Source organism: Phocoena phocoena, chromosome 2, assembly GCF_963924675.1.
Source record: "Phocoena phocoena chromosome 2, mPhoPho1.1, whole genome shotgun sequence".
Lineage (NCBI taxonomy): Eukaryota > Metazoa > Chordata > Mammalia > Artiodactyla > Phocoenidae > Phocoena > Phocoena phocoena.
In genome coordinates, this window is record NC_089220.1 from 30993355 (window position 1) to 31117833 (window position 124479).

Here is a 124479-nt window from a genome sequence, read left to right on the forward strand (position 1 = left end):
GGTGCAATTCCCCCCAGGCAAAAAAATTCCAAGATTTGTAGAGAAACTGAGCCTCTTCAGAGAGACCAAGCCCACTTCACCGACAGCTTTCCCACCCTCAGTTTGCGCTCCAGTAAAGTGGTCTTTCCTCTGAATTCTAAAAATCAACGGTATTGGAATATCTTCTTACAGGAACCTAGGAAAGGGCGAGCTGTATGCAGTCTTCACAGAGGCGAGAACTGTAGTTTTAAGAGTTCTAAAGAACATTCCAGTGGGCCTGAAGGTCTTACTAGATGAAAGGTTACGGAAGGAGTCGGGGTGCAATTCAGTCGGACTGGAGTGGAAGCTGATCCACCTGGTAGGACTAGGGCAGAGGCAGCTCCAAGAGAAGGGAAAATCCAAAGGTAAGAAGGCGCTGGAGAAGAAAGAGCTCTCACGGGGCCCGCAACCCAGCTCGCTTCTCCTCTGCTCACTCTCAAAATCTCACTTTAGGATGAAGAACACAGATGCTACCCAGTGGAATCCCTACCTCTTAGCGGCAAACAAAGGGAACGGTCTCCTTCACCCTTTTTGGTCTGAATGAGGGCTCAGCTTTACCTTTGAGTATCCACCCATCCTTCCTCAGGCGCCCAATGAGGCCGCAGCCTCTTCCTGACGGGCGGTGTTGAACTCTCCCAGGAAACGGACAGGTACCTCGGACCAATGGTTGGAGATGCGGGGGTCCAATGGGAGAGAGAAATGGGTCAACCTGGGGTTTGAGAATGAGAGAGCCCGCACGTTGGGGCGGGAGGAGGGGGGGGAGGGCGACGTAGGCGCAGGGGGTGGAGAGGGGCGGGGCGGGCGGCTGGCGGGGCAGCCCCAACCGCGGCTGGAGGAACCTGCGGACCGGTCAGCGGCGGCCAATGGGAAGGCAGGATGGTGCGGGGGCGGGCCCGGGCGCCGTGAAGCCCCGCCTCCTAGGGTCCGCAGGGCTGGGGCGGAGCCAGGTCCGCGTCAGGTGGTCCCGGGCGTGCGGACGGCGCAGGGGGCGGGGCGCGGCGCCGAGCGGTGAGCGGCGGCCGGCTGGCGGCACCGGGCACCAGCTGCGCGAGCAGGTACCCGCGGCGGAGGTGGCCAGGCCGCCCCAGGGGGCGAGCGCGAAGGCGGGGGCTCCGGCCCGCCGCGCCCCCATGCTGCGGTGAGCACTACGCACTCCGCGCACTTGTAGCCGCGCTGAGCCAGCCCCAGCCCCAGCCCTAGCGAGCCGACTCTCCCCGCCCCGCCAGCCCGGCCCCTACCTGCGGCCGCCGTCGGGGGAGGGGGGTCCCCCCAGCTCTGCGGAGCCGCATGAACAATAGGCGGCGGCGGCTCCTGCGGGCGGCAGCAGCCCCGCACCCTATGGATCGGCCGCTCCATGGAGCCCTCCAGAGCGCTTCTCGGCTGCCTGGCGAGCGCCGCCGCTGCAGCCCCGCCGGGGGAGGATGGAGCGGGAGCCGGGGCCGAGGAGGAGGAGGAAGAGGAGGAGGAGGCGGCGGCGGCAGTCCCCAGGGAGCTGGGCTCCGACGCGCCGCTGCCCTACTGGACGGCCGTGTTCGAGTACGAGGCGGCGGGCGAGGACGAGCTGACCCTGCGGCTGGGCGACGTGGTGGAGGTGCTGTCCAAGGACTCGCAGGTGTCCGGCGACGAGGGCTGGTGGACGGGGCAGCTGAACCAGCGGGTGGGCATCTTCCCCAGCAACTACGTGACCCCGCGCAGCGCCTTCTCCAGCCGCTGCCAGCCCGGAGGCGAAGACCCCAGTTGCTACCCGCCCATTCAGTGTAAGGCGAAGGCGGGACCCGGGAGCCTGGCGGGGAGCGGGGTGGGGGGTATGATGGATGCCTTGGGGTGGTCGCAGGGGGAGGGGAGCCCTCCTCGAGGGTTAAGCTTGGGTGGGCAATGATTGACCTGGGTGTGTGTGTGTGTGTGCGCGGGCTCGGGCTGCAGGGGCTTTGGCGGGTGCAATCAGTAAGATAGACATGCCGCAGGCCTCGCCTGGAACCTCGGGCGCTTGGGCTTCACCTTCACGCGACCGCCTCAGCAGCAGCTCCTGATCCCACATCTTGAAGCCCCAGCAGGAGAATCTTCCTGTCTCCAGCCTCCCCGCCCCCCCAGTCTGGAAGGATTTTAGGCAAGCTGGTGGTTTCTGTCATAACGTTAGTCCCCAAATCAGGGACCTTCCCGACCTCTTCTACCGCCTGTCCCCGCCCCTGAAAGGCATTTGCTTTAAAGGAGACAGGGGTGTCTCCCGCAGGGCTGGGCTGGCTCACAAGTCCTGGAAGCCTGTGTGAACTCAAGGCTGAAGTATCTTTGAAATACGGTGTTGATTTCTTGGATCCTAATCTTGTATTTAAAAAGTGGTCCCTTGAGGAGTCTCACCAAATAATGTGCTATAAGGGTGTGTGTGTGTGTGTGTGTGTGTGTGTGTGTGTGTGTGTGTGTGTGTGTGTGTCTGTGTGTGTGTGTGTGTCTGTGTCTGTCTGTCTGTCTGTAGAGGCAGGTGATGAGTGGAGAAATGATTAGCAAGGGAAAAGTATGTCATTCCCCCATGAGAGATCAGGAGCACAAGATATAGTGGCTAAATCCCAGGGCCTTGACACCCAGACAATATATTTTCTCCTTTCTTCTCACCCTAGATCCTTGCCTATATTTGGTATTTGCCAAATCTCAGGGGGACCATGCCCAGGGGTCCCTCCCAGGGCCTTTCTTCTAGGGTCCTGTCTTCACCAGTTTCCCAGGAGCTCCCCTTTTCCACACCCTGAAATGAAATTTTCTTTGTTTTTCAAAGGAGTTAAATTGCCATTAGAATCCTTTAATCAGTGATGCTAGGTGGTTTTAGAAGAAAGATGTAAGTATCTTCCAGTGCAGTTTACACTATTTTGTATTTGAGGGTTTCCGTAATTTCTTTCCTGTTAAAAAAGTATTGTTAATTCACTTATATCATTATTTATTCCATATTTTGTATACTTTGTCTCTTAGCTCATTTAAAAAAGTCATTACCAAGGGCCAACTTTAAACATTTAATTTTAAAATTTTATTTGTAACAGTTATTTTTCTGGTCCTGTAACTTATTTTCACCTGAACAATTATATCTTAAGATGTTTATTAAATACCATTTATTAATATCAAAATCATAACCTCTTGTTTTTCTACTGCCCTTTTTTTATTGGTGTTTTGACTGTCAAATTGATGTTCAAATGTTTAATTTCCTTTGTTTCTCTCTCCCTCTTATTCAGTTTAAAACTTCCTCCTTCTACAGTTAATCTTTATAATACCTGCAGGTGACAAATTACTTTAAATTGTTTCTAGGTGTTACACCTTTTTGCCTTAGTGCTGGAAAGATCAAGGCTAAGAGTCCTAGCAGATAATGTCTCAAATAATATTGAAGATGAACTTGGTCACATACCGGAAGAGTTGTTGGCCTGGCATGTTAGAAAACAGTGTAGTTTTAAACGTGTCAGATTTTGAGGGTCTTTGTGGGTGAGATTTGGTGATTTTTTTTTTTTTTTTCAGAGACAGCTAATATCAGAGTAGAAGAGCTCTGTGAGGTTCATGAACGGGAGCTGAGTTTCTTTAATATCTTGTGCTCGCTGCTGTGAGAGCAGTCAGGAGCGAATGTGACTTAGGTGGGAAGAACCCATGCACAGAAAGCCAGGCAGGTCTACACTGTGCCACTTTAGAAGCTTCTTCTCCATTGGGTGCCCAGGACTTCACCCAGACTGTAACAAAAGTTACCTTGGAGAGAGTAGATTCTGATATCTAAAACCCAGATGATGAGAAAGTAGGAAGTACCTTGTACTTATTGAAAGAATTGACTTGAACAACAGCATTTGAAGGTCTTGGTAAGTTATTTTATTTAGCCACACTAAATTCTGATCTTGAGTGGAATTAATTTTTGATAATTCAGAAAATTTAATTCTAGTCAAAAACCAATTAGAGTGCCTAGTGAAAGAGAGATACTGTGTTAAATACCAGGGGATAAAGAAATGAGAAGATGAGGAGGTACTTAGAAGTCACACGTGAGGGAAATTGGTGATGTAAACATATAATTTCAGTGCAGTGCTTTGCTCAAGGAAATCTTGAGCAAATCTTGGTGATCTGATAAAGGGCCTCTGGTCTGTATGCTGTGTCCACTGGTTCATTTAGTGTCGCTCAGAAAATAAAGGTGATTGTTGTTGACCTGGTCTCCAAAGACTTAGAATGAAATTGAGCCTCCGACAACTTTTCCCCAGTTACTTTTTTCAACTTCCTCTCTGGGACATGAATTTTGATATTAGATTGTGAATAGAAGACACAAAGTGAAGTAATAATGTTCAGTTTTACTTTCAAATACTGCTTTTCAAAGTGAAACTTCTGTTTCAAACTTTAATCAAAATGGAAGAGGGGGAAATTATTAAATCTTGTGACAAAGAAAGCATATAAGAGTGATATTATAAATCATGTAATGTTTATAGAGTGCTTTTATCCTCTCCAATGTAGGTATTAGAGTTTAGCTCTCCACGGGGCTGACAAATATAAATAACCCAGGAGCTTGCTCATCTTCTTTATTTTGGTGAAAGATGGAAAATGTAAAGTTCCAAATGTATCATCTTCAGAGATATATAACCCTAGGTATTAAAAAAAAGCTTCTCTTACAGGAGAGTTGTGTCAGTTTTCAAGCAGGGCACAAATTAAGGATATTACTAATTTACATTTCTTTTTCTTGCCTTCACTAGCAATATAAGGATGTATTTTCAGACGTACTTAAGATTTTTAAATGAGTGAGGTATGTACCATTCACTTGCCCCAAACTCACCAGAATGTGCCTGTATATTTAGTTTCCAGGGATATAATTGAGAGGGAATAACATCTTGACTCCAAGACTGAAAGAGATAAGGTTTTGTTCCTGATATTCCTGGAAATATTCTTCCACAGAAACTGAAAAATGTGCTGTGTGAGAGTTGACCTGATTCTTACTTACAACCAGGTCTTGACTGGGACAGGGAAAGGGAGGAGAGTCCCACATCCGCGCAGCTGCAGTGAAGGTCTAGTTTCTATCCAAAGGGACTTCTTAGCAGGGAAGGGAAAAGAAAGGACCCTCCCCACATCCCCCACTGTTTTGTCTTTCTTCTTGTAAGCTCCGTTCTATACGTTTTCTGAAGGCTGGTCATAATATTTCCTCGACGAAATAGCAAGAACCTGAGAGTTTATGTTCTACCCAGAGAGAGACCATTGCTTCATCGCCTTCCCCACAGAGGTTTTCTACCTTCTGTGAAATACCATTGAAGGAGCTGTCCTTTCAGCACCCTGGTTCAGAATCACATCTTTTAAATCCCCATATGTTTAAATAAATATCTAACACGTCCTGTGTGTTCACAGCTACGCTTCAGACCAGAGGAAAGAAGAGGGTGGGTACAAGAGAAAATACAACAGTTAATTCCCTTAAGGAGAATTCAGATATTCAGTTGAGGAAATAAGGTATGTAAATGCACATTTATTAAAAAGGCACATATCTTTTCATCAGTGAAAAATCTGGCAGAAAAAATGAGTGTTTCTTCCGTCTATGACCATGGGGACTCCTAGGATAACTTACAGTTTTCTCCAAGAGGGTTTCTAATCTCTCTTTGACATTGGCATATTTTTCTCACTCATATAGATGAGATAAGGCAAGAATTAGTAATCAGTCAGGATTCATTTTAGGACCCAGAAACACTCAAGCTATTTTAAGCAGAAAATGATTTAGCACAAGAAGTTAGTTGCTTATAGATTTTTTTGGAAGGCTGGGGAGAAGGGGCTGTCAGCTGGACCTAGAGGACCAACTCCCAGAACATTGCAGACCTGGCCCACCAGGCAAGCTGCTGCTGGTCTGACTGAGATGGTACAGAATCAGGAGTTGCCATTGAAGCTGCCGACTTCTCAAACACCCTGTCGTAGTTGCTGTCCGATTAGGTGACTGCTTGGCCTTGCAACATTCCTTTCCACATCCACAGAGCTAATTGGACATTGACATGCTATTGCAGGAAAAACCCCACTTCTCCACAGCCATGCTTGCCAGAAGAAGCAGCAAGGAGATGGTCTCCATCTTACTTCCGCCTTCTGAATCTTGTGCATCTCATTGGCTAACCAGCACTCTGTCAAGGAGTCTGGAAAATGTAGTGTTTTAGCTTTCTGACCTCTGTAGTACTGAAAGGTGTGCTGGAGGATTGTAGAATGGACGTTGACTGCTAGTCTGCAGGACCTGCCACACCATTTATTCTTCAAAAAGAGTGCTAGATGAGGTGATAATCTTCTATATACCTAAAGGCAGTCCAACTAAGTTTTCCTAAGAGTTTCCTTTGTGCAGACTGCTGGGTGCATTACAAAATACAAATGAATATTAGCCCTAGATAGGATAGAAGTGCTATAACTAAGCAAAAACAGTTTTGAGCCCCACCATCATCTGAATGGAGAATGAAGGCTTCATGGAGCTGGCTGAGAATGGAAGAGAACAGTCAGCGGTGGGCAGTTCCTCTTTTGGTCTTGCCAAGGGTTCAGAAATATATCTTTGTGTTCTTATTTTTTTTAGCAAAATGTGACTATTCTCTGTATTTGTTTCAGGAGGTCCAGTTTAATTTCTTCCCCCCAGATCTGAGTTTGGTTTATTTCATACTGAGATAGATTTTTTTCCCTCATATTACTTCCCTGTCTATTGGTCACCAGCTGAATATTTGGCACGATAAGGACAGTGGTGAGTAAGACAGACAGGATCCACCCTTGTGCATCTCGCAGTTTAGCAGGACGATAGGCGATGAACAAGTAATTATAACCTTGTTGAGTCTTGCCAGATAGAGACTGCTATGGAAGTGCTTGACTTGGGCCTGACCTCATTTAATCGGGGGGTTAGGAAAAGTTCCTCTATTAGATTGATGGTTAAGCTGAGACCTGAGGGATGCCTATGAGTCAGCTAGGTAAAGACAAAAAAAGAGACTTAGAAGACAGAGAATAGGGTTTTGATGAGAGAAACATGAAATAGCACTTTGCTCGTATAGCAGCACCATATCTAGCCCAAGATTTATAATCACTGGTGGTTATTATTGACTATCCATGGAAGCCTTTCTAAGCAGAGCTAAAGATAGAATCGTAGTACCGTAGATTCAAACTCTGGATTTGGGATGGGGAATGAGTGGTTGGGTGTGATACTGGAAATCTCAGGGGTGGACCTGTGGCCCAGGTGACTGCTGGGGTAAGATGTTGCCTAGGAGACTCCTTACTCAAGCATCTTAGTCACCAGGTCTTGGTAGAACCAAGTTTTGAAGATCTCCCAATTTCCTCCTTACTTTTTCCTCTTGTCATCATGGCTGCTGAGGTTCAGACCCTTGTGCTTGTGCTCCTGGGTTACTGCAGTGGCCTCCATTTGCTGTTATATTCCACATGGCTGCCAGAGTTGGTTTCCTTTCTAAGTCACAAGACTGACAACACTCTCCTTCTTAGAGATACATGACTCCTACCGTTTACAGTGTGAAATTTAAGCCCCTCAGAATGGCTTTAACAACATTTCATGACCTGTCTGACCCCAGCAAGGCTTTGAACCTCATCTACCCTAATGCTTATAATCCAGCTGCCCTGGACTCCCTGAAGTTCCTGATAGGCCATATACTCTCATGGCCTATGTTCTTTTTTTCTTTTTTCTTTTTATTGAAGTATAGTTGATTTACAATGTTGTGTTTAATGTCTGCTGTACAACACAGTGACTCAGTTATACATGTATATTCTTTTTCCTATTCTTTTCCATTATGGTTTATCACAGGATATTGAATATAGTTCCCTGTGCTATACAGTAGCACCTTGTTGTTTATCCATCCTATATATACTAGTTTGCATCTGCTAATCCCAAACTCCCAATCCTTCCCTCCCCCACCCTCTGCTTGGCAACCACGAGTCTGTTCTCTGTATCTGTGAGTGTTTTTGTCTCATAGATAAGTTCATTTCTGTCGTATTTTAGATTCCACATATAAGTGACATCATGTGGTATTTGTCTTTCTCTGTCTGACTTCACATACGGTGATAATCTCTAGGTCCATCCATGTTGCTGTAAATGGCATTATTTCATTTTTTATGGCTGAGTAGTGTTCCATTGTATATATATATCACATCTTTTTTTATTTTTTCAACTAAATGCTATTTTTTTAAAAAATTTTTTTGGAGTATGGTTGAGTTACAATGTTGTGTTTGTTTCTGCTGTACAGCAGAGTGAATCAGTTACACATATACATATCCACTCTTTTTTAGATTCTTTTCCCATGTAGGTCATTACAGAGTATTGAGAAGAGTTCCCTGTGCTGTACAGTAGGCCCTAATTAGTTATCTATTTTATATACAGTAGTGTGTATATGTATCACATCTTCTTTCTGCATTCATCTGTCGATGGACATGTAGGTTGTTTCCATGTGTTGGCTGTTGTGAGTGTTCTCCATGCCCCACGGTTCTTGCTCATGACCTTCCCTCTACCTGGATTGTCCTTCTCCACTTGTGCTTCTCCAAAATGTCATTGCCTGATGAGATCCCTCCCACTCATTCTCTAGGGCCCATTTCAAATGTTTCCTTCCTTGAGAATCCCTTCCCCACTCGCCCTTAATCCCTGTCCTGTGGTGGGAATTAGTGATTTTCCTCATCTTTGGATCATACTGCTACTAAAGTGGTCTGGTTGTTGTGTGTCTGCCGTGGCACTGGATTTTATGCTTCTCACTACCTAGTATGTACACAGTAAAATGTGAATAAGTCTCATAAAATGATCTCCCCCAATTTTCCTTTTAGTTAGAATGGTTGCTCTCGGTACAAGATTCTGCGTGAATTCCCAAGTGGAAGTTACTTCATGACTATGTATTGAATGCCTACTCTGTGCTAGTCACTAAGGATAACGTAACAGAAAAAAAGTGAATCACATTTCCTGTCTTTAGGGAGTTTATAGTGAGAAGACAGAAAATCTAAGTGCGCAGACAACTTGCTGTGTTTACCCACCCAGGTAACTGGGTGATAAAATGGTGTTTTTCACATTTTTTTGACTTGCTTCTTTTTTTCTTTTCTTTCTCAGTGTTAGAGATTGATTTTGCGGAGCTAACCCTGGAAGAGATTATTGGCATCGGGGGCTTTGGGAAGGTCTACCGTGCTTTCTGGATAGGGGATGAGGTCGCCGTGAAAGCAGCTCGCCACGACCCGGACGAGGACATCAGCCAGACCATAGAGAATGTTCGCCAGGAGGCCAAGCTCTTCGCGATGCTGAAGCATCCCAACATCATTGCCCTTAGGGGGGTGTGTCTGAAGGAGCCCAACCTCTGCTTGGTCATGGAGTTTGCTCGTGGAGGGCCTTTGAATAGAGTGTTATCTGGGAAAAGGATTCCCCCAGACATCCTGGTGAACTGGGCCGTGCAGATTGCCAGAGGGATGAACTACTTACATGATGAGGCAATTGTCCCCATCATCCACCGCGACCTTAAATCCAGCAACAGTGAGTACGGAGAGATGAGGCTGGAGGGCTTACAAGCACTTTCAGACTCAGTCCATGGCTTCGGTTGGAGTGGATTCCTCAGGAATCTTAGTGGGCAGCGAAACGCTTTGCTTAAGACCAGTCCATCCTTGACTTGAGATGTAGGGGGTGGGATGAATGCCAGGAAAAATTGGTTTAGGAGGAGAAGAATGAGGCACCGGAGGGGTTTGGGATAATTCTGAGCTTTCATTAGCAGGCGTGGTTGGCAGTATGTAATTCTGATGTATTGTGCAAACAAAACATATAGATTTATTTTTCCACTTGAGGAAGGGGTGCCTGTGATCACAAAAGGGGTTTTCCTCTTCGGTGGAACAACAGGTAAAGCAAACCAATACCACCTGTTTGCATTTCTACCTAACTCCCCAACCTGAGGTCCCCACCAGAGAAGGGGTATAAGGCAGAAGGGGCGTGTTGTTCCAGCTGGGAGGCCCATTCTGGTGGCCATTTCAACTCGGAGAGCGCGACCTGGCTGGTAGAACTACAGCCCTCCTGGTAGCCTTGGGGTGGTATTAATTAATTGTCATAACTGCCCAGTGTTTAATAGCAGGGAACTGAGAGGTAACTTTATTAAACATCTAGGACCCATAAATTGGATTGTAAAGAAAGTGTTACACATAATTAAATGGTGAGTTGGTAGAAACTTCAGTCTCTTTCCTTGGCTGGATCAGCAGGCGCTGGGAGTGTGCTTGTTTTGTGTGGTAATTTAGACTTTCCCTTGCCTAAACTGCATGGTAGAGAGGATACAGTTTGCTAAATGGCATATGCTTAAAATCACGTTGAGCATCCTGTCCAGAAAGGAGGGCATTAGGACTTTGGGGCCCCAGGAACTTCACTGTCTGCATCCTTCAGCTTTGAGCCCAGAAATCCTTCAGGCTTTGTTCTGTCCCGAGCTGTTCCAGATGTGGCTTATTTTTCTGTTGATGCTATTGTGAGTCTGTTAGCTTTAAAAAATACGTTTTAAATTACATCGGTAGTAAGTGTTTTTGTTGTGCAAAAATGAGAAAGTGTAGGTAAACAAAAAGAAGAGAAAGATCACCCGTAATGTTTTCCTCCCAGTGGTATAAGCATTACATTTGGCATATTTTTCCAGACATTTAAAAAGCATATGTGGGGACTTCCCTGGCGGTCTAGTTGTTAGGACACCATGCTTCCTTCCACTGCAGGGGGCACGGGTTCGAGCCCTGGTCAGGGAGCTAAGGTACCACATGCCTTGTGGTGCAGCCAGAAGATAAAATAAAATAAAATAAAAATAAAATGCATATATGGCCTATATATACACAAGTATACTTTCTGGTTTACTTTAAAATAGCATTTATTACCCTTACCTCTTCTGCCTGCACCATCTTCCCCCTTAATAAAAGCAAAATTCATCCTTGTGAGAGTATGGAGCATTAGCTATGTATTTTAGACGTAATGCATGTGAAGGATTTAAGTTGCATAAAATAAAATCTGGTCTCTCTTTTCCTTCTGCCATATTCTATCTCTTTACTGTATGATTATTCTCATCCCTCCTGCAAAATTCTGTTCTATAAATGTATTAAATAAGTTAAAACTTTTGGTGACCCGCTTTTCAAAATAATTTCTACCTAGAGATTGCTTTGGATGATGGGGTAAGCACAAGCGGATGTGTTGGTAGAAAATGTGATATAGAAGCTGAATTTTAAAATGTTTTCTTACGTCCTTATCTGGGAGATAAGGCTAAGTGCACTAACCTTATGTAATTGAGCCCATTTAAAAACTTGGGCTAGGATGATAGTAAAAGTTAATAATTTCCTCTGCGAAGTTTTAAATCTGGGTGTAATTTCAAGATGTACGTACAAGGTTTTACCTTTTGTGACTTGCGTTTAGAAGTCTAGGCTCTTGTGAAGGAAAAGCTAACTTGCCAAGGTTATGCGGTTTGCAGGAGACAACAAGGGACCTGAATGTCATTCTGTCACCCTGGAGACAAAGCCCTGGTCCTTCTTTGTCCTTACGTGGGTTTTAGGATTGCTGAGGGGGACCTTCAGGTACAGTGTATGGTGGCAGGAGTTGGACTTACACATAGGGCAGTATTTTAAAGGACCTCGTCAAGACAGTTGAGGCCCTGAAATGTCCATAGCGCCCTGGGCTGCATGGGTGGTGCTGATGTTAATGCCTGCTGTAAATCTCGCATGTGAGTTGGGTGGCTCCTTGACATTTGTCTGCGGGCGGGTGTTTGCCTGGGATTGAATTTATCCAACATGAGCCCTGATGACACCATTGCTCTTGCTCCATTGCTGTGTGTGCGTGACTTGAAAATCATTTTAGAAATGTTATGCTGCTTGTTTGCCTCCAGTTTGAGTGTCATAACTTCTTTGTGTTTTGCAGGCCTGGGGATACTGGCCAGGTTCTCTTGGTTTTTATTAGGGGCTCCAGAGAGTTGGATTTTGATCACAGTCATGTGAGGGCAGAACTCTATGAATTATATGTGTTAGTTGACTTTGAACCACTAGAGAAAAGAGTGAAGTATATAGGGGGTCTGTCTTTGTGGAAAAAGAAAGTAGTTGGTGATAAACATCTAGCTGTTACAAAAGGTTCAGTAAAAAAGTGATTTATTAAAATGCTTCATTATCCTGATGACCCACTTAAAAAAGTCATGTGCTGTTTGCCAGATGTGTATAGCATATAATATCCTACGTTCATATATCATCTGTAGTAAGTTGTCTTTGAAAAGAAGGCCGGGATGGGGTTTTAGAGCATCTCCACATGTCATCAGGGACCCAGGCTCCTGTTTTTCTCTCCATGATCCCAGTACATGGTTTGCATCTTGGGGCTGTCGTATGGTCCAAGATGGCTGGTGAGATGCCAGTTATTTGGTCCAAGTCACAAGCCTGAAGGAGCAGGAAAAGCAGAAGCACAGAAGAAGCTGCTCCTGTGGCTGAGTCGACTCCCATTAACTTCCCAGAAGTCCAGCACAACGCATCTGCATGTATTCAGTGGCCAGAATGGAGTCCCACAGCCATGGCTAGCGCAGGGGCTGCTGGGAGATGGAGGATTTTATTCTGGGTGGCGTGGAGCCTAGCTGATAATCAGGGTCTGTTACCAAGGAAGAGAGAGAACACGGCTGGTGGGGAAGCAGCTGGCAGTCTTACCACGGAATCTGGGGACATGCATTGGGAGGATGTGTTATCCTAGATATGGAGCGTCTTAGAGCCAAACGAGCAGGGTTAGCCAGGCCCTGGGACGTGTGGCTCAGACCCTGATTTAACTGATGGTTTCTACTACTTTATTACAGTACATCATTAACTTAAACATCTCTTCATGAAACTACTCACTAAAGCCCTGGCTATAAAAGTGGATTTACGTGTCTCTGCTCCTCACTTTGGGGAAAACCAGCTACTTGATTGTTAGCAAAGGTGTTAGTGAAAGATGGTCTTTTAGTGGAAAGATTGTCCTTGGGGGGGGGGGGGGGGGAGGGGGCGGGGCGGGTAGATAAGTGGATTTCAGGATTTTGGTTTAAGGGCATTTGGCAGAATAGCAGTTTAATAGGGGCCATTAGAAATAAAATTAGTATAAGATTGAGATACGTGAAAAAGCTTTGGAAAATGAAAAGCCTTACTCCAAGTGAAGGTAGTGTTATTACTTTTATTTTATTATTAAAGAACTTCTTTCCTCCCCTTAGAAAGCACAGAAGAACATAGAGCTAAACACAATGTATGTTTTTCCATTTTGTTGGCATTTATGCCTATTTGTTTTCACCCCTAAATCTTACACAGGAGACCCTAATAAGTCCATTGCTTGTCGTATGCTTTCTCCCCTCCCCACTGCCCCCGACTGCTTGGTGTACTGTGACCACTTTCTTATTAAATAAATGGTCTTCTGCCACAAGATATTTAAAGGTTTACATTATTCCACTATTTAGATACAGTATATTAACTAAACCAAACCCCTGTATAATCTTCGTCATCGTCAAATAATAATAATAGTAATAATAGTAACAACCACCAAACCCCCGTATAATAATAGCAACAAGAAGCAACTAATGCTTATTGAGTGCTCTCTTTAGGTCAGGCACCATGTTAAACATTTTATGTGGCTTCTCATCTAATTCTCACAGCAGCCCTGCAGAGTAAAGACTGTGAATGTCTTTATTTTTACAAATGAGGAAGTGGAGGGTCAGAGTGGGCAGCCAGTTCTCTAGGCTGTCACTGCCAGTCCTAAGACCAGATGCTGGGCCCAGGTCTGACTCCTCATGGCTGCACTGCTGCCGGCACTCTGCAGTGGGGCAGCCAGGGTGTTTCGCTGCCCCCTGTTTGTTTTGTGTGACCCTGTAGTGCTTTAGTTTTATATAATTAGGAATAATATTCCTCTGCGCACAGGGAGCAGCCACATTTCATCGACGTGTGAGGAACTCATTCTTAATTTCATAGCCGAAAGGGCAGAGGTGAGCGGTGAACCGTATTTGGTTTGGGACTAGCCATCCCTGCCTTCCTCTTTTCAAATGTCAGCGTAAACTTCTCATGGGTCTTTGCTGCCTTATCGCCCTCTTCTTCCTCTGAAGGCATTTCCCCCTTAAGCCGAGCCGGTTTCCTCCTTCCCCTGGAATATACTGTGTACTACTTCCCAGCCACTGGGCCCTCATCACACTTACTGTTGCTATGGGAATAACCTTGCTTTCAGGAGTACCCTCGCCTCGTCTCTCTGCCTGTCCAAACCCTACTCACTTTGCTGTGCTCAACTCAGACCTGGCCACTTCTCCTTCCCACTGGCCTGTCACTGGAGTCAATGCTAAGTAGTCATTTGGTGCTAAATCTAAGTGATCTGATAGTATGTAGAAGAATACTAGGGGGACAAGGGACCAGAGCCGCTAGTCCAGTGGTTGCAAGCTCAGATGCCTTGCATTCAGGGCCCATAGTCTGGGAAGCAGCTGGTGTAACACTGTAGGGCGTGGTGGGCATGATGGTGAAGTGAGTGCAGGCTCTCCCCAGCACAGGCCATTGAAGGACAGATCGAAACACCGTGCTGGCCTGCAACCCGCTGCCCTGTCGCATCCCCCGGCCTCCTCTCTTTGTTGGCTCTGCTGTCAGGAGCATCTGCTACATCACCAAATGGATTTTGCATCTTTAGCTTCCAGGCGCATGAATGAATGAATGAACGAGTGAAGAAAGTATCACTTGAATTAGTCTACTTGCAGGATCTCGGAGGGTAAAGATTCCCCTCGTCTTGTTGGAGGACATCCCCCGTGCCTCACTCGCATGGAAGTTGCTCTTCCTCCTCATAATCTCCAGGCCCTTGATCCTTCCTAATGTCAACCTGTTTCAGGCGCCAAGTGTGGCATTTTTTACAGGGCATTCGTTTCCAACCTCCAACGCCCCTGCCCTCTTCTTTGCCCACACCCTTCCCGGATGCCAGGCCCGAATAACTCACTGGCCGATGTCTCCCCTGTGGCCAGGTGCAGGCTGCCAGGTGCTGCAGGCGCAGGCCACTCCCCCCGGCACCTGGCTCCACTGCCTGTCTGTCGCCTCCAGCCTCAGCTCTCCTTTTGTTCCCAGCTGAGAATCCCCTGCAGTTCTCCTCACCACATCCATTGCAGTTTTGTGGAATTGTTCAGTTGGCTGATCCTCCGGCAACTGGATGCCTGGGAGCACCCCCCTGCCACCCAGCATGTGCTTTGTGCCTTTCTCCAGCCTTCTCTCAAAGTTCCCAAGGTAAGGAAGCGGAAGACCTGCTTTCTTAAAGTGTGAGGAGGACAGAGCGTCCATCTCGCCCTTGGCGTCAGGCTGGCTATCACGTTCTGAGCCCTGGAGTGCCCCCTGACTGGATACTGGCCACAGCCCCTGACTGCGTTTCCTGTGCAGAATTTCTCCAGGCTGAGGGTTTGCGGTCTGCCTGCTGTGAGGCTTGTGGAGCTCTGTGACCCACTGAATGCACGCCCTAGTGTCCTCTCTCCGGTACACTGAGGTGGAACCCCTTCTTGCCTGAGGGATGCAGCCGCTAAGGCACAGCCATCCCGGCAAGGAGCCATATGGCAGAAAGGACTTAGACAAGAATGAGGAGTAGCTGTTCTTTTCCTATAGGAGAATGAGATGAACTAGACGACGTTCCCAGGGTAGATCTAGCAGGCAGCAGTATCAGGCAGAGCACCCAGTTCCCAGTTCTTTTCGAGAGGTGCCTCATGAATGCATCCCCAAATGAGACACTTCCAACAGTACCTGGCTCAGGCACTGCCAAGTCTCTCTCCCCATTTCTGCTCTTTGTGGTTCTTTGCTACAAGGTCCCTTGCACAGAGAGTTGGAGGATGTCAGACATGTTTTGAGAGCTTTTCCTGGCAAAAGTGTACAAGCACTCACTCAATGAATTAGACTTCTCCTTCGGTTACACGAGGCTATACCTAAGGTTGGCCAACAGGTACCAGGCATGTCCCAAAGTATTGTGTTCAGTTGATGGGTAGCATTTTCCATGAGTACAGAGACACGTTCTGCACGTCAAAATAAATACATAAGTGAATAAAGCTGAAATGAGGCGAATAACCAGTCAGGTGACTCAGCAGGAGAAGCTGGCGAGGCCAGGAGGTCTGACCTGCAGGCTTCATTGCACCTCTCACTTCTTTAACTTTGCCTGGGAGCCTTGCTTTCCGCCTTTCGCTTGGCCGTGGCTGTCTCCTGTGCTGAGATGGCTCTCATTTGTGTGTCATTTTGAGCGCTTGGTGTTGGGACTGTAACAGGAAGCAAAACCAGACACGGTCCCTGCCCTCGAGGAGTTCCCCGTGGGGTCACGGAGAAGGACCTAAAACCAGCACACAAATGCCCAGTGCGAGCGTGGCTGTCCAGGAGGCGATGGTGCCCTGGACAGTCCCCCTGGATTCTCTTGCCTCAGCCCTTTCCCAAAGTTTGTGGGGCTGAGGGACCCCTTCTAAGGATTCATGAGGGTAACTGCCCTCCTCATGGAACATTTGCCCTCATTCCCCCCAGCTTGCTTGGGGAAGCTGCCTACCTTTCCTTCCTCTGGTGACTCTGGGGACTTCCCTGCAGCTTACTCAGGGGCAGGGAGAAGCTTGGGGCCCTGGGCAGCATTTAGACACCTAGAAAGCCTGTGTTGGAGTTGGAACAGAGGATTGTGTTGTGTGAAGGATCTTGGTAGGTATTTCTGGACTGTGATTGAGCCTTGAGCTTGGGAGAAACAGCCACGGTGAGGGGTTGGGTTCAGGGCAAGAAGGGCTTTGCAAGGTGTACGGGCTCTGATGTCCACAGGATTCTTTAGTCTCTTCCCCATTACCTCTGTTTCCTCTGATTTGAGCCACGATTGAAAGTCAGGTAAATTATTATGTCTTCCCTTCCCCACAATCCTCCCCAAACAAATTTGGTAACAGCTAAGTAGCGATCTCCCCTTTTCGCAGGTGGCCTTTGGCACGGTCATCGCTCAGGGTCAAGATTTGTGCTTTGGGATCTCACAGGAGACGAGAGCCTGCCCGTGTCTCCTTTCGTCCACGGCTCTTGGAAAATTTTCCATTCCTGACTTGGTGTTTTCCCTCATTCCCGTGAGGTAGCTCAGGGTCACTTATGGATGGGGAAACTGGGACACAGAGTGGTGACAGCAGTCTGGTTGAGGCAAGAGAAAAATGTAACTTCTTCCCCAAATCACCCATCTCTTTACCTTGGAGTCCCTGTCAGGACCCCCATCGGCTTCCTGTTGAACTACACATACTCCTCTTATTAAGCAAGGATCTGTACAAAATGTGTGTAGGCTCATTTGGGGGGAAGAGGGTTACAGTTTTTATTAATCTAAGACTCAGAGATGGTTATGAAGAAAGGATAACTTTTTTTTTTTTTTTTTTGCGGTACGCGGGCGTCTCACTGTTGTGGCCTCTCCCGTTGCGGAGCACAGGCTCCGGACGCGCAGGCTCAGCGGCCGTGGCTCACGGGCCCAGCCGCTCCGCAGCATGTGGGATCCTCCCGGACCGGGGCACGAACCTATGTGTCCTGCATCGGCAGGCGGACTCTTAACCACTGCGCCACCAGGGATGCCCAGGAGAACTTTTAAATTGGACATCTGGGTAAGAAGAGGATGGGGGCAGAGCACCGGCTAGGTGCTCCCAGGCACATCTGGTGATCTCGCTGGGCCTGATTCCTCATCTATGAAATGAGAGGTTTGGACAAGATGGTCCCTGAAGTCCTTCCCTCCCAGGACTGACATGATGTGACCTGAAGTGTGAATGTGTGTGTTTGGGAGTGCGTGATGACCACACGGTCTATCTGAGTCTGTGTGTCAGGCTACAGCGCACGCAGGCTCCCCACTTCCTGGCTTCACTGAAGGGGCCAAAGCTTCTGATGGGGAGTCTTCGCCAAGCGGTTCAGCAGGGAAGCAGCTGACAGGAGCCCACAGGTGCTCCTTTTCCCCTTTGCTCCCCGGGGCGTGACAGATGGCCTTGCCGAGACAAGATACTCCGGTCACATGAATCGTGACGGGGACTCGCAATACACCAAGGGCAGCCTTCATCCTGGAAGCAGGGCGCAGTCAGTCAAATGCCACTTCTGTCCTTGGAGCTAAGTGAGGCGCATCCTGGTGTCTCAGAGCCCTGCTGCTGCTTTCCCACTCAGTTCTCTGGATCAACATAAGGCTTTTTCAGGCGGTTTTAATCGTGTGCCTCTGTGCCCACTCCCCCACAGAATAGCGGGAGGCTGTGCCTGAGCCCTGCACTAGACGTGGCCGTGAGACACAGAAACGAGGCATTAAAGCTGTAGATCACGCGTCCCCTTCTCTTCTAACTTCCTTGGGATTTTTGCTCTCTGTGGGAAACTTGGAGGTTTTGATTTGAGAAGGAAGCATTTCCCCCTTAAGCTTGGCATCGGGAGCCACTGTGGTCTGATGGAAGGAACACCGGCTTGGGAGTCAGAGACTGGGATTTAAACTACTTCTTGAGTCCCTGACATGGGGCATGCCTCTTGGAGCACCGGGATTCTCATCTGTAAAATGTGGAGAAGACAGAAGAGAGCAGTGCTGTCTTAAGATGGCATGAAATGATGTCTAGCAGGTATCACCCAGGAACCACATTCAGTGAAGGGGCCACCCCTTTCCCCCCTCTTTCTATCCCTTGTTATTTTAGGCATACACAGGGGTATAGTTGGGTTTCCCTTTTTAAAGTAGTATGGGGATTTTAGGCAGCCCTGAGCTGCCTTCTCCTGAGTCAGCCAGGGGTAGTTTTATGGATGGGCAAATTTGTTTCGGTGGAAGCCACAGAAAGGCATCGATCCCCTGCAGCTCCTTCCTGCTGTGCGTGGGCCTCTTGTGGGAAAGGCCTGTGCCTCTTGCTCTCTCTGGACTCAGCCTTAACTCGCAGCGCTCGGCCCCCTGAGAAATGCTGCCTCGTCTTGTTATGGCCTTTGGCCTGATTGCATGGGACAGCTGGCCAGTTCTATGGCTCTGCTGGCCTCTCGGCTGATAATTAAAACGCTTTTGCCCCAGGAGGAAGGCAGTATATTCCTGTCGCTCCCTTGTCTGCTGCCAGGGTCAAAGAGAATGCCCTTTCTCATATCCCCCTCCTGGGCTCCCCACATCAACTTAGCATTCTTGTGGCACAGTCTCTTTTAAGACTCTGGAATATTCAGAGATTTTATTTTGAGCATTATTGTCTTTTTTTGGAAGGAGAATGGAGTGTGATTGTCTCTTTTCCTTCTCTGTATTGCAGCCTTATTTCCAAATCTGGGTGTGCCCAGCCCTTAAAAGGTTCTCAAGAAATGTTTGCGGTTTTGATCATCAGATTTCAGCCCTGTGCCTTTTCCCATGCATGAACCCTCTTGCCTCCCAGTGGCCCCCAGAGCTCCAAACAATGCCAAAACTCTCCTCCTTTAGAGCCCACACTTGAGATGTAAACCCCATTTTCTGCTGGAGCTGAACCCACGTGAGCTCTGGGTGACACTGGGTTTGAGTCCTGGCTCTGTTGCTAGCTGGGACCTTCAGAAAAGGATGTACTTGCTTAGTTTCTGTAAAAGTAAAATGGGAATAATCATAATCCCACCTCTCTCATTTTACAGGGTAGAAGTAAGGATTAAATAAAATCACCTAGGTGCAGCTCTTAGCAGTGCCTGGCACAAAGTAAGTTGTCCATATATCTAGCGATCAGTAGTATTGTAATTCCAGCAGCTATATTTATTCCCTCAGTATTTAGATCCACAATTTGTGATCTTGTACCTTTGAGTATAATTTGTCTTATACTTGCCTTTTCAATATTTTAGTCATATTTTCTCCAGTTGCACTATAGATTTTTTTTTTCCAATAAGCTTTTTTTTTTTTTTTTTTGGCCACGCTGCGCGGCTCGTGGGATCTTAGTTCCTCGGCAGTGAAAGTGCAGAGTCCTGACCACTGGACTGCCAGGGAATTCCCCTGCACTATAGATTTTTACAATACAAAATGCGTTGCATACACATGGTCAAAATAGTACAATTGAAATATAAAGAAAAATCAGTCTCCTTCCTACCCTAAATTTATTTTTTAGAAGCAAAGGAAATTAAGGGGTTTTTTGGTCTCCTTTAACAATTTTTTTTTCGTGAAAACAAGAATCCCAATAGAATTCTTCTTTTTTGGTGTTTGTTTCTTTCTTAGTGTTTTAATTTTTTATTAAAGCATAACATTTACATATAGTAAAGTATATATATCTTAAGCCTTGAGCTTGAAGAATTTATTTTTTTTCCTTTTAAAAAAATTTTATTGAAGTATGGTTGATTTACAATGTCGTGGTTAGTTACAGGTATACAGAATATGCATATATATATATATTCTTTTGCAGATTCTTTTCCCTTATAGGTTATTACAAAATATTTAGTATAGTTCCCTGTGCTATACAGTAGGTCCTTGTCGGTTATCTGTTTTTTTGGTTTTGATTTGTTTTGTTTTGTTTTTGTGGTACGCGGGCCTCTCACTGTTGTGGCCTCTCCCACCGCGGAGCACAGGCTCCAGACGCGCAGGCTCAGCGGCCATGGCTCCTGGGCCCAGCCGCTCCGCGGCATGTGGGATCCTCCCAGACCGGGGCACGAACCCGTGTCCCCTGCATCGGCAGGCGGACTCTCAATCACTGCGCCATCAGGGAAAGCCCCTATCTGTTTTATATATAGTAGTGCATATATGTTAATCCCAACCTCCTAATTTACCCCTCCTCCCCCCACTAGGATTCTTGACAGCAGAGGTGTTGTTTTTCCTTCTTCCACCTTTCCCTGCTCCCTACCTCCCCCATCCCTCGAATCCTGCCTAATACAGGACTTGCATATGGCACTCCCTATGTTTGGCAGAAATTCCAGTTTTGCTGTGAAATCTTGCCTTTTCTGTCCCTAGTTCCTTTCTGGATGGACTCAAACTCCTTTACTGAGTGAGCTGCCTTTGCTCTTGTCCAGCCCTGGCTTTTATCTATTCATTTCATAAACTTTTCAGGATCTTGGGACCCTAAGGAAGGGGTTCCTTGGAGTTGCTGGGAAAGTCAGAAGCCTACTGTTTGCCTCTGGAATCGCCCACCTCTGAAGGCTGCGTCTGTCTACCCATCCCTGGGAGCACGGTTGTGGGTGAGGCAGGGGCGAGGCCTGTCGCCACACCAGTGGGGCTGCAGGGCCCTGGCAGTGATGGGTCTTGTAGCTCAGACCTCTCCCTGAAAACCCTTGAGACTTTTGCAACCTGATTTGTCTGATAAGGCAGTGTAACAGGAAGAAGGATGATTGAAAAAAGACAAGAAGTTATCCCAGATTCCGCTGTGCGAATCTGGCTTTTTTAATGGTCATATATGATTTGCTCATTTGCTCAATATACCTCATCTTCTCCTGCCATTTTAGCCATAGTGCACATTGCTGTCTGGACACGTCCTATATGTTTTTGTTTCTGCGTTCTGTTAACCTTCAGAACCCCAGAGGAAGGGGAAAGCGGCATGGCTGGGGAAAATACTGATAGTCTTCAGTTCCCAGTGATTCTAATTTTCTCTTGTGTTTACTGGTAAGGTTAGAGCTTAAAGGAGCCTTTGGTTGTGACCTGGAGAAATTGAGTGGCTTGCCTAAAGCCATGCTCTTGGGGTTGCTGAGTCTCGTGACTGTGTTCTTTCTCTCAGCCACCCCCAGACCCTGACAGTGGCCGGTTACTCTGTCTGGCTTTCCAGCCAGTCCACAGTATGGTAGACAGTGGTGGCACGAGGCTCTAGACACCATCTGAGGAATCAGGCATGACTGACTTACAGGGCCCAGAGGTCAAAGCTGAGGGGTGAAGTCTGTGTCTTTCCTGCTTGCCAACATGAACTTGGTCATTTTCTTCACTGTGTTATGTAGAAGGATAACAGTATTCACTGCTCTTCTAGGTAGTTGAATTTTCAGGAAAAAAAAAAAAAAACCAGTAGAAACATTTTGCTTCTTTTTTTCCTCAGCTTTACTGAGATATAATTGACATATAACATTGTATACGCTTAAGGGGCACAATGTGATGTCACACATGTAGACTGTGAAATGATCACCCCAGTAGGGGTAGTTAACACATCCATCACCTCTCATAACTACCATGTTTTTGTATGGTGAGAACGTTTAAGATTTATTCTCCTGGCAACTTTCAGGTATATGATACAGTGCTGTTAACTAGAGTCACCGTACCGTACGTTACATCCCCAGAACTGATTCATCTGGTAACTGGGAGTTTGTACCCTTCTCCTCATTTCTCCCATGTCTCGGGCCCTGGCAACCACCTTTCTACTCTCTGTTTCTATGACTTTGGCTTTTTAAGATTCTACATGTAAGTGAGATCGTACAGTGTTTGTCTTTCTCTGATTTATTTCATTTAGTGTAATACCCTCAAGGTTTATCCATGGTGTCACACATGGCAGGATTTCCTTTTTTATGGCTGAATAATATTCCATTTTGTGTGTGTGTGTGTGTGTGTGTGTGTGTGTGTGTGTGTGTGTGTGTATGTATACATACACACCTCATCTTCTTTGTGCATTCATCCGTAGATGGACATTTAGTTTTTTACGTATCTTGCCTATTGTGAATAACACTATAATGAACATGGGAGTGGAGATATCTCTTCTAGATAGTGATTTCATCTCCTTTGGATATATATCCAGAATTGGGATTGCTAGATCATATGGTAGTTCTATTTTTTAATTTTTTGAGGAGCCTCCATACTGTTTTCCATAGTGGCTGCACTGATTTACATTCCCACCAACAGTGCCCAAGGGTTCCCTTTTCTCCACATCCTCTCCAGCATTTGTTTCTTGTCTTTTTGATAATAGCCATTCTAACAGGTGTGAGGTCATATCTCATTGTGGTTGTTAATTTGCAATTCCCTGATATTAGTGATGTTGAACACCTTTTCACGTGCCTGTTGGCCATCTGTATATCTTCTTAGGAAAAATTTCTATTCAGGTCCTCTACCCATTTTTTAATCAGATTGAAAAATATTTTTATATCTTAAGCAGTCAACTCCTGGCTACCTGAGCTTAGGGATAGGAGTCCCGGGGGTGGATCAGTAACAATCTCCCTGTCACTGGAGGTTCTTCTCTCCCCACTCCCCCCCTCCCCCATAGGAGACCTACCCTTTCTAATATTTGGATTAAATTGTTTGTCTGTCCCATGTGCATAGCAGCTAGTGACAAGGAAGGATGCCCCATCAAGTCCCATGGATGGTAATGGAAAATCAACTTAAATTTTTCCCATAAAACTTCTCTCAGTTGATTTAAGATTATTAGTGTAATGTGGCATTATCTGATTTTTTCCCCCTTAGCTTATTATTCATGGTGAAGCAGTAAGTGGCACTCCCCAGTATTCTTCGAGATAGGATGAAGAATAATCACATTTTGTATTTGGTGCTATAGAATTTTGTTTGGAACAGTATCTAAGGTACTCCAGGCAGAGGTGGTGATAACCCCCATTTTACAGTAGAGGAAAATGGGGTTCAGAGAGGTTTACTGCCTTGCGCAAGAATAGAGCTAGAGAATGGTGGTGCCTGAACTTGAATCCTGGGCATTTGTTGGGCAGATCATCCCCGCATCTAGAATTGCAGGGAGGGGATCCTTCACTGTTCCAGCTCAGGGGCCTCTGACACCTCTAGACCCGAGGTCCTAAAATACACAGGAGCTGAGAACTAGTTTCTCATTTCTCCTTTCCCCCTCCAGAAGCACAACATGAACCTCAGCTGTCATTCTGTAGCCTCTGCCTCAGCTTTGCTTCTTGTTAATGTTGGCCCTGAACCAAAATTATGCCTACGTACAGCTGTGCAAAAGTTGGGTCATAACAGAAGTTTCTGCTTCATTGACTCTTGTTTTTGCCTGTGTTTGTGTTGTGGTTTTGTTTTTGGTTAAACAAGGGACGTATGTATAGACTTCAGATAAATTCACAGATGCTGGTTTATGGAATTTTAAAATTTCTAACCAGAAGAGTAATGTAAACATTCAGAAAGGGTTTGGACGCATTTGTTAATGGCAGAGCCCTTCGTGGTTTTTCAGATGCCCTGACTCTTAGCTCCGTGTCATCTGGGAGGTGAGCGGGCCTTCCTGGGGCGTTGCTTTTGCAGCTGAGTTTGTAACCAGATGGACCGTGTTGGACCAGTGTGGCAATTCCATGCCCCAAGGAGGACAGACCGCTAGGCATGTTTTGCGGTGCCCACTTATATTTTTAGATTAATGCTATGAAAAATAAATTTGACTTTCCACCATTCATTCCTTAGTTCTCTGATTTGGATTGATTGCTGGGGGAACAGCACCCAGACTCTTATGAGCAAAGCTTCCCAGCTGTTCCCTTTTCCTGCCTGCCTCACAAAGAGAATTTTGACTCTGATGCTACTACTACTTTCGAGCTTTTGTGATGGGAGGAAAGGAGAGGGGACAAGGACTAGAATCCTACACATTCAGCCTGACAGAAACACTTTTTAAAAAGGAAATCTAAGCAGGAAATTTGTGAGCTTCTTTGTGGAAGGGCCATCCATGAGTGGGAGAAAAAAGAAGGATTTAAGAAGTGTTGCTGTGAGCCCTCCGGTGCCTGACAAAATAAGTCACGTCCACCTAAGTTAGATTTACTTTAGGATCCTCCCTGCAATGAACACATCTCTGCCCTGTGATTCTAACATGTGAGTCTGGCTTTACATGCATGGCTCTAGGTTGGATGGATCATGAATCTGGTCAGTTTTAGGCCCCTCCTAAGCTTTCTGGCGCTCGATTTGATATGAAGTATATAGGAGGAGCAGCTGAGACGGGAAAGTCAACCATAATGACCTTCTGGGAAGAGTAAGAATGTCCCCACTCAGGAAAAAGGAAGGACGTCCCTTAAGTACAGCAAATAAGGTACTTGAGCTTATTCCCAGCAGTTTCTGGCTGTGCCCGATATGCGCACCTTCCCAGGTAGCAGCGATGGAAGGAACAGACCGGCTTTCCCCTGGAAACTTGACCTGTACCAACTTGAGAATCTGTGCGGTCTTGAGTTTTCCCAGCCATAGTAAGATCCTCAACTCCATCACACAGGGAGTGGGATTTGTAGAGTACTCTTTGGAGGTAGGCTGGAGAGGTGCAGGCACATACCTCTTAGCTTTCCAGGAGGATTAAGGACTTGTGGTTCAAAGTGGCAACTTCCACCGTGTTGAGGCTTTGTGCTTGGGGATTCCTTGCTTGCAAGGTGATGGTGATGGGTGTCTGCGGTGGGCGTGCTGCTTCCTCCTCCGCCCTCAAATCCTTTCTCCCGGGCTTCCCTGGTGGCGCAGTGGTTGAGAGTCTGCCTGCCGTGCAGGGAACACGGGTTCATGCCCCGGTCCGGGAAGATCCCACATGCCGCGGAGCGGCTGGGCCCGTGAGCCATGGCCGCTGAGCCTGCGCGTCCGGAGCCTGTGCTCCGCAACGGGAGAGGCCGCAACAGTGAGAGGCCCGCGTACTGCAAAAAAAAAAAAAAAAAAAAATTCTCTCTCCCCTTTGATGCCCTGGGTGAAGTGCAGGTCACAGAGCCTGGAGTGTTTGCATTGTGCCTGGGTGATGATTCTCAACCCAATAGATCCTTGTGAGAAGTGGATGTGTCTGCTATTATAAAGATGCTGTAGGCAATATGACAGGTCACTTTATCATAGGCCTACATGGATGTGTCTTCCAGCATGTTCTTCCCACCCTCAGGAGCCATACTGTGTAAACACACCCAAACAACCAGGACAGTATGAAGCAGTGTGGAATGGTGTGCCCAGGGAATATGAGATGGTGTCTGCAGCAGTCAGAATCTCTGGAAGGCCTTGATGGAGGAGCTAGGAGAAGAAGGAGTGGGATTCAGGGGGAACTGGTAATAGGGTGGTGGGCCACAGCGATGACTTTCCAGGATAGGGGCCTGTCCCAGCTCAGACAAGGCCAAGTGTTTGTCGACACTGTGTCCCTGTCATCCAGGTTCTTTAGGGAATTCCCAGACCTGGGCTACTGAACAGGAAAGCCAGGTTCCCAAGTAGTTGAGCCTTCCCTGTGGATACAGCTCCTGTCTCTATGTGGCTGGAGAGCAGAGTGTGGTACAGTGTTAGGGCCTCTGAGTCAGGCAGATCTGGCTTTGGGCAAGGTCCTCAACCTCTGAGCCCATTTCTTCTTCTGTCAAATGGGGATAATCCTAGCTTTAACTCATAGCACTGTAATGAGCGTTAAGTGAACTTATGCACGTAAGCCCTTAGCATAATGCCTGGCACAAAGTAAATGCTCAATAAAAGGGAGCTTTTCCTTTTCTTAAAATTCTATTTCCAAGAGCAGCTGCTTCTTTGGTGGCAGCAGATATGAGAATAGACTCGCAAGTATGTCACCAACTGTTTCCATTCCTATTGCCTCGGAACAAACCACCCCAAACAAGAGCCATTTCTTTATGCTTGTGGGGATTTGGCGTCAGGAATTTGGAAAAGGTTCAGTAGGAATGGCTTGTTCCTGCTTCTCAGCGTCTGGAGCCTCAGCTGGGAAGATGTGAAGGCTCTGGGTGAGGCCACAGATGGAGACAGGAATCCTCTGAAAGGCTTGTTTGTGTACATGTCTGGTGCCTGGGCTGGGAGGACTCGAAGGCTAGGATGGCTGGTGGGGTTGCCCGTGTGTCGCTCCTCCCTGAGCGTGGCTGTCTCGGGGCTCTCGGACTACTTATGTGGGGGCTCAAGGCTTCAAGCACAGGTGATCTGGTGAACAAGCTGCATCATCCTTTCTGGCCTGGCTTGGAAGTCCCACAGTGTCACTTCCTCTGCCTCCTGGCAGTTAAAGTGAGTCTCAGGCCCACCCAGATTCACCCAGAGGCGAAGTAGACCCACCTTTCAGTGGGAGGGGTGTCAGGGTCCCTCTGGAGGAAGCATATAAGATGGGAGATGTTGTGCCATTTTGAAAGTCAACCCCCTGTGCCTGCCCAGGAACTCTGGTGGCAGAGCTGGGGATACAAGGTTCTGGGGAGCCAGTGATGTAGCAGCACCCCACACCCACGTGCCAAGAAAGAAGGATGACTCTTTGTTGACAAAATCATCAATGGTCTGAGGTGCTGACTCTTTTGTGATTATTTTTATCTAGTTTGTAGCTGGGTGCGTCCGAGGCCTGACAGAGATCTGGCATCTGTCCTCAGTCACTTTGAGCCAGGATGGTGGGAGTATTCAGGGCAGGCGGGTGTTGGAGATGTTTTTTTTAATAAGGAAAGTGGCTGCAGGGGGGCTCTGCCTTTGGCTTTCTGTCTCCTGCTGGTGCCATCTGTGTCTGGACGAGCTCAGGGCTGGAGTCCCAGCTGTGTTATCTGGGCTTAATTTGCACAAGATGGCAATGGCTATAGGTGCCCAAGTGGACGGACGTCTTTTGAAATAGTCATATTTTAGGATGCTGCCAACGGCAAGGTGTCCGGCAGACACACGCTGGGGGCTCTGGCCAGCAAGGTGGCACCGGCTTTTCTGTTTTAATCACAGGAAGCTTGGCTGTAAGAAGACTTTTCCTCAGCGGCGTGAGTGAGGTGGGAAGGGGGTAGAGCATCCAAAGAAGAGATGAAAAGGAGGTTCCTGTGGAAAGCTGGGGCTGGTCAAGGGGTCACTGAAAAATAGCTTGAAACAGCCTGATGAATTGCTGTGCCTGCCTGAGACCAGCCATTGTCAGTCTCTAAATAGAGTAGTTCCCTACCATGTCCCCTTCTCTCCTTCAGCCCAAAAAGGCAGCAGAAATCCACCTCTCTTGCTGTTGAATTGCGTGCCAAGCACACGTGTGGGCACATTCTGAAGAAGGCTGGTGCTCTGAGCTGTTTCTCAAGCGCTGGTCCGCACATGTGCCCATGATTTTCCCTTATTCCCCGTGGCACGTAGTCACAACACAGCCAGCCAGAGTCGGGCGTGGCCCGGAAGCCTGGACGCTCCTTGAGTACTGCGATACTGCCCCCGTATCGCAGTCGTGGTAACTATCCAGCCGGTCGGAATTGTGCGTAAGGCCCAGGTGCCTGTCTGAGGACTGGTTCTCCAGAGTAACACCCTAGCCGACGCTGGGAGGCTCATCTATCGAATCCACCCCCTCTGGCCTGATTCTTAGCCCGGCCGTTCCCCGAGCTCTCACCTACACACCTTTGGCCGACACTGTGAGGCGCGGGGCCCTGGCATCTGGGGCTGGCCCGTCGTGCCAGATCAGTGCAGGACGGAGCTGCTCTGGCCAATAACGTCTGGTCTCGGCATGCCAGGACCGTGGAGCTGCACGTGGTCCAGACGGTGGCAGTGAGCGATGTGTGAGTTGGTGGCTACAACTGGAAGCGAAGGAGCCGTGTTCCTCCGTGGTTGTGGAGAGGCTGGAGGGGGCTGGGCAGCTTTGGTCCCTGTTGGAAGGGAAGAGTGGGTGGGAGGATGTTGGTGCAGTCGTAGGGGAATAGGGCCCCTAAAGCCCCTGTACTCACTGGGTGCTCATACCTTCCCGTGTGCCGTGCAAAGCCAGAGGGTTTTCCTGTGACTAGCCAGCCATTCCTTCTCCCCGTACGTGTAATTAATGACTCTGTCTCTTCTCCCATCATCCCCATCTCCATCCCCAGTAGTATCTAGTTCACTCTTCACCACGTGCCCTGGACAGTTGTAATACGTTACTTATTGTGTCCTTGCTGCCGGCCTCTTGCTTTTTCAGTTCCATTTGTCTCACTGCAACCGTGTTTTGCTAAAACACAGATCTGATCACACCACTTCCCTGCTTAAAAACTGCCTGTGACTCCAGGGTAGATCCCAGCTCCTCCGTGTGGCCTGCGTCTTTCGCTCCTGCCCCAGCCCAGTGCACTCCAGCTCCATCTTTTCCTTTTCCCCCTCATGAAGGTTCTGCTCCAGCTACAAGGGACTCTTTCCTATTTCTCCAAGGCGTCAAGGTTTTTTCTCTTTGGATGGGAATCACATTATTCCGCCTACCGAGAGTGGCCTTCTGATGCTGTCCCTTGGACTAAGCCCTGACCCTTCTTTACAGCTCCAAGAGCACATGTGTATTTTGTGACCATCTTCGGAGGAGATTCTTCCTTTGTTATTTCCAGAGTCCTCAACAGTAGGTGCTCAAATAAGATGGGGCAGAATCAGATCATCAGTAAGCGCATGGCAGCTGAAGCCAGTCGTCTCAGCTTTGCCACTTCCTGGCTGTGTGACTTTGAGGCAGATCCTCACTTGATTCAGCCACGGCTTGCTTCTTCATCTGTAAATAGAGATGAAAACACTACCCATCTCCTGAGTTTTTTAAATGAGATAGTGCGTGTAAAACGCTTAGCACAGCGCCCGGCGTGCTCCATAGATACTAGCAATGATGATGGTAGTGGTTACAGATGTAGCCTTGTGGCCAGAATGAATGGGCGTAGAGACGTGAGAATGAGGGAAGTGCCATCCTATTTTCCTTTATAAGATCATCTCTTCATCCCTCTGTGTTCCTCCCCCTTTTGCCTATCTGGGTGTGTGCTGACTTTTTCCAGGAACCAAAGCAGTTGGTATCTTCTACTGGCCAAAGTCAGTGGATTCTCACGCAGGAATGTTAGTAGGGATGAGTGTAGATCCCTTGGAGTAGCAACCTGGATACTCTCCCAGTTCTAGGTGTGATCCTGGACGTCGGTTGTACTTTAGAGGCTTTAGTTAACCTCAAATCCCTTTCCACCCATGGTGGTGGTGCCTCCTTCCCAGGAAGGAGGTGGACGCTCCAGTTACTCAGGGTGGGGCCCTGAGGTCTGTGGACAAAGCCCAGCATCTCAAGAGTTGACTTGCTGGGGCACGTGACCCTCTGGTGAGGGGCTGCTCCTTGTGCCTCAGAATTCCATCCAGTGCACCTTGGCCATTTTTAATAGCTCCAGGCTGGACTTACAGGGGAGACTTTCTGACCCCTGGACTGTGATGGAGCAAGGAGAATCTTCCTCTCTGAAATAACCTCTTCCCCCAGTTTTGAATAAGAAGAATGGTCCTTTCTGGGATGAATGAGCAATGAGTAACGTTTCCCTGTTAGTGGGCAGTGGAACCCAGCTCCAGAGTTTCAGAGTTGAGGCTTATTCTTTGCCTTTCTGATATATGAGACTCAGTCTTTCTTACCACTCTGTGGAGGGCCTTTCTGCTCTTTGGGAGGTGAATCACTGGGTAGGGCACATGTTTTAGAAAAGAAAAAAGAGATGCAGATGGTGGCTTGGTGTAGGTGGGGGCAGGAACTGAAGATTGCCCTGTGAAAGGGATTGTTAGATCCGTACTGGGCCAAGCACCAGGAGCCCTAGAGGTGGGTGGAAAGTTAGAGATGGGTCAGTCTTGGGTGTTTCATAGTCGTTACAGCCTAGTGGCTGAAGGGCTGATGGGAGAGGATTCTGTAAATTGAAGTGGAGATTCTGGATTGAGAACATTTTGTTTTGGGCTTCACTGAACAACTGTGTTGGGCCCACCTGCTACTGCTTAGCACCAGATACACACCTGTCTTGAGGATGAAGTGTTGGTAGCGGAACTTCAGGATCCTAGGATTTCTCTGCTTCATGAGTTCTTATCCTCACACTTCTGAACATTTAAGTTTTCTCTCCCCAGCTCTCCCACTGACCTTACTGATGGTTTGCCTAGCTATGCCATCTAGAGGGCTGTGACTTAAAGATGATCAGTGGTATTGAGTTTGCAGGGTCAGCCTGTATGACCCAAAGCAAAACTCAAAACATCTAAAATGGTGGTGCAGGAGGGTTACTTGTCCTGCACGCCGTCAATACCTTTCGCCCAACCCTCAAGCTAATGTACTGTCTCAGCCGTAGTGCTTTTAGCACACCTGTGCCTTGAATTAAGGCTGGTGAGAGGCTGCCCCCCAGCAAGCTTTTGCCACTCCACCTTGCCAAAGCTGTCCTACTTTGAGTGTCTTCTAGCTCCTCAAGTATTTACAGTCTTTACTTCTAAAGCACTCCCATTTAAGAGTAAAGGAGCTGGTTCCCTTCCTTAGAAGGATCTAGAGCAATACTCAAATGGTTTGGTTTTAGAGACCCTCAGGGTTCTAGTGGAAAGGACAGTGAACTCAAGTAGAATTAGGTTTGACTCCTAGCTTCCGGGGCTTCTCTGCCAATTTTCTCCAGCTCTGGACACAGTTATCCCTCCTTGTCCCTCCCAGTGAGAATTAGCCATAAACTTGACAGAGAAAACCACTCTTAGCAGTGGCTCTGTCCATACAGGACATAGGATTAGGTGAGCAGCCTGCCCAATTAATTTATGATCTGAGCCCACCCCAAGACACATCAAATGCAGATGCGGTTCGTACACCGTGGCATAGGAGAGACCAGCACTGTGGAGATGCAAGGTATTGTAGAGATGAAACTATTAAAACACTGGGACCCCCGAGGGGAGGGGGCAGCAAGGTATAGGGGAAGGGGCACGGGCAGGAGTCACCTCCTGCCTCTCTCTCTGCCTAGATGTGGAAAGGTTACTTAACCTTTGAGCCCAGCTTTCCCACTTATAAAATGCGGATGTTACCCCCCTTGCAGAGTTGCGATGAAGACTGGATGAGGTGACGTATGTGAAGTTCCTAGTATTATACCTGGGACATAGCAGGCATGCAAGAAATGGTAGCTATTGTTATTATTAAATGACATAATTTTAACAAAAAAATACACGTTTATTTTAGCGATTTCAACAATATAGATGAACATAAAAAAAAAAAAACTTGTTACCCCAAATCCCAGTACCCAGAGATAACTACTGATAGCATTTAGGTATATATCCTTCAGGTGTTTTTCTATGTGATAGATAGCATATTCTTAACAAAAAGTAGTATGATCAAATTATGTATTTTGGTATACTAATACTTTATTATAATATGTCACATATATTATTAAATTGCCTACTGCATCTCCTTTACACGTATTTTTAAAGTAATGCATGTACAGTATCTAGTTTAACAAGCCAAATTATATCACAAGGCTCATAATAAAAAATAAAGACCTCCTGCTCTAGCTTTTCTTACTCCCTGAATCTCCCGCTTGGCTAGTGATCTTCTTGAGGGGAGGTACTGGTTTAATTTATATTTGAACACTCTGTACTTAACACAATGCATATGGGCCCTCTATCCATGTGGGCTTCTGGGGGGGAGGGATTTAAGTAAACACTTAATATAGAACATGACATTCTACTTAAAAAAAAATATGCAGCTGAAACACGTCTCAAGTTGAATCATTTTATAGCAGCTTGGAGAGGCCGTCCAAATCTTTGGCTATATCTTATGGAGATTTTATTGCCTGGAATATTGCTTTTGGTTTAGATTTTCAATGTTAATATGTCTACTTCTGTTTTGCTATAAAGAGATTTTGTAGTAGTGGAATTGAACTTTGTATTAGTTAGATTAGGTTAGCTCTGAGAAACAGACACCCAAAGTAACAGTGGCTGAAATAAGAAGTTTTTCTCTTGTATGTAAAAGTTGGACGGGAGACAGTCCATGGTTGGCATGGCATCTCTGTTCCACGAGCCCTACACTCCTTCCCATCCATAGCTCTGCCAACTTTTGGGCATGATCTTCTCCTCCTGGTCCAAGATGGTAGCTCCAGCTATCACATTCATGTTCTGGGTAGCACAGTGTAGGAAGGGGTGAAAAGAAGGGCCAAAGGCCCTGAGCTGATGTCTTTCAAGACAGGTTACAGAAAGCAGCCACAAGATACCTTTTAGTCACTTGGCTGTACCTTGAAACAAGGAGCCTGGGAAATGTTAATGTTATCCGTGGCCAGGTGCCCATCTTGAAATGGAGGGTTCTGTTACTATGGGAGGAGGGGAGAGTAACCACTGCAGGGCGACTAGCAGTCTAGGTCACAGATTTTAGGCTCTTTTCCTATCATTAATCCCTTGTTAGTCCTTTCATGATACGTTGCCAGGATTGCTAAAGTAGCAGTTCGTTTCTGCTGTGTTTTCACTTTGTTTTCTCTTTATCACAAATGCTGCTGACTCTGTCCTTCTCTTTTAACCCTTCCTTGGAGATGCTCTCCCATCCACTCCTCTGGAGGCACAGGCTTTGGGACACCTGCTTGGATGCGAGATGATGGCAGACAGGTGGATCCTTTCCTCAGGGACAGTTACTGGCTGTTTTTTTGCAGAGCGGTCTTCCAGGGGCAGCACTGTGGTCAGCAGTTCCCAGTGGTGGGCTGCAGACCCCTGGGGAGGGGGCTACTGCTAGGTGCCTTTGAATCTAAATGCATTGTAGAAAGTGTAACTATTCCTATTTCTGTTTTTCAAAGGTGTGTAGGTGCTGTTGTGTTGATAAAATACAAATTCATTTAAAAGCACTCTTCATCGGGGTGTTTAATACAGCATGGTGGTCCTGGGCTCTCGTTGTGATTTCCTCCAGACCTGGCTTGTGTCCTGACCCTGCCTCTTGCACCTGTGGACCAGCCTCTCTGAATTTCACTCTCCACGTCTGAAGTGGCTTCCCGAATGGTTGAGAGAATTAAATAAGATTATGCACGTAGGACTTCCCTGGTGGCGCAGTGGTTAAGAATCTGCCTGCCAGCACAGGGGACATGGGTTCAAATCCTGGTCCGGGAAGATCCCACATGCCGCGGAGCAACTAGGCCCGTGCCCCAAAACTACCGAGCTCGCGTGCCACAACCACTGAAGCCCGTGCACCTGGAGCCTGTGCTCCGCAACAAAGAGTAGCCCCCGCTTGCCCCAACTAGAGAAAGCCCGTGCACAGCAATGAAGACCCAATGCAGCCAATATATAAATAAATAAATACATTTATTAAAAAAAAAGAAAAAAAAGATCATGCATTTAAATAACTTAGCTCAGCTGCAGCGCACACGAAGGCCCCCCCCGAACATGAGCTCTGGTTATTGTTTTTTTCTTAATCAATACACACTAAAAGTACATCTGCCATCATAATAACATTTTGTAAGCTGAACGGACATATTTTAAAAGATTAGGAATCATTGCCGTAGCTTCTTTGGTGAAGCCAGTGTAGTCAACCCTCAAACAGGTATTTGGGGGCCACTCCTTAACTGACTTAATTAGAAACCTTTGCGGGTGGTTTGTATTCATTCATTCAGGACAAGTGTTAATGGAGCGCCCATTATGCCTCTTCAGGTTACAGGCCCAGAAAGGGAGGTCATTACAGTTCAGCTTTGCCCTGGCTCTGGGTCATAGGACAAGGTCGCTCATTGTACCGAATGTCCCCTGGCTTTGCCAGGAGTGCATCGCACACATCCATTAACTTTGGTTTCCTCTTCTTTACCAAGAGGGGGTGGAACCTAAATCCCCAAGCACCCGGTTCTCCCCACCTTTCTGTAGCTCTTCCGACAGGGATTTCTGGCTGCCTGTGCCCAAATGTTTGTTGGGAAGCACGGTTCTCTCTGCTGGCTTAGCGCGGCTCTGCTGACGATGCTGAACGCGGCTGGGTCCTCAGCGGCTGCCGGCATGGCAGCACCACACCTCTGCTGAGACGCAGAGTCAAGAAGTCTAGGTGGTGAATCATTTGCCTGGGCAAGCAAGTCTGTCTGGCCTCTCTTGGTCTTGCCTGGAGGGACAGTGGGCTGAGGGCCAGGGCACAGGAGAGGCTGGGGCTTGGATGTTGGCCGTGCTCTCACTGCGTGCTGGTGCCCCATGAGCGAGGCTCTTCTATGTGGCTCTGGCTGATTCAGCGCCACAGAGGGCCTGCTGTGTGCTTACTGCTGGCCTGTTGGTACCCTGGGCTGCTGGGTGGGGCTGGAGCCCAAGGTCGTCTTCCCACCTCCACGGCAGGCAGTGGGCTGCAGGAAGCTAGCGTCTCCAATGCTGACTCAGGCCTGGCTGTGTCTGGTGAGTGGAGCTTTTCTCTGGGGTAGAATCATTTGGCCTAACTCCTCTTCGCCCTTGAGTGTAGCTGTCCTTCAGCTCAGACGGGTGGTGGAGCCTGGCTGACCCCAGGAGAGACCAACACAGCTTTCAGGGAATTATAGACTCTGAGAATGTCAGAGATGGGGGCACAGGGGCCTGGTGAAGATCGCACAGTGCTGAAGCCAGAACCCAGGCGTTCTGGGTCTTCATCTGTTGCTTTTTCCTTTCTTTCTTGTTGAAGCTCAGAGATTGTTCTGGTTAAGGTGGGAGAGGATGCTGTGACATACATCTGGTGGTTGAACTCTGAGCTTTGACAGGAGCGAGCAAGAGGACAGATTTCTCCAACTGGGAGAGATAGAAGAACCAAGCCAAGGAAAGCTGGAAGACCCTGCAGGATACCTTTGGATACAGGCTACGTCAGTTTCCTTCTCCCTACCCCAGCAAACAAACGAAAGCAAAGGCAGGATCTGGGCTGGGATGGCAGACTGAACACATACGAATACTACCTCAGCTTGTGCTCTCTCTTAAAACCCAGCTAGAACTACAGGAACTCACAAGACCAACAGCAGAGCAGACAACAGTAGCGAAGTTTTAGAAGCTGGAAAACAGATGAGCCGTAACTAACTTAGGAGGTTTGAGAAAGATAATTTTAACCTGACAGTGAGGAAAGGAAAGAACGAATTTATATCACAGAATCCCTAAAAGCCTAGGAACTGGCAGCACCAGGTACCTCCAGAACTGGAGTGAAGCGGGTGCTAAAATAAAACGGGTCAGGTAACGATGATATGAAATGCATTCCTCCTCCACTCCGTGCAGCCAGCTGACTGCCTTTCCTTTTGGAAGAGGAAAATGGTTTCTGGACTGGGGGACGCAGGCACAGGGTATGGGTATGGGAACTTTAATTTAAAAATGGAGTGATGAGATAACTGTTTACATACGGAAGCCTGCGACCACCTTGACCCTCCCGCGACTTGATTCCCAGCACACTGGCAGCCAGACCTTTATTTTCCCACGATTGGAAGAGTGCTTGACCAGCTCAACAGAATGACCGCAGGTATTCTTGTCTAGGCTTCCCTGGCTCTCCCTACAGAGAAGCTCAAAGTTGACAGATTCCTTCTGTGTGCTTAGAGGTTCTAGTTAGCTTTTGATCCCTCACTCCTTGCCCCCAACCCCCGCCCAAACTTATTATTATGGAAAACACACACAAGGAAGGAGAAACAGCATAATGAACCCCCATGTACTCAGACAGTTTCCAAAATGACCAACTCATGGGTAATCTTGTCTCTTCAGTCACCCCACTCATTTCCACCCTTGATTATTTTGAAGTACATCTGCGACATTATATTTTTTTGGGTAAATATTTCAGTATGTACCTTTGAAACATAAGGACTTCCTTTTTAAAGCATAAGCCCAATTTGGTTCTTGATCATGAACAGACAATCAAGGAGTACAGCAACTCTGAGCAAAAGTGCATTAGAGACCAAAGCACTTTTTCTTAATAGAAAAAGCAGCTGAGACAGACTGCACTGGGAGAAAAAAAGAAATAAAAAAAGAACCATTAGTAATATGCTCAGGTTAAAGAAAGGATATTGTGCCCGTATTACAGAAACAGGCATTACACAGCTACATGTGCTCTTGCCGCTCAACTGAAAAAAAAATTCAGAGAACAAAACAGAGGTCCATTAGAAATTACAATCATGATAGGGGAAATGAGAAGAAACCCAATAGAAGGGTTAGAAGACAAAGTGATGACATCTCAGAAAGAAGATTAAAAAGCAAAAAAGATGAAAAATAGAGGAGAAAAGATAAGAAAACTGGAGGACCAGTAAAGAAAGACTAATACGTAAATAATAGAGGTTCTAGAGAGAGAAAAAACAGAGAAATATAGGGGAGGAAAATAACAGTAAGATACTTCAAGAAAATTCCCTGTAACTGAAGAGCATGAGAGTTCAGATTTGGAAGTACTCACGAAGTCCCCACCCAAGGCGCATTCCTATTCCTTTGATATTTCAGAACACTGGGGATTAAGAAGAGACTAAAAATTTCCCAAAAGAAAAAGACATGTCACATACAGAGCATCAGAAAGCAAAATGGCTCGGGGCTCCTTAACTGCAGTGTTGGAAGCAAGAAATTGATGCACGATGCCTTCAAAACGATGAAGGAAAATCTCCAATCATTTTTATGCCAAGTATGGGGATGGAATGTAGACATTTTCTAACAAAAAAAAATGTACCTTCCATGCATTCTTTCTAAAGAGCTGTTGGAGAATGTATATCACCAAAGTAAGAGAAGAAAGCAGCAGAAAGAGAAAGTGGGGTACAGGACGTGGGAGATAGATGAAGGGAAACCCCTGAGGACTGTGAAAGGAGATCCCAGGAGAGCAGCTGTGCATCGGACATAGAGGGGGGCAGTTTAGATCCGGTAGTGTGACTCGGGACGCTCATCACCAACTCACCTATTGCTGGTGTTCCGTCAATTTAACCTGAGGACTACCTGGGGAGCCTGGTCAGGATTCTTCTCTGTATTTGGCTGTCTTGCTCATGTGCTGGTGAAGCTCTTTGTCCTGTTGGCTGGACAGACAGAAGTGTTTTCTTTGCCCAACCCCAAGAACCCGAGTGAATTTAGAAACAGAAAATACAGGGAGCCCGCTCCCCAACCAAATTTCCGATGGATGTCCAGTATCTGCATCTCTCCCCGCAGTTCCCTGCTGCCAAATGTCCCCACTGTGGTCATCTATGCAGTTTTTCTACTACTCATATATGATCATGCTTACTGACTTTCCCAGAAAGGGCTCTAGTCAGCTCTCTGGGACCATGGCCAGACGCTGTATTTAGCTTATTTCCTTGAGAGCCTTCATCTAACAAAGGCAATATTTTTACCGTATTGTGGGTAGAATTGTGTCCCCCTGAAAAAGACATGATGAAGTTCTAACCTGTGAATGTGACCTTATTTGGAAATAGGATCTTTGTAATCAAGTGAAGATGAGGTCCTACTGGATAGGGACTGGACCCCGTCCAATGCCTGATGTTTTTATAAGAAGAGGGAAATTTGGATACAGACACATAGCAATGGGAATGCCATGGGAAGAACAGAGACAGACGCAGAGGGCAGATGGCCAGTGAAGAGGCTGGAGTTATGCTGCCCTAAGCTGGGGAACACCAAGAATTGCTGGCAGACACCAGGAGCTGGAAGAGGCAAGGGAGGATTCTCCCTGCAGCCTTTGGAGGTAGCATGGCCATGGCCGACACCTTGATTTTAGACTAGAATTCTTGCCGTCAGACCTGAGAGACAGTAGATTTCGGTTGTTTTAAGCCACCACATTTGTGTTAGTTTGTTAGGCATCCCTAGGAAACTAGTATACACAGCTACGTTTGTGCTTGTCACTCACTTTTACAAAACTAAGCAATATCTTAATTTATGGATATATCCATAGGTGGTAAGATGACAAAGTGAGGTAAAGGGATAAATAACAGAAGTCAAGATTGTGAGACGTCTGGGGAGAGGGAAGGGATGTGATGGAGAGGAACGTGTGGAGCTTCTAAGGGACTGGATGGAGTCATATGGGTTTTCTTCTTATTTTCTTTAAATCTTTTTTTTTTTTTTTGCGGTACGCGGGCCTCTCACTGTCGTGGCCTCTCCCACTGCGGAGCACAGGCTCCGGACGCACAGGCTCAGCGGCCATGGCTCACGGGCCCAGCCGCTGCGCGGCACGTGGGATCCTCCCGGACCGGGGCACGAACCCGCATCCCCTGTATCGGCAGGCGGACTCTCAACCAGGGAAGCCCCTGGTTTAGTCTTCTTTTTTTAAAAAAGTTTACTGTCAAAGGCATATACACATAAAAGAGTGTATAAAAAACACGATTTGGGGCTTCCCTGGTGGCGCAGTGGTTGAGAGTCCGTCTGCCGATGCAGGGGACACGGGTTCGTGCCCCGGTCTGGGAAGATCCCACATGCCGCGGAGCGGCTGGGCCTGTGAGCCATGGCCGCTGCACCTGTGCGTCCGGAGCCTATGCTCCGCAACGGGAGAGGCCACAAAAAAAAAAAAAAAAAAAACTGTATTGCTAAAAAAATGTTAACCATCATCTGAGCCTTCAGTGAGTCATATCTTTTTGCTGGGGGAGGGTCTTGCCTCAGTGTCGAGGGCTGCTGGCTGATCAGGGTGGCCATTTCTTAAAATAAGACAGTGAAGTCTACTGAATTGATTGACTCTTATTTCTCATCTATAGACAAATGATTTCTCTATAGCATACAATGCTTTTTTGATAGCCTTTTACCCACAGTAGAGCTTCTTTTGATATTGGCGTCAGTCCTCTCAAACCCTGCAGCTGCTTTATCAACCAAGTGTTATGTAATAGTCTACCTTTGTCATTTCAATGGTCTTCACCAGGAGTAGATTCCGTCTCGAGAAATCACTTTCTTTGCTCATCCATTAAGAAGCAACTCCTCATTCGTTAAAGTTTTATTATGAGTTTGCAGCAATTCAGTCCCATCTTCAGGCTCCACTTCTAATTCTAGTTGCTGTTTCCATCACATCTGCAGTTACTTCTTCCATCCGAGTCTTGAACCCCTCAAAGTCATCCATGTGGGTTGGAACCAACTTCTTCCAAATTCCTGTTAATGTTGATATTTTGAACATCATGAATGTTCTTAATGGCATCTAGAATGTTGAATCCTTTCCAGAAGGTTTTTAGTTGACTTCGCTCAGATCCATCAGAGAAATACTATGGCAGCTCTAGCCTTAAGAAATGTATTTCTTAAATAGTTTTAAGTCTTGAAAGGCAAAGTTGCACCTTGATCCACGGGGTGCAGAATGGATGTTGTGTTAGCAGGCATGAAAACAACAAGAATCTCATTGTACATCTCCGTCAGAGCTCTTGGGTGGCCACATGTATTGTCAGTGAGCAGTAATATTTTGAAAAGAGTCTTTTTCTGAGCAGTAGGTCTCAACAGTGAGCTTAAAGTAATCAGTAAACCATGTTATAAACAGATGTGCTGTCATCCAGGCTTCGTTGTTCCATTTAGAGAACACAGGCAGAGTAAATTTAGCGTAATTCTTAAGGGCCCTAGGATTTTTGGAATGGTAAATGAGCATTGGCTTCAGCTTAAACTCACCAGCTGCATTAGCCCCTAAAAAGAGAATCAGCCTGTCCTTTGAAGCTTTGAAGTAAGGTATTGACTTCTCGTCTCTAGTTATGAAAGTCCTAGGTAGCATCCTTTTCCAATAGAATGCTGTCTCATCTACACTGAAAATCTGTTGTTTAGTGGAGCCACCTTCATTAATGATCTTAGCTAGATCTCTGGATAACTTACAGCAGCTTCTACATGAGCACTTGCTGCTTCACCTTGATCTTTTATGTTATGGAGACGGCTTCTTTCCTTAAACCTCATGAACCAACCTCTGCTAGCTCCAGACTTTTCTTCTGCAGCTTCCTAACCTCTCTCAGCCTTCATAGAGAGTCAGGGTCTTGCTCTGGTTTAGGCTTTGGCTTAAGGGAATGTTGTGGCTGGTTTGATATTCTATCCAGAGCACTAAAACTTTCTCCATATTGGCACTAAGGCTGTTTTGCTTTCTTATCATTCGTGTGTTCACTGGAGTAGCACTTTTAATTTCCTTCAAGAGCTTTCCCTTTACATTCAGAACTTGACTCACTGATACAAGAGGCCTAGCTTTTGGCCTTTTTTGGCTTTTGACATGCCTTCCTCACCAAGCTTAATCATTTCTAGTTTTTGATTTAAAGTGAGAGAGTTTCACCTGAACACTTAGAAACCATAGTAGGGTTATTACATGGCCTAATTTCAGTATTGTTGTGTCTCAGGGAATAAGGAGGCCCGAGGAGAGGAAGAGAGATGGGGGAACAGCCAGTTGGTGGAGAAGTCAAGAACACACACAGCACTTACCGATTAAGTTTGCCATCTTATGTGGGCATGGTTTGTGGTTCCCCAAAACAATTACAACAGTAAGATCAAAGATCACTGATCACCATAACAGACGTAATAATAATGAAAAAGTTTGAAATATTGTGAGAATTACCACATGTGACACAGAGACAGGAAGTGAGCAAATGCTGTTGGAAAAATGGCACCAATAAACTTGCTCAGTGCAGGGTTCTCACAAACCTTCAATCTGTAAAAAATGCAGTATCTGTGAGACACAATAAAACGAGGTATGCCTGTACATAGTAAATGAGCAATAATGGGTAGCTATCATTATTATTTAATCAACCATTCCATTTATTTATACAGTAAAAATTTATTACATGGTTATTATGTGTCAGGGCCTGCCAGGCTTCCTACCAGGGTTCTCAATACCTTGAACTTGGAGTCCCATGGTTTCCACTTATGTATGAGACACTTAGTCGTAATAGTAGTAATGATAGCTGTAATGTCCTGAGTTCCTAATTATGTGTCAGGCATTCTGCTAGGTGCTTTATTACTGTATTGCCTTTAAACTTTATCCCCATTTTATAGAAGCAGGAATAGAGATGTAGAGTCTATGAAAGTTACCCAGGGTTACATAGAAAATGTCAAGCCTGGGATTTAGATTGTCTGCTCTTTTTTTTTTTCTGTTCTGCACTGACTGTTGTTACTGTCACCCTAAATCCATTATGTCCCAGACTGAACTTGGTTTCCTCAAATGGGCTTTGTCTTTCAACTTCTCAGGGGCACTACCATTCAACTTGTCACCCATGTCTGAAAGGCGGGAGATGTCTCCCTTCTCCATCAAGCCCCTATATCTGGTTAATCACTAGGATTTTAGTTCAAATGCATCTTTTTCTCCCTCTTTCTCCTATCGTGGCTGGGCCCCTCTTGACTTGGATTTGTTAGTTTTCAGCATTTGTTCCACTGCCCCCCATGAAAGGGGAGGTTTACACAATACACTTTCATGGACTCCACCAGATTTTGATAAAACACCCTTAAGTTTTCCAAGAAGTAAAGCACAATAGTTTGTTACTGCTGCAGCTGCTTGTCAGCGGTAGAAGCTTCGAATGGGCTCACAGCAGTGGTACAGATAAGTAAGCTGCTGTGAATATAACCTTTCTCTCCTACACAGGAAAGCATGTTTGGGGAGAACTATGCTCCACTCTGTTTTAAAAAGTAAAGCTTTCCCCTTTAACAAACAGTACTGGGAAAAGTGGATATCCACATGCAAAAGGATGGCGTTGGACCCCTATCTCATATGATATACAAAAATTAAAGGAGAATGGATCAACAACCTAAATATAAGAGCTGAAACTGTAATACTCTTAGAAGAAAACATAGGGGCAAATCTTCATGAACTTGAATTTGACAGCTCTTTGGTATTACATCAAAAGTACTATATGAGCAACAAAAGGAAAAATAGATTAAGTGGACTTCTTAAAAACTTTTGTACATCAAAGGACATTATCAAGTAAGTAAAAAGACAGCCTACAGAGAGGGAAAAATATTTGCAAATCACATATTTGATAAGGGTCTAGTATCCAGCGTATATAAAGAACTCATAACTCAACAACAAAACAACAGACATTTCTTCAGAGAAGACATACAAATGGCCAAAAAGCACATGAAAAGATGCTCAACGTCGTTAGTCATTAGGGAAACGCAAATCAAAACCACAGTGAGATACCACTTCACGTCCACTAGAATGGCTATAATAAAAAGAAAAAGGAAAATGGCAAGTATGGCGAGGATGTGGAGAAATTGGAACCTTCATACATTGCTAATGGGAACGTAAAATGGTTCAGCTGCTGTGGAAAACAGTTTGCTGATTCTTCAAAAAGTTCAACATAGAATTACCATATAAACGAGTAATTCCACTCCTAAAGAATTGAAAACAGGTACTCAAACAAGTATACGTGTACACGTGTTCATAGTAGATTCACAGTAACCAACAGATGGAAACAACCCAAATGTCTGTCAATGGACAGAAGGAGAAACAAATAGTGGTATATACATATGATTGAATATTATGCAGTCAGAAGAAGGAGTAAAGTGCTGGTATGAGCAACAATGTGGATGAACCTTGGAAACATGATGCTAAGTGAAATAACCAGATGTGTCACATATTGTATGATTCTATTTATATGAAATATGCAGAATAGGTAAATCGATAGAGATAGGAAGCAGGTTGGTGGTTGCCAGAGGCTGGGAAGAGGGGAGAATGGGGAACAATGCTTAATGGGTGTGGAATTTCCTTTTTGGGGGTGATGAAAATGTTTTGGCACTAGGTAGAGGGGATGGTTGTACGACGTTGTGAATGTACTAAATGCTACTGAATTGTTCACTTTAAAATGGTTAATTTCATGTTATGTGAATTTCATCTCAATTTTTAAAATCTCAAAATAAAAAAAGTAAAGCTTTCACAAACTTCGTTGCTTTAGTTGTTAATAGTAATGCGTACTTGGTAGATATCAGTATTTCAGGACACTGTTCTTGAGAATCATTGCCGGAATTACTAGCTGCCAGGATCATAGCCTGCTCTCCTTTGCTGGGGGCAGGACCCCTAGGCCAGGGCTTTCTAACTCAGATGCCTTCAGGGGCATTTTTCCTGTTGGGATAAATGCTTGAGGTCAGCTGGATGTAAGGCATCAGGGAGTCATGGAGATTAGGTGGAACTGGGCTGGACGTGCACTGTCTAAATGCATTCCAGTTTAGACAGACTGCCCCTGGGCTGGTTCTTGACCCGTCTTCATCTTTCGGCCATCCCTCTTAAGCCATCTGACAGACTGATGTATTTTAAAAATCATCTTCAGCATGCCATCCCATTTGTAAAATCCAGTTTCCTGTCGCAGGATCTAAACCTCTCTGCCTTCCCTTTCCCGCAGAGTCTCTGAGAAAGCTCAGCTGGACCCATACAGCATCGTGAAACTGTTACCATCCTCCTACCTCACCCTCTCCCAGCCACCTGGAGGCCTCGGGTGACAGGACTGAGCCCCATTAGATCTGTAAGGGGAAAGGCTCTCTCTGAATCCTCCATTTAAAGGCGACTCAGGGAAATACTCAGCCCCTGGTTGCCGCCACTGCAGAGGGCATGGTGGGTTTCTGTGGTGCCACTTCTCCAGCAGTCTGAATGCATGTCAGTCCGTTATCTGTCTACCCGCAGAGAAGAGGAGAAAGGCACAGAAGAATCTGGAAAGAGTTTTGTGATTAGATGAGATGTAGGAAGTTGTGTTTTGTTTGTTCGTTTTCATCCGCCCAAGCTTTTAGAGGCTTGGACCCATCAGGATGCTAGAAGGTTGGAGCGGGTGGGGTGTGTCAGGGGAGCAGGGGGGAGGGTGTGGAGGAAGGAGGCTTAGTCCATTAGATCTAGGGAGTGGCTGGCACTGACTTCTCTTATGCTTCCAGCCCTATAGCTGCTTGTAATCCCTCTTTACTGCTGATGTTCTGGGAAGCATGTAGGACGTAGAGATCTTTGGCCCACGTCCTTTCATTATGTAACACTTCAGTGGACGTGTGCCGGGGCGGGGTTTGGGGGACCAGGAAGAGAAAAGTACCGTCGTGTGACTTGAGGGACTCCCTGCGGCTCTTGCCCCAAAATCCAGCCCCCTTACCCCACTCTCCCCATTTAGACTTGAACGGCAGAGAGAACCTTCCTTCCTTCCCTGAAATCCCATGTACAGAGCTCTGAACTCCCGGTGGCTCAGCCTCTGGCCCACAGAGGTGGTCCTGACCCAGGGCCCTTGGAACCGTCCCACCTGTGGAAATGGAGGCTCGGCTTCGTCATATCCCAGGAGCTCGCTAGCTGCCGACTCAGGCAGGGTTTCTGGCCTTTGCTTACGGCACTTTAGTCAATGGGCGTTTTTGCTCTTTTGGGGGAGATTGGCTCCCATGAGGGCATGCTTCTCGCTGGAGCCGTCATGTGGGTGAGCATCAGCGTGTGTGCCCTCTGACCTCCAACCTGTCAGCCACTCCCCAGTGGGTGCTGGTGAGCTCCTGGATTAAGGGAAAATCTCTGCCCAAATGACATGCTTTTTTTTTCTTTAATTTTTATTTTATATTGGAGTATAGTTGGTTAACAATGTTGTACACCTGAAACTAAGACATGCTTTCTTAAGACTTTAAATAAAGTAACGTGGAAAGGTTCATGGAAACTGTTGAGACACTGTCGGAAACCTTAAAAGCCCAGCAGGCACCTCCACTCCTGGTGCTGTGAGAGTGCTTAAAGCCCAGCGGCGGCCTGGAAGTCAGGAAGGCCAGGTATTCGCTCCTCAGAAGGGTAGGCTGTGACCCCACAGCTCTTCTTCTGTAGGGTGTGAGTGGGCCGTATGGTGTCATGGCAACAGGGAAGGCTCTCCAGCCAGGCTGCCAGGGTTTCAGTCCTGGCTTATTAGTTGAGTGGCCTTGGAAGATTTATTTAGTGGTGCTGTATCTCAGTTTCCTCATCTGTTTGTAGAGCAGCGATGGCAATGCTATGTACCTCCTAAGGTTGTTGCGAGGGTTGAAGATAATGCCTGTAAAATACTTGGCACCAAAACGGATGCATCCTAGGTGTTTAAAGATGGTGGCTCCCACCATCCACCCATGGTAGCCACGTGATGGAGCCTGCAGGACAGGACAAGAGGATGGCGGGAGGGGTCTGTATTGTGTGGTTTCCCTGTGATTCACGCAGACTCTGGTTTCTTCTGTATTCCTTTCCTTGCCCAGTACTGATCCTCCAGAAGGTGGAGAACGGAGACCTGAGCAAAAAGGTTCTGAAGATCACCGATTTTGGCCTGGCTCGGGAATGGCACCGAACCACCAAGATGAGCGCAGCAGGGACGTATGCCTGGATGGCACCTGAAGTCATTCGTGCCTCCATGTTTTCCAAAGGCAGCGACGTGTGGAGGTAAGGTCCAGAGGTGCAGGGTCAGTGCCCCCCAGATCTATTTTGGCTGCACGGATGCTTCGGGACTTGGAGAATTGAGGTTGCATAGAATCCCAGGCACCCCAGGTAGGTCTAGGTGACCCCTTCAGAGCAATCTACACTAAATCCCACGTTGCCAAAGGACAGTTTCTAACACCTTCATCTGCCAGAAATCTCCCCGGTGCTATGGGGCAAGTACCACCTCTGTGTAGGCCCCTTTGTGTTGGTGATTGCTCCCTAGGAAGGACCAGGAGATTCTAGGGGCAGTGTGTACTGACCTCCAGGGTGGTGAGGGTACCCAGACACTCCTGGAGACCTTCCCCACAGTCACCCTGGCTTCCTTAGCAACAGTGGCTGTTACCGTTGGACTTGTTCTCACTATAAGCCCTTCAGCTGATGAGTATTGTTTTTGCTGTCTCTTTTTTTCTGCGTGGGCTGGAAATTATCCTTTCCAGTTATCCAGTTAAGCTTTTAGTCAAGGCTCTGTCTTGCCTGTTGAGCATTGATATAGAAATGGGAAAAGATAGGTCTCAAGCATGCGCCCAGAACTGCAGAGTCAAAGATTAGACCAACCGTTCCCCTTAGTTAATGTCAGCCCAAGAGGTCACAAGGACATGTTGGGTCTAAAAATCTTTCTCCCACTGATGGGAGGATGAGCATCTACAGAGTAAGCATCCTCATGTCTGTGAGACAGTAGCATCACCTTGGTAGGCAAAAGAAAGGACTGTAGATGATCATCGTATTTCATCTATGAAGTTGTTGCTTCTTGTTGTAAAGTGAGCTTGTTGTGCATGCATATTTTACTTGTTGTAAAGTGAGCTTGTGTGTGTGTATATTTTAAATAACAGCTTTATTGAGGTATTACTCACATACTGTAAAGTGCACTTTTTAAAATGTATAAGCCAGTGGTTTTTAGTAAATTTACAATGTTTTACATTGATCATCATTGTTATTAGTCTCCTAAGGCTGCTGGAACAAATTACCACGAACCTGGTGGCCTAAAGCAATACAAATTTACAGTCTAGAGGCCAGAAGTCTGAAATCGGTATCAGCAGGGCCATACTCTCTCCAGAGACTCTGGGGCAGATTCTGTTCCAAATAAGGATTCTGGGTATTAGGACATGGACATATCTTTTCAGGGCCACCATTCAACCCATGACAACCACTAACTATTTCCAGAATATTTTTTATCACTCAAAAAGACCCTCAATACCTATTAGTAGTCATTCCCTAATACCCCCTACCCCTACCCCCTGGCAACCACTAATTTATTTTCTGTTGCTGTGGATTTGCCTCTTCTGGGCATTTCATATAAATGGAATCATACAGTATGTGATCTTCTGTGACTGGCTTTTTTCATTTGCATAATGTTTTCAGGGTTCATATATGTTTTTCAGAACTTCATTCTTTTAATAGCTGAATCATATTCCATCATATGGGTATACCACAATTTGTCTGTTCTTTAGTTGATGGACATTTGGGTTGTTTCACTTTTTGTCTAATGTAAATAATGCTGCTATGGACATTTGTTTACATGCTTTTGTGTGAACATATGTTTTCAGTTCTCTTGGATGGTATACACCTAGGAGTGAAATTTTCTGATTCATATGGTAATTCTATATTTAACTTTTTCAGGAACTGCCAGACAGTTTTTTACCACAGCCATTACCATTAGCAACGCATGAGGGTTCCAATTTCTCCACATCCTCTCAACACTTGTTATTTTTTATTATAGCCATCCTAGTGGATGTGAAGTGGTATATCTCACTGTGGTTTTGATTTGTGTTTCCCTAATGACATCGAGCATCTTTCCATGTGCTTATTGGCCATTTGTATATCTTCTCTGAATAAATATCTGTTCAAATCCTTTGCCAATTTTAAAATTGGGTTCTATGTCCTTCCATTTTTATGTTGAAAGTGTTCTTTATATATTCCAGATACAAGTCCCTTATCAGATGCATGATTTGCAAATAATTTCTCCCATTCTGTGGGTTTTCTTTTCACTTTCCTGATGGTATCCTTTGAAACACAAGCATTTTTAATTTTGACGACGTTCGGTTTATCAGTTTTTTTCTTTGATTGCTTGTGCTTTTGGTGTCATATCTAAGAAACGAAGTCATGAAGTTTTATACGTATGTTTTCTTCTAAGAGTTTTGTAATTTTAGCTCTTACATATAGGTCCATTTTGTTCCGTTTTGTTCCATTTTGACCTAATTTTTGTATGTGGTGTGAGGTAGGAGTCCGGCTTCATTCTTTTACATGTGGCTATCTAGTTGTCCTAGCACCATTTGTTTAAAAGACTGTTTCTTTCCTCATTGAATTGTCTTGGCATCCCTGTCAAGAAGCAGTTCACCACAAATGAAAGAGTTTATTTTTGGACTCTCAATTCTACTCCATTGAGCTATGTGTCTCCCATTTTGCCCGTGCCACCTGTTTTAAGAACTGTAGCTTTGTACTAAGTTTTGAAATTAGGAAGTGTGAGTCTTCCAACTTTCTTCTTTTTCAAGATTGTTTTGGCTATTCTGAATCTCTTCAATTTCCATACGAATTTTAGGATCATTTTGTCAGTTTCTGAGAATTAGGCAGCTAGAATTTTGATAGGGATTATGTTAAGTCTGTAGATCACTTTGGGGAGTATTGCCATCTAGATAATATTGTCTTTCAATCCATGAACATGGGATATCTTCCTATTTATTTAGACCTTCTTTAATTTCTTTCAGTGATGTTTTATAGCTTCTGTATATTGAATCTTATTTCACTACACATTAATTATGGGTGAAGTACCTATTGTGAAGAAAAGAGTTTTCCTTTACTTAAAATATCTGACTAGATCTCATTAGGTTGAGCTGTATCCTGATATTCAACTGTTTTTCACCCACAAAAGCAGCAATTTCATATGCTTCAACCTACACTTTCATTGCTTGACTGTAGGCTAATGAGATTAGTTAATGTATTAATTAAGCTAAGCTGCTATTGCAAAGAGACCTACTGATGGTAGAAATGTACTTCTTTTTCAAGAGTAGTCCAGCCTGTCTAGGCTGGTGGGGCAGCTTTGCACCTTGAGATCATTCAGGAACTCAGGTCCTTTCAGCATCCCTCGGCGTGTTTATTCTTTTCTGAATGGTTACATCTGAGTGAAAGTGACTTCAGAATAATTATATCCCACAGAAAAGGGGAAAGAGAGCTTATGCATGGCAAGAAGCTTGTCTTTAATTTGGAGATGACTCCAAAAGTAGCTATTATTATTTCCGTTTTACAGATGAGGTAACCAAGGCTTAGATGATTGAAATCAGTTGCCTGGGTTCACCCAGGTGGTAGAGGTAAAGCTGTGATTTGAACTAGATATGTGTCTCTTGAAACTCTGTGCTTTTAGCCACGTCACCATCTATATACTCTTACTCCTGTGCTTTGGGCATCCTCTTCCAGGGTGATTGGCCCACCATGCCTGGGACCCAGCAGCCTGTCCCAAGAGGGCCAAAGCATGTCTAGGAACTTGGGACAGAGCTGGTTCCCAGACTGACTCGTAATGCATTTATTCCTCCAAGAAATGTTTGTTGAATACATACTTACTCTGTTACGACCAAGCAAGTGGACTTGCTTCCCGCTGTACGATGGAAAGACCAAACACCGAGGCAACGGTCTTTTGCAGAGAGAAAGAGGATTTATTGCAGGGTGGCCGAGCAAGGAGGCAGGAGGCAATGCTCAGATATGTCTACCCAGTTGATCAGCTGTTGAGCAGCATGTTTATCACGGAAGTAGGGAATAAGAGGCAGGGGGGCGGGTGAGCTGGGAAATGGTCGGTGGAAAGTAATTTGTACGTTTCTGGAGTTCTCTGCCCAGACTCAACTGTTCTTCATGCCTCTTCATGGGTTGCATGTGCAAATTCAGGGGGGTTTCCTATGCTACCTGGGGTGGATTGTCAGCCTGTGATGTCTAAAGTTCACTATCAGAGTTCACCATTGGTTGTCCTAGTCCCTCAGTGTGCCTGAAGGGGCTGTCAGCAGGTTGTTTGCATATCTGTGGTTTCCCTGGTATTCTGCAAAACAAGCTTGGTGTCTTCCATGTATCATTTTATTTCTATCTTGTTTCTACCTTATGGGCCTTGAGTGTGTAAGGTAAGGGTATGGCTCCAGTGTCAGGTACGGGGCTGAACCTGAATCCAACCCCCTTCCCTCCCACTCCCCTCCTGGAGCTCACGCAGGGCCTTGGGCCTCTGCAGTTGGTGGGTGCCCGGGGCCAGCTGAGTTTGTCTCACTGTTCTTCGAGTACAGTTCTCTAGGCCTCCTCTGTGCTGTGGTGGAGCGTAGGATAAGAATGACCCAGACCCCCCCTCAAGAAGAGCAGTTCTTGCCGTTTGGTTGTGTGGTGCAGGGAGGGCACTGGTGACAGCCAGAGGCCATCGTCCCACGGTGACTCTCTGCCTGTCGTGTGTAGGATGAGGTGGAGGCATTTTGTTAATTAATCATTTTACGTTTTTTAAATTACGGAAGGAAAACATGTTCGCTATAGAAAAAACATAGAAAATATGGATAAACAAAAAAAGAAAAGGAAAGAAAAGAAAAAATCACCCACAACGCACTTCTAAAGATAATCTATGTTGACATTTTGGTGTGTTTATTCCTGTTCCTGTGATCACCCACCCATCCCTTAAAATGGGATCATTCTATTTTGTAAGCTGCTTTTTGAATGTAACAGAGCATGAACATATTGCCATGTTAATAAGTATTTATTATGTCAATCAATATATTAACATATACATTTATACATAAGTTGGTAAATATGTTGTCATTTTGAATGAGGGTCTGGTTAACAGCAAGAATAGTAAATTGTGTGTTACCTAACAGTTTACAAAGTACCTTCACATATGGTAGTTCAGTTGTCTTTGCCAAAGATTATTAAACAGTCAGCTTGGTTCCTGGGATGTGGGCTCACAAGCTGATGACCAAGTGCTGGAGCCCGTTCAAGGGACACCCTCTCCTTTTTGGAGGGTGGGTCCCTGAGTTAACAGTCTTAAAGTCCATGCAGGTTAATAAGAAAAACAGCCCTGGCCCAGCACAGGTACAGAATTGCTGCACCTTTGGTTGGGAAGGGTTGCTATTCACTCTAGGGCTCGTCTTCATTTTGAAAAAAATAAAACATCCCTCTCCCACATGTGATATTATCAAACAGTGGAAAAGATGACTGCACCTCTGGAGGTGGTTAATTATTGGCACAGGGAGCAATCCTGAGGGTTTGGGTTTAGGCTTCGACTCTTGGGAAATCATTGGCAGCACTGTGGGGTCTGGCACTTCTCTGGGGGGAAGGGACTCCGAGGCAGAGTTCAAGCTGAGCTGGTACTTCGAGGCTGCTTGTAAACAGTCTTGAACAGACCTCTTGACCTTCTCTTAACCCTGGGAGGGCAAGAAAGTAGGCTAAACCTGAGGTGAATCATGTGGACTTCTCCTGTCCACCTCTCCCTGAGGCTCAGATCCATCTAATGTGTGTTTCTCCAGCCCCCTTTTTGGACTCTGTTCCTGACGGAGGAGCACCAAGCCTTCATTTACATCACCCACCTTCTGTTATAAAAATACAGAGGAACGCTGGCAGAGGAGCACTTTGACTGGTTTAGTCATCCCCAGAAAGCCTTCTTCCCTGAATGCTGGTGCCCCTCGGCACGGCTCTCCCCAGCCACCTTCTCATTTCAGGCCTTTCCGAGAGGGAAGCACACGGTGTTTACGAACCATAGATGGCGGTTTCAGGTTGCGGGGTAGTTATTGTTATTCTTACCTTGCAGCTCGTCTATGAGGTGGGGATTGCTGTCTCTGTTACACAGATGAGGAAACAGGTTTGCAGAGGTGAACTTGCTTTCTCAAGGTCCCACGGCTGTAAGTGGTAAAGCAGGCATTCGACTCAAGTCTGTCTAAGTCTTTCTTGAGCAGCACTTCTCCCACTTTTCCTAGTTGTAGAGCCCTTCACATGGAACGGAATGCCCATTAACAAAGGACCAAGCCAGGTGAGAGCAGAGCTGCCCTTGTGGAAGCTGGGAGGGGAGGGTCCCTGGCTTCTTTCCCTTCCAGGTGGCCTGAGACATCTCCACGGAATAGAGCTCAGTGTAAACACCATCACAGAGGAAACGCCAGGACACAAACAGGACACATGTTTGGATCTTCGAAGACCCTGTCTTTCCAGGTGGTTAGGCTTGGGACATCGATTGTCTTTGCCTGGATGGAAGAAAGGGGTTTCGGGAACCTTGAGTTTTTGTTCCTCAGGGTGGAAGTGGGCAGTAATGCCGAGAGCAGGCAACTGAAGATGGGAGTCTCTGTAACCGGGAATCTAGTTAGCAACGCTGAGAGCTCGTAGAGGTCACTTGGTGGACGCTGCCCAGCATGACTGCTGTCTGGATAAGTCACATGAAAGGTTTGGCAGGAAGTGTCCTAGTATAGTTCTCGATGATATTTGGGGCTTACTCTGGGGCACCCAGGGCAGCATGAAGGACCATCTGACTACACACTCACTCTTACACCCACCCACCAATTCATTCATTATGTGAGGGCCTCTAGGCATCCCAGAGCCTGGGCAAGACCCTGAGAATGCAAAGATTAGGAACTACTGTCCCTGCCCTTTAGGAGCCCACAGGCTGGTAAACAAACAACTAGAATACCTGACAGCGCAAACAAGGGCTGAGTAACATGCTGTGGTGTCAGGAGGCTTCCTAAAGTGTCCAATTGTTCCCATCAGCCTCAGACTAAGATCCACCTTCTTGTCAGGACAAGACAAGACCTGCAACTACCAGTCTACTAGGCTTTTTTTTTTTTTTCCTGTCAAAATACGTAGAGAAAATGATAGTATTTGGAGGGCTCACTCGGGGAAAGCCATTGTCCAAGGACACTGGCCAGTCCACTCTGAGGGTCCCTCTGTAGAGACCCCCCGGGATGTCCTGGCACATTGGTGGGCACATTGCTCTCCTTTGGAGCCATGCCAGGCCATGCCATGGGATCCTTTGAGGGCAAGCCCATGCTGTTGTGCTCTCTGATCCCTGTCTCTGGAGCCCTGGCTCCTCCCTCAATTAGCAAAGTTTCACTCAGGGTTCAGCTACCTCCTGCCTCCGTCCTGGTCTGGTGTAGGTGACCCTCCTTTGTGCTGTCATAGTATCTCTGTTGTGACTCCTCTTTCCATATTCTAATTGATGCTTTTTCTGTTCCTCTTGGTAGTCTCTTTGTGGATAAGATCTGTGTTTTTTTATCCTGTATCCCAGTTCTTGGCATTGAGTTTGATGCATAGTAAATATTTAGTAGATGTTTAAAATGAATGAATAAATGATGGTGAATTTGAATCATATCTTGAAAGATGATTAGTAGAGTTTACCAAGCAGAGAACTGGTCGAAGGGCATTCTAGGGAGAAAGAATTGAGAATTGGTCCAGGTCCACCGTGACTTACTCCACATATGCCCTTAATATATGCTGCTAACCCTATCTAAAACTTGCTTTCCTCATCTGCAAAATGATGATAATACTTACCTTGCAGGTTTGTTGTAGGGATTCAGGATCATGTTTGTAAATGTCTTAGCATGCTGCACATACAAGGTACCATGATCGAATAGTTGCTGGGTTTATTATTATTTTTTTAAAATAAATATGTCTTCTTGTTGGTTGTAAACTACTGATGAATATTACCAAAAAATTGAGCTTTGTGTTGAAAATATAAGGAGAGGCCCTCTTCCAACTGTTCATGGCCTTATGGTTTCTAGTCCTGACTTATTCCTGGAAGGATTAAACACTACATGAGTTTGCCTGGTTCTGATTGTGAATTCATAGAATAATTATTCCGTAAGCTTTGTGCTCCCCATTCCCTAACTCACAGAACGTGTGAAAAGAAATTCTTCGTGTGGACTTGAAAGGTAGCGAAAGAACTTGAAGCCCTCACAGCTGATGTGCTGCTCTGCTCTACCGACGCAGTCCACCCTTGTGAAACTTTCCCCTTTGAATTAGACAGAGGTCACCGTTAAGGATGCACTCACGCTGACGGGGGCAGGAATCTATTCAACCCAGTGGGCACTGAAAGAAATCTTTCACAGGAGCAAAATATGTTTGTTTTGGGTGGTCATCTCTCTGCTTTTATAAAGCTAAAAAAAATGTATCTGTTGCTATATGATCCAGCAATCCCACTTCTGGGCATATATCCATACAAAATTATAACTCGAAAAGATACATGTACCCCTGTGTTCATAGCAGCACTGTTTACAATAGCCAAGACATGGAAACAACCCGTGTGCCCATCAACAGATGATTGGTTTAAGAAGATGTGGTATATATACACAATGGAATGTTACTCAGCCATTAAAAAGAATGAAATAATGCCATTTGCAGCAACATGGATGGACCTAGAGATTATCATACTAAGTGAAGTAAGTCAGAAAGAGAAAGACAAATACCATATGATATCACTTATATGTAGAAACTAAAATACAACACAAATGAACATATCAACGAAACAAAAACAGACTCATAGACATAGAGAACAGACTTGTGGTTGCCAAGGGGGAGGGGGTGAGGGAGGGAAGGATTGGGAATTTGGGATTAGCAGATGCAAACTATTGTATACAAGATGGATAAACAACAAGGTCCTATTGTATAGCACAGGGAACTACATTCAATATCCTGTGATAAACCATAATGGAAAAGAATATGAAAAAGAATGTATATATGTATAAGTGAATCATTTTGCTATACAGCAGAAATTAAACACAGCATTATAAGTCAACTATACTTCAATAAAATTTTAAAAAGTAAAAAATAATGTATCTGTGACTTAAGCTGAAGTTTTCTTAGAGCAGGAAAAAATGTATTCCCAGAAGCCTGCCTCTTCTCCCAGTGTATTACATTCACAATAGCAACCACAAAATAGATGTGGCCCTTGAGCACTGATTAAAACACTAGAGCAGTGCATTTCATTTCATGACAGCCTTGTCAGACTGCTTGTGTTATTTGCACTTCACACATAAGGAATTTGAGGAAAAAGACCAAGTGTGCTTGACTCCAGAGTTTTCGGTTATAGCCGGTAGGCTTTATGGTCTCCCTTTTATATTATAGCAGTACTTCTGTTTTGTTAGTCTCCCTACATGTCAGAGAGGCTGTGGGATGCTCGTCCAAGCCTCGCGAGATATTTGCATGAAGTTGCACCTATGGTTCATGGTGCGGCTTCTGTCTTCTTCCTCTCCTTAGCTATGGGGTGCTGCTTTGGGAGCTCCTGACCGGTGAGGTGCCCTTCCGAGGAATCGATGGCTTAGCAGTCGCTTATGGAGTGGCCATGAACAAGCTTGCCCTTCCCATTCCTTCTACATGCCCGGAACCTTTTGCCAAACTCATGGAAGGTGAGTGCCCCCTGGCTGGAACAAAACTGGAGACCGTTTATTTTTCTATCGGCACTCGATAGATTGTGGCCAGTTCTGCAGGGTCAGTAACTGAAAGAGGAGGTGAAGTATGAGTCAGTCAGGGAGGAATCCTGAAGATTGTTGGAAGAGCTACTACAAGATGATGTCAGCACCCTGCTACACTGGTGTCACCGATGTCCCTTCTGTCCATCTAGTGACTGCAGAACGTAGCTTAGAAACTGAAGGCTGCTATCCAGTGCTTCAGAATATTATTATTTAATCCAAAGTGAGAAGGTATAGCAGCTTTTACCTCAAGACCTCTGAGTGTCTTACATATAGAAATGAAGATCTATGAGGAAAGGAATTCTAAAATTCATCTCGGCAAGCCCTATGATTTTGTCAGCGAGAAATCCTAAGCTGAGAGAGGTTAAATGGATAGGTGGTCACTCCATTGGTTAGTGGTTCAGCTGAGCGTAGATAGAATTCACTTTTCCTGACTCCCATGCTTTTCATCCTTGCCTTCTCATCAGCTCATTGAGTTGGGGAAGGGTAGCTCATTTATTCATGGGAAATGGGGGCCCAAGGTGTAGTTACCCATTGTCAGGACTGGAATCGTGCAGTAACTTGATAAACTGTGGTAGCTGTAGTTCATGCAAGAAAACGCTTTGGACTTGCCTTACCTACGTGAAATCAATAGTGAGAATGGAATGGGTGCAGAGCCGCTGCCCTGGGTTTCCAGCTTCACTGTTGGTGATTGTGATGTTGGGCAGATTGCTTTACTTCCTGAGCCCTGTTTGGGGTTCCCTAAGTCCCAGTCTCTATTTCTGGAAGGAGAAATGAGAGGTGGTTTTCTGTCAAATGAGGTCACGTCGTACCCTAAATCTTACATTTGCCTCTGTCCGCTAATGCTTCCTGCTGACTCCTGTGCCCCATGCAGATTGCTGGAATCCTGACCCCCATTCACGACCATCTTTCACGAATATCCTGGACCAGCTAACTACCATAGAGGAGTCTGGTTTCTTTGAAATGCCCAAGGACTCCTTCCACTGCCTGCAAGATGACTGGAAACATGAGATTCAGGAGATGTTTGACCAACTCAGGGCCAAAGAAAAGGTAAGAAAGAGAAGCAAAAGGTATGCATTGAATTAGTGGATCTTCTCCACTGGGGCCTCTGGACCGATTCTGACACGACCACGTTCCTGCTTGGTTTGTGGCCACAGAGCAGCTTTTTCCTTCCTGGCTTTAACATGGAGAGTTCTCCAGGCCTCAGGTGTGACCTGAAACGATGGAGAAGTTTTCTTTCTTTTTGGGATGTGGCAGGAATAAGTGGGGGGAGTCATGAATCCAAAGCTGTCCTTGCAGAGTATCTACTTTATTGTCCAAACTGGAGGAGGAGCACGGCTGGGCAAGTACCAGCAGGGTGTCTCGCCCCGCCGGCTGGAAATACGAGAGCGTTCTAGAAAGCTTTCTTTGTTCTGCAGTGGACTTGTAGAAGGGGTTTAACTGGATGTAGGGATACTTCAATACTGAGAGCAATTATCAGAACATCCTGCCAGTGTCTTTGGGGATCAGAATCAGAAACACCATATGGGCTAAAAATACCATGAGTCTGAAGTTGTTTGGCATTTTTCATGTTTTTATGAAAAGGGCTCAAAGGCTGAACCAGCTGAGGAGCTCAGAGACCCGTAGCCCATTTGCCTTTTTGTTTTGGAGACCATTCCTTAAATGGCCCCTCTCTATGCCCGTAGTGTCTGGCTAGCAGTCAGCATCGCACAGAGGAAGCTAATCAAAGTAGTTATGTTGTTTATCCTGCGGGGCCAGTGGCTAGGGGCACGAGGGATGTCCATGGATAGACTTGGTTAATTTCTTCTTTCCCTTCTCACTCCCCTCTGTGGAAATTTGGGAAGCAGTATAATAATCGTAGAATCTAAAATTGTCTTTATGGCTTCCCAGTTCTTTCACTTGAAAGGTCTGATGAGACCTCTTCACCCATTTCATCCAGGAGTCTAATGGCCCCTGCTGCCAGCATGTAGGGCAGGTGTTATTAACTTTTTCATCTCAGAGCTGAGGGTCAGTGTCTGTCTAAAGTCACACAGCTAGTAAGTGAGGAGGCAGAATCTTGAACTGGGGTCTTCTGATTCCAAAACCATTTTCTTTCCAATATCATCGTTTCCCTAAACAAAGGACTTAAAAATCATTCCTGGAGCTGATTTGAAGATATAACTCTTTTGATGCAACATAGCAATCCTTGTGCTGTTTGGCAAGTCAAGGAGCATTCTGCAGGGGGATGCAGTGAGCTTATGACGATTCTTTAAGGACCCAGGGGGAGAGAGTGGTGGATCTGTACTGACCATTGAGCAGAATGATTAAAAGAGACTGTTCCAATTACTAGTTCTATTCCAACTAGAAGAACCCCAGAGTTCCTGGCCTTTTTTGAGATTGCTGAATCACTGACTCCTGCTTATTTCTTTTTCTTTTTTTAAATTTATTTTTTATTGAAGTATAGTTGAATTACAATGTTGTGTTAATTACTGCTATACAGCAAAGTGACTCAGTTATATATTATATATATATATATATATATATATATATATGCATTCTTTTTCATATTCTTTTCCATTATGGTTTATCACAGGATATTGAATATAGTTCCGTGGTTATTTCTTTTGATTGATGGAATTATAAGGGTACCAACCAATAAGAAAAATGAAAGTTGGATTTTGTCAGGAGGTAGTCACTAGAAAAAGTCAAACCAATTCTCGTAATAGCTAACATTTGTAGAGCATGTGCTATTTGCCATGCTCTGTTGTGAGTAATTTATATGAATTCTTACATAATCTTGCATAATAAGGTAATAATTACCTTATGTATTACAGTCCTGTGATATTGGTGCTATTAACTCCATATAACATGTGATGCCCATTTTCATTGCTCAAGGCCATAAATCAGCTACTTTGTTCCAGAGCCCTTGCTTTTAACACCCATGCTGTGATACCTCTCCATTATAAGGCTTGGAGTTGGGCAAGTGAGGGTGAAATGGATAATGAGCTTTCTCTCTGGAGAGATTCCTCTTAAATCATTGTATGTGGAAGATGTAATTTGCATACTGTGGAGTTGATACCCAAATAGGTGTTTCGCAAGAAGGGGATTTACCACGCTGGAGGGCTTCCAGGTATATGGTGCCATAGTTGAGTACTCCATAAATGTCCCGTTTTCCCATATGATTCACTCTTCAGGTTGTCTCAACCTACTTCTGCTTCTGTGTATGTGAGGATGGATTGGTCTCTGGGCTGGGGTTCAGGTTCCCTTAAAGGAAGGAGCTTAAACCCAAGTCATCCCTTAGACAAGAGCATGCAGGAGAGAGGACTTAGGAAGGCTGAGATTAGCTCGAACTAATTTTCAGCTTTCGCATTTAGCAGCAAAATAACCAACCAGGAATAATTTTTCTGAATCTTCCATGTGTTTTTGTTCTGATGGTGAAAACAAAGCAGGGGGACCGGGAAGCCAAGGATGTGGAGGGCGCACAACAGTTAATCTTTGGGGCTTATTTGGGGCTTATTTCATCAAAGAAGGAGAAGTTCAAAAGTTCAAGCTCATTTCTCAGGCACTGTGATGAATCCATGTTCCCATAAAGAGGGACCTGCATTTATAAAATGGTCTTCTCTCTCCTCCTCCTTCTTTCTCTCATTCATTCATCGACTCAGCAGTTAATCAGCAACTACTGAGGACCTACCACGTACCAGACAACTTTCAAGGTGCTCATCCTCTTCTCATTTTTCTCCTTTCTATCATTTTTATGGTCATTTTCATATACTCTTGAGAACAGAAGGCAAGTTGAACGGAAAACTCCTTTCATCAGAATACTTTATTCCCATTTTGTTTGTTTTCTCTTCTGCTCTCTGCCTGCTGCTCTGCTTCCCCGATATGTGTTCACATACTATTTTCTAGCCCTGGGTTCCATTCCTATAGTTTGTTCTGGTCCAGAATGACTTCTTATAGGGGAGCATTTCATTGAGAATTTTGAATTTCAACCACAGAAGTGTTGCTCTGGCTACTTTATTGAAGAAAACTTCTCCCTTTTTAGACATGGTTCTCTCAGGTTGTTGACATGAAAGCTTCTTAAGTTTTAGTCCTCTGCCTCCACCCGACTTCCATCCTAGGCCTGCGGTAACCAGTGTTAACAGTTTAGAGTCCACATGTTTAAATTTTATACGCATGCTTTGTTCTCTTTCCTGGGCTCTCTCCTATTTCCTGATGCCATAAGCCCCCACCTCTTTCCAGGAATTCCATGGTGAGTTCCTTTGTAAATTCATGCAGGAGGAAAAAGGGGAGGGAGGGAAGAGGTTCTGCCCACCTTCTAGAGAAAGTGCCTGGCAAAGACTTCAGGAAATGTTCCCTCTTCTCTTTGCTGTGCCGTCCCCATCCTTCCAGAGCAAATGGTTGTCCTTTTAGATAAGGACAACCATTTTGTCCTTATCTAAAGTTTAAACCACACGCTCAGTGGATTCACTCAACCAAGTGAACAAAGATTTAGATGACGCGCCTCACGAACCTTTTGAACAGCCACCCTGGAAATATATTTATTTTCATTTGAATGTTAGGCGATGCCTGGAGGGTGATTCATTTACAGCACGCACATTTTAAGCTAGATCACATTAAGTTGGCTCTGGTTTTAAAAAACTTTCCTTTATGTAACAGAAAGAAAAAATCAAAATAGAACCAAATCTGTAAAATTTGAGTATACGATTATATTTTCCACCCAAACGCCATCGTTTGTCCTGGTCACAGGTAATTTTAATCAGTCAATCAAGGGGCACAGGGAACTATCAGCCCCCGTCTCCAGGGCTTGGCCTGTGGCTCCTCTAGCTGTATCCTCGGGATGGCTCTTCGGAGCCTGCCTTGCCTCCATTTGCGGTGGTCAGGTGTTCATTTTCCAGCCAGCTGTTGAGCCCCCACCTCCGCTGGGGACTGAAGCGTGGGGTGTCAGAGGAGAGCTGTCCAGGCTGCTGTGAGCACTGGCCCCCCAGGGGCGAGCCCCCTCTGCACGGACCACTTGCCACACACACCCCCGCCGTGGTTCTACCTGCCTGGCAGGAGCTGCACACCTGGGAGGAGGAGCTGACGCGGGCCGCACTCCAGCAGAAAAACCAGGAGGAGCTGCTGCGGCGCCGGGAGCGGGAGCTGGCCGAGCGGGAGATCGACATCCTGCAGCGGGAGCTCCACATCATCATCCACCAGCTGTGCCAGGAGAAGCCCCGGGTCAAGAAACGCAAGGGCAAGTTCAGGAAGAACCGACTGAAGCTCAAGGATGGAAACCGCATCAGCCTCCCTTCCGGTTGGTGTCCGGGGACCTGGGGGAAGTGGGAGCGGACCGAGGGGCTGGTGTGGCAGGGCTTCTGTGGGAGCCAGGGACTGAGCTCAGAAACGTGAGACCCCAGGGCTCATCACGGAGCTGGTTTAGGAAGGTCCATTCTATTCCGTGGAAAGCCTGGCCTGGTGGAAAGCTTCCGCCTTCCAGGGGGATCTTGTAGTTTGACTATACACAGAATATGAGGGGAAGGCCGTGAGTGTGACGGGCCTGGCTGCAGGCTGCTAGTAGCACGGCCGTGCACACAGGCACGTCTCACTATAGGCAAACCTGGAGAAGGAATATGTCACCGGGGGAAAAAATCCCAGGGTATGTGTGTACGTGCATATGAGTCTGCAAAATAACTCATCTCAGGGTTTCTGTAAATAATTAGCTCTCTGTGTGCAGTGGAGATTAGGATGAACGTTTAAGAATTTGATTTACACGTAACCTTTCAGAAACACATTAGCTGAACAAAGGTACATTGGCAGTAGGTACAGCCTTGGGAAAATGCAAAGAAATATGAAACTATGAATTAGAATCTCTGCGGGGCGTAACGTACCCACGGAGGGAGGTAAGTACTCCAGTGTGTGTTATGTAAATAAAGTTCATTGTATTCTGAGTCTGTAAGGCCCCAGGAAGCAAGCTTATTAGAAGTATAAGGAGCCAAGGGGAAATGGCATAATAGGAGTAGTAGTGGATGACCTTAAGCACCGGGATGGTGGCTTAGGTACAGACGAGAGAATCCACCTAGTGAAATGCAGTGAATGTGTCGTTGCACATTTTTTTCTTTTCAGGCAACACAGTCTTTAAGCACCTCTGGAGCATCTGGCACGTGCCAGCATCTTGCTGTGTGCTAAGGCAGCAGATAGAAAAGCCATGGAGCTCACCTACAGGGAGATCACAGTCTAGAGGGGAGACCTAGGTGCAAACATGCAGATCTTTTTCATAGCCTTTTGATAGATGGGGAGAATGAAGCTCAGAAACTCAGAGAATGTACCCTTTACATTCCTCATGTACGCTGTAAATGCCTTTGGAATACATCAGAATGTGGACCATTAACCGCATCTCCCTCACTTCCCCAGGTTCTGTGGGTTAGTCCTGGTACCCCGCACTCATCGAGGAGCATCAGTCTCCCTGCTTTGGTCCCTGAGAAAAGGAGGCGTGTACGGATAGACTGTATGAGATGGAGAATTTTAAGTTAGATTTCCTAGAATAATCGACAAGGTCTCACAATATTTTTAAAAACTATTCTAAGCACGTACTTGCTATACCTATATACATTATATAGACATATGTACGTTATATAGACGGCTTTATGAAAACGATATAATGAAGTTCACTTGGGTAATGAAGTTTCCTTCTCTTCGTACGTCCATCTTGCCGTGTCCCTATGGGAAAAAGAAATGATTCTGAAAGAGAACATTTCCCAGGTGAAAAGGAGCTTCTCAGGAAATAGGGCCTGTCCCTCAAGTCTGCCAGGAAGTGTCAGTTCTCTCATAGGATTTTTTTTTAACTGAGGTATAGTTGATGTACAATATTACACAAGTTTCAGGTTTACAACATAGTGACTCAATTTTTAAAGGTTATACTCCATTTATAGTTATTATAAAATATTGGCTGTATTCCCTGTGTTGCAGTATATATCCTTGTAGCTCATAGGAATTTGAGAATGGGAAAATTCTAATGCACACGCATCTGTTTGTCTTTCCCCAACCAGATTTCCAGCACAAGTTCACGGTACAGGCCTCGCCCACCATGGATAAAAGGAAGAGTCTCATCAACAGCCGCTCTAGTCCTCCCGCAAGCCCCACCATCATTCCTCGCCTGCGAGCCATCCAGTGTGAGGCTGTTTCCCAAATTAGTTGGGGCCAGAACACACCAGGGGCACCTGTCCCCTGCTCTGTCCAGCCACCAACTGGTCCAGGCTGGCTCCGTCCATAACTCTGCCACCTCTCCTCCACAATATGTATATACATGCACATGTGTACGCAGACCCTTACCCCCCACCTCGTCTCTCCATGACCTTGACCCTTTCACTCTTAGTGAGATACCAGCAGAGGGGTTTGTGGGTACCAGCGGACTCTTTAGTGAATTACAAAGCAGTCTGGGGTGCGATGAAGGTACCCTGGCCTGGGGACCTTGTGCACTCGCTGCCATGTTTGGGGCATCATGGTTTTTCTTTTCCGTGCTTCCCAGGAAAGGGCTTTGTCCAAGTGTAGGTTCCAAGGTAAACTTGCCAGCTACTTTGTGATAGGCCGAATCCGAACCAATTTTATTTTATGACGGTGTTTATTAAAAAGAACTTATACAGGCACACATATATGCATATATGTAAAGTGTGTTGTATGCCCTAATTTAAAGATAGAGAGATTTCGTCAAACCCCCCCCCCCCACCCCAAGACCTGGATTTCTGGCTTTCCTTGAAAAATCAAATCAAACCAGTGGATTCTTTTTTCCATACGCTCTGTATTTTGCCTCAGTCCCCTCAACTCCCTGTTTTCTGGTAACTGGGTCACTCCATCCATTTATGATATAAGGCCAGTTTCTGAAGCATTTGGCTTTCAACCCTTGCTCTAAGGTATCAGGGTCAGAAGAAGGCACCTCCTCTCCTATCTGTTACATTTCTCCAGGCCTGTTCCTTCCCCCTCTCCTACCCCTGACTTCCTTCTCCACAGTGTTGAATTCCTCACTTTCTTCCTTTCCAGCACTTTCTTACCAAAATGTCTTCACTTCTACATCTTCCTTACCCCTTATCTCTCACCTACTTCCTCACCCGCCACCTCGCCCCCCCCAAGCCAGTCCCCGGCAACAAAACATGTTCCCGGAGTCAGGTCTGCTTGGAGCTCTGGTGACTGGCCGGCCTGAGTGCCCACTTTATGCTGGACTCGGGAGAATCTGGGAGGTTTTCTCACGTTTGGTACTTTGAAAGCACTGAGTGAGTGCTGGCTGGGAACTCCTTTACTTACCTGGCAGGCTCCACTCGGGCACAGAGTTTTTGACAAGGTCTGACTATCCCCCGCAGCTCCAATTATGTGAGTGTGCGTGTCCGGTCGGGGAGAGGCTAGTTTGGGGGGACCTCTCTGCTTTCCAGCTCCCATTCGGCCTTTGTTATTCACAGTGACACCAGGCGAAAGCAGCAAAACCTGGGGACGGAGCTGTGTCGTCCCCAAGGAGGAGGGGGAAGAGGAGGAGAAGAGGGCCCCCAAGAAGAAGGGACGGACGTGGGGGCCGGGCACACTTGGTCAGAAGGAGTTTGCCTCAGGAGACGAAGGGTAAGAGCCAGAGGATGGGAAATCCTTTAAAACTATGATGTGGAATACCTTTTTCTCTGTTGCGTGTTTCGCCGCGTTCAGAGAAATGACAAACTTCTTGATCTTGACAATAGGGTTTTCCAATCTCCTTGTTCCCTGGAAGCCCCTAGGACAGGAGTTGGCATACTTTTTCCATAAAGGGCCGGATAGTAAGTATTTTAGCTTTTGTGGGCCACATGGTCTCTGTAGTAACTACTCAGCCCCACTGTGGTAGTACAGAAGCAGCCACAGACCATGGACAATATGTAAATGAACGAGCATGGCTGTGTTCCAGTAAAACTGTACAAAAACAAGGGATGGGCAGGATTTAGCCCATGAGTTACAGTTTGCCCAGCCCTGGAGGCCTCCTGTTCAGACGAGCAAGTAGCCCAAGCATTCACTACGTGTGAGGAGTTCAGCCTGAGTGTTCTATTTACACCTGGCTCTTCCCCTTAAAACGTCTGCCCAGAGGAGAGAGGAGGAAGGACAGAGGTGACACGCCCCTTGCATGGAGGCTTATCCTAAAGCAGGGGCAGGCAGAATAACCCAGCCCTGGAGGTGCAGTTGGAGGTGACTCTGGGGCCACTGGCACTTCCTTATGGCCCCACCCACTAGCCACACCTACCATGTATGAGTGGCCCCTCTAGGCAAAGCACATGGCACGCCCTGTGCCTTGGGTGTGCTTGTGTTCTCACTGTGGGCTTGTGACCCAGGGGTCCTAGTGCTTCACAGACCGGTTGCTTGTAGTGTAGTAGTGAAGAGCATGGATGCTGAGCCCCGGCTGCCGGGGTGTGAATCCCAGCTCCTCCATGCCCAGCTGTGGGACCTTATGTTTTCTCATCTATCAAATGGGGATTCTCTCCATACCCATCTCATGGAGTTGATCATGAATAAGCTCATATTTGGGAAGTCCCTAGAAGATGGGCTGGCTCGTAGTAAGCATATGTAAATACTTGCTGTCATGATTCGTCCGTGCTTCTCATGCAGTTCTCCTTCATACTCGAAGAATGCATGTCATGGGATATACTTATTCTTGTGTTAGAATCTAGAGCCATATTTCTTGACTTTTCCAAGTGGGAGGATAAGCAGTAACCCCCTTCATCCTTTTTAGTGGCTTTTCAAAGAGCTTCTAAGGTTGACTATTAGACTTAGAGGTGCCCTGAACCTGTAACTAGCCTGGGTATTTCTCTGAATACAACGATTTCATGTCCAAAATCTACTTCCCCATGTCAGGTCTGTGCTGAAGGTGAAAATAACAGGTTGGTTCATGAAGGATGGACTCTTGGAAGCCAGGCTTTGGAAATCACTAGCTACCTTAGAACAGAATATTTAGATATGTAGGGCAGACTGCCTAAGCTATGTAAGAATTCAACGATGGAGTCCTCTGGGGATTGCAGGTTGCTCTGCTCCACTAAGTTCTGTAGGTACAAGCACTCCTCAGTTTGTCCTTTGAGCCTTGGCTAGAAGTAGGGTTGAGCTGGGCCTGAGGAACTCCGTCACCCTGAGTCCCTTGGTATTTCTGACACTAGTGTGTTTCCAGATAGGCTTTACCAGGTTGGCTACGGATGCCAATAGTTTCTCAGGTTCTGCTTCATTTAAAGGTATTTTTTGTCTTGCTAGTAAATTAACTGCATTTCACATTACACAGAACATTAACTTCGGAATTTTCTTACATTACATTAACTTACATAGATCTGCCCTCAAAACTTTTGAAGCAGTTCAGAATATGTGACTTAATTTTTCATGATTCTCAGTTCCTATTGAAGGAATAAGGAAAATCCACCCAGTCTCAAGAAAAGACCTCTTCCATGGCAGAAAATTTTGAGAGCCTCTATATGATACTCTTTCTAATGTTAGTCCCTGTTGACTGAAGAAAATACATAATGACAAAAAGCTGTATTGAATTCAGTAATGTTAAGTGAATTTGCATCTCCATCCTTTAAAAAAATAGTACATATCTGTAGGAAACATATGCGCTGTCTGTAGACAGCGGGGATCTGTGGATTCACAAGCCCCCTGTAATGAAGCTGTGGCTGCCCAGCGATGTTTGTCCCACAGATTGGGAGGTCCCGGGCCTGTGGTAGTTCCGGCCTGGTCATCTTGTTAAGATTCCTTCATGGTGTGGGGCTTTGCTGACCGGACAAGGGGAGGGCAGCTGGCGACATGGCTGGAGCCCAGCCTTGAGGGTTCTCACGTGGGAGAGGCTGAGCTGCATGTACCCACTGTTGCCTGCTACTGATTCTCTTTATTCATTGAAGATCCCCTCAGAGACGTGAGAAAGCTAATGGTTTAAGTACCCCATCAGAATCTCCACATTTCCACTTGGGGTGAGTCTAATCTTCACCCTCTCATCACATGTACTGGTAATAACCCTCCCTCCGTTTCCTTCTCCTCACAGCGCACCCCGCAGAATCAAGCCTCATTATTGCCAGGGCCATGCTGACTTCCTTTTTATTTTTGGAAGCGGTACCATCGTGCACCTTGGGAAAATTCCTGTGTTGGTCTGACTTGACGTTTCCTTTGCTCCCCTGACCACTCCTGTTGGGATTCTCCCAGCATCCTTAGTTATAGGGAGACAGTCCATGGCTGTTTATCCTTTGGTCGTCAGCACTGGCTTTGACTCTGCTGATCTGGATTCCTTAGCCCCAGAGCTGGAGGTGATGTTATAAGACTTCCAGTGAAAGTCTCAGGCTGTGGGTTGGACAGCACGCTTCTCTCTGGCTGTGTATTTTGGTTGAAACCACTGGTGGCTGGGAGGTACTTTAATTCAGTGGTATTTCTGATAGCACTTGAAGCAGAGGTCTGCAGTCAGGGAAAAAGTTGGTCCTTCTTCCTCCCTCAAGATGGGCTGGGAAGAGTGGGTTTTAGTTGAATGGCTCTCTCTAGCCCTAAAATGAGAGCCACCCCTGGTTATATACTGGTATCTCCAGGGCAGTCATAGCCCCACAGATTCCTTAGTCCTCCTTCTTTACTGTCCTTTAGGGGAAAGACCAGTGCTTCTGGGCCTTTGATGCCCCTATCCTATAAGGAGTTGGCGGGGTACCCCGTCAGTGACCTTGGAGTTACTGGCTTGCCACTGTGAGCTGATTACAGGGTTTTGAAAGCAAGCGCCTGTCATTTTCCTCTCCATTCCCAGACAAACCGAGGGTTCGAGTCCAGCCTTATGTACTGCCCACATAGGTCTGTCCCAAAGTGCACTGGGTTGGTGCAGCCTTGTTGGTTGATTTTTGTTTTTGAAACATGGATGGCTTTGAAAGTTGCCTGAGCATGCCGTAAGCTTGGAAGGAGAAATTGAGAAAGGGTGTGAGTGGCGCGGCCTGGCCTGGCCCATCTCTGCTAGCTCATTGCCCGGTGCTTGCCTTGCGTTGCAGATCTCAGCACTGCAGTTTTTCTAATGTCACCAGTGTGTTGTAGTCAGCGCCTGCGGAGTGATTGCCTCTCCTTTAAGTTGGGCTTCGGCAAGACCCTGGCCAGTGCCGGGCAGTCCTTATTCTCGCTGTCCTCTTGCCAGCCTGCCCAGCAGGTCTTCCCGCAGCTCCATAGCAGCATGTGAGGGGTGGGTTTTATGTCTCTGCTTTTCATTCCCTAGAGCATGTGCACTTTTGCTAATGAAGCGGGTGGGCTCAGTAAGGCTTGTTGCCTATACCCCGAGGCTCTTGGGCTTTGCTGTAATCGAGCAGACAGGGAGAGGCATTTCCATAGGCCCAGGGAGCTGAGGGTAAAGGAAGTAACCAGTTCTCACAGTTTCCTCACTTCCTCTCATTCAGCCTCAAGTCCCTGGTAGATGGATACAAACAGTGGTCGTCCAGTGCCCCCAACCTGGGGAAGGGGCCGAGGAATAGTCCAGCCCTGCCAGGGTTCACCAGCCTTATGGAGATGGGTAAGTACTGCCTTTGTCTCGACTCTCCTCCTGTTCCCTCAGCGAATTCTTGGCCAAGCTTCTCGGACTCTTTAAGGACCCCTAGTACTGCTTCATGGGGGTGTTTCCTCTTTTCCTCAACTCCTGGTCCCCCCCACCCTCCACCCCGCTTGTTCCTTCTCCGTTTGCTGTACTCTCATTCCATTGAGTCTTCTCAAATCACTACGGCTGCCATGGAACCTGCCTTTGGCCTCCTATCCCAAGGGGCCAGTTATAGTCTCCTTAGGGCAGTGAAGAAGGGGGAGGCCTAGAATCAGGCAGTTTCCTTTCCTGGGTCTATTTCTGTGTATTTTAATGTGGGGAGTCCACAGAATGGGAGATGGTGATAGAAGACACCACAGTGTTCCTCCAAGGAAGCTTTTCCAGTGTTGCCCTGTGATTACTGAATGGGTAAGGCCTTCTCCAGGCTCTCTCAGAAAGTACTCTTCTCTCTAGAATTCCAAGATCATAATAAGTCAGTCCACAGAGTAGATGGGCCTTCACCCACGCAGGGGGTTCTAATCCTTTGCAGGAGACTAGTCTTCTTCTTTTTCGAAAATTTTGGTTGCACCAGCTCTTAGTTGCGGCAGGCGTGTTCCTTAGTTGCGGCTTGCCGGCTCCTTAGTTGTGGCCGGCGGGCTCCTTAGTTGTGGCCGGCAGGCTTCTTAGTTGTGGCCGGCAGGCTCTTTAGTTGGGGCATGCGAACTCTCAGTTGCAGCATGCATGTGGGATATAGTTCCCTGACTAGGGATCGAACCTGGGTCCCCTGCCTTGGGAGTGCAGAGTCGTAACCACTGGGCCACCAGGGACGTCCTGCAGGACGCTAGTCTTAAGACAAGTCTGTAGGCCATTATTCTAAAAATCCAAGATCCCTTCCAGTTTCAAGTTGTAAAATAATTAGGGATCTGTCTGTTCTAGGAAACTCATACCGCACTTCTTGTGTTGAGGGTCCCTACGACAGAAGGAGCAAATTAGCAGATTGTCTTTTCTGCACAGAGGAAAACGGGCTGTGGAGTGGAGAGTGCTTTCCCCACATTGGTCACAGTTGAGTGTGGAGGCATGAAGCCCTGTTGGTTCTTTGTCCTGCACCTCAGACTGTTCAACGTCCGCATCCCTGGCACTAGGCCAGGGGCCTGGGGTTGGGGAGAAGGACCAGGTTCTTACTCTTGCCGCTTCGTTCCCATTTTCTGTTCCCCCTCCACTCCTCTCATCTTCGCAGAGGACGAGGACAGCGAAGGTCCACGGAGTGGGGAGAGTCGTCCACAGCCGTCACCCAACCAGTCCTACCTCTGTATCCCATTCCCTCGTGGAGAGGATGGGGACGGCCCCCCCGGCGACGGCGTCCACGAGGAGCCCACCCCAGTCAACTCGGCCACCAGTACCCCTCAGCTGACGCCAACCAACAGCCTCAAGCGGGGCGGCCCCCACCACCGCCGCTGCGAGGTGGCTCTGCTCGGCTGTGGGGCCGTCCTGGCAGCCACGGGCCTCGGCTGTGACCTGCTGGAAGCTGGCAAGTGCCAGCTGCCCCCACCGGAGGAGCCCGAGCCGCCAGCCCGGGAGGAGAAGAAGAGGCGCGAGGGCCTTTTCCAGAGAGCCAGCCGTCCCCGTCGGAGCACCAGCCCCCCATCCCGGAAGCTCTTCAAGAAGGAGGAGCCCGTGCTGTTGCTAGGAGACCCCTCTGCCTCCCTCACACTGCTCTCGCTCTCCTCCATCTCCGAGTGCAACTCCACGCGCTCCCTGCTGCGTTCTGACAGTGATGAGATTGTGGTGTACGAGATGCCCGTCAGCCCCGGGGAGGCCCCACCCCTGAGCCCCTGCACCCGCAATCCCCTGGTCAATGTCCGAGTGGAGCGCTTCAAGCGAGACCCGAGGCAGTCCCTGACCCCCACCCACGTCACCCTCACGGCCCCCCGCGCTGAGCCCAGCGCTCACCGGCGGACTCCTTCCGATGGGGCCCTCAAGCCGGCGGCCCCTCGAGCCAGCAGGAGCCCCTCCAGCAACGGGCTGAGCCCCAGCCCTGGAGCAGGTGAGGCCTGCCCGCCCCCTCCTTCCTCTTGCCCGCCTTCGTGCTTCCCCCAGGAGTGGAGATATTGGGGTCAGCTCCGTTTCTCCTCTGGGTCAGCCAGTCGAGACAGGCCGCTCTGGGCCGCGGGAGGTGGCCGACTTCTCTCCGTCCTGTGCCTCAGGGGGTCTTCCCTGAGGAGGGAGAGCAGACAGGCAGGCTCTGGGAAGAATCCCATCAGGACTCCGGTGGGATGCTCAGGCCCTGGGTCTGGGAGTGTGCGGCACGGTGCTTTCAGGACAAGGGCAGGAGTCCAGCTCTGTTTGTTCCCTGAAGAGGAGGCTGCAGTTACCGAGAGCAATCCTGCCCTGCACGCAGGAGGGTATTTTCGGCCACGCAGCTGGGCTCTCGTCTCTCGTTACAGTGTGAGTCCAGACACTCTCAGAAGGCGAGCTTCCGCCCGGGCATCACGCCCTCCATCACTCATCCCTTGTCACTCATCCCATCGCTCAGACGTGGAGATGTGTCCAGGTGAACTGCCGTGCCGGTGCACGCGCTCGCCTTCTCCGTCTGACGTCCAGCACACCCTGACGTGCACTGTCACCCTGGGCCTTCCCCACCCTGTCCCTTGCGCCCTAGAAGACCGCAGTCTGACCTAGAGACCACCTCGGATCCCGTAGGAGAAGAGAACATGGCAATACCCTCTCAGTGAGATTTGAGTGTGAACGACAGTAGTCCTGGACCATTCAGCTTGCCCTTCCCCTGCTTAGATTTTTTTTGTTACAATCAGATAGGTGGCCTCTTTGGGAAAAGAGACCCCTAGCTTACTCGTCTTTAGATTTCTGACACCTAGCTTTGTTCTTGGCACACGTTTATTAAATGGATGAACTGCGAATGAACAGACATTTCCTCAAGTTTCATGACAGATACGAGCCCCGTGTGTCCCATTATTATCAGATTACAGGGACCGTGGCCTTGTAGTTCCCTGTTACATCCCCAGTGCCTGCCAGCACACTGCATGAAAAATAGTAGGCGCTCGTAATTCACGTTATCCCGAGTGGACAGGGACGTGGCGAGGTGGGGAGGAAGCAGCGTGTGTGGCCCAGAAGTGTGGTGCCATTATCGAACGCCTCTCCCTTTGTCTCTTTGACCAGGAATGTTGAAAACCCCCAGCCCCAGCCGAGACCCAGGTGAATTCCCCCGTCTCCCTGACCCCAATGTGGTCTTTCCCCCGACCCCAAGGCGCTGGAACACACAGCAGGACTCTGCCTTGGAGAGACCCAAGACCCTGGAGTTTCTGCCTCGGCCGCGTCCTTCTGCCAACCGGCAGCGACTGGACCCTTGGTGGTTCGTGTCTCCCAGCCACGCCCGTAGCGCCTCCCCAGCCAACAGTTCCAGCACGGAGACGCCCAGCAACCTGGACTCCTGCTTGGCAAGCAGCAGCAGCACCGTGGAGGAGCGGCCTGGGCTGCCAGCCCTGCCCCCCTTCCAGGCGGGGCCGCTGCCGCCCGCCGAGCGGACGCTTCTGGACCTGGACGCGGAGGGCCAGAGTCAGGACGGCACCGTGCCGCTGTGCAGAGCCGCACTGAACACACACAGGCCTGCCCCTTACGAGATCCAGCAAGAGTTCTGGTCTTAGCACGAAAAGGGTTGGGGGTGGGCAAGGGGGAAGCAGGAGATGGGGGGAGCCGGCTGGCACAGCCCTGTCTCAGAATTGGACCCCCTGAGCTCCCGCCCTACTTCTTGCACTGATAATGCACTTTGAAGATGGAAGGGATGGAAGCAGGGCCCCTTGAGAGGGCTTCGTGCCCTGCAGGGCCCTTCTCCCCAGGTCCACTGGAAGGGCCGTGGCTGTGTAGGGCAGGGAGGGGTGCGTGCATGTCCTCCACCCTCCACAGTCTTCCTTGCCTTCGAGGTGACCCTGCAGAGTCCCTCAGCCGAATCTGTCTGCTGCCCCCTCTCCTCAGCCCCCTGGGTGTGCCCTCCTGGGCTCCCTCTGTTAGCCCTGAGTTCAGCCTTTCCAAACACCAGTATTGGATGTTCTGTGATTGATTTTGCACCTCTTCTACATTCTTTCCTGATACTCATGAATCAGAATCTCGTTTGGTGTGAGATGTGAGCTTTTCTGTGTCCTGAGCCCTTCGGTGCCGGCCAGAGGACTAAAGGCAAAGTGCCCCAGTGTCGGGCACAGGAGTTGATGGAGCTAGCACCACCTACTGCACTTCCAGGCGCCCCACTTATTCCTCTGAGCCTCCCAGTGGTAGGGACCTGCCTCTGTGAGACAGGGGTGGGGGGGGTGGGGGAGGTGGGGAGGGAGTTAGGAAATAGAGTGGAGTTGCAGCACAGAGGGTAATGGAGTCTGTCTGTCCTCACTCCTTTTGTAAACACTCAAAGAAGGGCAGAAACCAGCACCTGTTGACGGCACCCGTCTCCTACCTGGGGTCCAGATGTGGTCAGACCAGGTTCTGAAACAAACACACTCTCATCCCAGGAATAGTTTCCAGGGAGACTCACTGGTGACAGTTCTGAAACCAGAGACAAAGTTCTTGTGTTTGTCCGTTTGGTCATCTGATCTGTATGTGTTCTTCCCTTCCCTTGATCTCTCTTGCAACCCCTGGAATTAGTGGACTTCAGGTTATGTGTTTGCTGGGGAGATATCTCTGCACTGCACCAGAATAGCATATGGGGGTGGGTCCTGGACCCTGGGAGTTGGAACTGTGGGGATTCCTTCTCATCCATCATTAGTCTGTGATGCCCTTGAAGTAAAACGGAGTGCTTTTTAGTTCCTTGTGTGAATGGATGTGGTGAGTGATGTCTGTAAGGGGCTCAGTGAGCCCCTGATGTACAGTAACCTTCAAGTTCCGAGCACTGGAGACCAACCAAGGCCTCTCTGTGCACAGATAGCCCTCCTGCTGGGCTCTGGACCATGAGCTGGGTAGGAAGGACAACAGAGGCCAGCCCCGACTTTTCTGGAATTTGTTTCCTTAACTTGAATGTTGAGCTTCTTCTGGAGCTTTCTCACGTGTATCTCCACATTTCCTCTTACCCTCAGGCTCCTGCAGCAAGTGTGAACAGGTGTCTTTGCGTGGGAATAACAGCTTGACAGTAGAGTCCTTAGGTCACGCTCCTCCCCCCTCAAGGCTCTACACATCACTCCACTGTCTTCTGTCCTGGACTATTTCTCTGCAGGTGTTGGAGGGCCACCTGCAGGTTCCTTGCGTTTGCTGCCTGGATGGCAGGACAGGAGAGCAGCCATCCGGGCACGAGGGATGGATTTGGTCATTGCTTGCTCTGTAACTACAATAGAAGTCCTGCCCTGGGGAGGACAAAAGGGGAGACCTTGGCTTTCAAGTTGTTCGTTGTTTTACGAGCCCACTGGCAGACACTTGGGTTCAAGGGCCCCGTGTAGTCTTGGGCAGGGAGGCACTGTTGGTTTTGTTGTCCAGGGTTCTGTTATCGCACCTCATCTCTCTCCGTCTCTTTGTTCAGCGAAGACAGTACGTAAGAGATTATTTTTGCCCCCATGCCCCACTCCTCGGCTAGGAGGGGGGAAGTGTGAATCCCGTCAGCGGTTCCAGCCAACCACGTGACTCCCCTTCATTCCTGATGGGGAGAGGGACACAGATGGCCTGTTCTGTGCCCTTTCCCAGGACTCTCCAGGGCCCCAGGCCCTAAGCCACTAACTAACACATCTCTAAACCCTTAGCCCCACTGAATGGCCCCCGGTGGATGCAGCATACAGCGTAGTCCAGACCATGCTGGCTCTGGACAGTGCTCTGTGGAAGGAGGCAGGAAGTCTTCCCTTGCTCGTTTTCTGCTTTCTGTCATTTTGTTGGATTGCAGCTGTCTGTCTTGGAAGTGTAGTGTAACCGGTGAGGAGTAGACTGATGGCTCGCTGCCGCCGAGTAAGAGGTTGAACGGGGTTCTTCCTCATGCATCCAGGGGAAGACAAGGGAAGGCTGGGTGTCTGCTAAGGGAGCGATTATACCCGCAAGAAGCAGAAGCGAGGTTATTCTGAAGGTGCTTCTGTGAACTTCCACGAAGATGGAGGACTTACCATCTCTCAGCTCCTCCAAACCAGGTCTCCGAGGGGCCCCTGCCTGCCACACTCTCTCTGTGGGGCAAGGCTCAGGTGGGATCAGGATCCTGTATAGTAACAGGTTTGGGTTGCTTTCTGTCCACTCAGCTTCCCTTGTCTCCATGGTCATGGGCAGGGGCAGGCCTGGGAGCGGGGGATCAAACCCTTTCCCTTTCCTCAGACACTTTCCCACCCCTCTTGACAGGTGCTGCTACATGGAAGATGGTGATGGGAAACAGATACTGCTCTCTGCCCCTTCTCCTTGACTCCTTCAGTTCCTTCCACTGATTTTGCACAGGACTGTGCTCTGTCCTTGGGGATCCAGGCCACTGCCAGGGGCTGAGTAGGTGTCCCAGTTATTTTCATATGTCTAAGATGCTTTGACAGATGCTCTTATCTTCACATCTTTTAGTATCCGGAGGTCTGGTAGTGAAGATGCTGGTGGTGGTGGTGGTACCTTGCATTTGGATGACTCAGAATTGTGCTAACCTTTCCTCTTGACCTTTACAAAATTACATTATTTGCCTTCAACATTTGTTACGCTTACTGGTAGAGGAGGGGAAGTGCTTAAAGATGAAGATTCAAGTGAAGAGAGGTTAAAAAGCTGCTTGGACTGATTGCTGAGTCGGGCACCAGACTCCTGAGACCTGAACAGATTGGCTCTGTTCTCCGCTCTGCTTTTGCTGTCTGACCTTGGGCTTGTCTCTTAGTCCCTCTCAAATTTCCTTCCTGTAAAAGCAACCATCACCTGCTTCCCTCACAAGGGCAAGAGAGTGTGTATCAGAGCAGGTCCGTGAAGCCCGTGGCTCCCTGCCGGCGAAGAGGACAAACTGCTGAAGTCCACGATGCAGTTCTTACCGCCTTTGCCTCTAGGGGACTTGCCCACTTCCTCTGGCTTCTGGAAGAGGAATGATTTGGAGTTGGCTTAGCATGACTGATGGGGGCGGTGGTCAGGCACTCGCTCTTCTACTGCATTATGTAGCCCCTGGTGTTTACAAGCATCCCTCCTAATTCCCCCACCTAATTTGTCAGGCTGATGGTCCTACCATTAGTGTCTTACAGAGGGGGCGATGGGAGACGGGGAGCTGGAGGCCGCATCCAGGTGATGATTCGGGGTCTCTTGTTCCTTGGAGTCATTCCCAAAGTCTGATGTGTTTAGAGGCTGGAACCAGGCCGGTTCCAGAAGGAATCCTAGGGAAAGGGTCTGCTGGCCCTTGGGACATGGGTCATGGTGTGGGCTTCCTCACAAGGCCCCTTTTCCCTCAGACCACAGTTGCTCAAGGACGCCATAAGACACCCCAAGGGCATCTAGGCCTGAAGTGGTATCAACAGTCTTGCTTCACAGCCCCCCTTTGGAGGCTTCTTCCCTGCTCCCTCCCCCACAGGGAAAGAGCCCCTCCCGAGCATTCCTAATTCTTCCAGCTCGATTTTCACAAAGCGCAGAGCAGCGGGTACCGAGGGCTGGGTGGCTCTGAGTGGTACACCGCGCGGTTGAAATGTCCGTGCGGCAGGCCCCTCTGTGAATGCAGAACCTTGACCTTTTCTGCGTGTGTTTCTTTTAGCCTGTGCCTTTGACTCAGGTGTGGGTCGGGCAGGTCAGAAACACCATTGTCTCCTGAAGAATTTCGGGGAAGGAGCAGGTGCTGCCGCTTCTGTAGCGGCAGACTTCTCCTGAGGACTCTGCCAGAGACTGTAGACCGGGGTCAGGGGGAGAGCAGCTCGCAGTGCCTTGTAAGTGAACGTGGCGGCACGAGCGGCAGGGATCTGGTGATCGGAGCTACCCGCCTGCATGTTGTGTGATGTCGCAAACATCTCTCCCCTCTCTGGACCTCTGAGCCCAGCTGTGAACTGAGGATGATGAAGCATGAAGCCTTTCTAGCTTGAAAATCTGTGGTCCTGGGGCCCCTGGTCTAGCACTGGTAAGCCTCCCCTTGCTGGGTTGCTTCCTTTTGTGGAGAACAGTGTGTGCGTGTGCGTGTGGTTGGAAGTCAAAAACAGTCAAATATTGGCCATTTCATGTGGTTTGACCGACTAGACCACCTGCCTCTTCTCCTTGGCTTCAGGCCTGAGATGACTTCCTTTCAAGCTCCAGCTGTTGTGAGGAACACATTCCCAAATGTCTCTCTTTGTTCAGACAGATCATTGTTTCCTTAGATCAGGAATTCAAATGAATGAAAATCCACATCAGAAGGGGAAACCCAGTGCTACTTCCAGGGAGCCCTCAGTCCCTGGCTTTGCCCTGGCCTTGCCTCCTGGGTGCCTGCCACCCCAGGCACTGGCTTTGGAAGGGCAGGAGGCAGAAACTGGAGTCCTAGCTGATTAAGGCTAATTAACGGGGCTTAGTGTCTAATTAGCCCGACCCGGCCCTGGGCTTCTGGTTGGCTATACGGGCCAGGTGAGCCTCTCATTCACTTAGATTATTTTCCATTTGTCCTGATACACTATTGACAGGCCTCACCCCATCCCTTGTCCATTTCAGGGAGCCCTGATTTGTCCTGCCGAAGGTTGGGCTGCTCCTTGATCTGGAGCCAGTAGGACTGGTTCTTCCTGATTCTTACTGGTTGTGTGGTTCCCTGCATCCCCTGCCCATGGCCTTCCTTTGGGGTCTTTCGCTCATGACCACAGCTAGTTACAAAGAGCCTCGAGGCCCGGCTGGTTAGCTGAGGCATAAGCTTTTCCACTCCTCTCTTTGTTTCTCTTGGAAACAGACTTGCCTTTTCCCTGACCCAATCTCCTTCCTGACTGGTCTGACCCACCCTCCCTGCAAACACCCACAACCTAGTTTTACTAGCCTGATTGGCATGCGTGAACCTGGCAGCTAGATAGGTATCTCAGGACAGACACCAGAGTACAATTTCAGAGGTTCAGAGATAGGCCTTTCCTATTGGGATGTGTGAGGGAGACATTCAGGAAATCTGAACCCAGAGGTCAGATTGATTTATCAAGAGGGGTCCTGGTGAGTGATGGCCCCGTGGATATGGTGGTCTTGCTCTACACTCCCTGCAGTCCAAGACCGTGACGTGTTGCCCACGTTCCTGGAATCCTTCACACCCAGGTACTTGCTTTGACAGATCCCGACTTTATTTAAAATTTTGATATTGTGTTCATCATGCACTTTTCATTAACTTTAACTTTTAAAAGTATTGCATTGAAATAATGATTCATCTGGATAACTGAGTTTTGTTTTGTTTTGTTTTGTTTTTGGTGACCCCTTAAATTCTGTGTACAAGGCGAGTGCCTCACCTTATCCTAGTCTCAGCCCTACCTGTTCCTCCCCTGAACAAGCTCAGGCAGAGCTGCGAGGTAGGGTTAGGTCTTTCCTGGTTGCCCTTCCCTTCAGTCCTGAGTCGGGTGGTAGCTCTCTGAAAGTGTTTGCGATTGAATAGGAATGTGTTGACTTAACAGCAGTGAAACACCTAGGGCAGTTTTCAGCCTTGGACCTGTGACTGAGGTGACTCTTCCTGGATGTCCCCCACCTTGCTTTCAGCCTCTCTGAAACCCTGAGGCCACTTAGAGGTGTGTATGTGTTTTAAGGGAAAGGGAAGGGATTACAGTGGAGAGGATTCTTCAGAGTCCATTTGAAACCTCTAAGGGCCATCTCTGAACTTGCAGAGAAGTGAATAAAATATTCTCTCTCCCAGTTCCAGAAAGGACGGAAGTTAGACACAGGTGTTTTTACTCCCGTGCCTGCCTAGCACTGTGCCTGGCCTACAATGACCTTCAGCCGTCATATCACCTCCCTTGGGATCTTTTTCGCTACCATTATTATTCTCTGTCATCTTTATTTTACTCTCATCATTTATCTTTCCCTCCAGTTCCAGAAGCCATGCTGGCTGTGGCTCTTTTCTTCATCACTGAATGAGGCATGGGTTTATCCTGGCCCGGGTATGGGGACTAACAATAAATTATATGAAACCATTATATTTCTTCTAGGTGAGAGGTGCTGTCCTAAAGGTTTATATTCTTTTCTTTCTTTCTTTTTTTTTTTTTTGGACTCACAATAATCCTGGGAGGGTGGGGTGGGGGATATTACCTCCATCTAAGGACGTGGAAACTGAGGCTCAGATGGTTGTGAAACGTGCCCAAGGTCACATGGCTAGGAAGCAGTGTTGCTGACCTCTTTGGCTCCAAAGCCATGTCTTATTTTCCTCTGAGCGCATTTTAGGGCACTGTTTAGAAGCTCTGGGATAAAATCAGCCTAGCTTAGGTCCACTGAGGCTCTGAGGTAGCTCGTTGTCCGGGGAGGAGTTGTCCTGTGGCTAAGCCATCACCTCCCTTTGTGACTGGAGACACCCAACAGGACTTGCAATCTCCCTGGAGCTCAGCCGACCTCCTCTCTGCTTCTGCTGCTTCCTCGTCCATCATTTCCTCTCCACGAGTGTTCAGGGACCTGTTCCACGGGGGCGAGGGTTGAGCGTGTCCATCCTGTAGCTCTTCTCCCAGGACCACTGAAGGCCCATGGGCCTCTCGCCTCTGTTTCCAGCCCACAGTTGCCCCATTACTGCCCTTTAGCACAGCTTCAACCCACATCCCTCCCGGCCTCTGGAGTTTGGAAGCCTTACTGTAGCTCCTCTTGGGAACTTGAAATCAGGCTTTTGTCTTTTTATTGTATTGAGCCACAAGCTCTTAATACCCAGTTGTAGCAAAGAAGGGAGGTGATGAACCTGTCGACTTTCTCCTCTAACTACCCATGATAAACACACACACACACTCACGCTCACACACTCACAATCTCACACACGCATGTTCAAACACTCACACGGAGATTTAGTCTGAGACTGTATCTGTATCTTCTAGAGGGTTAAGGAAAGGAGTTGGAGATGGGTTTTACTTAATTCACAGAAAACCTTTCTTTGGGATTTTCCTCCCCCTTAGAGCCTTCAAGTCTAGGTAAAGTGGAAGTTCACATACACGTTAGTTTTGTTCCTCAGTATGTAGCTCCTAGTTTTCATCTTAAGCCCTCTCTGCTCCAGTGTCTTGTCCATGTGTGATGACCCCGTGTCCTTGAATTCCCACTTTGCTTTGGGATTTAAGTTATTGTAACTTGTCAACAATATTTAAAAATAGAAAAGCCCTGAAGGAAACTTATCAGGTTCTTTTCTTCGGCTTTTTTTTTTTTTTCAAGGTACTGTAAATTGTTAACTAGGGATGCCAAGCAGGCTTGGATCAATGGCTAAACCTCTTATCGTATTACAGCGTGTTGCTGATCTCAGCCTGGTCTCACCACCAGAGCACACACAGACTTGAATAAAACGATTACAATAATGACTTCTGGTTTGCTGTGGTGCTTTGTAAACTTGTCCTTTTCCCCTCTTTTCTTGGTGATGATACAAGATGTCCAAGTAACTGGCTGTTTCTTGAGAATTTCCATTTGTAGGGGTAAAATAACTGGAGAGAGGGGCAGATATGCAGGAAAGAGGAGGTGGCTGAGGAACCTCCCTGAAGGTCCTGGAGCCCCCAGCTGGACCACAGGGGCCTTTCTGAAGCGTAGCGCTGACCAGTGCCTGCCCGGGCAGTTCCGTTTCTTCACATAACTTCCTTTCGCCCAGGTCGTGAATTTTGGCTTTCAGAGCTCCTAGCAAGTATGTGCTGTCTCTCACCCCCTATCACTGTCCACACTGACATTCCTGGTGAAGCTGTGAATGTGGCTAAGACGACAAACACCAATGGACTTGTACACTTGTGGACAAGGTTTGCAGCTGTGAGTCATGGGTTCCTTGGGTCTTGATAACTCTTAATGGCACTTGCCAGCTCTGTGACCTTGGGCAAACCACTTAATCTCTCTGGGTCTCTTCTGGAACAGGCCGATCACAAAGCAGCCTTTGTGCTCTCACTTTCCGTGATTGTGCTTTGGGTGGGGATGAGGGTGAAAACAGACAGAAGAATCTTGTTTGGGGGCATTCTTCGGCACTTTAGTCCACTGTTCCATTATTCAGCTGCATGTGGAAAAGTGGCTTCTGAATTCCTATATTGACCCGTTCGTGCTTTAATACTGTGACCTTCACTCACTACATCCCTCTTAGCCCCTTCCTGTGCTACCCACGGACGGTGACTGTGGTGGGTTCTGGGTGCTAAGACTGTGGGGGGAAAGGTGACCTTGTGCTGGACTTCAAAGTAGGTGTGACCAGGGCCACATAACCTTTGTCAGGCTGATTGGGCAAAGATGAAAAATTGACCCAACTCCTTGCTTGAGAAGATGCCATGAGAGGAGTATGTATATAAATTGCTCCATGTTTCTGCAAAGCTGTTTGACCATGTGGCATTAATTCTATAACGTGGACCCAGAAATTTCATTTAGTAATAACAACTAGCTACAATGCACCAAGCCTTGTGCTAAGACTCAACCTGCATTATCTCATTTACGACATCTCAACATCCTAAGAGCAGATCCCATTATTCTCTCCATTGTATGCTGAGAGAAATGAAGACTGGAGTCAAGTAACAGGCCCAAGGCCACGGAACTCTCAAACAGTGAAGCTGAGATTTGTCTGATTCTAGCCCCTGCACTCATATCAAAGAATGAGTCAGATGCAGACAAAGACTTGTTTAACAAGTCATCTCAACATTATTTACAGGAGGGTTCTAGTGACTACAAATGACCCAAACAAGATTTGGGTGGTCTACTTCTACCCTCTACCTCGGTCAACATGGGATCCGAGAACATGAGAGCATGTTTTTTTTTTTTAAACTTTATTTAATTATTTATTTATTTTTGGCTGCGTTGGGTCTTCGTTGCTGGGCTTTCTCTAGTTGCGGTGAGCGGGGGCTACTCTTCGTTGCAGTGTGGGGGCTTCTCATTGCGGTGGCTTCTCTCGTTGTGGAACACGGGCTCTAGGCACACAGGCTTCAGTAGTTGTGGCACACGGGCTCAGTAGTTGTGGCTCACGGCCTCTAGAGTGCAGGCTCAGTAATTAAGGTGCATGGGCTTAGTTGCTCCCTGGCATGTGGGATCTTCCTGGACTAGGGATCGAACCCATGTACCCTGCACTGACAGATGGATTCCTTTTTTTTTTTTTTTTTTTTTTTTTTTGCGGTATGCGGGCCTCTCACTGTTGTGGCCTCTCCCATTGCGGAGCACAAGCTCCGGATGCACAGGCTCAGAGGCCATGGCTCATGGGCCCAGCCGCTCCGCGGCATGTGGGATCTTCCCGGACCGGGGCACGAACCCGTGTCCCCTGCATCGGCAGGCGGACTCTCAACCACTGCGCCACCAGGGAAGTGCCTGAGCTGGGGCTTCACAGACCTCAGGGAGGCGGTGACACCTGAGTTGAGTCTTAAGGGAAGGGGGAGCACAAAGGCTTGAGGTGGCTTCCTCTCAGAGCAAGCAGCACACGCCTGTCTCTTCTTTGTGTGAAAGTGGCCCCAGGCGATACCTCACCCTCGATTCCTATCACTGATTTTATTATTCAACCGTATGTGAGGTTACATAGCCATTAAAATTAGATTGTTCAAGAATAGTTAAGGAAATAGGGAAGTGTTCAAAAGTTAAAAGGCAGCATACCAAAAACTTCAAAAATAACTTGATCGCAATTATATACAGAAAATATATTTCCTCTCCTTTCTATCTTTTTAAAAAAAATATCCACTTGGTCGGCATAAGAAAAAGATGGAAACATAGTTACTGATATCTTTATGGAGAGGTATCATGGATAATCTAAAAAGGTTCTTTACTTTCAGAACTTTGAAGACTTTTTTTTTTCAATGAATATATGTTACTTTTACAGTCAGCAAAACAACGGTGAATACAGTAGTTTGAGGGTACTTCTTCATGATCTCAGGTTTCTCTGCACATGTTCCAGAGGTCATTTACTTCGAGGCTGCCCCCCTGCCCCAAGTAATGCAGCAAGGTAACTACAGAAGCCCTGCTCTTGAAAAGTAGAATTGGGGCCAGGGCCAGGACCAGCTTCCTGGTCCTAATGGAATCTCTTCCTCCCCGCCTTCCTCATCTCTTCCTCCCAACTGAGACAGGTGAGCCACCTGCACAATGCAAGCAGAACCTGGTGAGAATGCATGAACAGAGAAAGTTCTAAGAGAGATGGTACATGCAGGCCTCCTAGAGGGCATAGCTGGTTAGGAATGTCAGGTCCTGGACAGGCCTGCAGTGCGCTCTTAGGTTTGTGACACATGGACACACCCCTCCATGAAAGGAGCTGGGCTGGACCAAGGTACACCACACCCTGTTTACTTGACTATGGAATGTGCTTCATTCAAGGCTGGGATGTACTAATCCTCTGAGCCCTCGGGTCCCCACCCGATCTAGTCTAACCAGCTTGAGTTGGAGAACATGTTTTGGCATAGGGGCATTGGGTGGTGGTGGTGAAGGGTGGGCGTCTGCCCTGCCCCTCCTCTCAGACGCTGGTCACACGGCAACCACCCAATCAGGAGGGCCTCTTGTGCAGTCTCAATGGCAGGGGCTGGAGACTTCCTTGTGACAAGAGGAAAAGGGGGAGGGTTGAGACAGAAGATCAGCCCTAGCGAATATACGCTCGCGGAATACAGGTCTGATCACGTTACACCCCAACGTCTGTAGAAGATCCACATTCTTTAGCACGGCCTTCCCGATCTGCTCCTAACCTACCTTCCCAAACTCCTACCACACTTTCCCTGCCCCCCGCCCTTCCCCCCACATAAGACTGTACCCCTTTCTGTTTTCTGTAAGACTCGATCTTCCAGGAACAGAGGCCTCCTGCTTGAAGAGAATTCTCTTCTTCATGAGCATGAAACTGCACCAGTCAGATGGGACTTGAACCCATGTGCCGGGACTTGAACCCAGCTGAAACCCAGATTGGGACTTGAACCCGTAGTCATCTGAGATCACACACCTGGTCTCAGGACTCAGTGAAGCTCAGGTTCTTTATGTCTCACCGCAGAAAGAATTCAGTGAGATAAAAAGTGATCGGTAAGAAGTGGATTTATTTAGAGACACATTCCACAGACAGAATGCGGTCTGTCTCAAAAGGTACGAGCAGCCTCAAGGTATGGGGTCGTCTCTGAAAGTGAGAGCAGTCAAGGGAGAAACACACTCCACAGACAGTGGGCCGTCTCAGAAGGCGAGTGGCCCTGAAATAAGGGGTGCTTAGTTTTTATGGGCTGGGTAATTTCATAGGCTAACAAGTGGGAGGATTATTCCAACTATTTTGGAGAAGGGGTGGGGATTTCCAGGAATTGGGCCACTGCCCACTTTTTGGCCTTTTATGGTTGGCCTCGGAGCTGTCATGGTGCCTGTGGGGGTGTCATTTAGCGTACGCTGATGTGTTACAATGAGTGTATAATGAGGGCTCAAGGTCTACTGGAAGTCAAATCTTCCGCCATCTTGGACTTAGTTGGTTCTGGCCAGTTTTTGTCATGTCCTATGTCTATGTCATTCTTTTAAAAGTTGTACCCTGCCCCCTTCCCTCCTGTTTCAAGCAGACTCTCTGCTACCTACCCAGGTGTCGAAGCTGACTGTAACTTAAGTGGTTGACAAATTAAGTGGTCACATTTGGGCTGGGGAGGGGAGAGGCAATGGAGAATTGGGCCAGAGAAAGAGAGGCTGGATTCTGCCCCTCGAAGTTCGTAGTCTCCCTGGTGAGACCAAATATGCCAGGATGCACTGAAGAAGTTTACAATGGGAGTGAAACCGAGTGGGGCCCAGTGGGGCTCCCAGGCATGGAGGCCTTTTTGTCCCCTGTTTCTTGTAGGCAAGACCCCAGCCTCCATGATCTTTCCTGAGTTCCAAAGTGCACATTTGAACATTTGCTAATCAAGGGAGGAGCATCACGAAAGCACCTGAGGCCAGATTAATGGGAGAGAGAAGCTCATCAAGATTAGGACGACCACCTGAGGCCCTGCACACACCCTAATCTTGTCAGCAACCCCACCCTTGAACTGTTGCTATAAAACTTCTCATCAAATCCTCCCGGGCCGGGACACAGTTTTTCAAGGCAGGATCCCTCTGTGTTCCCCTTTGCCTGGCAAAGCAGAAAAGCTATCCTTTTCTACTTCGCCCAAAACTCTGTCTCTTAGATTCAGTTTGGCACAGGTGTACAGAGAGGCTGAGCTTTTGGTATCAGGACTCCTGCAGGTCAAGACAGTCTTGAGGGCCATGGCTAGTGAGGGGCAGGGGTCGTTAAAGAAATACTGACTCCCATCTTGTTCTGTGCTTTCCCCAACCTGAAAAGAAAAAAAAGCATCCCTCTGATAAATGCTTATTGAGGGCCTACTCTGGTCTGGGATGCAGGAGGTGGGGAGCTGGGGGGTCAGGCAGGTCAACGAATGATGCATTCTTATGACAAAAAGATGCAGTCGGGGGCGGGGCTGGGGGAACTGTGCCACGTGAGAGGCAAGCCCCATCTAAAGGCATCCACTAATAAAAAACGTGGTAAACACGTCCCCTCTGTGTTTTAAACCCCAAGAGTGAATGACTTCTCCCTTTTGGGAGTTTACCATCTAGTGGGGAAAATCAGGTAAGCTACAGACAAATGACGCGCCATGAGAATATACTGTTTCTCTCTCTCTCTAAGTATATATGTATATTTACATATATAGAGAGAGAAGGAGAGGGATGGGGGAGGGAGAAATGGGGTGGAGGGAGGGAGAGGGAGACAGGGAGACAGGGAGACAGGGAGAGAGGAGAGGTGGGAAGTGATGTCTAAATTGAGACCTGAAAGGTGAATAAGGCTGAAATAGGCACTGGGTGGTGAAGGTAACTGAGATTCCAAGATTGCAAGCAGCCCATGTAAAGGGGATTTTTAGCCTCTGCCAGACAGCTTATCTTGCATTCCTCACCTCGTAGGGTACTTTGTTCTTGTCCTCTTTTCTTTATCATTGTGTTAGGTTAGGTGATAAACGGGGGTGGGGGGGGTGGTGGGGGGTGGGTGATACTTCCACCTGGGTTCCCACCTGTGCTATTTAGGCTGCCCAAGAGTGAGGAAAAAATGTATCTCTAAGGAGACTTTCTATAGGGCATCTGAAAAGGCTGCGGACAATGGGAATAACATGGGATGTGGGGTTTAGGAGGTGGGTTCTGGGCATGGGGATCTCATTGCTGACGCCATCTCTGAGCAAACGATGTTAATGACAGAATATAACGGCCCCTCCCTCCTTCGTCCCACAGCCCATACAGCAATGGTTTTCAAAGTGTGGCCCACAGACGTCCCGGGGTCTGCGGGATCAAAACCATTTTCCCAATAATATTAAAGAATTGTGTTTTTGCTGTGTTGATATCAGCACCGGGAGTACAAAAACAATGATAGGTACAACTCCTGGCACCTTAGCACCTGCCATGGCAGTGACACCAAACTGCACTGAACTCCCTGTATTCACCACCACCACGTGCTTGTAACGGAGGAGGTGCCAGTTCCACTTAAGAACATCCTTGATAGAACAGTAAATGTTACCAACTTAATGACATCTTGACTCATGAGGTTATCTTTTGAAGGTTCTGTGTGATGAAATGTGAAGTTCCCATAAAGCACATCTGCTGCCTGTGGAGGCCGTCTCGAGGGAAAGCACGTGTGACTGAGTTGCTAGCTGCACTGGCTGCTTTGTTTTTTCATAGGTCGCCATTTTTACTGAAGAGAATGATTGTCAAGCCAACTATGGTTATTCGGGCTTGAGGATTTGGCGGATATATTCTCGAAAATGAATGAAGTGAGACTGTTACTTCAAGGAAAACAACCAATGATAAAATGTGAGCTTTCAGGTAAAAATGAGGATTTTGGAAAACTTGAGTCTGTCATGTGCTTTGACAGCCTGCTGATACTTAAAAGGTTTTTCTGATGAGGTTGGTAGCAATATTAATGACTGTGATTTTTTTTTTTATGTCGTATAACGAAATGTGTCAACTTCTAGAAGTTCTGCATAACTCAGTGAACCAAGATTTTCCATAATACAGTGAATGGAGCTACAAAATCAAGCATTCAAAAATCCACTCAGGGGCTTCCCTCGTGGCGCAGTGGTTGAGAGTCCGCCTGCCGATGCAGGGGACACGGGTTCGTGCCCCGGTCCGGGAGGATCCCACATGCCGCGGAGCGGCTGGGCCCGTGAGCCATGGCCGCTGAGCCTGCGCGTCCGGAGCCTGTGCTCCACAACGGGAGAGGCCACAACAGTGAGACGCCCGCGTACCGCAAAAAAAAAAAAAAAAAAAATCCACTCAGGGACTTCCCTGGTGGTCCAGTGGTTAAGACTCTGTGCTTCCACTGCAGGGGGCGTGGGTTCTTTCCCCGGTCAGGGAAGATCCCACGTGCTGCAGGGTGCAGGCAAAACAAACAAGACAAAAATCCACTCAAAGCCCAGGATAGACCAATGGGTTCTAATGCAGCATAGTATAAAAAGATCATGGATATGGTTTCAGATTCTACATTCCAACTAATCTTGAAGAAACTACAACTTGTTGAGTTTTGGTATAGTATCAAAGAAGAATACCCACAATTATCTGAAAAGACTATTAAAATATGCCTCTCTTTTCCAACTACATATCTGTGTGAGGCCAGGTTTTCTTCATACGTTTCAGCCAAAACAAGATGTTGAAACACTGAATGCTGAAGCAGATAGGAGAGTTCGGCTGCCTTTTATTAAGCCAGACATTAGAGGGATGTGCAAAAATGTAAAATAATGACTCTCTTTTCATAGAATTTTTTAAAAATATAGTTATTTTTCATTAAGATACCTTATGTTTAAAATTTAACAAGTTTCTTATTGTTATTTTTAAATGAATCAATAATTTTTTTTAAATTTCTTGGTTTCATTTTCAAATACGATAGATAGAAAGCACATATATACACTGGCACTCTTTGGGGGCTTCAGTAATTTTTAAAAGTCCTAGAGGATTTGAGAGACCACCAGATGGCGCTGATGAAAATAAAGAGCAGATCTTGTGTGTGTGTGTGTGTGTGTGTGTGCGCGCGCGCGCGCGCGCGTGTGTGAATAAACGTGGGATTTGCAGTAGGGAGTTTTATGGTGTGAGACGTCCTAATAGCAATGATATTTGTAGACTCCGTAGGAAGAAAGTGACAGGCCCAGGATTTAATCAGTGGGTTTTCACAATATAAATTAAATAGGCAGATTTATGCCAAATAATATGTTAGACTTTTCTTTTTTTTTTTTTTACTTCCTCTAACAAAAGCCAAGTGCATTCCCTGGAGAAGCTCTGTGCAGCCTTGGAAACTAAGCAGATTAAACTGAAAGAGCTCCGTCTTTTGCATTTTGTGTTGTTAATAAGATAACATTAATTTCTGGGGTTTAAGAGGGAAATGTAGGCAGATTCATTCCAGTAAGGAGCGCATTGTAGTAACCTCCGAGCTGGCAGCTCCTTCCCACAGGTCCTTGGTGGCCCTGAGTGGGCGGAGAGGTGACTGGGTTGGGAGTCGTTGCGGTGGAGGTGGAGAGAAGGTCATCTTTGAGAGAGTTAGCTGGCCTCTGGAGGACAAAATAGTGTAAATGGCTGGGCTTTGTGTGAGGAATTATAAATGGGCGTTGGGAAAACTTGAAGCCAATTTATTTTTCCTTCAAGGGCAGTCTGAAATAGCTGACAAAGGACAGAATGCTCTTCCGAAGGTGAAGTGCTTATTGGCAACGCTCTTTTAAGGGTCACAAAGAAAAGGAACTAGAGCCTGAACTGGGGGCTGGCCCTCAGAATGGGTTTACCAGCTGCTAGAGAAATGGATGCAGTGTGGTATCGCCCATCCCTCCCCTCTAGGCTGGGGGTTTACATGTGCCTTCCACTCATATTGAGTTGGCCAAAAAGTTCATTCGGGTGTTCCGTAACATCTTATGGAAACCAAGTCAATACTGAAGAAATCTAGATATCTTCATGCCACCACCCAGCATAGACTTTTTTTTTTTTTTTTGCGGTACGCGGGCCTCTCCCGTTGCGGAGCACAGGCTCCGGACGCGCAGGCCCAGCGGCCATGGCCCACGGGCGCAGCCGCTCCGGGTCATGTGGGATCTTCCCGGACCGGGGAACGAACCCGCGTCCCCTGCATCGGCAGGCGGACTCCCAACCACTGCGCCATCAGGGAGGCCCCCTAGCATAGACTTTTTTAAACACTTCAAAGGTCAGGAAGCTTATTCTCTAGTAAAACCATCAGTGCAATTGGCCAAGTTGAACGGAGGATTTTCCACATAAACATGAAGGTGGGCGTGACACTGCAAGAGGCTCATAAATAATAGGAAGGGTTGCTGTTCAATCTTGGCCGCCCTTTCTCTTTTCCTTCCTCCCTTCCTTCCTGTTCTTCTTCTTCCCACAAATATTTATTGAGCATCTACTAAGTGATAGGTGCTGAGGCAAAAGAGCTGAACAAGACGTACTTGGTCTCTAACCTGGTGGAGCATACAAGTATGTAAACAACAATACAAGTAGGTAAGCAACAACAAAAACATACGGATTGTGGTTAGTGATGTGAAGGACAACGGGGTGGGAACCAGCTTGAGATAAAGATGGTCGGGGAAGGCCTCTCAGAGAAAATGAATTTAAGCCAAGATTTCTCAACTTCAGCACCATTGACATTTCAGGCCAGACATTTCTTTGTTTTGGTGACTATCCTGCACATTGTAGAATGTTTGGCAGCATCCCTGGCCTCTGCCCACGAGATGCCAGTAGGAGGACCCTCCACCCCCATTTGTAAGAACCAAAAACAAAAAAAAAGAAAAAAGACTCCAGACGTTACCAAACATCCCTTGGGACCAAAATTTTTCCTGATTGAGAAGCCCTGATTTAAGCTGAGACCCGAAAGATAAGGAGTCCCTCAAGAGAGGATTGCATTGGTGGTCTTTGAGGCCATAGTAAAGAGTTTGGATTTTACTCTAAGTAGAAAGAAATCATTGTTTTTAGTCATGGGTGACATCATCTACTTTGAATTCTGAAAAGCTCCTCCGGGCTGTGGAGTGGAGGGTGGATTAACTAGAGTAACAGAAAGTCACAGCTGTTGACGGAGGCTGTTACAGTTGTCTGCCCAACACCCAGGAAGGCCTGGACTGAAGAAAAGGAGGTGAAAAAAAGGAGAAGAAAAGGAGAACACCCAGGTCTTGCTGATGGATTTGATGTGGAGATTCCACCCCTAAGCGTACCCCATGGGGCCTCCTTTGCTCCCTGGTGAAGTGTCAGTATTTGCTGGGGCAGGAAGGGGTGGGAGGTTGGGGAGATGTTAAACTTCACGCCCGACCCAACAGCTTCTGGTTCCTAGCTCTCCCGAGAATATGTAGTTGGCATTAACATTTGGTTGGGATGATCCCTGGAAGTATGCGTGCTGGGCTCAGGGCTCTCTGTCCCCTGTGATTCTGGCCGATGGAGAGCATCTCTTAGGCACTCAAGATTTCTGTTCAAAAACCTGGAAAGGCAGAAAAAGCAGAGCTGATTAATGAATGGAGGCTAACTGAGGCTGGATGCTCAATTCTCACTTTCAAAGCCAGTGATGATGCAAAATCCACTCGGCATCCTCAACTCAGTCCAGGAATCTTGTTCCTTAATGGGGAAAAATGGAAGCACAGTGACCTGGCAGCTGGGGCTGGGAGTAAGCAAAGCTATTGTTTACGGCAATAAATCATAGCTGACCATGGGCCCCTTGTGTAAAGTCAGAGGATGATGGGCAGGCATTAGGGGAACAGGGGAGTGAGGATGTTTGGTGAAAAGCGCTGTGTTACCAGGGATGTGGGAGAACAGCAGGAGCAAACTAACAAAATCCTGGGGCGCAAGGAAGGCCTGTTGGTTTGTTTTTAATTGCATAGAACACGGTTGCCAGAATTTTAAATTGTAGCGCTCTCGGCATGTAATTAAGCGAGCGGGCTTAGTTGGCACCAACTGGGATACCAGGTTTGTTGATACAGCTTATGATCTTCTGATATTAAAATTTCAGGGGCTGAGTGTGTGTGTGTCCCTCTCCTATTTGTACAAGTTTCCTCTGGGCCTCCAAGCTCCACGTAAAAATGACCAGCTCCCTTCACGTGTTCTGTTTTGGCGCCCGGATGAAAACCCCATCTAGGTCTCAGTCTGTCCTGCGTCAGTAACATTCAGTTGAAGGGGTTTGTGGGTCGGAAACAAAGATGGATCATCTCAGCCCAACCATGACATCCCAGTCATTACAAATGCTCCCGTGAAATTTCGCCTTTGGATTATCATCACAGCATTTTAGAGCTGAATATGAACTTGGCGATTACCTTCTCACTTTATATACGAGAAATCTGAGGCCAGAGTTGTGGACTTCCTGAAGGTGACTCAGGTGATGGGGCGTATCAGAAAATGCCCAGGACCGGAACCTGGGCCCAGGGTCCTCTCTGGTATAACCCTGAGGCCCCTCCCATAGCTCTAGGCTGTCTCTTCTCCATCCTGCTCCCTGCCCAGCCTCCTTCCACATGAACTCCCACCCTCTTGAAATACTGCTGTTCTCCCAGTCTTTTGACCAGAAGTATGGCAGCCCTGCTGCAGATGTTTCAAGGAGAGAGAAGAGGAAGGTCACAGCCCAGGTAACTTAAATGCTTTACGAAATGGTAGACGATAGTTCGCTTTTCAAGTCACGAGGGAACCATTTCACCTTGGCAAAGGCAACTTACTTAGTGGACCGTAATGGCCTGGAAGAGTTCCTGCCCCTCCCCAAAGTGAGCAATTTCCTCTGTTCAGCTCTGCCTGCACAGGCCCATTACATCATAAATACACTGCGTGTTTACCTGGCAATAATCTGGAGTGGGAACCTTTCAAGAGGTTCTCTTCGATCCTTCCTAGCAATGCGCTCAGAAATGTGGGTGGGTGGGTGGGGGCAGGTGGAGGGCCTCTACCTAGAGGACGAAAAGGAAGGCACACAGAAGGTCCCGAGAGTGACCAGAGGTCAGGACGGGGTCTCTGAGCCTCCCAGCCACCCCTCCTTCATGCTGCCTATTTGGACCTTGTTGCTACCGCAGCAGATAGAGGATTTGAACGAGACCCAGTTTCCCCTTCCCCGGGCCAGTGAAGGAGGAGTTTCTCATATGCTCTTTATTAGGGGTGGATGAAGGAGAAATAGCTGAGGATCTTTGGGATTGAAAAGCATTTTTGTTTGTTTACGGTGATCATGTCCTGGATGTCTTGGATGCCCTGATTTCAAATATTCTGTCTTTATAAGTTCATGTACTTAACCGAAATTTACGTTCCCGTTTTTGGTTCTAAAGATAGAGACGTTACACTTATTTGGAAGTGGAATTCTTCACCCCCTTCCTGGTATCTGACTTTGAACCACACAAAGAACAGAATCAACGCCCCGCCCTCACAATCACACCAGCTAATTATCTAGGGAGCCTGTGACGGGGCCCAGCAAGGTAGAGTGTGTTTGTGAGCCTGGGTTTGGGAATCCATTCTGGGTTCAAACCCCAGCTTCCAGCATCATAACGGACAACACTTTTCTAAGGCTGTTTCAGAGCATTAGCCTCCAGGTTATCCCTCTAATCCTTGGTGCCTGACTCAGGGCCTTTGCATGGGTGCTTTCCTTTCTCTGGAATGCTCTTCCCCCAGAGATCCACATGCCTACACCCCTGCCTCCTTCAAGCCTTTGCCCAATGTGATCGGGTGGAGACCTTTCACGGCCGCTCTCTAAAACTGCAGTCCGCCACGCCCTCACTCCATCTTCTTCCTTGCTTTGTTTCTCCACAGCACTTATCACCCTCTGGCATATTGTACAATTCACCTATATTTCTTATTTATTGTCTGTCTTCCCCAGCTACAATGTAAGCTCCACGAGGGCAGGGATTTTCGTCGGCTTTGTTCAGTGCTCCAACCCCAGTGTCTGGAACAGTGCCTGACTATTGGTAGGAGCTTAACAAATACAAATGGATACATAAATTTGAGCAAAAGTCACTTACCTTTCTGAGCCTATGTCCTCCCTCTCTTAAAGGATGGTGTGAGAATTAAGTAAGACAACTGCTGGAGATAAAAATAACAGCCAACATATATTTCGTACTTGCTTATTCAGTGCCAGTTTTCAAATGTGCTAAATGCTTAATGGGGATTATTTTCTTTCATCCTCCCCCAAATCCTATGAGGTATTCGTTTTATCTTCATTTTACACAAGAGGAACCTGAGGCTTAGAGAAGTTGAGTCATCTATCCAGGGTCACACACAATGCAGGTCCATATTTGTTTGAGCCCAGAGCCAGCACTCTTAACCCTGACAGCATCGTGCACAGGGCCTGCTGTGTAGCCGTGGCTTGGCCAGGGCTAATTCCCTTCTCCAAGTCACAGAGCGTAAGAAGCTTGTGGCCCGTCTGCCCCCTCTCATGTTTTGAACCTGTTCTTCCCACTGAAACCTGACATCTTGGAAGCAACCCCTGTCCTCGGGAGGCATCGTGGTAAATGTAGCAGAGGAGGTGGTAGGTTTGTTCTTACTGTGTGATCTTGGGTAATCACGTCCGCTCCCTGGGCCCCAGGTTCTACTGGTTTGATGAGCACTGAGGTCTCTCCCAGCTCGAAACAGCCCTCAGGACCGTGGAGGACACCACCGGGTTGTGTGGTGTATGAATCATGACGGAAGATCCTGCCCCCAGGCTGTGGCCTTAACCCCACTCTCCTCAATAACACAGTCTATCCTGTTTTGACAATTGCTGGCCTTTCCCCTCCCACACCTCTAGAGCTTGAATTTCTGGCTGCTGGATTTGAGGGGGAGGATGGAGGAAGCAACGTATCTGGTGATTTTCTAAGCACTTCTCTAGGGGTGAGACCAAGAGAAATAAAAGGAAGGCCTGAGAGCCCTTCCCACCCATAGTCACTGCCTGGGACAGCATCACTGCAGGAAATGGACTTCCTTTGTGGGCTCACGGGGGAGATATGCCCAGCCCTCTGGAAGCTCTGCAGAAGGGCTTGGGCACTGCTTGTAAAAGCTCATCTGCCCAACAGCCCCTTTCCGATTCCCCACCACACGTCCCGCCAAAAGAGCCCCCGGGATCCCCTTATTTGCCAACCCTAGAACTGTCTCACTTTAGTTCCAAGTTCTAAACTGGGATTCTTTTCCCCCCTCCTTGTGAAATGGAGGTGATATGGAGGTTGATTAAGCCGAGCTAGCCGATGTCTTGGGCTGTTCTCCTCACTGAGTCATTCACTTACCCATCATTCATTCATTCAACTTTTATGTCCTAGATTATTTGCAAGGGATTCAAAGAGGAAACTAGTCAAATCCTGGCAAACTTAAATTGGGTAATTAGTCATTTGAGGAGAATTACTAAAGAGACTTTTCAAAGGTGGATAGAGTGTAGAAAACAAGGCGTAGGGTAGTACCCTGGAGCTAGTAATATCAGGATGATGTTGTCAACCCTGGGCTGAAGGGGTAAAAGGAGAGAACGTTCCCAGAATCCAAAAAGAGAGAGCCATGTGGAGAGGGCCACCTGGCAGGAGCTGTGCGTGACCTTAGGTTGAAGGACTTATCTTGCTGGTGGGGTGAAAACCTTGACCTCCTTCACTTCCCTCCATTGGCTGAACTCTGTTGATATAGTTGGTATGGGTCAGCCTCTTGGGGTTCACAGCAGGGCAGAGAAGAGCAGAGTGGGGATCTGGAAGGACAAACAGATTTCTAGCTCAGAAATCAGGCACAGCCTCCGTCCTCGAGGAGCTTGCATACCAGAAGGGGAGACAGGAGTGCAAATTACAGTGTGATAAATGCTTTAACAAAGAGGTGAGCAAAGGACAGGAGGAGCTCAGTGGTCAGGAAATGAAATCTGCGGGGGAGGGTGTCAATGTGTGTGAAGGTGGGGGAGGTGGTTGGTTCCTGGGAAGGGGTTTCTCAAATGATGATCAGGCTTCTTGGAGAAAGTAGTATCTTGAACTGAGACCTGAAATACCAATAAGAATTGACCAGGAGAAGAAAAAAAAGAAAAGGAGTCCAGGCAGAGTGAAAAAACGTGTATAAAAGCTGGAGGCTGAAGGAGAGTATAGACCTCTTTGAGAAATTGTAAGTAAGTAATATGGTAATGTAATGTGATAAAGTAATGTAACATAATAGTGCCAGGGGGGATGGGTGAGAGATGAAGCTGCATTGAAAAGGGCTCACAGCGTGAAGAATTCTTTTGCCAGACTAACAAATGTGGAATTTTGTCTAAGGCCAGTGGTAAGTTCCTAAAAGGTCTTCATCAGGGGAGTGATATCATTGTATTTATGTTTCCGAAAAATCGCTTTGGTTGAAGAGGAGAGAGTGGATTAAAGGCAGGGAGATTGGAAAGAAGGCTGCTTTCAGTAATCGAAGTGAGAGGTGACAGTGGCCTAAAGTCAACTGGTAGAAGAGGCAATGAAAAGGAGTATTAAGAAGATAAAACCTGAGCGAGAGTTTAGTCCTGGGGAGATGGTGATACAGTTCACTGAGATAAGGATCTTTAGAGAAGGAAGAATGTGTGTGTGTGTGTGTGTGTGTGTGTGTGTGTGTGTTGGGGAAGATAGTGTGTCATGATGGAGAAGATAGAAGGAATTAATAAATAATCCAGTTTTGGCACCAGCAGGATGGCCAAACAGAGCTTGGTGCTGAGACTGGAAGGAAGGGGGCAAGGCACAACCATTAAAAGAATGGCAGGGCTTCCCTGGTGGCGCAGTGGTTGAGAGTCCGCCTGCCGATGCGGGGGACGCGGGATCGTGCCCCGGTCTGGGAAGATCCCACATGCCGCGGAGCGGCTGGGCCCATGAGCCATGGCCTCTGAGCCTGCGCGTCCGGAGCCTGTGCTCTGCAACGGGAGAGGCCACAACAGTGAGAGGCCCGTGTACCACCAAAAAAAAAAAAAGAATGACACAACCATTAAGAACAGGATACGACAAAAACAGGTTAGAACCTACTAGGCCCAAGATGGCAGAAGACTCTACTTCTAGTAGACCTTGAGCCTCATTATATGCACATTATAATACATTAGCGTGCTAAATGACATATCCACCAGTGCCGTGACAATTCCAGGGCCAACCATAAAAGGCCAAAATGTGGGTGGTGCCCCAGTTCCTGGAAATCCCTGCCCCTTCTCCAAGATAGTTAGAATATTCCTCCCACTCATTAGCCTATGAAATTACTAAACCCATAAAAACTAACCACCCCACACCTCCACTGCTCTCACATTCCCAGATGACCCCATGCCCTGGGGCTGTGGCTCCAGCCTTCTGCTCCCACCTTCTGCAACGGCCCACACCCTGTCTATGGAGTGTGTATCTCACTAAATAAACCTGCTTTCACTTTACTATGACTCGCTCTTGAATTCTTTCCTGCTGGAAGCCAAGGACCCTCACTTAGCAGCCCATCCCAGGGATTCACTCGAGACCTGGGACACAACCATCCCTTTGTGCCCCATTTTTTTTCTGCAACAGTGCTTTGAATGAGTTGTTCAGAAGAGGTCTGGGTGGAAGCTATGGATCTAAGAACCATCTGGATGCGGAAGATGACTGCAGCAACGGAGTATATGAGATCACCACGGAAAGAGCTTAGGGTTAGGAGAAAAGAACAGCAGCAAACACTGACGTTTTAGAGGATGATAGAGGTAGAAGAATTCACAAAGGAGATGAAGAAGGAGTGGCCTGAGAAGAAGGAGACCTAGGAGAGAGTGGAGTCATAGAAGCCAAAGAATATTGAGTTCTAAGAGGAGGCAAGAGAAGTAACCACGCTGAACATTGCTCAGAGGTCCTAGACACAGGAGTAGTTAACAGCGTGATTATTCTTTCCCCTTCTGTGTCTTTTAATCAGATAGATAAGAAATATTTCCTGAGCATCTACAGTATGGTTGTTATTGTGTCCCCCCATAACGATATGTTAGAGCCCTAGCCCCTAGTACCAGAATATGACTGTAGTTGGAGATAGGGACTTTATGGGGGTAACTAAGGTAAAACGAGGTCGTACATGTGGGTTCTAATCCAACAGGACTGATGTCCTTATAAGAAGAGGAGATTAAGACTCAGACAGTCACAGAGAGAAGACCATGTGTAGACAAGGAGAATATGGCCATCTACAAGCCAAAGAGAGAGGCCTCCAGAAGAAACCCACCCTGCCTACGCCTTCACCTCCAACATCTAGCCTCCAGAAGTGTGAGAAAATAGATTCCTGTTGTTCAAGCCACACCCGGTCTGTAGCAGCTCTAGCAAACTAATACGGTGCTTTACATCGGGGTTTGAAAAAGCAAACGTCATGGGCTAAGTCTCTCAGAGAACTTAGAAGTCTTTTAGGAAGGGAAGAAGCACAGAGATTGGCAACTGGCCCTTCTAGCCAGTATGACTCAGATTTGGGTAATCAGGCTGGCAATAAACCCTTTTGGAGGTTAGAGAAGCAAGCCCTTGCTCTGGGTGGGGGACGTTTAAAGGAGGAGGTGGGGGACTTCCCTGGTGGTCCACACTCCCAACACAGGGGGCATGGGATGGATCCCTGGTCAGGGAAACTAAGATCCCACATGCCACACAGCACGGCCAAAAAAAAAGAAATAATAGAGTAGGTGCGATTGAGCTCAGCCTCGAAGCATGTACAGGATTGGGGTTGGCAGGGCAAAAGGGAAGGCAAGCCCCCCGGGGGGACAAGGCTAGCAAAGGGGTGGAGAGGAGAAAGTGGGAGGTGTTGAGGGAGATAGTCTGTAGTGCAGGCTGGCCGAAGATGTGGCTCCTCCAGTAGAACTGTGGAAGATGGGATTATCCACAGACACTGATAGCCACAGGTCCTCCCAAGATCTCTTCTCTCATCCATGCTAATAGAAGCTTTAGCTGAGCACTTGGCTCTCTGGCCAGACATGTCCTTTGCTGTTAGGTGTGGTCATGTGACTCGGATCTGGCCAATAAAATGTGAGCGGAAGAAGTGATGCAGCCAACCTCCCAATTGTAAAATTGTCTAAAATAAGAAGCGCACCCTCCCCTTTCACCCTTCTTTCCTCATCCCTGGTTGGAAGTGGACATGGGCTGGTGGGAACTGGAACAGCTGTCTTAAACCATGAGATGTTGAAGATGGCAGGAACGAGATAGACAGAGCCTGGACGCAGACAACACGTGGCTGCTGTGTCAGGCCTGGACTGATCTCGCTTAGACTGTAATTGGAGAGAGAAGCTCCTATGTTGTTTAATCTACTGTTGTTTGTACCTTATAATAACAGACAAATGGCTAACTGATACATACAGGATGGGGCTAAATGTTGGGGGGACCTCTGGTTTGGACTGTATGCAATGATAACTGCTAAAGTCTTTTGGATGAGAGAATGGAGATTAGGGAAAGAAACAAATATTTGCTGAGTGCTTACCGTGTACTAGGCATTGCGTTAGGTTTAAGTATGTGTTATGTGTTAGAAGTATTTAATTCTCACGATGGCTCAGTAAGGTAGCTATTATCAGCCCTGTGTTAATGTCAGGGAAACGAAGGGTTCAAATAAGTTATGTCTCTTCATATGCTTCTCCATCCATCACATCACCAAGAGAATCTAGTTAGTAGGTAACAGAGTCAGGATTTGGATCTAGGTCAGTGTTTCTTAACTGGGGGCAGTTCTGTCCCCCAGAAGAGGCTTGGCGATGCCTGGAGAAATTTTTGGTTGTAGCAAGTTGGGGGTGGGGAGATAGGGGTGTGCTACTGGGTAATAGGAATGCACTAAATGTTCAACAATGCACAAGACAGCCCCCCACAATAAAGAATGATCGGGTCCCAAACGTCAGTAGCACTGAGACTGACAAGCCCTGAGGTCTGTTCTACAAAAATCCCATGTTCTTTCCATTACACCAAATTGGGTGGTGAAAGTTGAAGAAGGGGTTATGAAAAAAATGATATGGTAGGGTAAGAAAGTCATGAAAAAATTAGTTTAGGAAGGTTAGCCTAGAGGGGTGGAAAGATGAGCTGGAGATGGGAGAAACTGAAGCTAAGAGACTAATGGAAACCACTGACAAGGTCCAGGTGAGAGGCAGGAAGGACCTGGAGGGTTGGGCAGTGGGGCCGATAAAGTGAAGAGAATTTAAGTGTCCATATGGCAAGAACTTGCTGACTGAGAGCATGTAGCAGATGGGAGAGGCAGCGAGAAGTAAAGACAGGCTAATCAGTGAGGATTCCATTTCTCCTATCCCCTCTCCCCGCCCCCCCTCCTGGTGGTCCCCTCCCCCCCTCCTCCCTCCCCTTCCTCCTCTGCCCATCTTTCCTTTCCCATCCTTCCCTTTTCCCTCTTTTCCCTGCAGCCCCTCCCCCATCTGCCTCTGGTACTCTCTTTCTTTCCTGCTAACCCCTTTCTGTAAAGGTCTGCTCTGTTTCCCCCTGACCCCCAGTTCTAGGCTGTGGGTCTCAGCTTCCACCCCCATCAAGTACAACTCGGAAAAATCTGTGTTTCCTCAGCTTTATCCCCCATGACAGGAACTAGCAACAGTGACAGACTCTGACATGTCTTTTCCATCTTGCTTCCTTCTCCATTTCCTGTTTGCAGGGTGGATTGAAAAGTTTGACCAGTGTCTAGGATTGTTATAAAGACAGACCCGTAGCTCCCGGAATAGCCCTAAGGGAATTTCTGACAGGTCAGAGGAGGAAGGAAATCCTCTGCCTCACTTTTGCTGTTTTTTCTGGAGTGTCTTCCAAAGGACGCTAGCCCGTTGACAAGGTATCCCAAGGGCATTGGGAGGTGGCCTTCCTCCCTTTCCTAGGCCCCGGCCTGCCTTGGCAGCCTGCAGCCTGCTTCAGGGCCAGGGAACCAGCATTGCCAGGCAGGCCCTGAGCCCCGCTGGCAGAAATGTTAGTGTTTGGTCTCCATCTCTGCATGCCTGGCCCTCCTTTCCCCAAGACCCGTTTTGAGGTCACTGGTGTCTCATGCCTTTGGAAACATTTGGTCGATAAGAGGGCTGTAGTGATAAACTGATTGTTTTCATGGCTTACAGCTAAAGTCAGTGACTGCCTGGCTCTGCCCGGGATCAACGACCTCGACAGAGGGGTCAGCACTGGTTCCCCAGCCCCTCTTCCCATCATGCTTTCCGGATGTGATGTATCCATCTGACCGCTTGTCTCAGGCAAGCCTGCCTGCGTTCCTTGCCTCTAGGCCCCCTCTGCTCATTTACTCTCTTTCCAGGTCCTTAATTTCCTCTTCTCCTCACTCCCACCCCACAGCTTACCATCTGCCACGGGAGCCAGGTCTTGGGGAACAGGAAAGCAAATCCCAAATCTTTGGCCGTTGGCTCCAATCCCCTTTCTGCGCTCTTTCCCCTCCCTCTTTCAGGTATCTGCCTCCTCGTACACTTCTCCATCCACCGCATCGCCACCTGTTTTGAGGAAAGAATTGGGTACCAGTCCTCCGTACCTTCGGTGGCCTCGTTGCATGATGTTTCGGAAAATGCCTGCACTCTGGAGTTTAATAGCTTGGGTTGGAATCCAGGCTCTCCTCCTTACATGCAGCTCTGGGTATATTAGCAAACGTTTAGGCACCCGTTTCCTTAGTCCATAAGTCGGGGCTTACAACAGTATAGAACTTGCGGAGTTGTAAGGATTAAATGAATAATACATGTAAACACTTTGGATCGTGCCTGGCACTTGAGAAGTTCTAGAAAAATTAGGTGTTGTTATCTGTATAAATATGAATCGAAGTACCATAGCTCAAAAAGAGTTCTTCTGTGTGTAGGAAAGGCCGCCTTCCAGCCGTGACGAGCTGAATCACGAGACACGATGGGGTGACCAGGCTATGGCGGGGGGCGGGGGGTGCTGATCAGTGTCTGCTGCCATCAGAGTGGCCAAGCCAACACTGGTGATGCCCAGGAAAGGCTGAGCCAAATCCCCAAATCAGCACCGTTGTCTTGAGACGTGGGGACTGCCGTAGAGAAGGGGAGCTGAGGTAGGGAATGGAAGGTGGGTTCCGCACGGGCGGGGATGACATCATTCCAGCACTCACTGGAGCATCAGGCCAGCAGTGGGCTGGGGAACAGAGAGTGTGTGCCACTGCAGGGGGAGGGATGGCCAAGATGGAAAACACATAGGCTTCCCTAGGAAGCTGCTGGAGACGGACAGGCAGGAGGCACTGCGTAAGCCGGACTGATGTGCAAAAAAAGACCTTTTTTTCCTGTTAATTCTTAAAAAATTTTTTTTAATTTCTATACAATTTTTAAAGGTTGCTTTCCATTTACAGTTATTACAAAATATTGGCTATATTCCCTGTGCTGCATAATATATCCGTGAGCCTATCCTACACCTAATAGTTTGTACCTCCCATAGCCCCACCCCCATATTGCAGTCCCCCGCCAACCCCTGGTTTGTTCCCTATATTTGCGAGTCTGCTTCCTTTTTGTTATATTCACTAGTTTGTTGTATCTTTCAGATTCCACATAGAAGTGATATCATACAGTATTTGTCTTTCTCTGTTTAAATTATTTCACTTAGCATAATGTTCTCTAAGTCCATCCGTGTTGCTGCAAATGGCAAAATTTCATTCTTTTCTGTGGCTGAGTAGTATTCCATTGTGTGTGTGCACCACATCTGTTTATTCGTTCATCTGCTGATGGACACTTAGGTTGCTTCCGAATCTTGGCAAGTGTAGATAATGCTGCTATGAAATTGCAGTGCATGTATCTTTTCAAATTAGTGTTTCTCGTTTTGTTTTTTTTTTTTTTTTAAGATATACCCAGGAGTAGAATTGCTGGGTCATATGATAGTTCTATTTTTAGGTTTTTGAGGAGCCTCCATACTGTAATAAAGACCATTTTAATTGTCACAACTGCCTCCCCTCCATTTCCTGTGCCCTTTCTCCCTTGTTCAGGTCCTCAATGCCATTCATGGGCTCTCCTTTCCCCTCCCAGGGGAGACCCCTTGGAAAAGCCCTGAGAGCAGCCATAGCTGAGGGTGAATGATAAGGTCTTCTATGTGTCTTCTAAGTTTTCTCTCTGGGAGGACTGGAAGGCCTTGACTTTTATTAAAGAAAGAATATCGTCTCCCAGCAGGAGGGCAGATGTTGGAGGTCTAGGCTTTTTCCTACTGCTTCCCAAGAGAGGAGCAGCATATGGCACGCACGGCCCCCGGAAGGCAGGGCTTGGGGGCACCGTCCATCCTGGAGCACCAGTCACATCTGACCTCTGGCATCACCCCTTGGACCCTGGCCAGTCAGGGACTCTGGCTCAGAATCCCTTCCTCCCTGTTCTTGGTTCTCTTTTTGTGAAGGACTGGGGGTTGGCGGGAGGTATTGTGGGAAGTCGGAGGAATCAGATTAGAACGCAGGACTGAGAGAGCCCGCTGCTCGGGACAGGAGGAGGAAGTCAGAGCAGAGGTGAGAGCAGGACCTTAAGCTTTCACCTCCCCTCCCCTTCTGTCCTGCCTGACAGATGATGAACCGGGAGCCGGGCGAGGAGCTGTGATGCGCCGACAGATCCGGCTTTCCACTGGTTCATTAGGAAGAGAAATGATGGCGGCAGAGCTGCCAAGAACAAACTCTTCCGGACTATTTCTTTCTGACACCTTCCACAGCATTTCCAAGCTAATGGAGGGGTCAGGAGTATCTGATGCTGGGAGCATCAGGAAAACCAGGTGCCCACAAGGTGAACAGTCAGGGTGTATGCCCAGCGGGGTGGCGACGCCTCATGTCCTGATATGGTCCTCGTGATCATCCTGGGCTCAGGAAGGAACCATCTCAGGGTCTGTACCTCCAGACGCCTAAAGAACACAGTGGCATGGCTGGGTGGGGTTACCGCCCTGGTGACTCAGCAGGAAGAGAGTTCCAGGCAGTGCTTACTCGCTTTTGCAGGGATCCCGCCTCAGGAAAATCCGAGGCCAGAGCATAGTGGTTGGGTCTGTTTGCTTTTTCCACACCCTTCAGCAGTGGCCCTGCCCACCTCCCCCATTCATCAATATAATGGTTGTGTTTTTCCATCTTAAGAAAAATGCAGTGCATTTGAGCCAAGTCCCCTAGCCCCAGGGGTGATTTTCAAAATAGTGCCAGACACGAATCCTTTTATAGCAGGATGTCAGGGAGGTCCAGGGGAAGGAGGCTCAGGGCAGTGCCATTTACCGTCTAAAAGGGAAACACTATTTTGAGGGAGGTGGTATTCATGTTTTTTTTCTTTATTGTCAAAAACACATAATATTAAATGTACCATCTTAGCCATTTTTAAAGTACAGTCCAGTAGTGTTTAGTATCTTTACATTGCTGTGCAACAGATCTCTGGAACATTTGCATCTTGTGAAACTGAAACTCTATACCCACTAAACACGAATTCCCCCCTCCTGCCTCTCCCCAGCCCCTGGTAACACCTTTCTAGTTTCTACGTCTGTGATTTGGATGCCTTTAGATCCTCCATGGGAGTGGAATCATACAGTATTTGTCCTCTTGTGACTGGCTCATTTCACTTGGCATCATGTCCTGGAGGTTCCAAGCACATTGATCTTTTAAGGACCCATATTTAGGCACGTGTGTTGGCCGCATGTCAGCCCCGCCCAGCCTCCACCTCAAACTTAAGCCCTGTTGTACAGGAGTCCTGGAAGTTACTCTTGCCCGAATATCAAAGAAATCCCATTCCTCCTTCCCAAATCCCTACTATGGTTCCTTCCCCAGTATGAGTTCCAGGAGACTCTTGGAATGTGCAAATCTCTCTGCTTTGGCCAATTTTTTGTTCAAGGCCTCATTTATTTAATGAGGCCACTGGTGTGGTAGTGTGTGTGTGTGTGTGTGTGTGTGTGTGTGTGTGTGTGTGTTTCCTTTCTAGCTCATTCCCAACTATTTCCTTGCATATACCACATACTATCTAAAGGGAACTTCTTGCTATATTTTTTTTTTCAAACACACCCAACATGTTCCCCATCTTCTTTTTTTTTTTTTTAACATCTTTATTGGGGTATAATTGCTTTACAATGGTGTGTTAGTTTCTGCTTTATAACAAAGTGAATCAGTTATACATATACATATGTTCCCATATCTCTTCCCTCTTGCATCTCCCTCCCTCCCACCCTCCCTATCCCACCCCTCCAGGCAGTCACAAAGCACCAAGACGATATCTCTGTGCCATGCGGCTGCTTCCCACTAGCTATCTACCTTACGTTTGGTAGTGTATATATGTCCATGACTCTCTCTCACCCTGTCACAGCTCACCCTTCCCCCTCCCCATATCCTCAAGTCCATTCTCCAGTAGGTCTGTGTCTTTATTCCTGTCTTACCCCTAAGTTCTTCATGACATTTTTTTTTCTTCTTAAATTCCATATATATGTGTTAGCATATGGTATTTGTCTTTTTCTTTCTGACTTACTTCACTCTTATGACAGACTCTAGGTCTATCCACCTCATTACAAATAGCTCAATTTCATTTCTTTTTATGGCTGAGTAATATTCCATTGTATATATGTGCCACATCTTCTTTATCCATTCATCTGATGATGGGCGCTTAGGTTGTTTCCATGTCCTGGCTATTGTAAATAGAGCTGCAATGAACATTTTGGTACATGACTCTTTTTGAATTTTGGTTTTCTCAGGGTATATGCCCAGTAGTGGGATTGCTGGGTCATATGGTAGCCCCATCTTCTTGCCTTTGCTCATGCAGTGTCCTCTACGTGGGGATCATTTTCTCTTTTCTCATTGTGTCCATCTCCTATCCATATGCTAAGTCCTACTCAAATGGCATCTCCTCCCTCAAAGTCCCCAACTATTTCCTTGTCCAGAAATGATCTCTCTTTCCTCTGATACCCTAAAACACTTTTTTTTAAAACTTTAGTGTGGCACTTATAATCATATCATCATCATCATCACTTGGTAGTATTTACTGAGAATCTATTTGTGTCATGACAATATTCTGTGCCTTACAGTCTCATCTGCTTTTCTATCTTGTTGAATAGTTATTTATGCACGTCTCTGTCCTTTCTAGGTTATAATAATTAAGCAAATGGGATTTGGCATCAAACTTGGATCCTAGTTCTGTTATTGGCTGTAGGACTTTGGGCAAATTAGTCTCTCTAACCTTCGGTTTTCTTGTTGGTAAAACCCAGATAATAGTAGTTCATATCAGGTAGTTGTATGGCGTGAAATAATAATAATAGCTAGCATTTACTGAATGCTTATTATGCGCTCAGCTGTTCTCTAAGCACCTATTCTGTATTATCTTACTTAATAATTTAAATCCTTTATAACAACCTGATTTAGTAAGTTTACAGAAGAAGAATCTAAGATAAAGAAGGTTTAAGCCAGTAAGTGGAAGAGCCAGAATAAAAAGTTTGACTTTAGAATCCTTACTCTTTTCTTTATTACTTTTATTTTTTATCGAAGTAGAGTTGATTTACAACATTGTGTTAGTTTCAGATATATAGCAAAGTGATTCAAAGATATATATATGTGTGAGATATATATATATATATATATATATATATATATATATATATATATATATATATATACACACACATTCTTTTTCAGATTCTTTTCCATTATAGGCTATTATAAGATTAGAATCCTTACTCTTTTTTTTCTCTCACTGCTGTGGCCTCTCCCGTTGCGGAGCACAGGCTCCGGACGCGCAGGCTCAGTGGCCATGGCTCACGGGCCCAGCTGCTCCACGGCATGTGGGATCTTCCCGGACCGGGGCACGAACCCGTGTCCCCTGCATCAGCAGGTGGACTCTCAACCATGGCGCCACCAGGGAAGCCCGGAATCCTTACTCTTAATCCTTACCAACAACTGCCCCCCTAGGGTGGATAACGTCCAGCACAGGCTCGATAATATCTGTGTGATACTTAACCTGCACTGGCGGGTGGCAGCTGTTATTCTTATCCTCATTCTCATTACTGAGGGCTGGGGTCTGTCCCGTGCATCTTTGTGTCCCCACAGCACTTCACAGTAGTAATAACTAGTATTTGCTAAGCATTTTCCATGAATTTGCACTTGCCAGAAATTGTGGGAAGTCTCTAGCCCTAGCACAATTAATGAATGAGTGATTGAATAAATGGATAAATGAAAATAGGAGGCAAAAACTCTTGAACAACAGGCGAAGCCTGTCTGAAAAGAGGGGTCATCCCTGCCGGGTTGTTAGCAAGTCAAGAAGACATGGCAGCCGAGGAGAGACCTCCCAGGGATCTGACTTATGCCCAATATTCATCAGTGTTTTCATTAATGACTCAAAAGATGGAGTGCCGAGTATACTAATCAAATTGGAGAAGCCTGGGAGGCAGGATAGAAGCTGAGCACTTAGGAGGCAAGCACATGCTTGCAGACAGTACTTGACAAATTAGAGAAATAAAGAGAGTCAATAAACAGAGCTCCAGGAGCTGCAGACTTCAAGCGGCTCCGAGGGAGCGGCTACCTCTAATGGATCTGCCCAGAGAAGCCTTTGGCCCACTTTTCTTTGGGCTTCACCTGGCTTGATTGCGTATTTGGGGACAAGTCTGAATGCAGTTCTCTTCATGGGGGATTTGGGCTTGGAGGCCTCATGGACAAAGTCCCCTCTCCAGAGACTGCCCCCATACTCCTTCCTGGGCTCTCCCCTCCTCACCCTAGCCATCTGCTTAGCTGGGTCTGATGGAGGGAAGGAAATGGTTCACCTGCTCCCCCCAAAGACCTGAGACTTGGTAAAAACATCAATTACCCCATGATGTCTCCTCCCTACCCACAATACGGTTCTGCTCTTTTCTACTTGCTACAGATTCTTATCATCTCATTTGAGGCTGCCCTGGAGGTTATTGTGACCTCAGTTTTCCTTGGGACAATGTATTGGGTGTGAAAGGAGGGACAAGGAGAGTGTGACCTGGTAGAGAATGCCCTACAGCTGCCCTGCCAGCCTCCGGGAGAAGACACAGCCCGAGTGGTTTGGCAGTTATGGAAATGCATGGGCTTTGAAGGTCCAGCTTCATCCTTCTGGAGCTATGTAGAATTTGGTAAGTTACTTAACTTCTCTGAGTCACGCCCCTTTGGTTACAAATAATTGAAAGCCACTTGGTTTATCTTAATCAGAATGGAGTACCTAATTGAAAGAGTCTCAGAAAATCTGGGAGCCAGTGGAAGAGTCACCATGGACCATGGCGTGGCCTCTTTCTTCCTCCTCTTTCTTCCCTGGAGTTGCAAAGTTCTCTGTGCACCTGATTTTCAGCACATCTGATTCTTTCTTCTTTCTGGCTTAGCCTTCATTGTACGCATGACCACAGGCTGATGTTCCAGTCCCCCCTTCAAGAAGGGCCTTACAGTAATGTCTCTATATCTGGGGGAAAAAAAACTGAACCTGCTGCTCTGGAGTCAAGTTTCCACCATGGCCTGAGGAGTGTGGGGCATGCTTGGTACCAGCATGCCAGCAATGACCCACCTTTGTGGGTAGATGGCAGGTCCTCAAAGAAGAGAAAGAAGTGGAAAATCATTCAGTTGGGTGTTCAATGCAGTCTTTAAGCTTTGGTTTTCTCATACGAGGATGGGAACGATATTACCTACCTCATGAGGATGAAATGAAATACTGTTCGTAAAGTGCTTATTGTTGTGGCTGACATAGTAAGTTCTGCCCCTTGAACAACTGCTCTTATTCAAGGTGAGGTTTACTGGACTTGGCAGGAGGATCTCTGAGGCTGGATGGGCCTGGGTAGGAAAGGAGGGTCAGGCTGAAGGGATGGGATTTGGGAATATGGGGAACATGTTTTTTTTTTTAAATAGATTTATTGATTTATCTTTGGCTGCATTGGGTCTTCGTTGCTACGCGCAGGCTTTCTCTAGTTGCGGTGAACAGGGGCTACTCTTCATTGCCATGCACAGGCTTCTCATTGCAGTGGCTTCTCTTGTTGCGGAGCACGGGCTCTAGGCGCGTGGGCTTCAGTAGCTGGGGCTCGCGGGCTCTAGAGTGCAGGCTCAGTAGTTGTGGTGCACGGGCTTAGTTGCTCCACAGTATGTGGGATCTTCCCGGAGCAGGGTTCAAACACGTGTCCCCTGCATTGGCAGGCGGATTCTTAACCACTGCGCCACCAGGGAAGTCCCTGGGGAGCGTGTCTTTATTCATCGCCTACGGGGGAGACAGAGTTGTAAACAGTTGGGGATGGGGATGCTCAAATGTCGCTATTTCAGGGGGCCTGACTCCTCATTCCCAGCTGAGGCGCAGGTCAGTGCTACCATGTCATGGGCACCCAAACCACACTTTTCTTCATTCAGCCACAGAATGTTTGGGTAGTGACCTGGAAAAGAACTAGTTTATTCTAGGAACAGACAGGTTGAATTTTTTTAAGTCATCTCTAGCTATTCAGTGAAGTTGATCATCTAGTTATCAGTCTCCATTTTTCTGTCCCCCATTAGACACAAGTTCTTCAAGGGCAGAGATCATGTGTCGGGCTCATTTTTGCATCCTTGATGATAAGCATACAATAGTGGGGGTAATCCACTGGCCTTTCAACAATTAACTGATGTTAATTGAATACCTACTCTGTGCTGGATATCATCCTGGTTGCTGGAGTTACAGCAGTGAACCCCCATGGTGTTTGTATTCTAGTGGGAGAGGAAGACAACAAATAAGATAAATAAGCAAAATATGTAATGTGTCACTGGCAGGTGTGAAGGAGAAGAAATAAAACGGGAAAGAGATATATGAAATGTCAGCCGGCTGCGATGAGTGTCAACATTTTAAAGGGGGCTAGTCAGGGAGAGCCTCACTAAGAAGGTGTCTTTTGATTAAAGACCTTGAAAGAAGTGATAGAGCTAGTCATGTTATTGGGGTGAGGGGGTGGGTAGAGAATTCTGGACAGGGGAAACAGCCAGTGTAAAGGCCCTGAGGTGGGCACCAAGAAGGAGTCCCAGGGAGACCAGTGTTGCTGGAGAAGATGGAGAGCAGTAGGTGATGAAGTCAGAGACTACAGATCCAGATCCTGTCGGATCCTGTTGTTCATAGTAAGTGGTTCATAGTTCAGCTTTTACTCTGAGTGAGAGGGAAGCCGTGGAAGGTTTTGTGCAGAGGAGTTACACGACTGGAATCAAGTTTTACAGAATCACTTTGTAATAGACTGGGGGAGTCAAGCACAGGAGTACTGGGTCCAGCTGATGTTGTTAAGGGGGCTAGAGGTCATGTCTCAGACCAGAGTGGTACTTGTAGGAGTGGAAAGAGGTGGTCAGATTCTAGATATATTTTGAAAGTAGAAGTGATGGGATTTGCTCAGCTTAACTACTGCTGTGTTTTGCTAGCAGTGACGTAAATTCCAATTCCAGGCCCTCAAGTATAACTTGGCACATGGTCCTTCCTGCCAGCCAATCCTTCCCATGCATGTCTCTGTCAAACATGCTCAGGGGTCACCCCCTTTCCATGACGACCCAAGGTGTAGAGAACTGCTAAGATCTCTAGGGTCACAGCCATGGCTCCTGTGCTTGGGAAACTCTGAAGCCAAGACTCCCACGAGGAGGCATGAAGGATTTTTATTATGGTGGCATCTCTCTTTCAGCTCAGGGACCTGACGGTGAAGCCCCAAAGTCACTTCTTCCTTCCCTTCCTAGTTTTAAGGTACACATTGAGGGGTTCCAGGAGGGAGTTCCCAACCCAGGAAACAAGTTGCCAATCTAGAAGTACATGGAAGGTCCAGGGCCACTAAGAAGTACGGAGCTCGGGCTCTGAAAGAAATGGATTTGAGTCCCAGCCCTGTCACCATGGGCCTCCGTCTGTTTATAAAGTGTTCAATTAGATGAGCTTCTTTTAAGTTCTAAAGGCCTGTGAAATTTATGCAATAAAAGCATTTTGTTAACTGAGGTATTTACTTCTCTGGCCACGACTCCTTCCGAGTCCTCATTCTTTTACGATTAGCCTCCTACAAATCAGGATAGCTAGGTGAATTACAGTTTTCCAAAATGGCCTGACGACAGAGAGGATGCCTTCAAGCTAGATCACCAGGCTAAGGCTTGGAGAGCTCATCGTCCTCCTGTCAGTGGGCCTCGCTTGGCAGCCTGAGTGGAAGATGCTCATCTTTGAGGCAAGAAGGAATAAGTCAGGAGAAAGGAGGGATGAGAGAAGGTGATGCCAGCAGGGTTTAGTTTTCTTGCTGCCAGGTGTCTTTATTCTCGTTTCTTGTGAGTTGTCTTTCAGAAAGCAAATGAATTTTTTCTGTCAGCTCCAGGGCTATAGGCATGACAAGGCATGAAGATGTGAAGAAGTGGCCCATAGTTTCTTGGGTGTCACCAGGTCACCCTTCTCTAACTGGTTCTGTTTGGGGTCATCGGCCTAGTAGGAGGGGCTGTAGAGAAAGAATTTGAGCCCTCCTAGCTTTGGACAGGGGAGGATCTTTGTTTTGTGGCAACACAGAGCCTGCCAGCTGTCTTGGAGCCAGCCTGGGAGCTATTCCTTCGAGCCAATGATGGGAAAGCCCAAATTCTCCCTCTGATCTTTCTGAACTGATCGCCATCACCCTTAAGACTATGTTTCCTAAATGACGCTTGAACGAGTGACACTGGTTTGCTGGTGACTGTTTATGGGGTTATCGGAGGAGGAGTCACATGCCGTAGAGTTGGTTTTTCCCGACTGAGACTCAGTGACCAAAGTGGTCAGAATTAGAAGTTTTTGCTTTGAGGGGGAAAAGCTGTAATGCTTAGGCAACAGTGACATGGGTGAGGGCTTCCCTGGTGGCACAGTGGTTAAGAATCCGCCTGCCAACGCAGGGGACACGGATTTGAGCCCTGGTCCGGGAAGATCCCACAGGCCGCGGAGCAGCTCAGCCCATGCGCCACAACTACTGAGCCTGCACTCTAGAGCCCGTGAGCCACAACTACCGAGCCCGTGTGCTATAACTACTGAAGCCCGCATGCCTAGAGCCCGTGCTCCGCAACAAGAGAAGCCACCGCAATGAGAAGCCTGTGCACCGCAACGAAGAGTAGCCCCTGCTCGCCGCAACTAGAGAAAGCCTGCGCGCAGCAACAAAGACCCAACACAACCAAAAATAATAAAATAAAAAAAACAAAAAACAGTGACGTGGGTGAAATTCAACACGAGAGCAGTAGAGGCTGAGGGAAGGCTGCAGTTCCATTAGGGCAAATGTAGGGCCTAGGTCTTCCCTTGCCTTTAGCTCTGTGCAGAAGTAGTTCTAACTATTCAACTTCTTTTTCTTGCCCTTGATATTTATTGTGAACTCTTTTCCCTGGCTATTAAAGGTCAGTGGATTACCCACACTATTGTATGACTATCATCAAGGACGCAAAAGCAAGCATGATGCATGGTCTCTGCCCTTGAAGGACTTGTGTCTAATGGGGGACAGAAACATGAATACTGATAGTTAGATGATCACCTTCAGTGAACAGCCAGAGATAACTTTTAAAAAATTTAACCTGGCTGTTCCTAGAATAAGCTAGTTCTTTTCCAGGTCGCTGCCCAAACATTCTGTGGATGAGAACATTTCTTTTGTTTTTCTAGCAAGATGTTCTACTGGTTAACATCTCTTATGCCACACTTGACAATATAAAAGCTCAGAATTTTCCTTCTAAATGTCTGTGCTAACACATTCATCTTACTCTTTGTTCTTATAAGTAGACCCTTACCAGCCAAGTGTCCCTGGTTCTCAACCCACGAGACAATGGGGAGATGTTTCAGCAGATGATAAGAAATTGACGGTTTGTCTGGACCCTTGTTCCTTAGCCTGTACCTATGATCCCAGCGCATCCCCAGGTCCCCACTCCTCACACTTCTATCTTCCATTCTAGTCTAGTCTAATACACTTCTATTCATTGGTACACAGGCATCAACCAATGGTAGAGCCCTCCTGCTGCCTGAGATTTACCCTAAAGCTGCTTTCGCTGCTGTCTTCTTGCCTGCTGCTCTCTTAGAGGAGTGGTCACAGGTCCTCATAACAGACAAGCCAAGGGGTTGGAGAGCGAGGGCCAGAAAAACGGAAGAATGGGTGGAGCTGCCAGATCATGCACTGGGTTGATAGGTAGCCTCCCTGGCAAAGTTCTAGGTTCTGGTTCCTATTCCTGACAAGGCTCCAAAGGTCAGAGGCCAGACTCCTAATGATTACTGTCACTCTTCTAGAAGGAGAAACTGTGGACGCCCGAATAACCAAAGGAGCTAGTGGGAAGGCAAAGGAGGCAATTCCAACCTGTTCCATCATAACAAGTACCTTTGGTTGAATGTCAGAGATTTCCTCTCGTTTAAGTGGTACCTGGTGGAATTATTATTTTTACTTTTAGAATACTAAATTAAAGGAAAAATCAACGTATGTGGCCAAGAGAAGGGGGAAAACCCTATCTATTAAGCATATTCTGTCCAACTCTCTCAGAGTTGGATAAAGGCTCAGGAGGGGAGGCCAGATTTTTTGCAGGGAGATCCCTCTCTGGTCCCGGTGGACCTAAACGTATCCATTTCCTCTTCAGTGTTTTGTCAACAAACATTTATTGAGTAACTACGATATGCAAGCATAGGTCCTCCTGCCTGTAATGCCCTTTCTTCACCCACTTCCCTTTCCAGCCTGGGCCTAATCAACAGCCATGTATCCTTCTGACCTAAGCGCCCCAGAACTTTTCTCCCTTAAGTGATAAGGCTTAAAATGCAAACTGCCTCATAAAACTCATGCATGTGAAGACACTGAGAAATCTTTTCAGATCTTTCTCTGAAAGCCACCTTTGATGTAGAAGGAAAGGAGAGTAGAGAACAAAGGAAAGCAGAGGCTCCTGAAGTGAGAGGGATGAGCGGACTGAAAGGTGGTCCCATGGGGGCCAGCAGGGAGGGTCAGGAAGAGGAGGCTGGGGGTCTCAGACATCAATCTGGCCAACTTCTCTAGTGTTGAAGAGGCTCAAAGGTTAACCCAGACTTTGATCCCGGACATTCAGGACCTAATGTAATTTTGTTCCAGGCTAACGAGAGATGAAAGCAGCCAGAGTGGGTTAGGACCAGATACAATCTGGCTGAGAAGAGGCAGCATGAGTCTTTGACATCCCAGGGAGGATGGATTGTTTAACTCCCAGGACAACCCCCCACATTACAGTGGCCAAGAATGTGGGCTTTGGAGTCAGATGGTCTGGGATCACATCTCGGTATTTCCACTTATTAATTTCACGACCGTGGGCAGTTTATTTAACCCTTCTGGTTCTCAAGTTTCTTGTCAGTAAAATGGTTGTTCTGATAATAACTGTCTCATAAAATGATGTTTACAAACCTGATAGGACCGTAAAACACAGTTCTGGCACACAGAAGTCAACTGACGTTTCCTATTATAGAAGCAAATTATTTCAGAGGGAGGAGAATAGGGAAATAAGGTAAATTGGGGAGTATGGATTATAGGGTATGGATTAGGGTGACTGCGCAAAGAAGAACTTAGAGGTTAGCAAAAGGGGTTGGAAGTAGAGGTGGCTTGTGGGGTTCAGATCCTGATTCCCAAGATGTTTGCAGTGCCGGAATACCCAAAAGTCTCAGTGAGACTTAAGCATACAGTAGTTTATTTATAAACAACATGTAGCTAGATAAAGATATGGTCAGAGGAGTACCTGGATGCAGGGTTAGGAATAGCTGACTCTGCAGGCTGGCTGTCTCTGCTCAGGAGTCAGGCTACTACTCTCTTCTCTCTCTACTCAGAGCATGGCCCATACACCAGCTGCGGAGCATCTCCCGGGTCTTGTTAGAAAGGCACAATCTTGGGCCTCCCTCCAGACCTACTGAATCGTAATCTGCATTTTTTTTTATTGAGGTATAGCTGACTTTTACCATTTTACATTAATTTCAGCTGTACCACATAGTGATTCAATATTTTTATAGATAATACTTCATTTAAAGTTATTACAAAATAATGGCTATATTTCCCTGTCCTGTACAGTGTATCCTTGGTGCTTATTTATTTTATACACAGCAGTTTGTGTCTCTTAATCCCATACCCCTCTCTTGCCCCTCCCCTGACCTTTTCCCCACTGGTAATCATTATTTTGTCTTTTTATATCTGTGAGTCTGTTTCTGTTTTGTTATATACATTCGTTTTATATTTTAGATTCCACATATAAGTGATAATGTAGAGTATTTGTCTGAATTATTTCACTAAGCATAATACTCTTTAGGCCCATCCATGTCATTGCAAATGGCAGAATTTCATTCTTTTTGTGGCTGAGTAATATTCCGTTGTGTATATATACCACACCTTCTTTAATCCATTCATCTGTCGGTGGACACTTAGGTTGCCTCTATATCTTGGTTATTGTAAATAATGCTGCTATGAACATATGCATGTATCTTTTCCAATTAGTGTTTTCGATTTCTTCGGATGTATACCCAGGAGTAGGATTGCTGGATCATACGGTACTTCTATTTTTAATTTTTTGAGGAACCTCCATACTGTTTTCCACAGCAGCTGCACCAATTTACAATCCCACCAACAGTGTACTAGAGTTCTCTTTTCTCTACATCCTCACCAACATTTGTTATTTGTAGACTTCTTGATAATAGCCATTTTGACAGGTGTGAGTTGACATCTCATTGTGGTTTTGCTTTGCATTTCTCTGATGATTAGCGATGCTGAGCATCTTTTCATATGCCTGTTGGCTACCTGGATGTCTTCTTTGGAAAAATGTCTATTCAGGTCTTCTGCCCATTTTAAAAATTGTGTTCTTTGTTGTTTTCTTTTTCCAATATTGAGTTGTATGAGCGGTTTATAAATTTTGGATATTAACCCCTTATCAGTCATATCATGTGCAGATATTTTCTCCCATTCAGTAGTTTATCTGCATTTTAACTAGATCTCCAAGGTGATTCTTGAGCACATCAAAGTTTGAGAAGCACTGCTATTCACCCATCTAGGTCCCAGGTTCTCCATAGGGGATGTGTGAACTGCTACGATTTTTAAACTCTAAGCCAGGATATAATGCCATCAGGTACGCTAAGAACTGGATTACATTCTATATTGAAATTAACTTTATACTTTAGTGAGCTCATCTTTGAATAAAGTCTTTGCATGTAGACCAGTAGCAAGAGGGATCCACGTCACCAATACGCCTTTGCCATATCAAACATTCTCGGCCTTGGCATATATTCAGAGTTTAACATCAGCAATATTCAGTATGAGTTTTTTTTTTTTAAGTCACCAGACATAATTCTTCTATTAGTGGATTCACTAGACATTCCCTAATGCATACCTTCTATTAATAGTCTTATCCAAAATTCCCCTGTTGCCACCTGCCAGGGGATGTAGGAAATCAATTTAAGCAACCTCCAGCAGTCCTAAAGAGAGACTTTGAGATCTCTGTGCAGTGAATCCCAGAAAGACTGAAGACCAGGCTAGCAATGCTCTTGCTGTGCATGAGTGCTCTGTGCCTCAGTTTCTCAACTGCAAAGTGGGCAACATGATTGACAAAGAGAGTTTTAGCTTCTCTCAGCTTCCTTTCCTCTTCTGTTTTCCCGTTCCTTTTTCTGGATCTCAGAACACGCTTCAGCCAAGACCTTGGGTTCTTTTAACTAGAAACTGGTGCAAACCTGGGCAGGCGTAAGATTAGACCCAGGCTAGGAAAGTGGGACTTAGTGGCTTAAAAGGTAGCTGTGGTTACAAGGAGCAGAAGGAGAATGGAGGAAGTGAAATAATTTAATTCCTCTACAAGTTCAATGACGGTTCTGATGGTACCTAAGAGGCCTAAGTAACCTCATGCTCAGAGGTTTCACAGTTCAGTCCACTGGGGATGAGGTGTCAGTACCTTGCTTATGCTGAATTATGTTCCCCCGACCAGACTGCGCCTGGCCCACAGCAGTGAAAGCCTGGAATCCTAACCTCTAGGCCAGTAGGGAACTCCCCTGGCATACCTTTTTAATCTCCTCATTTCCTCATCATAGAAGTTTCCATCAAATATCAGTCTACCATGAACTTATAACCACACCTGATGGTCAGACACTCCATCCCTGCTGTCTTTATGTCTATCTCTCTATCTTCTCTAAATCTCTCTCTCGGAAAAAAAAAGCGTTTTCTCAACTTTGACCAATATGTATATTGATGCGTGCAAATAAACGAAATAAATACATGGACCAGAAAGGACCAGTTCTGTTTGGTGTCAGCTAGGATCTCCTACCACATATTTATAGACTATTAGAACTGCCAGAGACCTCAATAGTTCAGCGATTCCCAAATATGACTCTGTGAACCAGTATCAGAATTTTAGCTTCTAAAAAAATGCAGTTTCCAGGACTCCACATCTGTATTTTCTAAATGCTGGCTGGGTGCTCCTGATACCCAGACAGGATTCTGACTCACCTTCACCCATTTATAGTTGAGGATAAGGTAAATGAGGCCTGCCACACGTTCAAGGTACCAAAGCCAATGATGGCAGATGGAGGTTCAGGTTTCCTATGTTATAGGTCATGCACTTATCTACATTTCTGAGTTCACATGTGTGTCAAAGAAACAGAAGCCCCTATGATGCTGAATCAAAAGTAATCAAAAAGTAAAAGTTTAAAGAACATCTTGATAAGGTGGGCTTTACTTTACCAGAATTATTCCCTGACTGAAAGATGAAAAGAGCCAACAAGTCCCAAACATCCTTTCCCGCAGCACCACCTTCCAGCCTGCACTCAGCAGGTACCCAAAGCCTCACTGATTTGAAGTTGGGGAAAGACTAAGAGCGCTCCATGGTTTTAACAATTTCAGTAGATTCTAAATCCAGGAAAATAATTTTTCTTATAAGCTGCCAGACTCCATTTGGGACTTATCAATACAAATAAAACCAAACGTAAAACCAGACCAAACAATAACCTTAGCTCAGGACTTCCGAGATGATCTTGGAAACTTTCGTGGCCCTCTAACTATGGGTGAGTGATGGGTCCTCGGTTCTCCATACCCCCCACCCCAAGCTGTTTTCCTCCCTCCAGTTCAGCACTCATTTCTCTGCATGTGAGTCTCAGCCCTTCCTCTGCAGCCCTGCGCTCTCCCCAGCAGGGTGCCATGTCACCACTGCCCTCTTTCCATGAATCCAGGCAGAACTCAGTCTTCTCCATCAACATGGAGCCTCTCCCCATGCCCCCTTTTTGGCGGCACTTCCACAATGCTTCTCATCTCCTAAGTTTTCAAATTAGTGGAGATTTCTAGTCGTGTACTGCTGGATTCCATCTTTGTTCTTTTTCCCTGTTGGGTTAAGGACAAGAAAGAATTATTATCAAATCTGTAGATGGCACCAAGTGGGAGAAATTAGCAGATATGGGTGATGGGAACAAGATGAAAATGCTCACAACAAGCTGTAAGGGAAGACTGAAATCAGTATGATTAAATGTAATAGGGGTAAAATTGTGCATTGAGATAAAAATACAATGTGACGATACTATATTATTCCATTTACATGAATTTTAAAAACAATTTTTATTTCTGCAAGACCAATCTATGGGGCTAGAAATTGGAATAGTGGTTACTTCTAGGGTTTCCGGGAGGAGATTAACTGGAAAGGGGCATGAGAGAACTTTCTAGGGTGACAGCAATGTTCTATATCATGATTGTTGTGTTGGTTGCAGGGGAGTATTCATTATTAGGACTTATCAGTTTGCATACTTGGTAAGACGTGAAATCTGTGCATTTTATGAGTTCCAGTCCAATATAAGATGGTGGATTTCAACAAGTAGAAGTACCTAAAAATGGAATGGGCTCTATTTGATATGAAACTCCCTGGAAGCATTCACGCAGAGACTAGAGGACCAACTGTTGGGGATGTCATAAGCTTCCAGGGTGGAGAGCTATGGTTTCCTGAGTATCTATTACATGCCAGGCACTCTGCTAAAACCTGCTATAGACATTAGGAATGATAATATCACTCTGGTTGTTCATTGCAGCATTATTTACAATAGCCAAGATATGCAAAGAACCTAAGTGTCCATCAACGGATGAACGGATGACAAAGATGTGGATAAGGATGAATGGGTAAGGAACATACTACATTATATTATATATTTATATATAATATGCATATATAATGCATATAATTATATATTCTGTTAAAAAATATTCCTCTGCTCCTTCTTCTTCCTCCTTCTCATCTTATTACTATTATTATTCTCATTAAATAATTAGCTAATGCTAAAGAATGCTTACTTTGTACCAGACGCCATCCAAAGCAGTTTACCCCCATTATTGCATTTAATCTTCACAGTAAATCTTTGAGAATGGTACTGTTATTATCCTTAGTTTCAGAAAGGAGACACACAACAATAAGTGTTAAAGTCTGAAGTTGAACTCTGATTGGCTCACATTACAAAAGGTGTGTGAGCCAGAGTGGGGTCAGGAGTAGAGGCCCAGGGAGCAGAAGACTGAGCTCTCTTCTCCCCTGCTGCCCTCTCTCCTACAATGTTGCAATCCTTGCCCCTCTGCCTTGGTTCAGTGGCAGCAGCTACGGAAGGGTCTAGAGTTGGGGGACATGGAAACTCCATGAAAGAGCAAGATTAAAATAACCAGGAAGGCCCCTGATGACTGTTTAGGACTCATAGGACCGTCCTTGAAGCTCTAGAACTTTGCTGTCCAATACAGTAACCACTAGCCACGCAGGACTATTGAGCAATTAACATGTGACTAGTTCAAATGGAGAAGTGCTGTCAGTGTAAATTACACACTGGATTATAAACAAAGAATGTAAATACACCATTAATCATTTCTATATTGATTATATGCTGTAATGGTAATATTTTAGATATCTTAGGCTAAATAAAAGACATTACTTAAACAGTTTTATTGGGATAAATTTCACGCATTTAAAATGTACTTGAGGGAATTCCCTGGGGGTCCAGTGGTTCAGACTTGGCGCTTTCACTGCTGAGGGTCCGGGTTGATTCCCAGGTGGGGGAACGGGCAATGCAGCAAAAAACAAAAATGTACTTGACAATGGCTTTCAGTATACTTACAGAGCTGTGCATCCATCACCATGATCAATCTTAGAGCATTTTCATCACATTTCACCAAGAAACCCTGCACCACGGAGGCATCACCCCCCAATCCTCCCACCACCACGCCCAAACCTCCAGCTCTGGGCAGCCACTAATCTCCTCTCTGCCTCTAGTATTTGCCTATTCTGGAAATTTCATAAAAATTGAATCATACGCATGTGGTATTTAGTGACTAGCTGCTTTCACTTAATGTTTTCAAGGTTCACCCACGTTGTACAATGTATCACTACTTACTTTCATTCCATTGTACAGATATGTCACATATTATTTATCCATTCATCAGTTGATGAACATCTGGATTTTCCCTACTTTTTAGCTTTTATGAATAATACTGCTACGAATATTAGTGTGTAAGTTTTTGTGTGGGCATACGTATTCAGTTCTCTTAGGTATATACCTAGGAGCGGAATTGCTGGGTTATACAGTAACTTTATGTTTAACCATTTGAGGAACTGCCAAAATGTTTTCCACGGCAGCTGTACCACATTATATTACTACAAGCAGTGTATAAGGATTCCAATTCCCTGCATCGGGACACTTGTTATCTGTCTTTTGATGATAGTCATCCTAGTGGGTAGGAAGGGGTGTCTCACTATACTTTTGATTTGCATTTCTCTAGTAGCTAATGATGTGTTGAGCATTTGTTAACGTGTTTAGTGGCCATTTGTATACCTTCTTTGGAGAAATGTCTATTCAGATGCTTTCGCCCATTGTCTTTTTATTATAGGGTTTAATAGTTCTTTATATATTCTAGATACAATTATCTTTTCAGATAGATGATTGCAAAAATTTCTCCCATTCTATGGATTGTCATTTTGCTTTCCTGATGGTGTCCTCTGAAGCACAGAAGTTTTTAATTTTAATAGATAAAAAGTCCAGTTCATCTATTTTTACTTTTGTTGCTGGTGCTTTTGGTGTCATACCCAGGAAATCATCACCTAATCCAAGATCATAAAGATTTTCACCGAAGTTCTTTTCTTAAGAGTTCTATAGTTTTAGCTCTTAGATTTAGATTTTCAATCCATTTTGAGGAAATATTTTGTATATGATGTGAAGTAGCAGTCCAACTTCATTCTTTGGCATGTGGTTATCCAGGTGTCCCAGCACTGTTTGTTGAAAAGACTCTTCTTCCCCCATTGAATTGTCTTAGCACCCTTGTCGAACATGAATTTACCACAAGCGAGAGGGTTTATTTCTGGACTATTATTTCTATTCCATTGATCTATATGCCAGTATCACACTGTCTTAATTACTGTAGCTTTGTAGTAAATTTTGAAATCAAGAAGTGTGGGTCATCCAAATTTGCTCTTCCTTTTAAAGATTATTTTGGATATTCTGGGTCTCTTGAATTTCCATATGAAGTCTAGGATCAGTTTGTCAATTTCTGCAAAGAAATCAGTTGGGATATTAATAGAGATTGTGTTGAATCCATAGATCAACTTGGAAAGTATTACTACCTTTCTGGGGTTTTTTTGTTTTTTTTTTTGGCCACACCACGAGGCATGCATGATCTTCCCCAACCAGTGTTTGAACCCCTGCCCCCTGCAGTAGAAGTGTTGAGTCTTAACCACTGGACCATCAGGTAAGTCCCGGAAAATATTACTGTCTTAACAACCTTAAGACTTTCAATTCATGAATATGGAAAGTCTTTCCATTTATTCAGGTCTTCTTTAATTTTATTCAACAATGTTTTGTAGTCTTCAGAGTATAAGTTTTGCGCTTTTGCTACATTTATTCCTGATGATTTAATTTTTTGATTGTTTTCTTAATTTTATTTTTGTTTAGAAAATATTACTAAAAGTAATTTTCTCTGTTTATTTTTACTTTTTTAAGGTTGGCTACTAGAAAATTTAAAATTATACAGGTGGCTCACATTATATTTCTTATGGACAGTGCTGTTCTAGAGTAAAGAGGCTGAGATTAGAGGAAAAGAGGAACATAAAACAGTGGAATATATCAAACGTATGCATGCCGTGATGGCTCTGGAGCTACATTTGTGAAACCTAGTGTAGGATTTTCACCTATTATGGAAATCACAAGTGTTGAAGAGCTTCTGATCGCACTCAGAGATAACAGGTGTACTTGTCCCTACTCTGCACAGAGGGGATTTAATCAGATAGAGTCTGCAGAGTTTTCTGTGACTTCTCAGCCCTTGGGCCTATAAGGGTAGTAAAGTGACATTGCCATTGCCTGAGCCCAGGCATGAGGAAACAGGGAAAGGGTAAGAAAAGACAAGCTCATGCTGACGGCCTCAAATCCTTTCATATGGTATCCAGGAAAGGGAGTAACAGAGCTTTGCCATTGACCCTGGTCTGAAGCTGACCCCTCTCTCACCACTTCTGCTCCTCTCATTGGCACTCCCTCAGGGAAATCTTCCTTGATCCTTCAGGATTGCTATAGATGCCCCTTCTTTGTGTGCCCTTGGTGTTTTCTGTAACATTTATTACACAGATTTGAAGTTGCCTGTTTACTTTTCCTTCTTCCCTGTAGACTGTGAGTTTCTCAAGCAGAGACAATACCTCGTTAACCACCTAGAGTGAAGGGATAGGAATGATAAACATTGAGTGAGGGAATGATTGCATGAGTATTATGTTCCTTCTTTCTTTGGAAGAGAGTAATGTCACAGCATTACATTAAAAAAAGAAAGATGCTTTGTAAGTGTATTTTGGTTCACTGGGTAGAATTTAATTTTGTTGTTAGAAAACTGATGTGAAAACTAATGTGAGTTCTAGTTCTGGCTTTGTTACTTACTAGCTGTGTGACCTTGAAGAAGTCACTTATCTTCTCTGGACTTGATCCCTCATCTGTAAGTTGAGAGGTTGAACTATCGAGCTTTAAGATCCTTTCCAGCCCTAATATTCTGTGAGATGCTGAAGACAGGGCAAATCTGGCTTTCAATTGTTGGCTTACTTCCAGACAAGCAATTCAACAGAACAGCTGAGATTCCCAACATTTTGCAGGGGCCTCTGCCTTCTCCCCCTTCTCCATGTCTTAGCAAATATGAATAGCCAAGGGCCTCACTGAGTGTGGTTTTTTTTACAGAATCCAATTTCAGTCCATTTAGAGGGGGACTTTTCATGCTGACTTGGTAATTTGAACTCTGTCATGCCTGATGGACTGAATGCATTTTCCCTGCCTGTGTTACCCGCTCTGGGCTGGTGGGAAGAGAAAGTGCAGGCATTGGGAGTGGGAAGCAGGGGCACCTTAATCTAAGCAGCTGCAGATCAGCTGTTTTGGCCTTGCAGCCAGTTTTGTCTTTCCTGCTCTGAGGCACAGGATGTGGATATCATGGCATTGGAAGGAGAGTGGGCGATGGCTATCCTCTTCCCTGACAATTGCCTACTCCTTGCAGCGCAGAAGCCGCTAGCCTGTGGGAGCAACTGCAGCAAGAAAACTGTGTTGATCTTTGGGTGTGACTAGGAAACACCTGGTTCTGCAAACCATCAGAATTATTCCAACCGATTGCTGTGGAGTCTGATATATGCTTGCAGAAGGCATGCGATGGAGTATGGGGCTTCCTCTGCTCCCCTAACCCCCGAGTATCTATACTTGTTCTATTTGATCAGAGAGTAACCCAGGGGCCTGCTGGAAATTCACTTTCTTCTAGAGTGCAGTGTAGGGAAATACAGAAGATACACATACAGGTATTAGTAGCCACACTATAAATGAGGAAACTGAGGCTGAGCAGGGTGGGAGGAAGAAATTAATGTTTATTCCATGCTTACCCTGTGCCAAGTACTGAGCTAGGAGACAGGTACTTCTTAATCCTCCCAACAGCCTTTTAAGAAATATGACATTATGCCATGTATAGGTGAGGAAAATGAGGATCAGAAAAGTCAAGCAACTGCCCCAAGGTCACACAGCTAGTAGACATCAAAGCTGGTATTCAAACAAAGCTCCATCTATCCACACCGAAAGATCACAGGATTTGAAATAGTGGAGCTGGGTGTTCTGATTGTCTGCTGGTCTACCTCAGCAGTGGCTCCTTAACCTGGCTAGTCAGCGGAAACTTTTCAGGACGTTAAAAAACTATAGTAGCTTGAGCATCATCCCCATGATTCAGTGGATCTAAGGCACAGCCTGAGGTTATGTATTTTTTAAAAGCTGCTTCAAGTGATTCTGATGTTTTGGAAAAAGCACAGCACTGGAGCACATAGCTTCTCTTCTTTTGTTTTTTTAGGTGGTTTTTTTTTAGAACGTGGTCACTGATTCTTTGACACACCTCTAACTGAGAGATGGGGTCTATATCCCCTCTCTTTGAATCTGGTTGGGCTTGTGACTATATGACAGAAGTGATTTTTTTTTTTTAGACGTTGGGGGTAGGAGTTTAGTAATTTATTTATTTATTTTTGCTGTGTTGTGTCTTCGTTTCTGTGCGAGGGCTTTCTCTAGTTGTGGCAAGCAGGGGCCACTCTTCATCGCGGTGCGCAGGCCTCTCACTATCGCGGCCTCTCTTGTTGCGGAGCACAGGCTCCAGACGCGCAGTCTCAGTAGTTGTGGCTCACGGGCCCAGTTGCTCCGCGGCATGTGGGATCTTCCCAGACCAGGACTCGAACCCGCGTCCCCTGCATTAGCAGGCAGACTCTCAACCGCTGCGCCACCAGGGAAGCCCCATAGCTTCTCTTCTAACCCAAGTCTCCTAGGATTTCTTCAGTCCTTAGAAGCCAAGATCCAGTGAGCCCTGCACTTACTTCAAGTAACATTTGCCACTGGATCCATCACTGATTCCAGGTTCAATGCTCAACGTTTATTGGCCGCTTAGTATGTGCCAGGCGTTGTACTAGGCATTCTAGCTGCAAAGATGAATAAACCACAGTGTCTGCCCTGAGGAACATCCGGATAGTGGACCAGACGAATAGAAATAAGAAGTTCTGATTCCTATTTGTAGCAGATGCTAGGCAGAGGTAGACTCATGTTGTTTGGAATGCAGACTAAGGGATCAAGGAAGGCTTTCAAGCAGTGATGACTTGAACAAGTCCTATAGGAGTCAGCATGGCAAAGAGTGGATTGGAGGGGTGAGGCATAGCCAAATGGGCAGAGGGAACAGCATGGAAAGGCCCAGAGACCCCAGAACAATGGGTTTGGGGAATCACAAGAAGCTAGGCAGCAGTAGAATGTAGGGAACCTTGGGAAGAGGACCAGGAGGTGTCAGTGGGAGAAATCACATGAAAGACCTTGTGTGTTATGCTGAGTTTGGCCTTTATTCTAAAAGTGATGAGCAGCCACTAAAGATTTCTAAGCTGTGGAGTGACATAATCAGATTGTGTTTTAGAAGGGCCACTCTGCTAGAAATGAAAAGGTGAACCGTAGGCAGAAGAAGCTGGCAACAGAGGAACAAATTAATTGCAGAATTAAGAATTTATGTATGTCAAAAAGCACCATAAACAAAATTTGAAAACAAAGCACTTGGAAAGCATACTTGGCAGTGTTTCTTGCCCAAAATAATACTCTTAATAAAATTACATATTGATAATAAACATACCAATATCAAATAAATAGAAAAATCACAAAGAAGGAGGTACAAATGGTCAATAAGCATATGAAGATGCTCTTCACTAATAAAGAATTGTGAGTTCATATAACATTGATATACTATTATTTTCCTCTCAAATTGGTAAAGATTTGGTAAGTGATAATACCCACCTGTAGTGAGGGTGCAGGGAACAGGGCACTCTCAAGCCTGCAAATAGAAGAGTGCTTTGGTACAAACTCTCTGGAGGGCAGTTGGTAAAATATATCAAAATTCTTAAAGATAGCCAAACGACATCCTTCTCAGATTTTATCCTCAGGAAGTAGTCCTAGATATGTGCAAAATTTAGCTACAAGAATGTCTGTTGCAATATTATTTACAATAAAGACTGGGAACGCATGAGATAATCACTATTGGAAGATTGGTTACCAAATGAGGGTCCACCCACATAATGAGGATGCTGTCGAAACAGTTTGGGAGACCAGCAAAAAATGTTACGTTCGTGTTATAGTGGGTGAAGTAGCAGAAGGTGCAAAAAGCGTGTCCCATGTGCTACCATTTGTGACAAAATAGATACATACATTTGAAAATGCGTAACTGTCTCTGAAAGGGTATACAAGTAGCTGGAGAGAAACTAGAGGCTGGCAGACAGGGCAGGAAAGAGAGTTACTTCTGACTCCAAATCTTTTTGTAATTCTTGAATTTTGTACCTGTGTATGCATTACGTATTCTACAATATAAATACACATTTTGAAAAGTGAGTTATTAAAGAGTATGTACAGTATGATCCAATCTTTGTTTAAAGAAATGCATGTGCATGTGTACATTTATACCAAAAACAACCAAAAGATACATCCATAAGGATGACAATATCTGTCTCCGGTAGTAGGATTATGCGGCGGAATTTATCTTTTTTTCCCCCTAATATTTCTACAATACACATGTGAGGCTTTCATAATAATTACAATAAAAGTATAATATTTTTTCCCCAAAGAGTCTATCACAAAAGTCCAAGAGGGAGATGGCAAAGCAGGTCAGATCCAGGATGAGCGCTCCAAGTATAGCTCAGCAGTGTTATCTGCAAACAAAACGTATAATTAAATAACAGTCCCTGTTTGGGGGAGGGACGAGGAGAAGGAAGCTGATGGTTTGTTAAGGGGAACAGAGCTGATGTTGCCTACCAGCTCTCTGAAGTCTCTGGACAAACGCACAGGAAGTTCAGTCCCACCATCTCAAACAAGTCCCAGGCAGCTTTTCTCTTTGGGATCATTTAACTTTGGGTCACAGTGAATGGAGTTCCCAGCACGCGTACCTACGTTACCAGACAAGCAGAAGACCTGGTCGCTTGTTCTATGAGGTCCCATGAGGTTGTCCTCACCTAGTTCTGGTTTTCGACCGTTTTCTTTGGAAGGATGGCAGCAATCTTATCATCCCCATCTGTTCAGCTCTGCCCCAACTCACTCGGTGAGGCAAGACCCCTCTCCTGTTCCACGTTGCGAATAGTTACTCTGAGTCCTTCTTCATGGCACGAAGACCAAAGGAAGACCCTCCCGGATTGAACTGGTTCTGCACACCACCTCTGACCTCATCTTCATCCTTCAGATCCTAACAAGCAGTCTGCCAACTCACAAACTTTCTGGGCTGGAGCCTAAGGAAGAGGGGAGTTTTGCACGTTTGCCTGTACTATGTGTGCTGCGGGGTGGATTTGAGTTGGGGTCATGTGAAATCATTTTGGGGGAAGAGGGCAGAGAGGAGGACATGGTAGGGGTGGGGGAGGATGTGGCAGCAGTATCAGCGTTTTTCCCTTTTTCCCTTCTCCAGAGGGTGAGCTATAGGCAACCAACTGGGGGCCCCTGGATATTTCTAGCACCTTCTTGCAGCCCCCGTTGGAAGCCTTTGAG

At 46.6% G+C, this 124479-nt stretch overlaps 1 protein-coding gene across 2 annotated transcripts; it reads left to right on the forward strand.

Annotated features, from left to right (window-relative positions):
* The first annotated feature begins 1372 nt into the window (after window positions 1-1372).
* Window positions 1373-71011, forward strand: MAP3K9 (mitogen-activated protein kinase kinase kinase 9). Of its 2 annotated transcripts, none has more exons than XM_065871030.1 (12): window positions 1373-1775; window positions 9044-9457; window positions 45284-45464; window positions 54684-54832; window positions 55770-55945; window positions 59927-60167; window positions 61900-62022; window positions 63301-63454; window positions 65731-65799; window positions 67240-67352; window positions 68527-69396; window positions 70527-71011. In XM_065871030.1, the coding sequence occupies exons 1-12, from the start codon at window positions 1373-1375 to the stop codon at window positions 71009-71011; spliced, it is 3378 nt and encodes a 1125-aa protein (XP_065727102.1). The 2 variants fall into 2 exon arrangements, with proteins under 2 accessions (XP_065727102.1, XP_065727103.1); XM_065871031.1 differs by having other exon boundaries at window positions 68590-69396.
* Window positions 71012-124479: the final 53468 nt, after the last annotated feature.

Coding starts and splice junctions, on each gene's coding strand:
- MAP3K9 (XM_065871030.1), top strand. CDS start 1,373: ATGGAGCCCTCCAGAGCGCTTCTCGGCTGCCTGGCGAGCGCCGCCGCT. Junction 55,946..59,926: donor AACTCAGGGCCAAAGAAAAG/GTAAGAAAGAGA, acceptor CCTGCCTGGCAG/GAGCTGCACACCTGGGAGGA. Junction 69,397..70,526: donor GAGCCCCAGCCCTGGAGCAG/GTGAGGCCTGCC, acceptor CTCTTTGACCAG/GAATGTTGAAAACCCCCAGC.